Genomic DNA, 144179 nt, shown 5'->3' with positions numbered 1-144179 from the left:
GAAAACAAAGAGGAGGGTCTATCATTCTTCCTCCGTTGTGTCGGCAAGCTTGACGGAGCAGTACAGAATTCTCAGAATCCAGCCTAGGGCTTCTGAGTCGGAGGTCAAGAAAGCTTGCTTTGCAGGTTCGCCCTTCTTCATTGATTTTGAGAAGGTTCTTCGGAGACTTAATCGAAAGAGTTCTTGGGTTCCTGAGAAAGTTTTTTTTTTTTTTTTTTTTTTTTTTTTTTTTTTTTTTTTTTTTTTTTTTTTTCTGGGAAGTGATTTTGACGAAGAACTTGTTGCCGCGGTTATCGACACCGCCCTCAAATCCTATGTTCGTGAGGGCCAGCTCCCTGTTCTCAGATCAGATCTCAATAACTTCCTCCTGTACTCCGCCAATGCTAGCATAGATGCTTTGAGTCCCTAGGAAACGATTGGATCTCGCGGTGGAAGAAACTTCGTGCTATGCAAGAAGCCGCAAGCGCAGCCACAGCAGCCCCAACCCCAGTTGCAGACGACGAACAGAGACAAGCAATTGACCATGATAGCAAGAAAGGGGAGCGACAACTGGATGGCATGGCTTAACAAGTCCCTGAATCTGAAGATATCTTCTCATTGAATTGAACTGAACTCAATTGGCCAAATCAAATTTGACGTGTTTTAATCAGCTCGAACAAATCATGCTGATCGGTCACCATGACTGCCAACAACGACAGGAACAGTGAGAGCTCGAGTAAGTCTGTTGGACCCTTTGGCAGACGTGGCCGAGGTACGGCAAAGACAGGACCGGACTAAACGGGCTTAATGATAAGCAATGGCAGACTCTTGTAAGCATGCTTAATGCTTACAAAACCAAGACTAATGAAAAACTCTCTGGTAAGAATTACTCCACTGAATGGATTGTTGACTCCGAGGCGTCACATCACATGACAGGGAATTTGAATGTGCTCGTCGACACCTATGATGTCGCACCTTGTCCTATTAGCTTACTCAACAGTGCACACACCGAGGCCGTGAAAGAATGCACTGTTGAACTTGGAAATAATTTTATATTGCTGCACGTATTATATGTCACAAAACTCAATTGTAATTTATTGTCAGTAGGCCGGTTACTTCGTAACACATATTGTATTGTGACGTTTACTAATAAGTTGTGTGATACAGGACCGCATCTCGAGGGCTCTAATTGGTGCGGGTGAACAGCTTGATGGGGTCTATGTCTTCAAGGGTGTGGCGCCGGTTCGTGCTTACAAGACAGACGGAATTGGATTATGTGATTTGTGGCATCGGAGATTGGGACACGCTTCTTATCAAACAGTTAGTTTGCTTCTTTATATCAGTAATAGTAAAAACAAAACCTGTGATGTTTGTTTGAAGGCGAAGCAATGGGGTCTATGTCTTCAAGGGTGTGGCGCCGGTTCGTGCTTACAAGACAGACGGAATTGGATCATGTGATTTGTGGCATTGGAGATTGGGACACCCTTCTTATCAAACGGTTAGTTTGCTTCTTAATATTAGTAATAGTAAAAACAAAACCTGTGATGTTTGTTTGAAGACGAAGCAAAGTAGAGATGTTTTTATTCAAAGCGGCAATAAAGTGACTGATTGTTTTGCATTGATTCATTGTGACTTATGGGGTGCTTATAGAGTACCTGCATCTTGCGGTGCTGTATATTTTTTGACAATTGTTGATGATTATTCTCGAGCGGTTTGGATTTATTTGCTAGCTGAAAAAAGTGAAGTTGGTTGAACACTCAAAAATTTCTGTGCAATGATTGAACGACAATTTAATAAGAAGGTTAAGGTGGCGAGAAGTGATAATGTAACAGAGTTTAAATCCTTGAAATCATATTTTGACGAGCAAGGGATTTTATTTCAAACTTCCTGTGTTGGAACACCACAACAAAATGGTTGTGTGGAGAGAAAGCACCGTCATATTTTGAATGTGGCCAGAGCACTCATGTTTCAAGCACATCTTCCGATCAATTTCTAGGGTGAGTGTGTTTTGACCGCAGGGTACTTGATTAACCGAACACCTTCAACCCTTCTTGGTGGTAAAACACCTTACGAGATGCTATTTGGACAAAGTCCTTCTTATAAACATCTCAGAGTTTTTGGTTGTTTGTGTTTTTTGCATACTCGGGACCGTGACAAATTTGCCACTAGGAGTAGGAAATGTGTCTTTGTTGGGTACCCTTTTGGGAAAAAGGGATGGAAATTATATGATCTTGAGTCTGGTGATTACTTCGTCTCACGAGACGTGGTGTTTAGTGAGGCCGAGTTTCCCTTTGTCATTCTGGAACATCAACCCTCAATAACCAGTCCTCCTATAGCCAAAGAAAATGTTGGGTTGCCTTGGGCCACTCCTCCTGACATGGTATCTGAGTCACGTCATATAGAAGTCAGGGGGAGCAACATGATCAATGAAAAATGACATCAGAACACGGGTAATGATGAGGCAGGTCCTCTGGATGAGACAAGGAACCATACAGATTGCAGAAATAATGAAACTCCAGCTGCTCCTCAGCCCACCACGGAATTATTAGGCCGCGGACATTGAGAAAAGCGCCCCCCCCAACTATTTACAGGACTTTGTCACACACTCTGCTCATCGTTTAGACCCTTCCGCTATTTCTCCCACATCATCTCAGTCCCCAGGTACTCCTTATCCCATAACTCATTATGTGACGTATGATAATTTTTTTGTGAAACACAGACATTTCTTGGCAGTTGTTACTGCAGGCCGATAACCTACTCGTTTCTCTGAGGCAATGACTGATGCTCGGTAGCACGAGGCTATGCGCCAAGAGATACATGCTTTGGAAGACAATGGAACATGGACCTTGGAAGACCTCCCACCTGGAAAAAAGGCAATCGGGTGTAAATGGGTCTACAAAATCAAGTACAAATCTTATGGATCTATTGAAAGATTTAAAGCACGGTTGGTAGTCCTGGGCATTATTCAAGTTGAAGGTCTTGATTACAACAAGACCTTTGCCCCTGTGGCTAAAATGGTCACAGTTTGAACCCTCTTAGTAGTTGATGCGGCCCAACATTAGGAATTGCATCAGATGGATGTCCACAATGCTTTTCTGCACGGTGATCTCCATGAGGAGATCACTTTTTTTTGGGCAAATTTAAGCAGTTCATGAACCAGTGTTTTCACATGAAGGACTTGGGTGTTCTTAAATATTTTTTTGAGCATCGAAGTGACTCGCGGATCATCGGGGATATTTCTTTGCCAAAGAAAATATGCACTTGATATTATTACAGAAACTGGCTTATTGGGATCCAAACCTGCTCACTTTCCTATTACTCAAAATCATAAACTTGCCCTTGCTGACGGGACACTCTTGGATGACCCTGAACGATATCGACGTCTTGTGAGCCGTTTGATTTATTTAACCATTATACGACCGGAGTTCAGTTATTGCATCCATGTCCTGGCTTAATTTATGTAGTGTCCTCGTGTTGATCATTGGGATGCAGCATTACGTGTGGTTCGTTATCTGAAAGGACATCCTGGTCAAGGAATATTTTTGCATTCTGATAGTGATCTACAATTGTATGCCTATTGTGATTCCAACTGGGCAAGTTGTCCTCTAACTCGTCACTCTCTTACTGGGTATTTTGTCATGTTAGGACGCTCCCCCATCTCCTGGAAGACTAAGAAACAACATATTGTCTCTCGTTCCTCTACCGAGGTTGAATACCAATCAAGGGCTACTGCCAGTTGTGAGTTGAAATGGCTCAAGGTCTGCTGTCGTCTTTGGGTATATCTCATCCTCAACCTATACGCTTGTTTTGTGACAATCAAGCTACTCTACACATTGCTACAAACCCTGTCTTCCATGAGCGAATCAAACATATTGAAGTTGATTGTCATTTCATTTGCAATGAGCTCCAAGTCGGCACCATTGCACCTTTTTATGTACGTACTGGTAAACAAGTTGCCGACATCTTCACAAAAGCTTTTGGACAAAAACAGTTTCATTTTTTCCTTCCCAAGCTAGGCATTCGCAATCCTCATCCCAGATTTGTATATTCCCTATACAGGGTTAGGATTTAGAAGTTTTAGACCTTTTGTATTTCCTTTTGGATTAGGAGTTGGTTTTAGAATTTGTATATATATATCATAAGTTATCAATGGAAGGGGAGGATCTTGGGGCTTCTGAAATTTTTCAATGTTGTTATTAATTAACTCATTAGCAACATTTTATAGAAATTGAAAACTCTTTAACTAATTTCTATAAAATTGAGAATTATATTTAACAATGATCAAAAAGTATAAAATTTTAGTTATTCTTATTATTATAATTAATAATCAAATACAAATGGGGGAACAAAATATTATAATGTTAGAAAATGAAATTATTAATTAATTTATATTGAAAAATAAAAGATAAATTAGTGTAATTCTGTTAGTAAACTACCAAATAAAAAAATCCATTTAATAACAATTTTAAAAAATTCAATAAATCCCCATAGTTACACAAATGTAATAAAATTTTCAAAACTTTTCATAAAACTACATTTTCGTAAAATAACATTTTTGAAATTAAAGGATATAAAGTATTTAAAAGTTTATTTATAATGAATTAAATAATTATTGAAAATTATTAGAATATTTTGGAAATTTTAGGAAAATTTATTACATTTGATAGATTTTGGAAAATCATTGAAACATTATGTGATTTTCATTGCAATTTATTGAAAATCATTAAAGATAAATGACTATGGCAAATGGAAAGCTATAATTTGAACAAATAATTACACAAACTATTAAGATAAATTAGTATAATATTGGAAAAAAGAAATTATTGGTTAGATTATATTAGAAATTATAAAATAAATTAGTATAATTCTGTAAGTAAACCATTTAAAAAGAAAATACATTATTTAATAAAAATTTAAATAAATTAGAATAAATTTTTAAAATTACACAAGTACAATAAATTTTCCAAAATTTTCATAAAATAATATTTTTGAATATTAAAGACAATTTAGTGTACTTTTAGAAATTTACCATGTGGTTGATACTCAATATATCCTTTTGATCATTTTTATCATCAAATTAAATATTGGGTTGATGGGGACAATGTTTTCAAAACTGGATCAAACCATATGGTTAGACCAAAAAATTGGGAATCGTACACCGTTTCATTTCAAAACTGCTTTTTGTCCAAAAACCTTTTATTTGGTTAGCGAACCGCTGACCTGGCGATTGAGCCATCAACCTGGAGAACCGTTTTTGGCCTTTTTTGTTTTTCTAATTTTTTATTTTATTTTTTTATTAGAGCAAGTCATCTATTCGACCCCCAAAACGGTTCCCTATCCAGTCCAATTTTAAAACCCTTAGACGGGGAGTGGGTGCCTTGCCTCTTGAGCTAGGCTTGGTGTGCGACATGGCTTGGCCCAAGGCCTAACCCATGGACCAGCACCCATGGCATGGAGTGGGTTGTGTCAAACCGACCCCCCAAATTATCTTAGAGGAGGGAGGCATGAGCTAGGATGCCTCGTGGGCCAGCACAACACGACTCGCACTTTGTTCGGACCACATGCAAGTTGTGTCGTATCGACCCAGCACGACCCAATTTACACCTCTACTTGAATCCGCCCAATACTGGGGACAAGGCAGAAAAATTCAAGGATTCTCCATCCTTGATGAGGAGTGGGGTGCCTTACCCCTGAACTCGTCTGACATTGAGGAATGGTTATTCTGCCTTGAACCCACATGACACTGGGAACATGGCGGGTATGGGATGCCCTACCCTAAACCCACCCTGTTGTCATTCCTATATAATTGTTAATTGTTAGCGGAATTAATAAAAATATTAAATGAACATTAAATGAAAAATAAAATTATTAAATCTTTCAGATTTTTCTGTACATCACACGACTCCCTGCTAGTTTGAAATTAAAACTCATCGATTCAATAGCTTCAACAAAAACGATTCTTGTTAAGCTTGTATAGTTTATTCTATAAAACAAAACCAAGAAGAAATTTGACACAGATAGAGGTAGACCGAGCTATCCTTTTAGGTAAGGTAATGTTTAACATAGGATCCATCTCATATGTCAATATCCTATGTTAGTTTTTGGCTGGTCATTGTATCTCACTAGTTTTTATTTGTCATTTTAAATCTCTCTCTCTTTCATTCTCTCTCTAGGCCCCCTCAAGTCCCACACAACCCTTTTTCTTTAACATCAGGCCCCATCAAGTCCCACACGACCCCTTTCTTTCTCTCTTGACACATCAAGTCCGACACAACCTTTTCTTTCTCTCTTGACACCAGGCTCCATCACATTGTGTTCCACATACCTCTCTCTCTCTCTCTTCGTCCTTTATCTTTTTCTATCCCCACTCCATTTTGATCCATGTGTAATATAAATTAATTAACTGATCCAAGTAAACTTGATTAAATTAAATATGCTTTAACAAAGATAAAAAATAGAAAATAATGAAAAGGTATCAAAGTCAAGCTATTAGTAATATTATAAAGAATATTAAAAAATATTAAATTAATTTAAGTTCACTTTGATTAAATTAAAAATATTTTAACAAAGATAAAAATAGAAAAAATAAAAAAATCACATCTTCTATTGCTCACATTAAACAATAATAAAAATCATAAAAATATATTTTAAGGATGTTAGTACAACATTAAAAATACAAGAAATAATAAAAAAGTATAAGAACAAAATAATACAATTGTTAAATTAATAGAATCACATCTTCTTCTTTGCTGAAATGACTTGTATTGAAGATTTTTTTTTGGCTACGACTTGTGCTAAAGTTTTTTTTAACCACCACTTATGATAACGTTAAGTGAAATTAATTAATATAATTAACTTGCTGTAATTTAAGGTTTAAATTATATTGACATAAATGATGGAAGAGAAAACGACTTAAATCATAACACACTACACATCTACCGAAATCAGCGTAAAAAATAAAAAACAAATTCCATACATACAAATGAAATAAAAATGTAAAATATATGCACGAGTCGTTCCAATTGGGGTATACACACTTAATTTTAGGGAAGCAAACAGATTGGATCGGATTTGAATAAGAGTATATTCGAATCCGACATTGCTCATGCCGGATTTCATAGAGTTCGATCTGATTTCGAATCCTATCGGATCTTTGGATTTGATTTGATTTAACTTGTTTTCTTTAAAAATTAATAAATTATAATAAGAAAAAAAATATACCAATTTAAATAAAAAATACAAATATTTTTTAATTATTTTCGTCATATGTATATATATTTTTTTCTAAAAAAATAAATAATATAACAAATTTATAAAAATACAATATAAATAATATATTTATAAATAAATAAATAACATATATATATAATATATTTATATTTATAAATATATAAAAAAATATATTTAAACTTAAATGTTTAAATAAGCTTAAATGTTTATTTAAGGTAATAAACATTTGCACCCCTACTTAAGTTAATAAATTTAAATGTTTTAAGTTAAACAAAATATATGCACAAAAATTAAAGCAAAAAACCATTGGTCGATGAGTTTAATTGATGCACCTCACATGGTTAAAGACCCGTCGCCCAATGATTAAATTCGGGAGCCCAATGGTTAAAAGACATGTCTAAATTAAAGCAAAAAACCATTTGTTAATGAGATTAGTTGATGGGCTTTATTAAAAAAAAAAAAAACAGGTTAATGAGATTAGTTTATGGGCTTTTACACAAAAATTAAAGCAAAAAACCATTGATCGATGGGATTTTACACCTCACATCTTACATGGTTAAAGACCCATCGCCCAATGGTTAAAGTTGAGAGCCTAATGGTTAAAGACCTGTCTAAATTAAAGCAAAAAACCATTGGTTAATGGGTTTTTATATGGTTGTAGACCCATCGCCCAATAGTTAAAATCGGGAGCCTAATGGTTAAAGACCTATCGCCTCACACTTAAAGATATCAATATATAGAAAAGATTCCATTCTATTAGAAAAAAGATTCCATTTTCTAAACCACAGCAATCGGCCGTACAATCAGCTTCGGTCATCATTCATTTTGTTCTGTACAAGAATTAAATTATCGTTTTCACTATAATATTGGACAATTTGGATACGGATATGCATATCTATATGTTTTGAAAACATATTGATGAAGGAAGATTTGGCTCGACCCCCTAGCTGGGTGACACGTGGAAGAAAACGGAGTGACCTGGCAGGAACGCCAGCTCGGCACGGCGACATAGCACGACCATATCTCCAATAAGAGGCTCGAGCTCCCGAGTTCCCCAAGAAGAGGCCCGAGCTCCCGAGCTCCCCAAAAGGAACCCACACTTCTTGGGAGGTGAAACCCAAGCTCTCCCTAAGAATCCCAAGGTTAACAGAGAAGCCCGCGAGGGGCAAAACCCAAACTAGCCCACATCGGGTCAGTCCGGACCATATGTCGACACCTCGGGACAGTAGGACACTCCCATTCAAACTCAAGACATCACCTCGCGCACCACTCTGGCACCTCGGCTCCAGGTCGCGCAACTGTACCTGACAGGTCTGTACTCTGAGGCAACACGCCTGATTGGTCTAGATCTGATAGATGGCAATCACGCCGTAACGGCCACCTGCTACAACCATCTTAGTTGTGGCAGAGACGGCCCTGACAGAGAGGACAATGGCGGTTATGTCTGCCCCCCATAGAGGCGGTTATACCTGACTTGGTAGAAACTTGGGAGTGAGTGCACCAGGTGGTTATAAAATACCTTCTTCCCCCAGAGAAAGAGGTATGTGATATTTGTGCTTTCTGGTCTTGAAATCTCTTATTTTCCCTTGCCTTCTCAAGAGTATTAACTTGAGATTCGGAGTATTCCCACCGGGTTCCTCCCCGGAAATCTCCAACTTCTTCCTTGTTTCAGGCATCTTCAACTCCGTCAGAGGCAAGGTTACCGGCAGCTAAGACCGACCGGATTGTGCATCATCATTTGGCGCCGTCTGTGGGAAATACTTCAAAAAGCCTTCCCTAACCTTTAACTCTCTTCAAAAGAAAACTCAGCATTCATGGCTTCCTCCGACAGTTACAAACGTAACGCCGACCTGAACGCTGTAGGAGAACACCCTCAGGCCGCCATTGTATGCATCGAACAGTTCACTGTCCCCCTCTCGGCGGACGGAATCCCTAGCCTCAATGCGCCACGAACAGTGGTGCCTGTGAATGTTCCCCTTCCCCCCTCTATCGAGACAACCTTCGCCGAACCGACCGTTGTCCCTCTGGAGATCAGCCAAAATCAACTTGATGACTTGATGCAATGCATGCGGGCCATGCAAGCCCAAATGAAACAGTTTCAGCAACACCAACTCCATCAGCAGCAAGTACTACACCACATTTCTTAGTACCACTACCAACAGCAGTTCCCCCAACTGCCTCAGAACCAACCACAACTACCACCTCGACACTCTGCTGTCAAGAAGGTCAAGCCCTCTCCTCAGGGAGGGCGTCTTCACCGAGGGGAAGCTTCCCAACCTCAGAACCCCTCTAGAAGCCAGGCCTCATCCCCAAGTAGGAGGGAAAGACTAACTACCCCCGCTTCGCAGCTCGCCGACGGATCAGGAACCTCCCAACCAATCAAGTCGGCACCACCTCGGCACTCTAAGTTCGGGCTCCCACTCGCGGAGAACCAATTCGGCATCCTGGAAGTAGACTACCACCAGCAGTCCGGGCCCATTGAGCTCGGCAACACCAAAGCAAGAAGCGCCAATACCGGGCCTTCCAAGCAGCAACGGAGGCACCGGCGAAGTCGCCGAACTACCACCCACGTCCTACCCGACCTCCGAGGTAAAGAAGAAGCAAGCTCGGACGAGGTAAAAGTTGCCCCTATTCTTTCAGTCCCTTCTCCCTGTCATCAGAACTCATCGCTGTTCTCATGCCCAAAGATTTCAAACTCCCTCCGCTAGACAAGTATGATGGGTCCTTTGACCCCAGTGATCACGTTGATGCCTTCTAGTCCTAGATGCACTTGGCGAGGGCCAGCGAGTCCTGCATGTGTGTGGCCTTCACTACCACCTTCAGGGGAGTGGCCCGCACCTGGTACAGGAACCTGGCCCCCGGGTCGATAAGGAGCTGGACCCAGTTTGTGCAAGTCTTCACCGCGCACTTTATCACCAGCAAGCGGTGCCCCCAAACCGAGGAGAGCCTCCTCAGGATAGTCTAGAAGGAAGGAGAGTCCATCCGGGGCTATATCAAGCGGTTCAACAATGCGTGCTTACAGATACCGCGTCTAGACCTAGTAGTACAGCTCGTGACGGCCAAGAGGGTGTGACGCACAAGGAGATCAAATGGCACATGGTTGTCAACCAGCCCGCGACCATAGCTGAATTCCTCAAGCTCGCTGATAGATTCATAAGAACGGAGGAGAAGATCAACCAAAGGACTGAGGGCGGGTTTGAAAAAAGGAAGAGGGAAGGCGAACCCCCCAACCAAGATGACCGGAGGAAGAAAGACTCAGCTCAGGGGGCGAAGCCAAGTCAGCCGTTCCGAGCTCCCATGGCAGATCGGGCAGACTACACGCCCTTGAATGCAAAGCGGGCCGAGATCCTGATGACGATCAAAGACATCTCGTACGTGAAGTGGCCACCTCGTCTGAAGGGGAACCCGAATGAGAGGAATAAAAACTTGTATTGCAGTTTCCATAGAGACCACGATCATAGCACCGAACATTGTAAGAATCTCTACGACGAGATAGAGGAACTTATCCGTCGCGGGTACCTAAGAAATTTTGTACAGCATAATAATAATAATAATAATAATAATAATAATAATAATAATAATAATAATAATAATAATAATAATAATAATAATAATAATAATAATAATAATAATAATAATAATAATAATAATAATAATAATAATAATAATAATAATAATAATAATAATAATAATAATAATAATAATAATAATAATAATAATAATAATAATAATAATAATAATAATAATAATAATAATAATAATAATAATAATAATAAGATAGGTCAGCAGGGGGAGCATAGTAGAGATGCCCCCGAGTCCAGCAACCGGCCAACAGAACAGTCACAAAAGCAGCCCCTGGAGGAAATGCCAGTTCGGGGAACGATCCACGTGATCGTTGGAGGATCGATCGTAGCAGTATGTACCTTGACAGCAGCTCGGGCATCGACCCGTGAGGCCGCCAGAGAAGAACAAAATCCCCCAAAGCGACCGAGGACGGAAGACCCCCATATTCTTCACCGAGGATGATGCGCGCGGGGTTCACTACCCCCATGACGATGCACTTGTCATAAAGGTAAAGATCAATGACTTCGAAGTTTGGTGCGTACTCGTCAACTCCAGCAGTTCGGCAGACATCCTTTTTAAAGTGGCATTCGACAAACTCTAGTTCCGAGAGAGTAACTTGAAGCCCGCGAACACCCCGCTGGTCAGCTTCAGCGGAGAAGAGGTCAGACCCATGGGAAAGGTCACAGTACCTGTGGAAGTCGGCACGTGGCCTAGCACGGTAAGACTCATGCATGACTTCTTGGTGGTTGCGACCCCCTCCCCCTACAATGCCATAGTAGGTCGACCGATTACCCACGCTTTAAAGGTCGTGGTGTCCACTTACTATTTAGCTATGAAGTTCCCCACAGACTTTGGCATTGGGGTAGTGCGGGGCGACCAGCTCGAGTCCCGCAAGTGCTATGTCGCCGCCCTCAAGGGAAAGGCCAAGGTAACCAGCGACCTTGAGATGGAGCGACCGGTGGAACAGAACGAGGAGCGAGCTGCACCCACAGAGGAGACTGTCCCCATCCTTGTCTCGGCAGAGGACCCAGCCAGATCACTTCAGGTCGGTGCTTCCCTAAAAGAGCCCTTGTGATCCGAACTCGTATGCTTCTTACTCAAAAACTTAGAGGTTTTCGCTTGGTCCGCGGCAGAAATGCCCGGCATAAACCCTAACCTTATAACTCACAAGCTCAATACTGACCCTATAGTTAGGCCCATTAGACAGAAGAAACGCAACGTAGCCCCAGAACGCTGGAGGGCAGTCGAAGAGGAGGTCGAGAAGCTCCTCGCAACAGACTTCATTACCCGTGCTGGGTGGCCAACCCCGTTCTGGTAAAAAAGGCAAACGGCAAGTGGCTCTTGTGTGTCGACTACACCGACTTGAACTGAGCATGCCCGAAAGATTACTTTCGCCTCCCCAGGATCGACCGCCTAGTGGACGCGACCTCGGGACACGAGTTGCTAAGCTTCCTGGATGCCTACTCGGGCTACAACCAAATCAGGATGGACCCAGCCGATGAGGAAAAAACCGCCTTCATAACCGAGTTCGGCCTATAATGCTACAAGGTTATGCCCTTCGGACTAAAAAATACGGGGGCAACCTTTCAAAGGCTTGTGAATAAGCTGTTTCAACCCTTAATTGGCACAAATATAGAATGTTATGTAGACGACATGGTCGTCAAGACATAGTTTTTGCATGAATTAATACAAGATTTGCATTCTGTCTTTCAAGTCTTGCATCAATTTAGCATGAAACTAAACCCAAACAAGTGTGTCTTCGGTGTCACCTCGGGTAAGTTCCTAGGGTACATCGTCAACCGGCGCGGTGTTGAGGCCAACCCGGACAAAATAAAGGCCATCCTAGATATGAGACCACCCCAAAAAGTAAAAGAGGTTCAGAGGTTAAATGGCAGAATAGCCACTCTGAGTCGTTTCATGTCCAAATCGGCAGACCGCTGCCTGCCCTTCTTCAAGAAAATAAAAAGCAAAGGGTTCGAGTGGAATCCAGGATGCCAGCTCGTGTTTGACGAGCTCAAAAGATACCTCGCAAGTATCCCAGTTTTGACCCGGCCCAAAGAGGGCGATGTTTTAGAACCGTACCTCTCGGCAAGCGAGGAAGTAGATCGGGTCCAACGACCCATCTATTATGTTAGTAAAGTATTGTAGGGAGCAGAAATGAGATATCCAGAGATAGAAAAGCTAGCCTATGCGTTGGTCATTGCGGTCCGTAAACTTCATCCATACTTCCAAGCCCATACCATTATCGTTCTCACCGACAAACTCTTGAGTTAAGTATTGCTCAGGCCCGAGGTCTCTGGTCGATTGACGAAGTGGGCCATCGAACTTAGTGAGTACGACCTCCAGTACAAACCACGAACTGCTATTAAAGCCCAAGCCTTGGCGGATTTTGTTGCAGAATGCACATTCAGCTCCGAGGTCCTTAGCCCGGTCGAGCACGAGGCTCCCAGTTCAGGTGAGCTCGGTGCTCCCAGGCCGGTTAAGTCCGAGCACCGTGAGGTCAAACCTAGTTCGGTATCTCTCCTGGTTAGGCCAAGTGCAAACTGGGATGAAGAACCTTGGATCCTTCACGTAAATGGCTCCTCAAATCAGCACAGCAGCAGAGCCGGTGTAGTTCTCCGCGGCCCGAGTGGCACGAAACTGGAGTACGCACTACGCTTCGAATTCGCGGCATCCAACAATGAGGCGGAATACGAGGCATTGATAGCCGAGCTAGCCCTGGCACAAGAGGTAAAAGCGAAACACATAGTTATCCGTAGTGATTCCCAGCTTGTGGTCAACCAAGTTATCGGCGAATACGAAGCCTGCGAACCAACTATGATCGCTTACTTAGCAAAAGCAAAGGAGGCTCTGCTTAACTTCCAGTCACACTTCATCAGGCAAATCCCGAGGTCAGAGAACGCTGAGGCCGATTCCCTATCCCGGTTAGCTAGCACCTATGACAACACCATGAGAACTGTGTACATAGAGGACTTACCTCGGCTTAGCATTCTTGGGGGCGTAGAGGAGGTCGCTCCTGTCGCCCAAGCAGAGCTGAGCTGGATCGATCCACTCGCGAGCTTCCTGCTACATGGAACCCTCCCCACAGACTGCAATGCCGCCAGGAGGGTAGAGCGCCAAGCAGCCAAATACGTCATAATAGACGGACGGTTGTACCGAACATCCTACACGCTCCCCTACCTGCACTGCTTGCAGCCTCCCGAAGCCGAGCTTGTACTCCACGACATTCATGAAGGCCTGTGTGGCGGACACCTCGGGGGCAGGGCCCTCGCTCAAAAAGCACTACGGCAAGGGTACTATTGGCCAACAATGAAAGCAGACGCCGTTGAGCTAGTCATGAAATGTGATAAGTACCAGAAGCACGTCAATATTCACCACCAGCCCACCGCCGACCTTAAGTATCTCACCAGCCCATTGCCCTTTGCACAGTGGGGCATCGACCTACTCGGGCCATTCCCGCCAGCAACAGGTGGGAGGAAGTTCCTAGTAGTGGCGGTAGATTATTTCACAAAGTGGGTTGAAGCTGAAACACTCGTAACAATCACAGGTCGAAACATCTAGAACTTCTTCTGGAAGAACATAGTATGCCGCTCGGGCTACTTTGGATACTGATCTCCGACAATGGCAAGCAGTTCGAAGACATCAAATTCCAAGAGTGGTGCCAAGACATGGGGATCCGACAAAACTTCACGTCGGTCGCGCACCCACAAGCAAACGGTCAGGCAGAAGTCACGGACAGAGCTATTCTCCGCTGACTAAAGTTCTGGCTAGACCAAGCTAAAGGGTTATGGGCGGACGAGTTGCCCAGCGTTCTATGGGCATACCAAACCACAGAGAAAACCGCCACCAGAGAAACTCCCTTCAACCTCACCTATGGCACGAAGGCAGCCATCCCAGCCGAAATTGAAATCCCCTCACTTCGGTTGGAAGCATACAACGACAATACCAACAACGACGAGCTACGTACCAACCTCGACTTGCTCGATGAGGTGAGGGACCTTGCATACATCAGGACCGCAACGTACTAGCAAAGGGTAGCTCGGTATTACAACGCCAGAGTCAAGAAGCGGAACTTCCGCGTCGATGACCTGGTTCTCCGCAAGGTCATGGTACCTGACCCTGGTGTTGGCAAACTTGGGCCGAACTGGGAAGGGCTCTACCGAGTTAAGAGAGCACTCAGAGGAGCGTACGAGCTCGAGACCCTGAAGGGTAGGAAAATACCCCGAGCTTGGAACATCGTCAACCTAAGGCGATATTACCTATAAGCCACCGAATTGGGTGGACTGTGAGCCACTCCCAGAGCCTAAGGGCTAGAATGCCGAGATAACAAAGACCTCGACACCACAAGACCCAGTCGCCTCTCGGGCATGGGCAAAAACCTAGGAAAATATCCTAAGGGCTAAAGCGCCGAGCTGAGGATGACCTCGGGACCTCATCAACGTAAACTAAGTGTTAGTACCAAGAAAGCAGGCAGCACGGGTATGAAACCCGGGGTGTATAGCTCGCTCCAAGCCAGGCCTACTGAACTAATATTTCCTTTACCTAGGTGGAGAACAGATCGGGCATATATCCTTACTATGTTAACCCACCTCAAGGAATCCCCTCGTCCCAGGGACCTAATTCTATGCACCTCGGAAATATAGTCACTTCGGCAAAGGGAGAATAGTTGCACAACACTTAAATAGAAAAAGTACTTCATTACTAAATGTTTGCAGGCTCGATACATACCACTTCGGGCTCACAGGCCCGGTACACATCACTTCGGGACTACATCCCCCTTGCCCTCAGAAGGGACTTCGGCAACACTCGGGGGCTCAACCTCGTCGTCAGAGTCTAGATCTTCATCAGTCGCAGCAGCCATCTTCGGAGTAATACGCGAGGTGGTGATGGCATGAATGTCAAGTTTGGGGTAGGTGTGCCTTATCATCCACTGGCTCAGCTTGAAGCCCCTCCGGTATGAGTCCACCATCAGGTCGTCGAAGCGCTCCGACACTATGTAGTCGTTGACAGCCTTCACCTTGGTGTCCTCAAGGGCCTGGAAGAAGATCTCGGACTTCTCCTTGATGTCGGCCTTGAGGTATTCCACCTCGTGCTCCAATCCCCCTTTCGAGGTTGCGAGGTGTTTCACGACAAGCCTTAGGGTGTTGTTCTCCCTTCGAAGTCTCTCCAACTCACTCCTCTGAGCCGAAGTCTCGCCCTCAAGACGCTGGACCCGCTCACAAGCTGATCTCAAAGCCTCTTCGGCAGTTTGCACCCGCTCCCGAGCTGATTCCAAAACCTCTTCGGCAGTCTGTGCCCGCTTCAAGTTCCTCTCTGATTGGATAATTAGGGCATGGATGGAGGAGTTCGCCTGCCAAGCAAGGAGTCAATTCGGCAAGAAAGTAAAGAAGGAAAAAAGCACAAAGGGAAAACCGCATCAACTTACCACCATAACATGAGACGCAGCACGTGCACCAATGTGGCCTGGAGGAAGCTCGGACCATGCCGCGACCTCGCCTGGGTAAACGACCTTCTAACTCTTCCGAAGAGCACATCTCAGAGTCAGCACATTGCCTACTCCCTCCTGGCTCCCCGAGCTGGAAAACACTATCGGAGTTCGAGAAGCCTCTGCGGTTTCGGCTTCACGAGCCTCTACAACGCCGGGCTTCACTACCACTTCGAGGATAGGCCCCGCCACCTCAGGTTCCCTGGGAGAATCCAGGTTGATGACCGGAGGGTGGCCCGAGGAGACTCCTCGCGAGCACGCTTGGTGACCCGCTTCCTCCTCTTCATTCCATCAAGTAAGTTGGCACCGCGGGTCTTCTCTACCTCCATGATACCTGCGAAAAGAGCTCGGCATCAGTACAAAAAAAAAAAGAGGGGAAACTAAGTAAAGAAGCCTACCCGGACTCAGACAAGCCTGAATAAGCTTAGCTTCCGAGAGCTATTCTTCGCACTCGAGCCTGACCTGGGCCCAGGACTGAAAGGTCTCTGTCATGTCTTTATCTAACATGACGCTGGGATCAGAGACAGCCGCCCTCCATTGAGTAGGAAACGGCCACCCCGTAGCACATCGGACCACGAAGTAGTCCCGCTTCCACCCCGGGACCTTGTTTGGAAGTTTGTGAAGAAGTTTGAATCCCGGGCGAGGAGACAGGTAGTAAGCCCGCCTGTGCTCGGGAAGGAAGCTCGCTTGTTTTTTGAGCATGAGAAGAGCAGAAAAAATTTCTAAGTCCAAAGGAATAACATATTCGCAGTAGAGGGATATGGTCCCGACGACGTTGCGAATAGAGTTCGGGTGAAGCTGACCGACTGAGATGCCAAAGTGGTTCAAGACTTCAACGATTAGAGGGTGGAGAGGAAGGCGCAGCCCGACAATGAGTTGCTCTCGGAAGACCACGATTTCATCTGGACCGTGCTCCCAAGAGAAGTTGCCTGAAGGTAAGATATATGCATACTCCCCGGGCAGGTTGAACTGACGAACAAGGGACCGAAGTCTCTTAGACGTCATAGTGGAGGGTCCAAACGTGTTCGGCGTCCGAACCCGACGAGAAGTGGACTCTAGGCTACCCGGGGTGACCCGGGTTGAAAGCCCTACCTTGGGCTCATCCAGAAGGCTGTCAAAAGAGTCAGCCCGACTCGAGGTCTCCGCCTCGGGCCCCTCTAAGAGATTATCTAAGATACCCGAACTACTCGAACTAGACATCGCAAAAGCAAAGGAAAAGAAATTGAAAAGGCTAAGGGGACTCACCAAGGGAACGCTACCTAACTAGGGAAAGTGACACGAGCTCAAGGAACGATCGCTGAATATTGGCGAAGGAAAAGTGACCAGGGACCCCAATATTTATAGCCGCTGTACCCGTGCATCAACAGTCGAGATCAAAGTCATCCAACAGCTCTCAGGAAAACCGATTGCACGACCCCCAAGGTGAAATCAGTTTAGCGCGAAATTTTGACGTCCGATATCTGATAAATCGTTTGACATCCGCGCGTGAGTTGTACGCGACCCGGGCTGACTCTGGTCAAGCCGCGCTGACCCTAGTTGAGCCAAGAACGTAGGAGGGTCAGACCGGGAAATCTCCGAGTTGGACTAAGCACGCCACGGAGCGAATCCACCCGTCAGTTCGTGAGCTCCCCACGCCGGGTCAAGACCCCGGGCATGGGGAGTGGGGGCAATTGATGGAGGTAGATTCGGCCCGACCCCCTGGCTGTGCGACACGTGGAAGAAAACAGGGTGACCTGGCAGGAACGCCAGCTTGGCATGGCGACATAGCACGACCATATCTCCAATAAGAGGCCCGAGCTCTCGAGTTCCCTAAGAAGACGCCCAAGCTCCCGAGCTCCCTAAAAAGAACCCACACTTCCTGGGAGGTGAAACCCGAGCTCTCCCTAAGAATCCCGAGGTTAACAGAGAAGCCCGCGAAGGGCAAAACCCAGACTAGCCCACCTCGAGTCAGTCCGGACCATATGCCAGAACCTCGGGACAATAGGACACTCCCATTCAAACTCAAGACTTCACCTCATGCACCACTCCGGCACCTCGTCTCCAGGTCGCGCAACTATGAAACCGTACCTGACAGGTCCGTACTCTGAAGCAACACGCCTAACTCGTCTGGATCTGACAGATGGCAATCATGCCGTAACGGCCACCTGCTACCGCCATCTCAGTTGTAGCAGAGACGATCCTAATGAAAGAATGGTAGGATCCATCTGATGGACGCCATAAAGGTTGCGGAATGGGTGGGGCGAATTTCAAAAATTTCCTACCTTCTCCCAACTGGGAATCATATTCCCTGAATTTAGAATACAATATTCAAGGATCTACTTGAACCCTAATCAAACCAGATCTGTACCAAAAGATAAATGGGAGGATTATACCTGATCCGGAGAAGCAGTATCTCCCAAAGTTGGTGTTCACGCCCAAAGAATGCTCCAAGATCTGTCCCTGCTGAAGATGACACAGCTGTGGATGGAACAGAACCAGCAGGGTGCGTCCTACACACTGGATCCTTCACAAGAATCCCCTGGATGTACTAAACACTGAATTCTTTCAGTCTTTCTTGCAAGACTGATGTCAAGAACTGGTTTCTTGACTTTCTTTTCTGCAAAGATCAAATCTTGCAACAATGCAGATGGCGGCGGCAGGAGGAGATTTCCAGAAACGAAAAGGCTGAATTGTTTTCTTTTCTGGAGAGAATGAGATCTAATCTCAATTCGCAGGAACCTTTCTTGCTTACCAGAACCTCTTGGATCGAAATCTGATTTCCCTCTCTTTTGGTTCATTCGAAAATCTCCTCTCTTTTCTTCTTGATTAAGAAATCTCCTAATTAGGAGTTATCCCAATCCAAATCAGTATTTGGATAGGGGATAATCTTAATCCCTTTCCCAGATAGAGTTAGCTTACTCCTGATCTTATCAGGAGGTTACCAGATTCAAATCTGATTTGAATTTGGTCTCTAAGAGTGGATAAGGCTAAGAGCCCAATCCTTTTTGCTAACTTCAATCTCAAATTCGCCCCATTGATGGGTGATCATATCAGCCCACTTCGAAATGGGCTTTTGGCCTATTAAGTATTCAGTGTTTAATTAGTTTCCAATCTGCTGCCCAGTTGGGCTTCTTTGTATGGCGTGGGACCCAAGCATTGATCTACACACCAGCCACATGGGTTCGGCCCAGCCTTTAATACAAGGCCCAGCCAAATTCACTGAAAATCTCAATGAACCCCTTGAGTCCATCGTATGAACCCTATGGGCCCAACACTTACATTAAGTGGTCCCTGGGCCAAGCCATCTTATAAAAACCCAGGGACTGTGGGCAGGTGCAAGATTAGCCCATCAGGTATTATCCTAAATGGTCTTACACTTAACCTCTCAGCCCTTAATGATCAAGCACTGCCCGACAAGAGAGGACCTCTCCCTCGGCTGCAAGGAACAGTGCCGCACTCTCCTCTCACATGGATCCCGGGAATTAAAACCATTTGCAAACATTTTGAAACCGTACATATATATGTAAATATATTAATTTTGCAAAAACAAAATTCCAACGATTGAAATCAACTTCCGGCAGTTTGGTTTCCATCAGAGAGAGTGCATTCCCGATCATTACCCTTTGTCCGACAAAGTGGCTGATTCTGTCACTATGACCACCCACTCAGATGAATTCTCAAACTGCCCCAACATACCCAGGTTTTGATCCCCACTAAGGATCTCACTGATTGGCATATCAAAGGCAGGCTGATCCAGCACCTAGTGAAGTGTCATAATCGAGTCTAGGGGTCAGGTGTAACTTTCCAGTTTTGCCCATCTATCTCCAAGGTCCAGGGCAAGACTGGAAATCTGGTCTGGTTCAAGGATTCAAGTAATCCCATGCTGTATGTGCTTCGGGTCTTACCCTGATGGTTGAGACAGGCCATCCCAACACTTGGTGGCACACCAGTATCAGCCTTGGAAGGATAAATCTCCCCAGACTTATCCAACGGCTGTGAACATTTAAAACTAACATGAGTCTCTACAAATGTCCAGTTTTAGGGTTTTACACAGAATTAAACCAAACAACATGAATCAAACATGCACTTTATTTATTTCCACTAGATAACAAAAGTACATCAAAATGATTGAAGCTAAGGGCATACAAAACTGTCTAACACCTAACAGAGAGGACAATGGCGGTTATGTCTGCCCCCTACAGAGGCGGTTATACCTAACTTGGCAGAAACTTGTGAGTGAGTGCACCAGGTGGTTATAAAAGACCTTCTTCCCCCGGAGAAAGAGGTATGTGATATTTGTGCTTTATGGTCTTGAAATCTCTTATTTTCCCTTGCCTTCTCAAGAGTATTAACTTGAGCTTCGGAGTATTCCCACCGGGTTCCTCCCCGGAAATCTCCAACTTCTTCCTTGTTTCAGGCATCTTCAACTCCGTCAGAGGCAAGGTTACCGACAGCTAAGACCAACCGGATCGTGCATCATCACATATGAATAAAGACAAAATATATGAAAAACTTGAATACAATAGAAAAACATATATAAATTTCATAAATACACTAATAACACTAAATTTATAGTCAAACAGTGGCGGAGCCAGGGGGTGGCGGAGGGGAGCCATGGCCCCCCCTATGACTTCAAAATTCCTTTTAAATCTATTTAAGTTCCACTTGTATTTTAGCCCCTTTACTCATGTTTCCTATCTTTTGGCTCCCCTTATCCATGTTTTCTAGGTTTTGGCCCCCTCAATAAAAAATCCTAGCTCCGCCCCTAAATAATGTTTAAATATATAAGAAAGTGTACATAAAAATATATCATACAATGCATTAATTAAGGGTCCAATATTGACTTATTATATTTATCGTAATTATTAAATCAATTATTTTCTATTTTATTATTTTTACATTTTAACATTAACAAAAAAGTTAACCAAATATTAAATTCTCAAATATAAATTAAAGTATCATTTAATAATTTACAAAAATATATAATTTTAACTTAAAATATATAAAATTGGTCAAAATTTCTAAGATATATATCATATGCAAATTCATAATTTTTAATTATTGAAATTTTTTTAATTAAAAATAAAATTTTCATATAAATGTAGATTAATAGATTTGATAAATTCAATTTAATATTATATTTTTGAATATTTTGCAAACAAGTTTTTATTTTTTGTAAATAATAAATATGTTGTCATCTAATGTAAATCAAAATATTAATTAATAATTATAAAAATATATAAAATTTGTAAGATATATATCATGTGCACATTTATAAATTTTAAGTAGTAAGGTAATTATTCTACTATTAATATTTTATTTGTATAAATTTTTTGAGATTAAAATCATCTTTTGATAGAAATACTTTTTTTTTGTACTTTTAATGTAAGTATAGAATTAATATATTATTATTTATTTTAATTTTTAATTGGAATTATTAAACATAAATATTGATTATTTATTTGGATAGGCGTTACGCCCGGTGCATCCGATTAAAAAATCGTGCCTCACTCGAGACGCTCTGTTAAAACCGTATCAACGCCCAGTTAAAAGCATGCCTCAACAACTTGAGACCTGCGGTTAAAATCGTCTCTCAGCATCGGGTGCCAGTGCCCGGTTAAAAGCGTCGTGAGCAGCGATAAACGTTCGGTTAAAAGTGGCTGGCCCTCGCGCGCTCAGCAACGTTAAGCATACACTTGACCCACACGCTTCTCGTGTAGATATGCTTTTAGGATATATATATATGAAAAAAAATACAGATAAAAAGTAAGTCTTACAAATTTATTTGCATCAGTTATGTAAAATTTGAACTTAAGTGTACAAATGAAACAAAATTATAAATCTTGCATCAGATAAGAATGCAAATCATAGTAAACCATAAATAAATAGGAAAATGAACCAGCAGGTGCAAAACCTGTATCTAGTTCAGATTTGCAATGCAAACAAGCAGAACTTCTTAATTTAGTCCATGAGAGGAGGTGTTGCTGCAAAATCCTCCAACCCATTTTTGAAACATAAAATTGGTATTCCCAACAATCGCCCACTAAACAAAAACCTAGGCGATGTATTGTATTGGATCTAGATGTAGTACAAATTGAGTGATGGGTGGATGTGAATTAGAAAGAAAAGTATGGAAAACACCATTTAAGGCGATTGCTGGTTTTGGGGGGCATCTCTTCATTCACAAAAATCATAATCACAACAGTTGCCTTGGATTTTTGTGATCGTTTGAATCAATATGTTGACACAGGCACCTGAACTTATGCTTCTCAACTCAACACAGTGTTGAATAAATTACAAAACCAAAATCAATATTGTAAAATCGGTTTATACATACCACGTGAAAATGGGAGTTGAGAAGCATTTTGACACCTTATGATAGTCAAAATTGTGATTCCCATTATCCTATGTCGGAATCACCAAAATGAATAGAAAAAAGAAAAATGATAATAGTGGGATTTGAATTCCCATTTCTCCTGGAACAAACCAGTTAACATATCAACGAGATATTCCTCATTTGGCGAGAAATCAAATAAGGCTGTACGGTTTTTCCGTTCTTTTATTTCAAATCAAACACAACTTAAATTTTCATATTTTAACAAGGAATAAATACGGCATTAAACAGATCAAAACAGCAAAATATATAATCGACCTCATATAATTGAGATGAGACTTGGATGTTGATGATGATGACAGACAACGATTTCAATAGTTTGTCAGGCCTTATCAAAGTTAAAGTATAAGTCTCTTTCAGGACAATTGAGGCAAAATAAAAAAAGTGCTTTGGGAGGGTTTTCATTCAGTGGCTTCTGGTTTTCTAAGATAGGCATTACACACAAAAGCCCAAAAGTTATATTTGGTGAAAAACCTAAAACGTTTGAAGAAGCTGAAATTGAACTAATAAATTATAAATCAATAAAAATCTAATTCTTGATTGCAAGGCAGATGGTTCTCAAGTTGAAGAAATACATTTTTTTTTAATCTCCTTATACATAACATAAGCATTATTAAATAATAACTTTTAGTATTCATTAATCGTTATGTAACGATGACACTAAAAAAAGAGCTATCTTGACTCTTGAGTTGAAAAGTTGCTGGTATTAGTTCAATTCATTAGTTGGAACTTGGAAGGATGACCGAGGGTTAACTCGTTATTGGAGTAGAATCTTTAGGTGGGTCTGGCTCTGGGTGTGGAATGGTGTTGCAGGATTCCTCATTCCTCTGGAGCAGTCAGGATGGCTCGTCTGTCGAAGGTTTACTGCTTCTTTCTCGGTTCAGGTGACTGAAGCGTTCGCCTTGGTTGGGGTCGAGTTAGGTGCGAGTTTTGAAACTTGAAATGTCGCCTGAGATGGCAAGAGTTTTCAACCTTCTTAGACATGTTCAGGTCATAAAAGATTACAGCCATCCTACATTTGTCAAAGTCACCCCAAAATTGCCAAAGGACTCGTACGCAGTTGAATTGGTCTCATTTCACAAGGCGTCCCTCGATGTGGGACCGAACCTGCATATTGCTAAATTGGGATGTGCTCCACACAGAGCAAGCCTTACACCAAATTCGCACCACATGCAGCTGTGCATTGCAAACACCTTAGGCAGCGTTTGTTTGCAGTGTAAATACCTGACCAGATGAGTTTTACACTTCAGTCTAGTTTATCTAGTTTATGTAAAACTCCTTGCAAGTTGAGTTTTACATTGATAATCGAGGGAAATTTATCTCTCATAAAAACAATATAAACCTTTTACATTGATATCACTAGGTCAGGTATTTATAGATGAAGGTTTAAAATTTCACAATATATCGGCTGATCAAAATATATTCAATTATATAGTTTCAAAGTTTTCCATCCATATTGGACTCATATCAGACTATTTCGGGTATGCATCGGCTGATACAGTCCCGAAACAAGCCGATACTCATTATGTATCAGCCAACTTTAATTTCCTCTATTTTTTCAATTCAAATTTAAATTTAATTCTTCTCTCTCATTTATTTCAATTTTAATTAAACCTTTATGTTTGAAACGTCATTAAATGCTAATATTATTTAATTAAATGCTCATTTGAGTTACCTTTAATCAAAGCATTTAATACAACATTAAATGTTATTTAAATCAAATAACTAGTTATTTGCTTATGATAACAATTAATTAACCACCATGCCAAGTTGCCAAATTTAATTACTTATCATAACAATAACATTTTTTTTATACATAAAGTAATCTTTCTTGCTTTGGTGGATGTTTCCCAACAAATACTAAAATTTGATTGTAAAAATATTATAATAATAAGATTAGTATCGATTATATTTATTTATTAAAAAATAAGGTATATCTATATCTATATATATTAACTTATACATGATAAATATTATCTAAGTCTATATATATAATAAATACCAACTAATAAATGGCTTCTAAAATATATTAAAGAATAAATATTAATATATTATATACACATACATTTTAATTCTTCCATTATTTTTCAATGGTTCACGTGTATCTACATGGTGTAGCCGCTGGGCCTCACGTGTATCTTACCGTCTGGGCTCAGGGCTGTAATCTAGAAGAGTCAAGCTCAAGTATTTGGGCTAGCTTGAAATTCGACCAGAGCCAATTATAAATAAATTAATACTAACAATATTATAAATAAGAATATATTATAAGCCTCAATTATATATTAAAAATTATAAATAATTAATATCAAGAAATTAATATTTATTTATATTATAAATAAAAATATATTAAAATTAATATTTTATTATAAAATCGATTAAGCTCACAAGCCACTCAAACTAGGTATTGCAAAACTCAAACTCGATTCAACTAACTAATCACGTGTAATAGTAATACTTAAAAAACAAAATTAAATTTAGGCCAGTGGATCAGAAAGAACACGTTGACAAATACCTTGGAATCATGATTCACTAAGTCAGGGTTGAGGACCTTGAGGTTTTAAACTTTTAATACATTGAATTGAGCCAAGTAAACTCAACCCGGCCCAATCTGGACCGAGTTGGAATTAGCAGAATGCCTAGAAAGCAAGTTCTGAGCGCCTGTAAATTTTTACCATCTTTCTCTTTGTTCGAAACGGAAAACTGAGGATTAATGTCTACCCACTTACCCAGTAATACACCACACAAAAAATAACAATCTGCCAGTAACCAACTAATCAAACAGGTGAATAAATACATTATAGCCTATGATTACACATATGTATGGCCTGAGGCTATCTATTACTTGCGTACACATGTGTAACCACACAACTCGTTACCTCAGCAGCTATATGACTACATTATGTCAGAAACATCTTCCTCCGTAATGTGTGATACAGAGACACCTTCTGTAGGATGCTTATGGCTTCTATATACCTCAATCACACTTTTTTAATAATCTGAACCACATCCTCGTCATCAAGCTCATGCTCCTAGTAAGAGTATCAAACAAAAAATCCATTAGTAAAGGAAAATCCATGCACATAATGCAAGGAATAAAAAACAAAGAAACCTGAAATGTAGAATGTAAAATTCTATCAAAGATTATAGATAACCGACCTTGCCCACTCTCTGTGGCTTGTGCTTCACGCTTGACCCCCAAACCAATGCGCTGACCATTTTGATCACCACAAGTTAGCAAAGGGTAATTAAAAAATGACAAAAGCTAAAAAATATACTAAATACGGAAATAGGAAGAAGATATCTTTCCGACCAGTGTCGTCAATCATGAATGTGCACGAGATTGGAACCCACATTTCATGAATGTGCATGGTTGCAGAGGCTTTTGCTCGGGTAGGAGATACTGCAGTTTGGCGTCCAGTGTTCAGAAGGAATTTAACTGACTGGGAGGTTGAGCAGTGGATGGAATTGATGCTGCAGCTATCTGGTATAACTCCTGGCTCCACAGGCAGAGATAGGAGAATTTGAAAGTGGGATAAAGAAGGATTTTTCACAGTGAGATCCTTCTATAACAAACTCACGGAGGTGGAGGTAGTGGATTTCCCAGAAGCTGTTGTATGGAAATCCGCAGCCCCTCCAAAAGCTGCTTTTTTATTATGGGTGGCAATAGCGGAGGTTTTGGCCAGAAGAGGGATGAGTGTGTTGCCTAGCAAATACGTTATGTGTGGGGAAGCATCTGAGGACTTGGAACATTTACTAATCCATTGCAGAGTTGCTCGCCTCCTCCGGACAAAGTATTTGGGGCTGCTGAAGCTCAGCTTTGTTTCCCAGAAAATGTGCTAGCAGTACTTCAGAGTAGGCATCTGAGGGGCTCTCAAAAGAAGGCAAGGTAATTTGGAGAGCAGGTCCAGCTTTAGTGATCTGGACAATATGGACAGAAAGAAACAAAAGAATGTTTGAAATGTGTATGTTTCAGAGGGTAATTTATGTAAAGGTTTTTGGGGTAGGATGTATTCATGGGTAGAGCCTCATAATCTGTTCAGGAATAGACCTTATAGCTCCTTTTGTAATGCTGGAGCTCTTTTTGTATCTATGCATACTGATTGAGTAATCTTTTAGTTGATGTACAGCTTTTGATTAGGCACTGCACAGCTCCTTGTTGTGCAGATTTGGTTCATGCTTTTGTCTAATATATTACTTTACCTTTTTCTCAAAAAAAGGGATTGGAACCCACATTTCTAACCTCAGTTACCTGATTGGCTGATTCCCAATACCATAATTGGGTTCTCTGGTGATCCTACCTGATTTTGCATTAGTTTTTTTTTCTTTCTTTTTTTTTTTTTTTTTTTGGGGGGGGGGGGGTGGATGGAGGGAGGGAGTACTACACTCTTTCAACAAATAAATGAATAAATATAATATAACAAATCAGAAAAGGGATATATAGACAAACTGTAGATATGTTTCTAGAATTTCTTTGATGGGACCTATCAAATTTTGATTTTCATCTGCATGAGCACCACTTGTGCAGAGTAATTTCAAAAACAGCTTGTATTTCTTCATGGTTCTAATTCCACTTACAAAAAACATGAAACAATGGAAAGGCAAGAGAAGGAAATACTCACTACTTGAATTGTTTAAGCATGTCTTTGTGTATTCTGTTGCAGAAGTCCTCAACAGTCCTCCTCTTGGAGGACAGGATTACTGGGTCTTCATAGTCCGGATTCATACCCTTGGGCTTTGTGTATATGCGAGTTAAGTCTAGATACTCCCATATCTTCTCCAGAAGTCCATCAAGGTTCCATTCCAGGTGAGCACTACAACAACATCAAAAAGATGCATTAAGTAGAAAGGTTCATCATGCAGAAGTTGGACACACTGAAAAACCATAGTCAGCTAATCCTGTTTGGTTGGATAGCAAATGAAAAAGAAAAGGTAATTCTCAACAATAGAAAGTCAAATGTCAGACAGTAAAAATTTGGCGTCAGAATCTTCACTTCTAGAATGGTGTTGCCTACAAGTTTTTTTAATGGTGTAGCTAATGATTTTCAGACACCAAGAATCCTACAACCTCACTCCTTTTAGGTCATGCCATGAGAACACAGATTAATCATGGTAAAGTGGAGACAATATGTTTGAACCCATCTTTTTTTGATAAATAAATTGTTTGATTTGATCAAGGAAAAATACAGATACAAGCATCTCATGGAGAGGCATGAGCTGCATCCTCACCCAACAAAACATAAGACAAAATCAAACTACGAATGTGCCCCAAACAACTGTTCCCTAATTAACCCTTGCTTGGCTAGACAATCAGCTTAGGCTCAGTTTGGAAGGAGTACAAATACAAATATGTGAGTGCAAAACCTTATATTTTGTATGTATTTGCATGGTACATGTTTGCATTTGTACTCTTTAAACTGACCCTTACTGGTCTCCCCACCCATTGTATTCTTACAAACAAACTCCTTGCCAGCCACTTGAATTTTTTAACTTCAATTTAAAACCACCACACTATCAGACTCTAGGTTCTGTAGCCAACCCACTACCACCTTGGAGTCCCCTTCAATTAACAGCTGTTCCACACCTAGCTGAAACTGCAAACTGTATACCTTGAAGGGAAGCTAGTAATTCCGCTCTAGTAGAGCCCCCAACTCCTAGAGGACCCGAGTAAAAGAAAACCAAATTTTCTGTCTCATTCCTAAGATGTTTGAACCCATCTTATATGCCTTGTCATAAGAAAAATATTTGTTTCAAGCATCAAGGTACCCATATTAAGCATCCTGAATTTACTGTCTATACGTGGTTCATGGGGTAAATTTTCCAAATTTTCACTGGCAACAAGAATATAGTATTGCTGTTGTAACAGAACCAAAATTTTATTAAAAATGGGGAAAAAGAAAAGGCACTTCACATACATTTCTATTAACCAATATATATATATATATATATATTGATAATTTCTATTAACCAATATATTTGAACCAGTAATAATGCAGATTCTTAATTCTATGGAGTGTCAGCTGCTGATGGAGATGAAGGTTACACTTTTAGTGAACAAAGTTTATTAGGGCCTGAACTACTTTCAATCTCGTCCCAGACTTAAAAGGGGAAGGCTCCCAAGGAGTGGTTATTAGGGGAGGAGGACGAGAGAGGGTGAAGGGGATGGCCTGGAACCAGTTCTCATCTTTTTAGTGCTGGATGATGCATGACAGAAAGGAACTATCTTTCAAAGTTGCAGGTGATTTATTTGAGCTTCAAGCAAAAACCAAAGAGGTAAACAGAAAAGAAATTCAAATTCATCCCTTTACCCGTGATCTAAAACTGAAATATATCAGAACTTGCCCATTCAACTAGATTATGGAGCTATTAGAGAAAGCTTACTCAGTTCCCATCTGAAATGCCTGAGATGACATGCTTTATACAAGAACTGAATAAATGAAAACCAATTTAACTAATGAATCTGTGATAGATCATAGGATTTCCTATTCTAGAGTTAAGTCCTGTTAAGGTGACGAAAAGGCATGGTACCTAACAAGCTGATAAGCAGTCAGTCGGTATTTTCTTTCAAATTCATATGAGATCTTGATTGATTAGTGTTTTATGCAGTGATTTTAAAGGCACACCTAGGTGCACGGGTGGTGCACATTAGGATATGCACCTCGCCTAGGTCCCAAGCGCCTGGTGCGCCTGGTGCGCATGCCTTCTAAAAATTTGTGCATTTTTTCTGGTTTCTTTTCGTTTTTTTTTTTTTTTTTTTTGCTTAGCAGATGGGTCGTGGAATTCACCCCCCGGACACCCGACGAAGCCCCTCAAGGCAAATGACCCCATATTTGCTTGCTAATGTTGCTCATTCACTCATCCTAATAAAAGATATTTTTAAAAGTTATAAAATCTTTTTTTTCATAGGGATTAAGAATTTAAGACCCTAATATGGACTTGTTTTGGCTTGCCTCGAGGGGCTTGGTACAAAGGCGGCTAGAAGAATCAGGAATGCATAATGTTTAACATCACATTATCTATTTGAACTAATGCAATTGGGAAAAAAATAAAGAGATTAAGAATTTACCTGCTTGAATATGTTTTATATGTTATGCTTGATTTCATTTTTAAATTTTCATTTTAATTATGTTTTTACATGTTATGTTTATGTATTTTAATTTGAGATAACAAGTTTTTTAAAACATGTATTATAAAATTTAATTTTATATTTTTAATTAATAGTGCGTTTAATATTGTGCATTTTTTTGAATTTTTTTGCTTTTCTCATTTTCTGAATTTTTTAGCTTTTTATTTTGCATTTTTGCACCTTGCTTCAAAAAGGCGCATGCCTTGCCTTGTGCCTTGCACCTCGGGCAAACTCTGCTGCAACAGATACAGGAATAGTTAACTTTAAATGTTCAAAGTTAACCATTACTAAGCAAAAAAAAAAAAAACTCAAAAACTAACTACACCTTTTTGCATTGAACAACATTGTAAGATAGTTGACAAAGCTACAGATACAATTAGAGATTAAAATACCAAAGAGGTAATCAATTACATAATTACCTGATTGGACAGTAGTGAGGAAGTTTGTCCAGAATCTCCAGCTCTTCAAGTGTTATCTGGTCAATTTTGTTCACAACATAGATGCAGGGCATATATATTCTACTACCCTCAATAACATCTATGAGGTCATCAGCAGTTGCATCATACCTAAGAGTGATATCAGCATTGTGAATTCTGTATTCACCACATATTGCCTTCACCGTTTCAAGGTCTAAGTGTGTGTTTGCCACTGTTGATGTGAAATTAATCCCACCCTTATCTTTCTTCCTAAAGGTCAAATTAGGTGGCTCCTTATTTAACCTGTAAACAGGAAAATGAAAATGTTTGAAGAAGGGAAAACACAGAAATAATACTTAGCAATATACACAAATATCAGAGAAGTAGCACAACTGTAACCATACACAAGTCAACAACTAAGAAAGTAAAGTTACAGGGTAGAACTGGTCTAACAAAAATATCACCTAAGTAATTTGATCAAGTAAAACCAATACTTAATCAAGGAATAATCACCTGACAATGCTAAGGTTTAAGGAAAAGATTACATTTACCCTATATAGATATATAAAAGTCAATTTTAAATCAATAGAAATATATAGTAGAAGAAAGAGGATGGGTCATCTATTATCTGATCAAAATATCAAAAGCTTGGGAGTATTTGAGGTATAATGGAGCACAGAGGATTTGCTCACATTAGAGACAGGAATCATTTCTTGATCAAGACTGAACAGGTGAATTCCATGTCACACTTTGACCATGCTACACCCTTGACATGCATGTGTAACATATTGAACAATTGACAACATTACACTTCAAGGGCCATGCTACACCCTTGACATATATGTGGAGGCCAACAGTGATATGATCAAATAATAAAAGTAAAAAAAGAAGAAGATTCATTGATCTATTTAAATAATTTTCCCCTTCAAGGGCATAGCCCATATCCATGTAAGATACCTCAATTTTTAGTATACATTCGATGTCACACTTTGGCCATGCTACACCCTTGACATGTATGTGTAACATATTGAACAATTAACAACATTACACTTCCCAAGACATGAAAACAAATCCCTACAATCAGGGAATGACAATGATGTTTTAGCCAACGGACAGTTGCCATGGACCACATCTTTCTGGATGCCCAAGAAATTATATTAAATTTTTTTTATGAGTAATAGTGTAATTTTATTAATTAAGTAACTGATTTAGAGTTGTGACTTCATACAATATCCCACGGAGAGGCACAAGCTGCAGCCCCTCCTAGAAGCTTCAAGTAATCTAGGAATAAATTACAAAAATCACAGCTGAGCCCAAAAATGTTCTTCCCTATTTACCCCTTCCTTGGCTAACACATCAGCCAAAGCATTTACTGATCTCCCCACCCACTGTATAGAAACCAACATGTTCCTTGTCAACCAATTAAATTTCTTCATTACATTCTTGTAGCACCATATAGCATCCTCAGGGTTTTTCAACCAGCCCACCACCACCTTGGAGTCCCCTTCACTTATCAAATGCTCTACCCCCAACTAGTTTGCAAATTGCACCCCTTATACAGCAGCAGATAGCTCTGCCCTAATAGAGTCTCCGAATCCTAAAGGACCCGAGTAAAGCAAAACAATCTGCCCACTCTCATTCCTCAGAATACCCCCATTAATTATATTAAATTAATGCCCTGCAACATCAAAGGAGGAAAGGAACTATCCCAAAACACCTTAATCCTTTAAACAAATTGGCAACCTCCACTTGCATATTGTAGTTCCCAAATTGCAATTAAAGTGGGCAGGTGCCTCTTAGGTGATTTGGCCAGGCAAGGCAAGTCAACATCCAGGCAAATAATTAGGCCTCGTCTAGACAACAAAAATAATAAATAATAAATGTTTATATTCTACAATGTGTGCATACAATAATAAATTAGTATTTAACTACATGTTAGATGCAAAGAGGAATAAAGAGCCCTAATTAACACAAAACCACACTCATATACACTGAAAGTGGGTAATACATACTTGTATCAACATATAAAACAGTGCATAGTTACTTATTTGCTCCCCCTAAATTGTTTATATTGGTACCACCTGCCTAATTGATCATATAGGTGATACATAAGCCTCCCGATGCCTAGTCAGTTGCCTAGCCAAAAACCAGGCAACAATTCAACTACACTGTTTTACACTTTTTTTTTTATCAATAACACCAGCTTCATTAAATTAAGAGAAAAGAGAGAGTATGCATACAAGAGGAAGATATTAGCTCCCCAAATACAGAATACAAAGAGAATACAAAGAGAAAAAATTTAAAAACTAGCCCAAAATACAGGCTCCCTATTCACCCCTTGCTTGGCCAACCCATCCGCAAATGAGTCGGCACTCCTTTTCACCCAGTTGTATTGGATCTCAATGTCCCTACACATCCATAAGAACTGTTTCTTTTCAGTGTTAAAGTTCCACAAACCACTGCCCTCTTTCTTCAACCAGTTAACCACCACCTTCAAATCACCTTCCAGGATCAATCAGCTGACATTTAATTCCTTTGCTCTTCGAATTCCTTCAAGTGCTGCAAGGATCTCAGCCCTAAGAGAGTCACCTTCTCCAATAGGGCCAGAAAATAGAGCACTAACAACCCCTTTCTCATTCCTGAAAACTCCTCCAATCCCAAAGGGTCCTGGATTCCTTACACTGCTGCCATCAAAGTTCAACTTAATGAAACCCGAGGGGGAGGAGACCAAGAGGGACAAAGAGTCCTCTTGCATCTAGCAGTGGAAGCAATCTCTTTCCAGTTTCTTAGCAAGTCATCCACAGGAAAGTCTGAAAACAACTCCAAAGATTTCAGCCAGTGGGCAGCCCTTAAAAGGATTAGGTCTAACAGTTCTTCCAGGGTTCTTTCCTTGTCTAAAAAAATACGTGAATTTCTTTCTTCCCACAATGACCAGCACACTGCTGCCCTAACACTCCTCTACATAGTCTTCCCTCGCTTCTTAGGCCATCTGAAAAAAGGAGAGAACAACCTTTGGACACTCTTCGGAGGAAACCAAGAACATCCAAAGCGAGAGAAAACCCACTCCTAAATAGTTTTAGCAACCTTACAAGAGACCATGAGGTGGTAGTCGGATTCCCCATCAGCTTTACAAAGAGTACATCTATTAGGAAGTAGACAATAGTTGGGTCTTAATTCTTTCCAAGAAAATTTCCCAACAAAAAAAGCCAACCTGAGGAGGAATAGGCCTGCTCCAAATTTCTTTAGCCGGAAAGGACAACCCAACGGGGACAGGAGGCTGAGTTAAGGTTTCAAAAAACGAAGCACAAGAAAAAGTACCAGAGCTAGGAGTCCAAAATCTAGTGTCTTCCTTAGCAGGATTTAGGAAAACATTCTCAAGGGAGGCAAGCAAAGATACCAAGCTATCCAAGTCCGTATCTAATTGCCCTACACAGGCCTAGGTTCCACCCAAAGCCAAAAGTGGAGTCTGAAGGAACCAAGAAAGAAGAGATAGGTTCGTTTTTCAAATCCGATAGAGCATACAAGGAAGGAAATTGGTCCTTCAGAGGAGAATCCCCAACCCAAAGTTGTTCCCAGAATTTTATTCGGTTACTAGAGTTTAGACCATACCTTATCCAAGGGGAGAAGACAGAAAGCAGATTGTGAATGGATTTCCAAGGAGAAGCAGTTGTAGCCCTTGCCATGATTCCAAGATCCCAACCATTGTCTTCCATCCCATGTGTTAGAATGTTAGAGTGATGTTCAGCTGATAAGAGTTCTTATTAGCCCATACTTATGTTTAACTTATCTTGTAACTGGACCTGTATGAATGGGCCTAATCCTGTTTAATGATTTAAGTCATCTGAGTGTCCCATCACTAATCAGGGGCATCCCAGTAATTTCTTGTACTTTGTACTACATTCATATCACTAATAGCATGGTCGACTGACTAGTACAGTTCAACATTCACTGCATTTCAGAGTTTCTCTTCTCTCCTTTGCTACTTCGAGTACAGCTCCTAAGATTACATGGTATCAGAGCAAGTTCGAACCTAGGGTTTCATCAGGTGCACTCTCTTCTCTTGCTGTCTTTTCATCTTCTCTCTTCCTTTTCTGGGTTGCTACAGTAAAGACCTAGGGGTGTAAGAGAGTAAAGCAAGTTCGAACCTAGGGTTTCTCTTGGTTGTAGGACTCAAGGGAAGTAAGACCCAGAAGTAGATGTCCTACTAGGTTGTTTCCAGTAAGTAGTAGCTATTTGGCTACTAAGAGAGGTCTGTATAGGGCAGACCTAGTTGAGGACTGATTTCAGCAGTCCTAGCACTAGCTAAAAGGGGGGGAGCTTCCTCCACAGTTGCAGCTTCGGTGCTCCAGCAAGACTTGCGCAGAACAGTGGTAAAGACTTAGCCTCTTCTACAGTTGCAGCTTCAGTGCTCCAGCAAGACTCTTACAAAACAGTGGTAAATAGCCCTATTTTCAGGTCGGTTACCAGCCCTACTTTAGCCCTGCACAGCACAGTGGTAAAGACTTACACTGCACAGTTGCAGCCTCGAACTTTTACTTGCTATTGTACCCAAACTGGTTCAGTCCAAGTGAAGTTTATCTAGTGTGCTACCATCACTGTGAACACTGTGACCACTTCGGCCGGCCCTAAACAGAACCACCTACAGCACTGTGAACAACTCTAGGACTGAAGTCAGGATGTCCTCACTATCCGGTGAAGTTTCCTCTAGAGATAACAGACCTGTCGCAAGGTCCTCATACCTGGAAAACCCTAATCTGCACAGCTTACAGATTACAAGTGTGTTGCTGGATGAGTATAACTTCAGAGAGTGGTCTGTCTCAGCAAGGTTGTTCATACCTCTCGTGAACTCACAGGCTATTTGGATGGAGACAAGAAAGAACCAAAAATTGGCAGTCCTGAATACACCGTGTGGCGCAAGGAAAATGCCACAGTCATGTCTTGGTTGCTGGCCTCCATGTCTCATCGGGTGGCCAGAACCGTTCATCATTTCCCTACAGCCACTAAAATTTGGGAGAAAATATCCAAGACATACGGCCAAAAATAGAACAATGCTAGAATCTACAGGCTGAACCAAGATATTGCAGCCCTAAGGCAAAGAGACATGTCCGTGGCAACATACTTTGCAACACTGGAAGGCCTCTGGGAAGAGCTTGAACATCACTCTAACATTCTAAAACTCCCCCTCAAGCTAAGCATGGATATCAATCATGTTTAGCTTGCCAAGTAAGTCCCTGAACTTTGTTGTTGACAGCCCTTTAGTTAATACATCTGCAATCTGCATCTCTGATGGAGTATAAGGCACACAGAGTTCTCTTGAAATAATTCTCTCTCTGACAAAGTGTCGATCAATTTCAATATGTTTTGTCCTGTCATGCTGCAGGTATAGCCTCTGCATTTAGTGCAACTTCCACCTCTCTTGCCAAATCAGGTACAGCCTCTGCATTTAGTGCAACTAGTTCCATTAATTCTACCTCTTGGGTGATTGATTCCGGAGCCACTGACCATATGACACATATGTCCTCCTTATTCTCTTCGTATCATTTGTTGTCTAGCCAGGATAAGATGAGTGTAGCTGATGGGTCTCTCTCTACCATCTCTGGAAAGGGGGTGTTTGACCTAAGCAAGGATCTCTCTCTTAAATCAGTCCTACATGTTCCTAGTCTTACCTCAAATTTGTTGTCTGTTTCAAAGCTTACAAAAAATTTGAACTGCAGTATAACTTTTTTTCCTTCTCATTGTGTCTTCCAGGATGGATTGACAAGGAGAACAATTGGGAGTGGTCATGAGTATGGGGGCCTCTACTATTTTGATGCAGATATCAGCTCAGCCCTACAAGCTTCTGCTACTACTAGTCCGGAAAGTGTGGAGTCAATAGCTAGGTTGCACCTATGGCATGCTAGGCTAGGTCATTTGTCTTTTTCTTCTTTAGCAATGTTGTTTCCCTTATTATGTAAGGGCATTCCAAGTCAGAGTTTAATTTGTGATGTGTGTCAAATGTCAAAACAATGCAGATCAATGTATCCAATTTCTAGTAATGAAATTCAAGCCCCTTTTGATTTGGTTCATTCTGATGTTTGAGGTCCTTCACCCATTGTTTCCATTGATGGCTTCCGTTACTTTATCAATTTTATTGACCATTATTCTCAGTGCACTTGGATTTATCTGTTAAAAGGACGTGATGAAGTTCCACGGATAACTATGATGTTTTGCAAGATGGTTGAAACACAATTTGATAAGAAGATTAAGCAATTCCGTTCAGACAATGCAGCTGAATACTTTGAAAGATCCCTGAACTCATTCATGGAAGATGTAAGCATGTTACACCAATCATTGTGTGCTTACACCCCTCAACAAAATGGGGTTGCTGAGCGCAAGAACAGGCACCTATTGGAGACAGCTCGAGCTCTACTTTTCCAGCATAATGTGCCTAAGCAATATTGGTCTCAAGCTGTTCTCACTGCATCATACCTGATAAATCGAATGCCATCTAAGGTACTGGGTATGAAGACTCCTTTCTCTGTTTTGTGTCCCACTCTTCCAGAATTTCCTCATTCCCCACGGGTTTTTGGTTGTATATGCTTCGTACATGTGAAGGATCCAAAGAAAACCAAGTTGGATCCCAAGTCTACAAAGGGAATTTTTTTAGGGTACTCTCCTACGCAAAAGGGGTATAAGTGTTATGATCCTGTCTCCAAGAAAAAATGTCACCAGAGATATAGTCTTTTTTGAGTCTCAACCCTATTTCTAGTCTTCTCAGAATCCTCTTCAGGGGGAGACTAGTGGGTTGGAAGAGGATTCTCATTCTCCCTTCTTTTTTGTTCCCCTTTCATCACCTTCCACTACTCCTAGTTGTAACATTCCGGTTCAACCTTGTGAGACTCCCACTGTGCCAGTTACTTCTCCAAATTCAACTGATGCTTCTGAAGGTTCCAATAAACAAGAGAAAGAGATACTTACATACAGTAGAAGAAAGAAGGGCCCTCAACCTCATGATTGCAACCAGTTGAACTCAGATCAATCTGTCTCTGCAATCCAAGGTAATTCTGACTCACTCAATTCAGATTTGGATCTTCCTATTGCTCTCCGTAAGCCTATTCATTCTTGTACCACTCGGCATCCCATAGCTGATTATGTTTCTTATTCACACTTATCCCCTGCCTATCATTCCTTTGTGCCTGCTCTTTCCTCTGTATGTGTCCCTTCCAGGTACTCAGAGGCGGCATCTGATCCAAGGTGGAAAGAAGCCATGAATGAAGAGATGAAAGCCCTAATGAAAGCAAGAACGTGGGAATTGGTGGACCTGCCAGAGGGGAAAGGCACTGTTGGGTGCAAGTGGGTATTCACAGTAAAGCACAGGGAAGATGGGTCAATTGAGAGGTACAAGGCCAGACTTGTGGCAAAGGGATTTACACAAAAGGAAGGAATTGACTACAAGGAAACATTTGCCCCAGTAGCAAAGCTCAACACAATCAGGGTTCTACTGTCACTAGCAGCAAAATTCTCTTGGGAACTCCATCAGCTAGATGTGAAGAATGCCTTCCTAAATGGTGATCTTCATGAATAGGTATTCATGGAACCCCCACTTGGATATGATGTTGGAAAGAAGGTGTGTAAACTAAGGAAAGCATTATATGGTTTGAAGCAGTCTCCCCGGGCATGGTTTGAGAGACTTTGTATGGCCATGAAGAAAGTGGGGTACACTCAGAGCAGTGCAGATCATACATTGTTTACAAGGAGACAGAATGACAAACTTACAACACTCATTGTTTATGTGGATGATATGGTGATTACTGGAAATGATGTGAAAAAGATGAAGAGGCTGAAGGAGTTCTTAGCTTCAGAATTTGAGATCAAAGACCTAGGAAATCTGAGATATTTTCTTGGGATTGAAGTTGCTAGATCAAGAGAAGGAATCTACATATGTCAATGAAAATATGTGCTAGATCTCCTAGAGGAAACAGAAATGATGGGGTGCAGGCCAGTAGACACTCCAATAGAACCGAACCATGGATTACAAGAATCAATGGGTGAGGAATACTGTGATAAAGAAAGGTACCAAAAATTGGTAGGAAAATTGATATACTTATCCCTTACTCGGCCAGACATTGCTTATGCAGTGCATGTTGTCAGTCAATTCATGCACTCACCAAAGACCCCTCATATGAGAGCAGTGGAAAGAATTCTCAGATACTTGAAGACTTGCCCAGGGAAAGGAATTCTATTCAGGAAAAACAACAAACTTGAAATTGAAGCCTACACTGATGTTGATTGGGTTGGGTCCGTTGAAAACAGAAAATCAACCTCAGGTTACTGTACATTCTTGGGAGGAAACCTAGTCACATGGCGCAGTAAGAAGCAAAATGTTGTGGCTAGATCAAGTGCAGAAGCAGAATACCGAGCTATGGCACACGAAGTTGCTGAACTCTTATGGCTCAGAACTCTTCTTAATGAGCTTGGTATCAAAACTGAGGGTCCTCTCAGGCCGTATTGTGATAATAAAGCTGCTATCAACATTGCCAACAATCCCGTGCAGCATGACAGGACAAAACATATTGAAATTGATCGACACTTTGTCAGAGAGAGAACTATTTCAGGAGAACTCTGTGTGCCTTATACTCCATCAGAGATGCAGATTGTAGATGTATTAACTAAAGGGTTGTCAACAACAAAGTTCAGGGACTTACTTGGCAAGCTAAACATGATTGATATCCATGCTTAGCTTGAGGGGGAGTGTTAGAATGTTAGAGTGATGTTCGGCTGATAAGAGTTCTTATTAGCCCATACTTATGTTTAACTTATCTTGTAACTGGGCCTAATTCTGTTTAATGATTTAAGTCATCTGAGTGTCCCATCACTAATCAGGGGCATCCTAATAATTTCTTATACTTTGTACTACATTCATATATAAATAATAGCATGGTCGACTGACTAGTACAGTTCGACATTCACTGCATTTCAGAGTTTCTCTTCTCTCCTTTGGTACTTCGAGTACAGCTCCTAAGATTACACCATGTATGCTAGCCACAATCTCAGTCCACAATTTATCCTTTCCACTGAAAACCTCCAACCATTTCCCCAGCAAAGCCATATTCCTTTTCTTGAAGTTACCAATCCCAAGACCTCCTAGTTTTTTACACCTAGTAACCACCTCCCAACTCACCCTATGATCTCTCTTCTCCTCTCCAAGCTCCCACAAAATATTACGTATTATTAATTTTTCCAAAAGATTAGAAATCTTTGAGGGTATCTTAAATACTAACAAATAGTAGATAGATAGGTTAGCTAGGGTAGACCTAATAAGAGTGACTCTCCCACCTAGAGAAAGATAATTTCTCTTCCAAGCCGCCATCCTCTTCTCAAACCTCTCCACTACCGGATTCCAGAAGCTTACATTCTTAGGATTGTCTCCTAAAGGGAGGCCCAAGTATGTCAAGGGCCAGCCCGAGATTGCACATCCTAGCTCACCTGCATATTCCCTTAGGTCCCTTACATCCACATTCACTCCCACCACACAGCTCTTATCAAAGTTCACCTTGAGATTAGAAATTTGTTCAAAGAGATGTATTGCCAACTTTAGATTCTGGATCCAACTAAGGTTTCCTCCTACACAAAACAGAATTGTGTCATCTGCATGGATAATGTTATCTTTATCATATCACTTTAAGCCACCATAAAGTGACTGGCAAAGTTCAGTTTCAAGTCCAAATTGCAAAACTCATCCCTCACTCAAGCATTCTTTCTCCTGAACCCTCTTAAAATTTTGAATTATGCCTTCAAGATAGTGGGTTTTCCTATTGCATAGTTATTACCATGTGACTATGCCTAACTAACTTCTAGAGGGCTACTATCAACTTTTGAGTTGTTTTGCATTGCCTTCTCTATAAGAAAAGTTCTTTTTTTTTTGCACATCATTATGGTTACTGTTCAAAAAAATGTGTTAACAACTTCAACCCACACACCCAAGATATTTTAAGATAACCTATTTTAATTTATGTACCTGCAGCCAAGGAAGCAATCAATGAGGGGGATTTTTAAGACCACACAGAAATGAACCCATTTCATTTTGTTTCTGAAAGCACTTTGGATGGATCTATTATGGACTTTTATGCAAGTCTACAGAAACAAGGTTGAGATTCTATTATAGGCCCAAACCTCTTTTAAATAAAGATTATTTTAGGACTTAATTTTATCAGCAAATGAAAAACATTCTGTTAACATATAAAAATAAGATGTAAATATGATATGACAGTCCATTACTCGATGGTAAAAAAAATAAATAAATAAAGATTCTGGGATAAGCCCAATATGGGATCCCTTTCCGTACTGTACAGGGAAAAAATTCTCATATTACACAGAGATGCCCTAGTAAAGCTCACGGATCAAGAATCCTCTTGTATCCTTTCTAAAAACAAACAAAAAAAAATGCTAGTGGATTGGCAACTCTACAAGCCCAAAAAGGATAAAAGCAATCTCATGAAACCAGAGATCTCACATTCTGATGTGATTGAACTCCCAAGGCAAATCACTTTTATATTTTCAGTAAATTCCATTTTCAAATGTTTCCAAATGCCCCACTGAGTACTTTATCCATGGACCTATTTATATGCTATGTCATCACATTTAAAAATTTTAAGCATAAAAAAAAGAAAATCGAACAAGAGTATATGCAGGCAAACTATAGTTTCTTACACTACAGGTGCAATCTTCTCCACTGGACCTCAAATTGGGTATATTCATCAAATTGCAAGCATAACCATCAAATTTATTAGTAGGAAAAACTTTTAACTGTCATGAACTAATCTAGAAAAAAAAGGAAAGGAGGTGCAAGTAGATTTGAGAAAGCAGCCACACTTACACTCTAGAACTACACAACAACTAAATTAGAAAAGCAAACTCCCACAATGACCCATAGCAAAATGGGTAAGAGCGCTGATAACAACCAATATTACCTTATGCCAAATCCTTCAAGCTCTTTCTCTATCAGACGCTTGTGAGTTATTGGTTTTATTGCATCAAGAACAATTAGAATACAATTGCATGTCCTAGCAGTGCTGATAACCTGGATTACAATGTCATTACATGTCATGCAGAATAATCTAGAAAATCCATCACATGAATCAGAAACATCTCAGAATAAAAAAGTAACCATAAGTAATGTGCAATTTCTGACTAAAAAAAGTATCAGTAGCTTAAACATGCATAATGTCTTAAAATTAAAAGAAATATATGAAGTGCACAGTCCAATAAAAATGAATGTTTGATGGCATATCCAACTTCAAAGCAATCAACTAACAAAAAGAGGGTTACCATCCATGGTGCCTTCAAAGTGAATAGTACAAGTTATAAACAAAAATACAGTACATATTGGAGAATCAACAATTTGAACCACCAAAATAACCTTAAACTGCCTCCTTAATCCAATGAAATAATGATATAATTTCAGGGTATATTGTTCATGTTAGTAAGTCGTATCACTTTGGCCACCCAGCCTTGCTCTATGACTGAATTCAATTCTTTTTCTATCAATAATTTCAACTCTCTTTGGATTACCCTGATTTTAACCATCAATTAAGAAAACAAATCCCACTTGATGTTAACATTTAACAAGTGGAATTTATGCCTAGATTTCCTCCATTAGGATGGTGGCCAAGTCCCACACAATATTTCTGTTCCATTTTTTATAATCATTTTTATTACATTTGATCACATTGGTAGAGCCTCCTGTCACAGAGGAAAACCAATATTCACTAGCTATCCTAAATCCTGTGAGAAGAGCAAGAACTCAGCCTTTGGTCCTAGGTACCAATAAAAGGGAAAGAGAGAGTTGAAATTACTGAGAGTGTTCCCATCTGCATTGACCCACCAATGTCAGCTGGTCCTAGGTTATCAACATCAAACAGAAACATCAACCTCTAGAAAGGAAAGAGAGGGAGGGGGGAACACAGCCCCCTGCCTGGGATTATCAAGGATGAATTGGGGTACTTCAAGTTCAAGCAGATTCCATCCAAAATATAACTTTTATCATTGCACCTTAATCTGAGGGGCAATAACAGTTCCTGCTTTAGTAAAATAACCAAATTTCCATTATTACCATTCTTCAAGGCCTAAAGCTCAGCTTTCCTTTAGGCTTTGAACAGGTGATTGTGGAAAGAGATACCCAAGTTGTTATAGGATGAATGCTCTAAGCAGAAGATGGTCCTTAGACACTATCTGATTAGAGAAGATTGATCATTGCCATCCTCCTTGAACAGCTTGTTCAGGTGGATACCAAGATCATCAAACTCCTTGCTAATGACTGACTAGAGAAGGTACAGGAACAGGAATTGTGTTTTGAGAAGCTTTCAAGTCAGTATTAACATGTTTTTGGTTCCCCTACCTCATAACTGTAGGGGGTATACTTCCTTTTTTTTCTAAATGCAACATTTCTTATCTAAGTACACTGGAAAAGGAAAAAACTGGAACCTATTCTTCATCTTAAAATTTATATACCAAGTTTCTCTTCTATGGGCAAATATGTCCTAGAACCAGAGGGTTTGAACTGTGTCCAAAATTTTCACATAGAAATATAGTACCCACCCAAGTACTTGTTATAATGGCTTCTTTTCTTTTCTTTTTAAGATATTGATGCAATCTGGTGGCATTTTATAAATCTTCTTGATCAACATTGGGCCATCCCTGGTGCTAGCAATTAGGCTCAGTTAATCTTCCAAGGCTTAATGGAGAATAGGTTTGTAGAAGTTACAAGATGGAGGAAAGCAATGAAGATTGAAGCAAAAGACCTCATCCTTGAAGAGTTGAAAATCAGAGGCTTGCAGAGCTTGAAGATTAGGGAGGCAAAGAAAGCTACAATATTGTTGGAAGGTTTGGAAGTGATCGAATGGGTGAAGAAGTTTTCTTCAGAAGCAAGTTCTAGAGGTAAACAAGTGAGCTTTATGTAGTTCAACCAAGATGGAAGAAAAAGATATGAGCTGGAATGTAAAAAGAATGCAAAAGGACACTATATAACTCTGCAAGAATTCTTTGGAGGAAGAAAGAAGCAGTTAGTTTGCTTCCCAGAAGGTAGAAGGGGAATTGGATGGAAGGCTGTGGCAGAGGTACTGAGTGATTTTACTCAACAGCTGAAATCAGAACAAATAGAGGTGGTGGCAAAGGAAGAGAAAGTGGGTAAACAAAAGAGAGAAGAAGAATCTATTGGGAGGAAAAGGATGATTGTAGAAAAAGGAAAAAGAAATTGTAAACTGGTAGCAACAGCAGGAAAGGAGGACTGGGAGAAGAAATTTGTGGTGGAAACTTCAAGGCCACCAAAGGATTGGAGGGGTATTGCGCAGTCGATACTCAGAGAATTAAACCTGCCAAAACCGATGGTGATTACACCTTATGAATCTTGTAAAGCTCTGATAGATCTGGGTGAAGTTGAAGTAGAGATTTCAGCTTTAAATATTCAAAAAGAAGTTGGTGCTGCCACATTCTCGAAATGGTGTCCTCTCTCAAATACTAAAAGTTTTAAGATTGAGGACAATGTACTAGTCAGACTGCTTGGGTTACCTTTCAATCTCTGGAAGAAGGTATTACAGTCCATTGCCATAACCTGTGGTGCAAGACTAGATGGTGTCTTTGATCTGGATCTTCATTCAGTCGCATTGAAGCTAAGCGGAGTTAAACCCAGTGATATCCCAAGGAAGTTAGAGGTTGTTTTAGATGGTGTAGTATACCCTGTCTGGCTTGCTACCTCCATTGAAGCCCAGCTATGAAGGGAGGGACGAAGGGAGGAAGGTGAAGGGACAGAACAGGCCTGGTTACGTGGGTTGCAAGGCAGTACAGTAACTACAAAAGGGGCTAAGTCATCTGAGGAAATCAAGAAGAAAAAGGAAAAAGAGGAAAACATAAAGACTTGGGGAAAGTCAGCATGGCAGGGTGGGCAGAGGGATAGCAGATCCTATGTTCAGACTGTGACAGGAGGATTAAATGGAATCAGATATGAGACAGAAGTTCAAATTTCAAAAGAAACTGAACATAGGTCGGCAAGGGCTCAGGTTTCAAACCGGTCTTGTGAGCCGGTTTATTCTGGTCCAGTGAACCAAGACCAGTCGCATGAAATTTTAAGTAGACACGTGACTGGTAAAGAGATTGGGGGTTTGGGCCCTGGCCCATCTGAAAATAAAGGGCCTCTTCTTCTGACTGGGCCGTTTGTTTTTAAAACAGGTGGACCCAAGTTTTAAGAAGTCATGTGCCTCTTTAAGTGGGCACGTGACTGGTAAAGAGATTGGGGGTTTGGGCCCTGGCCCATCTGAAAATAAAGGGCCTCTTCTTCTGACTGGGCCGTTTGTTTTAAAACAGGTGGACCCAAGTTTTAAGAAGTCATGTGCCTCTTTAAGTGGGCACGTGACTGGTACAGAGGTTGGGGGTTTGGGCCCTGGCCCATCTGAAATTAAAGGGCCTCTTTGACTGGGCCGGTTGTTTTAAAACAGGTGGACCCAAGCTTTAAGAAGTCATGTGCCCCTTTAAGTGGGCACGTGGCTAAAGGAAAAGGGTTGATAATAGACAAAAAAGTTGGTCTATTATCGTCCCCATTGAGCAAGAAGCAGCCACCACTCGCAGGAAAGAAACCCAGCCACAGTGGAGCGGCAAATCAGAACTGGGCATGGGCCCCAAGCTCTAAGAAAACAGTCATCTCCCTAAAACGGCGCATCCTGAGGTTCAAGAAGCACCCGACGACAGTGGAGTCAGGGTGTTCTTTCATTCCAGAGACGGTAAATCAGGAAGTTACAGACCCTTTTGAAGATTGTGTGACAGAGGAAGAAAGCAGTTCAGGATCAGATTTGGAAGGTTCCTCAAGTATCGGAAGTGTGGAACTTAAAAAACCAAATCATTCGGTGCTGATGAGAGCTTACACACGGAGCTGTTATTTTTGGAAAATGATGGCTTTGAAATTACAGACTCAGCCCAGAAGAAGCATTCTCAACTACCCAAGGAAATGGAGTTTACCGCAGCTATTATAGAGGAGAGGCAGGGGATACCGGTTTCTAAATATGCTCCCAGTTCACTAGAGCAGTACGGCATCGATAGAGGACTAGAGGAACAGAACGCAACTCGGTCACCGATCACAGAGTCATCAATCAGGGGACAACACCTAAAGACAGATTCTGATGCAAGGACTAAAACAACCTATTCTGGAAGGATTAACCGTGACCTTACCCCATGTGTCGTCTCTCCGGAGTCATTGCCCCCTTCCCACAACCTTTCAGGTAATCTTGTCAATTCGTTTTTTTATACTGATGTGGGTTTTGTGCCGGGACCAGGTACCTATGCAGCTCAACTTGAAGCAGCAGCCATGGATGGAAAGTTTTTAAGTGGGGACAGGGGGGCAAAGAACAAGCGGAAGAGGTGAGGAAGAGGAAATCCCAGGAAGAGAAATTAGAGAAGATCTGGGATCAGATCTGTATGTATTTGGAGTACAAGAAAAAAGAGAAAGTGGTAGGAAAATACGAGGCTCAAGAAATTTTAGTAAAAACAAGGGTGCAAAAAAGTTGGGGATGAATCAATCTTGGGAAAGATGCAAAGGGAGGAATTAGAGAGGATTTGGGGACAGATTTGTGCTTTCCTTGAGGAGTATAGGCAAAAAGAGGAATGTTTGGAGGAAAATCAAGGAATTGCTGAAGGGCGAAACATAACAAAAGCAGTCTTAAGTAGATCTGGAACAATAAACAACTGAAGGAAGAAAAGATCAGAGGTGGAAAGGTTGATCTCAGATATAGAAGGAGATTTAGAATGGGGAAGAGGGGAGAGAAGGAAAGCCTCCAGTAGGGGCCTAACCTCAGAAGGGGAAGTCAATTCTCTTATTTCCATGAAAATCATCAGTTGGAATGTGAGGGGCCTGGGGAGTGCTAGGAAAAGAAGGCTAATTAAGGACCTCCTTAGAAGAGAAAGGCCGGACATAGTGATGTTACAAGAGACCAAATTAGCTGATATTGATAGAAGATGGGCAATAAGCATATGGAAATCTAGAGGAATAAGTTGGGTTTCAGCACTTTCTTGGGGGACTTCGGGAGGCATTGCCACTTTTTGAATAGAGGATACGGTGGAGGTTTTGGAGGAGCTAATAGGTAATTTTTCAGTGTTGTTAAAATTCAAGATGGTAGAGGATGGATTTACTTGGGCACTAACTAATGTGTATGGACCAAGCAACTATAGAGAAATGAATGATTTTTGGGAAGAACTTTATGTGATTCAAGGGATTTGGGATGGCCCGTGGTGCTTGCGGGGGGGGTACGAATGAATCAAATAACCCCTAACAGGTCATTACAACCAGCATACGGAGATTCAATGATTTCATTAATAATTGTGAGTTGAAAGAACTCCCATTGTTGCAAACCCTCTATACTTGGTCCAACTTTCAAGAGACACCAATCTACTCCAAGTTAGATAGGTTCCTTTTCAACGAAAGCTGGGAAAACAAGCAAGAGCTTGGAAGAGAAACTATATTTCCATAAGGGGTATAGTTACTTTGATTAAAGCAACTCTAGCCAATTTGCCTTTATACTTCCTGCCAATCTTTAGAATTCCTAAAAGGGAGGCAAAGAGGTTGGAAAAACTGATGAGGGACTTCTTATGGGAACCTGGGGAAGAGAAAAAAGATCACTTGATTAGGTAGGAGGTGGTGAGTAGAAGCAAAAATGAAGGAGGCCTAGGCTTAGGGAATGTGGTGAGTAAGAATGAAGCTCTTTTAGGTAAGTGGCTTCGGAGGTGGCCCTTAGAGAGGGAGAGGTTGTGGCATGAAGTAGTGAAGAGTATCCATGGCTGTTCTGAATCAGGTTGGGACGCAGAGGTATCCTGAAGGGCTTCTCTCACAACACCTTGGAAGGCTATTTATGGCATTCTCCCAAAGTTCTTCAGATTTGTAAGGTATGATGCTTGTTCTGGAAACTCCATTCTTTTTTGGGAAGATATTTGGGTGAGCACTAAACCCCTAAAAGACCGCTTTCCTTCTCTCTATTCCATCTCCCTCTTTAAAAAGAAACCAATTTCCCCTCCGGTTCGCCCTTTGGATTTAAACTGGAATTTTGGGTTTCGAAGAGGGTTAAGGGATGAAGAACTTCTTTGTGTTTTAGAGCTCTTGTTGCTTCTAGACTCAATGTGCCTGGACCCCCCTAACTTGGACAAAAGGGTTTGGTCTCTAATCTCGGTTGGCTCCTTCACTTGTGCTTCTTTCTTTTAAAGCCCTCTGCTCCAATCCCTCCTCTCAGGTGTTCCCTGTTAAAGAGGTCTAGTCAAGGCCAATTCCTCCTAAAATAGCAGTGTTCTGTTGGGTAGCCTACTTGGGTAAGATCAATACAGTGGAAAACTTGCAAAAGAAGAAACCTTATTGTGTTTGTCCCCAAATTAGTGCCTTCTTGTGTAAAGTGAAGGGTGAGGACTGTAACCATTTACTGATATCGTGCTCTTTTGCTGCCAATATTTGGAACTGGGTTGTTGCACTATTTGGGTGCAGGTGGAACTTGCCCTCCGAAGTAAAGCTGCTGTTCATTCTGGCTGCCTTTGGGAGATTGACAAAAAGAGGGAAGCTAATGTGGAAATGTATCAAAGCCGCTACCTTGTGCACTTTATGGGAAGAGAGAAATGCTAGAATATTTCAAGAAAAGGAAAGAAGTCTTCCTGAAATTAAGGAATGCATAATGACAAGGACAGTCTCGTGGCTAAAATCTTCACACTTGTTGGCAGATTACTCCTTTGATGACTTAAGGAGAAACTGGGCAGCAGTGGCTTCTCCAGTCTCCACAAAGAACAAATCACAAGCTGAATGGGAATCCCCACCGGATGGAGTGGTAAAACTGAATTTTGATGGTAGCTACCAAGGTAACCCAGGGCCATCTGGAATAGGAGGGATTCTGAGAGACAAAGATAGCAACATGTTGTCTTTATTTTCAGGACCAGTGGGTGTTGGTGATTCTGTAAGGGCAGAGATACTAGCAGCGGTACAAGGTATACAAATGGCCAGTCAACTTGGAGTGAATAATTTGATAGTAGAAGGGGATTCCAAGGTAGTAGTGGGCTGGTTGACAAGTCCAGAGACAGCTTGTTGGGGCTACAGGGATCTGTTAAAGGAAGTTAAATGGCTGACAAGGAATATGTCAGTCAGGTTTCAGTGGGTCAACAGATCAGCAAATGCAATGGCTGATTCTTTGGCCAAGCAAGGGGTGTCAAGGGGAGATCTGTTTTGGGCCACTTTGTAACTGTGTTTCAGGCTAGTGTTTGTTTAGTGTTTATGACTCAGTCCTAGGGGGAGGTAACACCTCGTGCCTCTTCCTAGGCTGAATGTACTACTATTTTTTGAATTAATAAAACTACACTCATTTATCAAAAAAATAAATAAAAGCTTAAATATTGTTAAAATTTAAAAAAAAAAAAATCATTTGTTTCTCATGTAGAAAACAACAAGGACAAGAAGAGTTGGACACAATAAAAATCTCAGGAACTATGTTGGAATGATAGCAAGATTTCCACAAATCCAGAATTTCAGCTTGTGTAAGTTTAGGTGAATAAATGCAAGACATGAAAGAAACAGCTAATTTTGACCAAATTACTTTTTGAATTTGGTATATTTGGCAAACAACAACATTTTCTGCTGATCTGCATTTCCAACACAATCCAAAAGAAAAGGAGAAGATGTGGACATGAAAGAAACAGCTAATTTTGATCAAATTACTTTTGAATTTGGTATATTTGGCAAATAACAACATTTTCTGCTGGTCTGCATTTCCAACACAATCCAAAAGAAAAGGAGAAGATGTGTTACCTGCCTCCCTCTACCTTTTCCATCCTTTGCACCTTCAATAATCCCAGGGAGATCCAGTAGCTGCCAATAAATGTGAAACAATAAAAATAAAGCTTACTCATCAAAAAGAAAAAAACAATAAAAATAAAGCTTGAAAGTTTCTATGCAATGACTGATCTATCATAATAAACTAATTTAGAGCCAGTGTTGCATGGACATGAACACAGGAACTGGAATCCAATGTGTGTGCAAGAATCTGATTTGGCAAGATGAGAAAACATGGACTTCTGGACACATCTATGGGAAAGTATATACTATTAAAATAGTTTTTTTATTTAACATTATATACCTGCAAAATAGGGTCTAAAATGTTATCTTCATTACCAAGTAACCTATGATACGAAAAGTGGCTTAAACCTGTACATTAGCTGTTCATTTGTCAAATAAGCTAGGAGATAGAGAGGTAATGTTAAGTAGAAATGTCCTCAAGAATCTGTGGAGTGCCAAACTCCAAGGCAATGTTAGTGAAAGGAAGCAACGGAGAAAAAGAGAAGGCACTCAATTGGATCTATTATCCATTATCCTTTACTTTATAACACACTATTAGTTGGCCATCAGGTAGAAAGGTGGTTGCTCTTATTGAACATATATCTTACAACACCTGCTATCTGAACTGATTCTCGGCTGACTTGCAGGGAGCCATAGTTTTCAAGGCGCCAAGGCGAGGCGAGGCGACTGGGGAGCGCCTTGTCGCCTAGTTGCCTAGGTGATGGATTTTTTTATGTTAAAAACATAGATCCTAGGGTAGTTCCCTAGGTACCATAACCATATTTCTTTAATAATTATTCATGATTTTCATAAGAAAAGTATAAATTTCATATTAAAGTGTAGAAAATCAACATATTCATGAAAAGAAAAGGAAGAAGGAAAATAAAATTCAAAAAATATAGGGGCTGAACCCTTATTTTTGTTATAAGAAAAGAAGAAAATAAAAAGTATTGGTAACAGTAGTAGTAGTAGTAGTAGTAGTAGTAGTAGTAGTAGTAGTAGTAATAGTAGTAGTAGTAGTAGTAGCAGAAGAAGAAGAAGAAGAAGTAGAGAATATATGGAAGAGGAAAATGTGCTGATTAGATAAAATTTTAAGTTCTTCCTTACTTATTGGTTCAGGTTTTTAAGTCTTTGAGGGTTCAATACAGCATTTAGAAATGTTTGTGTTGATTAAACCCTAATAAATAAGAAAATAATAAAAAGAAATTAGTATATAAACACACAAAATGATTATTTTAGTTTAATAATGTCTATTTTATAATTATAATCTCAAAAAAGAATGAATGAAAAAGTAATTTATAGTAGGAAGTAGAGAACTGCTTGGCGATTAGGCGAGGCGAGCCTCAAAGGACGCCTTGTTGTTGCCTAGGCGTCACCTTGACAACTATGCAGGGAGCTGAATCATCAAATATGCCAATAATGAAACTCTTGAAATTCTTATGATACTAAACAAAACATGAATCAAGCATATATTCTAACTCTAATGAATTCAGCGTGTCATTTTGCCAAATTTTTAACTCAAAAAGAAAATTGTAACCTTCCTACATGCTTACATGAAATTAAAGAAGAAATCACAGAAGGAAGAAAAACAAGATTAATAAGAAATACCTGAATTTTAGCTCCTCTGTACATAATCACACCCGGAATGCAAGTTAAAGTAGTAAATTCATAGGACGCAACCTGAAAACAATAAGATCTATTAAGAACCCCAGAAAAAATGGCAAAAATTTAGTTGTAGCTCTCACTCTGGAGAATATTAATATGAGAGATGGAACCATTTAAAATGGATTTGTATTCCAAATTTAGCCCAAGACTTTGTTAAAGAGGAAATCGACATATAATTATGTGCATGCATGTGCGTTTGTACTGTGTAGCACATGTTCCTAGTCAATTCATCCAGAGAGTAGATCTAACCCTTCCTGGAATCTTCAATATAGCACCATGATTAGGGTCCCAACCCTTCCTGAAATCTGCAATACGACACCATGGTTAGGGTCCCAAAATGGACCTACTGATTTTCCTTCCCAACCTTCATTGTTTTTTATAATAAATATGAACTCAACTTTCATTGTTGAGGCCAGTCTCAACCAAAAGCCCTTGCCATTTGTCCCAATTAAGCCTTTCATTTCTGCACATAAAATAATGAAACTTTGAACTATTACTTCGGGATGATCTAACGAATAGTGAGCCTATAAGGTTGAAATGAACTGAGGGAATGAAATATGGCCAATCCAGAAAGCCCCCTATCTGATGGATGGTTTAGATCAACCATATCATCTCTCCATATAGCAGAAACAAGGTAGCTTCTTTACAGAATAAGCCAAAGTAACACCATAGCTTCAGCACCATGTGGCGTATTGTAGCCCATTTGGCAGAGTATAACATTTTTTATCCTTAAGAAGAATAATATGAAGATCCTGCTCAATCTTTTTCATTTTTTTTTTTGTGGAAACACATAATGTTTAAAGGATCATGCAGACCTTTAAATTTCAGTAATCAAAGCAATAAGGATACAAGCAAAAGTTGCATACCTCTGAAAAAGTTCCAGTTAATTTATTCAGAAGGGTTGATTTTCCAACTGAAGGAAAACCAACTAGACCAACCCTTGCATCTCCACTCTTAGTAACATCAAAGCCTTCACCAGCACCAGCACCTCCTTTTGATGGAGGTGCAAGAAGCTCCCTTCTTAGCTTTGCAAGTTTAGCCTAGCACCATGACAAAAATAAATGCACATTATATTTAAGTGATTTAGTATTGTGCATTCACAAAAGATGCTAACAACAGAGGAGCATGTGACTCCTGTCCTGACATACAAGAGCTATGGTAAACATCCATAAAACAAAAGGGATGCTTGGTGGACTTAAGGGTCTTAGTTCCTGGTGTTGATTGAAGAAATGGTCCAGTAGAGCTGGAAAACAGCAACAGCTTCCTTGCAATGAGGAAGGACCACCTATACATGGTGGTGGAAGTTATAAGAAAAAGACATTTACAGGGAATTCCCTAAATACAAAGAAGCTACAGCTGTTCAGCTGAATAAATACATGTAAGCCTAACATGGGTACACCATCAAATTTGAAAGATACTACAGAAGAAAAGGATTTGTTATCATGAAAAAGTTTTGGCCTAAAAGACCTGTTCACCTGTTTAAGATGAATCATTTTTATAGAGAGCATCACTTACCTGATGGACAGCCTAGATTAACCACAGTTTTTCTTAGCATAGCAGAAATTATTGGGGCCACCTAGGAAGATTCCCAACTTGACCCAACTAGGAGAACTTTTTAATATATAGTGTAGAAAAAATAATTTATGAAAATCAAAAACACTATATAGCAATATAATTTTTAATAATTGTATTATAAATTTATAACATAGACAATGGCACAAATAAACATACTAGCTTTACTTTTGCAGCTAGAAACTTTCTTCATGCAAGGAAAGAAAATAAGGAAATTATATTGGTTGAAACAAAATCTAGTGAGTCATCAAACTAGACACATCCAATATCAGTACTTCATATTCCAGAGAGTTCCATACAACATAAATACAAGGATAGTTCGTTTGAAACTAATAGAAGAAACAAAATGGCACCATCATGTTGGATGCAAATAAGAGAAAGAAATTTTAGTAATGTTACTTTGGATTTGGGAAATGAAATCAAGAATCCTGCTCTGATTCCTTTATTGATGCTTACATTTTCCAAGACTGTAAAAGAGATATCTTTAGTTATAACTGTTAGGTGACTGATGAAGAACTATCTAAAATCACTATACTCATATCTAGGTAATAAGCACAATTCAATCTTCAGCGCTAAAGGCCAACAAAGTAAGGGATAATCAACAACCTAAATCTGAAATACAATGTAAATTCTCAGAAAATACGATCATAACATGGACTCATATATGGCCATAGTTTGCTAAAAAGTTGTCCAGATCAAAAGATGTTGGAAAGGTATACAATCCCATTAGCCTTCCATGAGTGTCAAAATCAAGGCATTCAGACACCTATAGTTGTAGAAAATGTCCACAACTGATAGTCCTCTGGTTGAACACTATTTTGTCCATAAAGGCCTACATGCATAAACTTGCTGTAATTCATTTCTAGTTTGAATAACTGCCACCTCACACCTTAATGCAAAAATATGTCCACTTTATGAGGATGCATTTTTCTGGACAATCTGTTTAACAAATAAGCCCATTGTTTCTTGCATGTAATAGATTCACAAATGATATATCCACCAAAATTGGAGCTTCTAAAATAGATATTAACTGATAGAAAAAGAATACCTTTAGCAAACCGAGATGATGTGCAGTTGCTTTGTTCTTTTGAGTCCTAGCCATCTGCAATAAACAAGAAGGCGAAGTCAACATTATAAATTGCGAAAGAAAAAACAACTATTACCAAATAAAGAACTTGATAAAAATTGAAAAAAGGAGAAGCTGTTATAAAATAATAGAAACATTTCTAAAAATGAAAAAAAAAGCATGAAGATGAATTTAACTCTATTGATATTTTTAGACCTCCATATTTGAATATGATAAGGTAAGATAATTCTTCAAAAAGGAAAAATATGCACACACTATGGTAGGTTTTTAAAATTAATCATGCAAATTCGTGCAAAAGAGATGAGTATGTTATTGTGAAACCTAGGACAAGAAATTCTTATGTTGTCACACAACTTGCTGTAAGAGAATCAGTTCACTGGAGGAAGCTGAGACTCTATTAGTATTTTTAGAGCTCCGTACTTGAATATGATAAGGTAAGGTAATTCTTCATAAAGGAAAAATATGTTTAAGGCTCTAATTGCAGGTATGATGCAGTCATATTCCTCTAAGAGTTTGCTTCTTTGTTTGGGAAGCACGTCTACAGAGAATAAACACATGTGATCTTCTTCAGAAGAAAAGCCTGGGAAGGTCTTATATTTCTCCTCATGCATGTGTGCTTTGCCTAAGAGAAGGGGAATCAGCAGATCATCTACTCGTTCATTGCAGTTTTTCTCAAAAGATTTGGTGGCATTTCTTAAACCTGACTGGTTATAGTTGGGTCTCTCCTAAGCACATTCAGGAGTTCCTCAACCAGTGGCATAGGTCAGGCTTGAGCAGCAGAGGCAAAGTGTATTGGCAAATTGTGGTTCATGCAGTTTTGTGGGGAATTTGGGAGGAAGGAAATAGGCGCATATTTGAAAACAAAACTAGATCTCTAGAAAAATGAATTTCAGATATCTTCTTCTGTTGTAATTCATGGGCTGCTAACACTGAGATGTATCAGGACCTCTCTCTTAATGATCTTAACAGAAACATCCAAACGATCTTACTTCTCCCAACTCACTCTCAACCAAACAAAAGACTTCAGATACCACATATTGAAGCAGGGATGATTCTAAACTTCGATGGAAGTGCTGCAGGCAATCCGGGCAAAATAGACCGTCAACAGAAAAGAATAACCTTCTTGAACAAAAATTGCTTCCACCATTTGACAACCCATATAAAATGTTAAGACCTTGCTAGACGCGCAAGATATTATAAACGCGTATTCATTTACAGGAGGAACCTAAGAAGTTAGTTCTCTCAATAACTTTCCACTAATGCGAGTTCAACCGTGCACAAAATAAAACTATTGTAATAACGAGCGCGTATAATCATCTACCGTTATTCATAGAAATGTAAAACCTTACAGAACAGAGAAAAATAATCCAATTGAAAATCATACTCAGTACGAAATGTTGGTTCTTGGTTTAGCAGATTCCAATCAATGCAAAGATAGGGTTTTTCGGAAGAGAAAAAACAGGATTTCTGAAACGGGAAGTGATACCTCATCCTCGATGTCTTTGATCTTCTGCATCACAGTCGCCATTGTCGAAGCACACAAGAGGGGAAGCCTTCGCTGATCAGTGAAAAATATACAGTAGGACTGTACGGTGTTTGTTGTCAGCTTCGATGGTTGTTTCTGCTCGATCCGGAAGGGAGAGAGAAGAGGGTGATACGTATAGCCGGTGAAAATCACAATAATGCCACAGGGGCAGACCTGGTGCCGTTTTAGAAAGCAAATAAGACGAAAATAGACCTTAGAAATAAATTAATGACCAAATCACCAAAACATTTAGGCCCGTTTGGTTTGGAAGAATATGGGTCTAGAATCGGAATCGGAATCGGAATGGGCTAATCCAATTCCCCAACTGTTAGCCTTCAAAAAAAATTCTCCAACTGTTTGGTTGACCGGAATCAGAATCCCATTCCTATTCTTATTCCTGTTGGAATGACATTCCCTCATTTGAGAGAATGGTCATTCCCTGCTCCTCCCTTAAGAATGAAATCTCATTCCTGCTATTCCAATTCCTAATCACATTCCTATTTAAACCAAACAGGTTAAGAATAGATCATTCCAATTCCGATTCTAATTTTGTTTGTGAACCAAATGGACCTTTAGGCTATGTTTGACTTGAAGAAAAAGGTAAAGAAAGGAAAGGAAAAACAAAAAACCCTATACAAAATTTGTAAAGATTTCCGTATTTTTTTATCATATCAAACACAGCCTAAAACAAACCCTCCTCAATTGTAGCCATTTAGGTTTGGCCTTCCACAATGACAAAATAAAATAAATGTCATCGTTATCAAACTTTTTCGTACAAAGAGTAGTGATCAAATGAAAATGATTTGACGCGATAACTCTACCATTGTGTAAATTGTAAAACCTTTGATATCTAACATGCATAACAAATGAATGATTGATATGTTATTCCTTTTATCCACTGGCCAATGAAATTGTTCCCATCAAAAACCATCACTCTCTATAAACATCTACTTCTTCTCAGAAACATTTTGTCCCAAACATGTATCTTTCTTCTCTACAATTAATTTTGAATTAAGAACAAAAATTCCAGACATCTAATGTCAATTGGATTGGAAAAACTGACAATATGCATTACATGGTGCAATTGCTTTTTGATTTAGAGTTCGAATTCAATATGTAGGTACATTTATTAATCGAGCCAAGTTCAAATCTAATGAAACTTGGCTGGTATATATTATGTGTATCTCTTTGTTTTTTGTCTTTTATGGTGGGTTTAAGTTGAATAAAGGTTTTTAAAACCGGACCGGATAGAGAATAATTTTGAAGTCCCGTTCCTGGGTCAAATGGTTCGAATAGACAGTTTGTTCTAACAAAAAAAAATTAAAAAAACTCAAGAAACGGCCAAAAACCATTTCCGGGTCAAACTGTTCAACCACCCAAGTCAGTAATTCACTGATCAAATCAATGATTTTTGGTCAAATAGCGGTTTTGGGGTAAAACTTTTTTCCTGTCCGACTATTGGGTCTGGTCCGGTTTTGAAAACATTGAATTGAATAGGCTTGGCTCACTGTCAAGCTAAAGCCCAAACTCAAGTCATATGAATTTTTGCTGAACTGAGATTGAATAGTCTTACATTCTCGGCTCGACTCAACTAGATACACCCCTACCCAAGGGATTGAATTTGCCAATTCATTTCTTGTGCATGCGGGGGGGGTTTGGATTTCGAAAGGGGTTGACCAAGAATCTCATGTTCTTTTTTCATATTTATGCGGGGACCAAATTTTCCTCCGTATCATTTACCTATCTCTTAGGTGGGTAAATAACTTTCACACCTAAGGAGAAGTTGCCAACACTTAAATGAGACAAAAATGTCCTTTTTAATAATGGATTTGTATGACTAAAATGGTCATTGCCTTATTTACATAAAAAATTAAAGAACATGAAAAAATACAGTTACCCAAATAAATATTTCCCAAGAAAAACTTATCGAGATAAGTACCTTACCGAAAAATGAACGAGGCCTCAAAATTTTCTACATTGGCGTGGGTTTGAACCTGAAAAGATAACTAAAATATCTCCAGCAGATCTTGATTAATTACCGGAAGAACCAATCCATCCATTTCCAAAAAATATTTTGATTAAGTTATTCAAAGTACATGTCTTAATTGCCGATCATCCAGTAAAATCCAAGCGAACCAAAAAGTTTGAAGTTTGAACCAATAAAAATACAAGGCTTAGAACATAGCAAGTGGTCCAGAAAAGTCCAAGCGACCCATGCATGAACCGAATTAAGTCTATACTTTGTTCCTTACTAGTCAGACACCTTCTATCCAGAGGAGACCCTTCTCTCATCTCACGTGTTCAAAGCATCTTTTATGTTTACACCAGTTGAATTTGTCCTTTTCTTTTCGCATGTTCACACCTGTTAAATTGAATTGCTTATTAATTTGTCTCTTGGTGATAATTAATATTGTCATCTAATAAATATTTAGTCTCAGTTTGCAATGAGTACAAGTATAAATATATACAGTATAGATACAAAATATTACAAAATACAAAGTTTATATATATATAATATTTTCTTATAATTTTTATCATGTTTTATGTTTTGAACGATAAATTTGATAGATAATAAATAATACAGTATTAGTTAAAAATGTTTAATTTCTTAACAACTAAATAATTTAGTATTTTTATCATTTTTATTAAGATTATATTATCAAAATTTAAATTATCATTTAAATAAACAAATATAGTTTTCAATATAATCGGGTGGATGTGATAGACTTGATTATTAGTTGGGATGATTTTGGGTCTATGATTTTGTCTCAATTAACAATTGGTTTGAGATTAGTTCTATCTAGACCCAGCCTGTTGAGAACCCTAATGGTTTTCAATTATGGATCAATTAATTGTCTTTTGACCAACCAAGTGGTGGCTCGATTGGCATGTAATTAGGTAAGCCCTAGACGAGATGCGGTTTCGAGCCCTGCTACTAGCGGCTCCAAATCCACATTTGAGAAGAGTATAATATTGCTAGATAAAATAGTGTGATCCTATGCCATGGAAATTGAATTACGGACCTAATCAATACCTAAAAAAATTAATCGTCTTTTGGTGTAAAAAATTCCCCAACCAATATGATTAAAATTTTTATATATAATATAATTATGTATGTAAATTAATAACTATATAAATTGAAAAAACTCAATACTTTATGTTTAAATAAATTTATTATATATAAGATAAAAACAATTAACTTTTCAAAACTTTTTTAAAATGTTTCAGATTTCGGATGTATGACTGGATCCGGAACTACAACCCTATCTTATCACATGTGTATTCTCATATCCATAGGTATTTACACGTGTAATCGATTGAATTGAAGGGAGTCAAAGATGGACTCAAGTCTCAACATTTTTTTTATTTTTTGTTTAAGTTAAAAGAAGGCAAATAGACCTGTTCATGGCCGGGTAGCCCGATGAGTTGGCCTAGCCTGACTCGTCCTAAATCGGGCTTGGACAAAATTTTAAGTCCATGGGCTTGGATTCCAAAAACCGGGCCCAATTATTTTTTGGGTTGGGCTCAAGCTTTCCCAAATAAGCCCAGCCCGATAGTATTAAACATATAACAGAAATATAATATATATGTTAATAATACATTATATATATTATATAATAATAAAATTAATAGCAAAAAAAAGTATTATATAATATATAATTAATATGTTATAAAATACCTCTCAACATCAAACTCCAGGCTTTATATAGGACTAGGCTCAGGCTCAAAATCTAGGCCCAATGGTCGGACTAGGCTCGGGCTTAAGCCTAATATTTTTCTATTTATAAAGAGGCAAAGCCCGACCAAGCCATAAACAGGTTTAAAGAACTTAACAGCCCGCCATAGCAACATGTCCTATGAAAGTTGCAAGTTGAGTTTCAAAGTCTATTGGGAAGCGCCAAAGTCCACCATAGAGTTGTGTGGTACTCCCCCCCGCTTTGCCTCTCTCTGTTCCTAGAGATTTTTTCTCTCTTGCTCTCTCAAAGTTTGTCTCTCTCTATTCGCAGAGAGGTTTTTCTCTATTCTGTGTTTTTCCCTTTTTTTGTGTTTTTCCCCCCTTTTCTCTCGAGTTCTCTGTTTTCTTCTCTCTCTCTCTGTTTTCTTTTATTTCTCTCTCTCTCTCTATCTTTATCTCTATTTCTCTTGAGATCTCTCTAGATCTCTCAAGATCACCCATTTTTTTCTTTGTTTCTCTCACCTTTCTATGCTTTTCATTGTTTGCTTTCTTTCTGTGGGCATTCTGACGTCCTAGTTGATTGAGATAATGCTAGATGGCCGAGATAGTGCTCCGACGATAGTTCTCTCTCTGTTTTTGTGTTTCTTTGGCGTCCTAGATGGCTGTGATAGTGCTCCGATGTCCTGGGTGATAGTTTCAGTTCTCCGGTTTTCCGGATGACAATTAAAGTTTTTGGCATTTTCCGGCGTTGTGAATGGACATTCCGCTCTCTGGCTTTCTTTAGAAGACAACTTGTAATTAGCAGTTCTTCGGTGTGCTGGATGGCAGTTACAGATAATGCGTCTTCTACAGTTTTTTGGCATGGTTGGAAGTTATTGTGGCTATGTAACATCCTCTATCAATTTTCGGTTTAGTTGGCAACTCCTCTTATCAGTTTGCTCGCCAGTTATAGTGATTCAAAGATGTTCTTATCTACTTCTGTTGTGATGTTAATTCACCTTGCTTTAGTTGCATAAGTTCTTCTGATTCTCCTAATTCTATATATTTGTTTTTTTTTTCTTCTTGAGAATGTATCTCTGTACTTTATTTGGCCTAATTGGCATCATTGTATACTAATCTCTTGAATGAATGAAAAATTTAAAAAAAAAAAGTTTAAAGGAAAAATTTATCCCTACAAAGAAAGGATCAATAAAGTGATTAGATGATCGTACCTAATAGCAAATTAAATTAGCACATGCATGGACTACTCGATTGCCCAAATAAACCAGTTACTAACTAACTATGGTTTATTAAAAAAAAAATACTGCATTATCAAGGTTCAAAATAACAATACGCCAAAGGGGGTTCAATGTTTGAGGACCAAAAGACTTGGCATCACTTTGTCAAAGACCAATTAAATTACATTTGTGAAAGAGGACAAAACAACATGAAGACTTTTATTTTTGTTCGGAAAAAGCAAAGTAGTATGAACTCGGATGTTTCCTGACTGATCGTCATTTTCATCCAAGTATTCGTCAAAGAACATGGATTGAACAGAATGTTTCCTGATTGGCCGTATTACGCCATCATCTCAAGACGTGGCAGCAACGATGTAAGATAAAAAAATGAATGGGAAAAATACTGAAGTGTTTAAAGCAACGATGCGGTATTACGCTATCACTGCAGTATTAAACTTTGAAAAAGTATGAAGCTCATCGCTGTCGTTAATCGAACGTTTATTATCCTCTCTGTTGGGGATGATGATCTAGCTTTCGGTCGGACGGTAAGGTAGGTGAATTTGTAAAACAAGATCAGAGAATTCGGGATGGCTAATCTGATGAGGTCACTCTGATACTTAAGTTAGTAATCTAATGCGAGTTGAATAGCTTTGAGAGCTTAGAAAACTAGAGAGCAGAAAAATCACGCGTACCTTGAGCCATTGGGGTTGGTGCCTTTATATACTGAAGTAGTCGTGGAGGGGATATCCGAGATGTGGAAATAGAGTTCGCTCCGCTTTCGAAGAAGCAATATACAGGTAAGGCTTATCTCGTTCCACTTCCGATTTTGGCGGAGTTAGGATAATTCCTCATCGTGATCCCGGAAAAGTTGGGATCTGTTAGTTCATCGTGATCTCGAGGGATTCAGGATCCATTGGAGAGACCTCTGGAGTTGGTTACGCGGGAGTCAATTACGTGGCGATTCGAGTTGTTGGTTCTGAACTGGTACTTTGGTCTTTTAGTTCCAAACTGGCTTGAATACCGAGGTGCCTCGATGCCAAGGTGGCCCTGCACCAAGGTGAGCCTTAAGCCGAGGCGGCCTTTGTTTCGAGGTGACTGAATACCCGAGCTCAATTGTTGCGAAATAAAATTGTCAGGCTGAGTTGTCATCTCTTGGTCAGGTCGTGTCCACGTGTTCCCTTTTTACTAGGTCGGGCCAAATCACCTTTCATCACTAATGTAGTTATTTCATTACTTTCTGTTATTATTTCCTTCTATCATATTTCATGTTTTTTCTTTCATTTTCTTTAAAGATAACTGGTTCAGTCTCAAAGTAGATGACAATAAACAGCCTCTTCTTTTGAAGGGTAGTTTTAACATTTTCAATAGATAACTAATGGTCAGTTAACAACAAGGACCAAATTGACACTTTTTGAAAGTTTAAGTATTGCAGTGACACATTTGAAAGTTCAAGTACTAAACACTACCCCCAAAATTCAAGGTACTAAAGTGGAATTTTCCCAAAAAAAAAATACTGAAGTGTTTGTCGTTTTCTTTATTGCTCGAACAAGTTTTCAATTTTGTGGTGTGTGGATCGATGGATGAATGGAGACAATAGTATTCCCAGCGGTTTGGATTTGGGGTTGGAGAATGGGAATCCACCACCAAACCAACTACATCGTAGATAGCTTAAGCCTTGAGGTTTCATGAATCTATATATATTAAAACAAGGAAGTCTAGAAATTTTATCTTTTTTTTTTATTTTTAATTTTTTTAATCCATGTCATTTGAAACTACCAATTAGAAACTCTACTTCCCCAAAAAATTTTCTTAAAATCTCTCTCTCTCTCTCTCTCTCCCCTACACGTTCTAATAACCTAACTAATCTAATATCCTAAAATTTCTCCTTAACAAACTCCCCCACTATCCCCAACTTTCTCCTAAGTTATCTTTAATTTAGTAGAGAATTTCTCTCTTAAATTATCTCTAATTGTTATTCATCTTCTCCTCCACTTTTGAATTAAAAATTTAAGAATTAAAAAGTTTGAATTAAAAATTTAAGAATTACTTAAATATTCTAACAAAATTATATAATAACTTCAAAATATTTATTACAAAGACAAAACATAATTATAATCACTTTAATAATATTCATATTATTAATAATTATATATTTTTACAAAATTCATCACAAAATTATGTATAAACAATATAAATTATGTTTTTATGGATTATTCAATCTAAATGTTATTCAAATAATAAAAATCTAACATTAAAAATGAAATATTATTTAAATATTTCAATAACTAAATATCTTAAATAACAAAATATTAAAATTAATAATATATTTTAAATAGCTATTGAATAAATTTCAATTATAATAAATAGATTAGGATTTTAAATATTTAGTTAAATAACTAAATATTTTAAATAAAAAATATTTAACATAACTAGATTTTAAATAGTTAAAATAACAAAATTATGTAAATAATGATATTATATCAACAAGTAATTATGTAAATATTTAACATAACTATAATTTTATGGGTTTTTAAATTCAACAAGTAATTAATATTTTAAATTTTAAATAATGATATTATTTCAATAAATAAATAATATTGTAAATAACTAATTTCATTTATACCAATTAATAATTCAAGAAAATAACTTTCAAAAAAATTATTGTTTATTAATAATAATTTTAAAAACTTAATATTTAATTATTATATATTTATCTATACTAAAATTAATGTTTATTGTATTTCAGTAATTATTTATTATTTTTTGTTATAAATATATTTTCAATAATTATGTATAAATCTATTTTTGTTTTTTATTTAATAGAAAATTTTCAATAATTATTGTAGTTTAAACTACTATTACTTAGCTTTTTAAATTTAATTTATTATGTATTTTTGCTATTAATTTTTAATAATTATTGGAGATTAAACAATTGTTCATAGGTTGGTTTGGTTCAGTTGTAGATTGTTTGGCCAATCAAATCGACCTGGTCATGTTGGGGGGTTGGTCACTCAGGTTATATCGGTTTGGGTCAAATTTTGATTTGGTTGGTCGGTTCAAAAGATTTAAGATTAAAAAATTAAAATTATGATATAAATTATTTTAGCTTATGAAATATTGGAATTTTTCCACTTTCTCGTATTAAAAGAATATATTTAAAATATAAAATATTAATCTATATTTATGGTTGGGTCATTCGATTTTAGTCAGTTTACAAATGGCCAAAACAAAACTGATCCAACCTAGTCGGGTTGGGAAATTGTTGAACCAATACTGACTGGAAATACTAGAAATCGGGTTGGTCAGTTTCATTAGTATGATTTGGAATGGCAACGAGGTGGGCCCATCCCCATCCCTGCAAAAAATCCCCATCCACGTCCACGTCCTCGTCCCCATCCCCACTAACGGGATAAAGTTATCCCTATCCCCACTCCCAGTGATTCTTTATAATGGCAATCGTTATGTTATTTTTTTTTATTTAAAAAATAAAAATAAAATAATTAAAATTTACAATTCTATTAGAAAAGATCAACATATTCAACCATATTTTTAAAAATATTAACACGGGAAAATCTATGATGCGTAAAAGATATGATATGGAAAGAGTTTTGACCAATTAAAACTTACCCATGAATTTTGATAAGTAACACTTGATTGGCTATTACGTTTATGATTCCAATTGACTGCCCAGAAGTTTTTCATATATCATATCTTTTCCATATCATAGTCGAACCCTATTAACATATAGACGTATGCGTACATATATACATATATAAACATATGCATGTATATACATATATTAGTAGAGATCCCATGGGGTGGAGGAGTGAGGTCCACAAAGGGCAGGGAGTGCTCTCCCCACCCCTGCACCGTCCCTGCTAATGGGGATGGAAATTCCCCCATCTTTGTCCCCACGAGGGGAAATCATCCAATATCCCCACCCCATTCAGAATAGATCCCCACGAGAATCGGAGAAATAGGAAAAATTATTATCCCTAAATTCGATAAATAAATCTATTTAAAATTAATTATTGTTATTTTTATATTATAAAAAAATATTAAAATAATATATAAAATATAAATAATTATTAATTATTATATAAAATAATTATATACTCTTAAATGTTTCTATTATTTATCTTTAATTTAACAAATTCCATACATTATATAGGTCCCCACGAGTTATTCTTATATTTTTCTATTTTGAAGGGATATCGATTGAGGACCGATTATCTTCATTCTTCCATACACCAATCCATTTATATACATCTTTATTCAATTAAACTTATATATACAAGTATTATATTTCAATGCTGCGATATCAACGGATTGATTTAAGCATGGATCCACTCCAACCCAAAACCTAATTAGGTTCAGATCAGAGCTAGTTTATCACTTAATTCAATCCATTGACATTCTTAAGATCATTTGAGAGAGGAATTTGGATTCCCTCTTCACAGAAGCCGTCCTCCAATCCTTGCAGCCAGTGCATTGAGAAAATTTCTCCATGAATAAAAGGACAGCCTGACGACGAAATCCAAATTACCCAAAGAGGGATTCAATTGGACACATCATTCATTTAACATTTAAATGTTAGGAGCTGGCCTTAGCGGCTAGGTTGAAAATTACATGGCAAATTATAAGCATGTAAAAATTATGTTAAAATAAACTGAAAATTATATATATTTAACAGTAAAAAAAAGAAAAATGTAAGCTGACTCATACATACTGGTTCAGCTGCCATTAGTTTTGAGAAGGTCCAACCGTGTTGAGATCTACGCAACAAAGATTGTTCGAATATCCTTCTAATATAGTCTGACACATGGTTTTTAAAATCCAACCAGACTGGACGGTCGGATCAGTTGATTCGGTACCATCCAGGTAATCAATTCCATTTCACCTTTGATTGGATCAAAAACCGTTAACTGGTGGTTTGATCCATCGACCCGTGACTTAGACTATAGTTTTAGCCGTTTTTTATTTTAATTATTTTTAATTTTTAAAATTTTAATTCAAAATAGGTCATTCATTCGAACCAAGTGGTTGGACCATTTATAAGAATACGGACCAATTGATTCCGTATCTGATCCGATTTTTAAAACATTCACTGACACCACACATCTCAGCACGAATCCGACACATCAGATGACAGAATACAGATGATGTTGGAACTTGGAACGTATTTTGTTTGCAGGAGATTCGGACTCGTCCGTGACAGGCCGGGTCAATTCATTTATCCAAATCGTAGAAGAAATAGAAGAAATGGGTGGGTCTTCCAGAGACGAACCTGCCTTACCCTTTATTTTCAGTTTTCCACAAAAAATCCATTTATTATTCTTTACTAAAAGAATAAAAAAAAAAAATCATCGCAGGAAGCTTCCTCCAACCAATACCTGCAGCCACCGCCAATCTTCATCATCTCTTACCTCCGAATAGTTTGACCAACCACTCTCTCTATCCCTCAAAGTCTTTGGGGCTGCGTTTATTTATGTCTCTCTATCACTTCCGTTGGATTCGATTAGGTTAGGCAACTAGAGTTTTTTCGCTGGAGAGTCTCGATTTTGATCGCAAAGAAGAGATCCTAAGACTCTTCAGGTTTTGATTTTGATCCTGGATAGGAGAGAAGTAGAACAGAAAGAGGGCTTTCTTACAGTTTTGACTTAATTTTTTTGGGGTTCTTTTCTGATTTTTTTGCTTCTTTTTCTGTTGATTCATTCTTTTATCGGCAACAGAGCAAAATATTCTTCTAAAAAACAATGAAGACTACACAGCTATCTTCTGATGACTTTGGAGATGCAAAGGCTTGGCCTCCTGGGTTCCGATTCCACCCCACCGATGAGGAACTGATCCTTTATTATCTAAAGAGGAAAATGTGCCGACGCCGAATCCAGCTCAATGTAATCGCAGAAATCGACGTCTACAAGTGGGATCCTCAAGAATTACCAGGTATCATTATATTCTCTCTCCCGTCAGTTTCTTATTTCTCTGTATTTTTTTTGTAAGCTCGATCGAGTTGAGACTGTTGACTTTGTCTGTACTGGGATTTAGTCAGATTGACCATAGGTTCCCCTTTCTTGTCGATCTATCCTTATTGTTACTATTTTAGTTTTGGCATCCAGGATCTTTAATTATCACTCTTACCATTAGAATATCTGGTTGGGAGAACTTGATCGATGGCTTTACCAGTCAAAATGTTTTCTTTTTTTGTTTAGTCATCCTGGTTTCAACTTGTTCAGATGTTGATTCGTTTTTCACCAAACGAATGCAGGGCAATCGTTGTTGAAGAATGGGGATAGGCAGTGGTTTTTCTTCAGTCCTAGGGACAGAAGGTACCCAAATGGAGGTAGATTGAATAGGGCTACCAGACTTGGCTACTGGAAGGCGACAGGGAAGGATCGCAATATTACTTGTAATTCTCGCACAGTCGGAGTGAAGAAAACTCTGGTTTTCTACAAGGGTCGCGCTCCCAGCGGTGAACGCACCGACTGGGTGATGCACGAGTATACCATGGACGAGGAGGAACTCAAGAGATGTTCTGTTGTGCAGGTATGCTTAAACAAACCTGTTTGAATTATCTTTTTTTTTTTTTTTTAAATTTTTCGAATAAGTCATTCTTCCCTTAGTCGTTTAGATAGCGTTTCCCTTTCTTAAGCTCCTCTTCTGTTTGTCTTTCTTCAGGATTGTTATGCACTGTATAAAGTTTACAAGAAGAGTGGACCAGGCCCGAAGAATGGCGAACAGTACGGGGCGCCTTTCAGAGAAGAGGAGTGGGCTGATGATGATAATCCTGCTGATACAACTACAGTACAGCAACCAAATGGGTTCTCTTCTGTTGAGAGCTTCACAGTTTACGATCAAGGCCCACCACCAAAAATTGATACGGAAGAGATTTGGGGGCGAATTGCAGATGAACCCCAAATTAATCAACCTCACATCGATGACTTTGCCGATCTACTACAACAGGTATGTGAAATCTCCACATGGTGGTCTATATAATTAATTGAATCTGTTGGTGTGGCAATCTTCTTACAGTAGCTCTTTTTCTTCTCTGGTTAGCTACAATAAGTTGATGGGAGCTTGTCAGCTTGACCATTAGAACCTGTTGATTTCATCTCTATATAAATGCCATTATCATAAAAACCAAGTGAACATTTGGAAGGCACGTTAAATAAAACCACTTCATTTTAGTTCTGCTTTGCATTTCTATATGTGGTTTCTCAACCAAGATGGATTAGTAGAAATGAATTGATTTCTTGATATCCTAAAATGATCATGATCTCGTTTTTTACTTTTATGGTTTAAAATTTTAAGGGAAAAGAGCAACTTTTCAAATGAATTGTCTTCGCTGCAAATGTATGTAACACCCCAATAATGACTATTTTTTGTTCTCAATTGATAATGTAATTACACTGAATTGTTGAATTTTGACATCAATAATTTGTGTAAATGTATTTCTGTAGGTTGATGGCGAGGAAGGAGCCCAAAGTACTATGATTCGGCCTTCATTTGGAGAAGCTACATCTGCAGAACCAAGTACAGTGGCACTCTCATGCGAGCAGCAATATAATGCACAGGCTAGCTTGAATGTCACTCAGTCAGCTACCTCCTATCTGTATTCCTCTGAGGCCCCTGAAGTTACATCTGCTCCCAATATTTCTGGGCAGTATCCTCTCGGATTTGCAGAGGAGGATTTCTTAGAAATTAATGATCTCATGGATCAGGAAGCTGCCTACCCAATTATGGGGAGTTCCACTTCCAGGGACAACTTGGGCTTTGAAGAAACAACTAGGTTGGATGGAATGGATGCTTTCTTTGATGCAGAATTGTTTTTTAATGATCTTGTACAGGAAACAGCATTGCACCCCAATCTTGATAATCTTGGGGATGGCATGGCAAACCAGTTAGATTACCAGTTATCATCCCATTTGGATGATGCACATCAAATTAGCAGTCAGCTGTGGACACATGACCAAAGGTCTAGTGTCTTTCAATCAACAGAATCCAACCAGGTTGTTGTGGCTCCATCCACCTCAGGTATTACATATCCCACACAGTTCTCAGTACTTTGTTAGCAGCAACAGGTGGTAAGCTTTAGCTAGTTCTGATCCAACCATCTTCTTTAGGTGTGATACATGCTGCTAATTCAGCAAATCCTAGTGAGACAAGACAGAATCAAGGCAGCAACGGGAGAGCTTCACCAGATTCTTGGTTTGCTTCTGCACTCTGGTCCTTTGTGGAATCAATTCCTACTAATCCTGCATCAGCCTCAGAGAGTGCTTTAATAAATCGGGCATTTGAGCGAATGTCGAGTTTCGGTAGAGTGCAAATAAGTGCCAGAAACGGCAATGTTGCAAGAGGTCGTGCTGCTCAGACTAGGGGTGGAAACAGGGGATTCCTCTTCCTTGCTTTTCTTGGAGTGCTATGTGCTGTGTTATGGGCGATGATGATAGGAACAACTTTTAAAGTTTTCAAGACTTTCTTGTGGAGATATATATCCTCGTAAATATGTAAAGGACAAAGTTTTTCTGGTTTGATTACCGGGAAAACCATTGTGGAGAACTGTTAGATATGAACATAAATAAAGCTCACTGGTGTTTTCTACAAAAATTAACAAACTATTAATCCTGCACTTATTATTTTTTTTTTCTACCAAAGACATTGCAGCCGCACATGTATTACATTTAATGTTATCATTCAATGTTATCATTCACGGGGAGATGTTTCCAAGGCTGCGAATCCGGTCAGTGTAACAGGTTATGTAGAGTGCTGGGGTCGGGGCCTCGGGGGTCACAAATCACAACATTTGATTTCAGGGCATAGGTACCCATTTATATGCCCAAATACAAATACCTCTAGATACTTAGTATTCAATCCATTGATTCAAGTCCTCTAACTAACTAAACTCAGGGGGATTGAATCGTCCACATATTCTCTTTCTCTCTCAACAAGATTGAATCAAGACGACATTCACATGGTAGTTAATTGATTACATACTTGCACCCAAAATTTATGGGTACAGTCTTTTGATTCTTGGACTCAAATCCTATCTGTCTCGGTGTCTCCTATTATTGTCTTCTGGACCCGGAAGCTATAATACAACCAGTCAGAAATTAAGATTAAAAATTTAAAATCCCTAGTAATTTTTAGAATACTAGCCATTTGGCCTGCATTGTAGTGGACCTACTGGTAATTTTTAGAATTAATATTGTCCATTCAAAGTTTTATTTATTTTTATTTTTTTTAATATGAAACCTTACCTATAAAAATGGGCTTAGTTTGCATTTGGCATTCTTTATTTTAAAGATTTATCTCCTTTTTATAATTAAAATGTTCTTATAAATAATGAGCTTTTAATAACAAAAGGGAGATAAGTCCTTAAAATAAGGAATGCCAAATACAGCCTTAGTTTGCACGGATGGCAAAGTGTTTTGGGTTCTCTTTTTTAAAAAATCAACAGAAGTTGGAGAGAGGAACTCGGACTTTCTGAGAATATGTCATCTCTAAGATTCGTTGTTATTTTAGGGAAGCTTAGTTTTCTTCTTTAGATTTTCCTAGATCTTTTTGTAATTTTCTTTTGTTTCTGGGGGACGTGCTACGCCCGGTCTTCTTTCACCATTCTATTCTATTATAAATGTCATATATATTGTTAAACTAATGAGTGATTAAATCATTTCATACTACTTTTATCCATATCTTTTTTTATAATTTCCCTGTCCTTTTTAGCCTCGCATAGCCTCATTTTATCTTATAAATGTTATAGTGGTCTTCTATATGCACATGATAAAATTATTTTAGTTTATATATTTTTTTTATTTTATCACATATTAGAGTTATTCCTAAATTTGCTTGAACCATTTCATTTTTGACCTTATCTTTTCTAATTTTTTATTTATACATCTTAGCATATGCATTTCTACCATATATTCATTTTTGGATATACTGTTTTTTAACTGCCCAACACTATGCTCTATATAGTATAATTGACCTTAGGGCCCTGACCTGACATTGCATTTACTGTGAACAGCTCTATCAATTTTTTGCCAGCCCACTGAAGAACATCTTACTGTTCTTAAGTGTGTCTTACACTATTTCAAGGGGACTTTAGATTTTCATGGTTTGGTGTTTCATAAGTCTACCTCCATGGAGTTGCATGCTTACTCGGATGCCGATTGGGCTGGTTGTTCTGATGATTAATGTTCTCACAATGGGTTTTGTATTTATCTTGAACCAAATTTTATCTTTTGGATATCCAAGAAGCAAGCCACCGTATCCAAGTCCAGCACGAAGTTTGAATATTGTAGTCTTGTCATTGCCACCTCTGAATTGATTTGGCTTCGCTCTCTCTTCACTAAGCTAAAATTCCCTGTCACCTTGTCCACCCACTCTATTGTGTGACATTCAATGACCAACCCTGAATTTCATACACGAATGAAGCATATCGAGATAGATTTTCACTTCATCCATGAACAATTTGCTCGCCATCAACTTCAGGTTTAGTACACTAGCACTGCTGATATCCTCACCTAGCCCCTTCCAGGACCACACTTTAGCATGCTATGAGACAAGTTGAATGTGAAATCTTCCCCTTAAATTTGGGGGGAGGGGGGGGGGGGGGATTTTGAGATGAACTCCAACACTATCTATTTGTTGTATTTTATTTCAATCTCTTTTCTGTTTATTGAATGTATATCTTTCTACTTTCCTTTCATTGTATAACTCTAACTGTATATATCTCACAATACATGACCAATGAAATATACAATTCAACCCAACTCTTTTAGGTAGCCAATATGTATGCTTTTGTTTTTCTAAAAATCAAGACAAAAACAATTGACCAATTAAAGGGGCATTGTACAATGTGAATTGTTTTTCTTGCTGTTAATTCTATAAATAAATCAAAACCATCTTCTTTGAAAACAGATTGTCTCTCAAAACAAAAACACAAGCAACATGTTCTTGGTTGTGTATGTAGTCCTTGTTTTCAAAATTGAAACAAAAAACATATTCTTGATTCTGGTTTCAAAAACATGTTTTCATCTAATTATTCAACATCTGTTCCATAAATAATATAATTTCTATACTAGAAAAGTTGTTTTTGTTTTAAAAATCAATATCAGGCATTCTCCAACATGAATGATTTTGTTTTCATTTGTTTTTGAAATCATCACATCAGCAAAAAAAAAAAAAAAACATGTACTTGAATTCTATTCTTGTTTTAAAAGGCAAAAAGAAAAGACACATTCACAATCAAGAACATGTTTGTTGTATTCTTGTTTTGAAAAACAATATATTTTCAAACGAGATGACTTTGATTTGTTTTTGGGATTGACAATAAGCAAAACAATTAACGTTGTAGAACATCCCAGAGCCTGTCTTATTTGAGCCCAAATCTACTATTCATTACGCTTAATGTAAAAGGCTACTTCATCTATCACAAGTATAGGCATAAAACGGGCCAGGCTGCCCATGGGCCGGCATTGCCTAGCATGACATGGACGATGTTTGAGGCCCATGGGTTGTACCGCCTTTGGCCCATATGGGTCTATGCCAGCATGGCCCACATGCTTGGCATGGCACAGCCCAGTCTATTTTCCACGGGCCTGGGCCCATGCTGGGCCCCTCCTTGATCTATCAGGCCTTGGAAGGCCAAGGCCCACAATACACCTATAATCACAAGTTAACATGCTAGTATTTTGTGTGGATTGTATGTATAAGGAATATTGGCATATTTACTCGTGATTGGTTACGTAGGTTTTTAAGCATAATGTGACGAGCAGGAGATTCCCATTGATCTTATTGGGAGTGAGTCACGATGCACTGAAAGAGGTAGATTTGATTTAAGACGGTTTTGGAAACCGGACCACATCTGACGGTTAGACTGGTTGACCCGGGAACTAATTATGGGTTCAAATCTGGTTTTAAACCCAAAAACCATTCGACCCAAGTTTGGATCAGACGTTGTAACCATTTGACCCGAGTATCGGTGACTAAAACAGTTCTATTTCTGATCCTATTTTCAAAACCATGACGTAAGAGAAAGAAGGTACAAAGAATGATCTAATCAAAATAATATAATATAATTTATTATCACTTGTAAGATTATAAACCTTAATCATCGTGATTGCATATATCTATCTTTCCATAATTTTTTTCTTTATAAACCATCCATCTATAATTATTTTAATATTTAAAAAGAAAAATAAAGTGGACTACTTAAAATTAACTTTGATCTTCTATTGGCTATTTGACACATGGTTTTCAAAATCGGACCGGATCAGATGGTTTTTAAAATCGGTTAGGTGATTGGTTTCGTTTCTTCAAAAACCGAATTTTCCCCCAAAACCGTTGATTTTAATCAATAAACCGTTGAATCGGGCAATTAACCATTCAAACCGTTTGAACAATTTTAATCATTTTTTATTTTTTTTATTTTTTTTATTCGAGCATTCGATTTGAACAATCAAACCGTTCGACCCGATAACTAGACCACTGACCGGTTCGGTTTAGTCTCCTCCAGATCGGTTTTAAAAACCATGATTTGACATGTAAAATGGACGAAAGCAAGCTCGAGATAAATTACCTAGTCTGTCTCTGTCGTATTTTTTTTTGTGATGGGACTACACAATAGGGAAGCTTATCTCCTATGCCCATAAAAAATGGAATCATTTTGATTTTGGAATTTGGATTTTGGATTTTGGAAGGAGCTTTCTTCTTTCCTTGTACTAGATCAATCAAGTGATAATGTTGAAGAATGGGTAAGAATTGAGAACGCTAAATGATGAGGGTGGATTTGGCTCTCCACTGTCATCATGACGCATGACATTTTAGAATAGCTAGATGACTAAAGGGATGAGAGATCCATCCCATGGACGCCTAAAGATTGCGGAATAAGGGGCGAATTTCAAAAATTTTTCTCTCCCTTCAACTGGGAATCATATTCCCTATTTAGAAAATCATATTTTCAAGGATCATTCTTGAACCTTAAACTGAACCAAATCTGAACCAAAAGGAGTAGGTGAGAATTATACCTGATACGGAGAAGTAGAATCTCCCAACGAAGGTGTTCACGCCCAAGGAAGGATCCAAAGACTGCTCCCACTGAAGATGGCGCAGTGCAAGTGGAGCTGAATCAGCAGTGTTCTTCTCCAAGAACTCTGTCATTCGCAAGAATCAGCAAGATGGTACGTGAGCACAGCTTCCTTTCAATCATTTCTCAAAGAACTGATGTCAAGATCCAATATTGACTTCTCCCACAATTGGAGATCGAACTGGCAAACAGGGCAGCAAGAACAGGGAGGCGGCAAGAGAGTATTCGCAGGGAGCAAAGTTCTCTCTTCTTGATTTCAGCACTAGAGAAAATCTGTTGTGTGTCTAAAAGCTGCCGCCCCCTTCTTCTTTTGTATTCTTAAAGGGATCAGCTCCTAATCAGATTAGGAGTTGCTAATCCAAATCATATTTGGGTTAGAAGTCCCTTTAAGTGATAAGGGATAATCCTTATCTTATCTGCAGATCAGATCAGCCATCTTCTAATCTGATTAGGAGGTTTCCAGATCTAAATCTCATTTAGATCTTGGACTCTCTAAGTGGATAGGGTCTAAGCCCAATCCTATTAGCTGATCCACTTCAGAATTCGCCTCTTTATTAACTAAATAAACAGCCTAGTTCGAAATGGGCTTTAGGCCCATTAAGCTTATGTGCTCACTTAACCTTCCTAACTGCTGCCCAGTTGGGCTTCCTTGTATGGCGTGAGACCCAAGCATTGATCTACACATCAGTCACATGGGTTCGGCCCAGCCTTTGTTACAAGGCCTGGCCGAATACACTGTTAAAGACAGTGCACCCCCTGAAACCCATCGAATGGGTTCTATGAGCCCAACACTTACCCTAAGTGGTCCCTGGGCCAAGTCACCTTGTAACACCCAGGGACTGTGGGCAGATGCAAGATTAGCCCATAAGGTATTATCCTCAATGGTCTTACACTTAACCTCTCAGCCCGTAATGATCATACACTGCCCGACAAGAGAGGACCTCTCCCTTGGCTGCAAGGAACAGTGTTGCACTCTCCACTTTTATGGATCCCGTGAATTAAAACCTTTTGCAAACATTTTAGAAACCATAATATATATACTTTTACATCTCATATAAAATATACTTTGCAAAACAAATCTCAACGGTTGAAATCGGCTGCCGGCAGTCTTGGTTTCCATCAGTGAGAGTGCATCCCCGATCATTACCTTTGTCCGACAAAGGGGCTGATCCTGTCACTATGATCACCCACTCAGATGAATTCTCGGACTGTCCTAACATACCCAGGTTTTGACCCCCGCTAAGAATCTCACTGATTGGTATATCAAAGACAACCCAATCCGACACCTAGTGCAGTATCATAATCGAGTCTAGGGGTCGGGTGTAACTTTCCAGTTTTGCCCATCAATCTCCAAGGTCCAGGGCAATACTGAAAATCTGGTCCAGTCCATAGATTCAATTAATCCTATACTGTATGTGCCTAGGGTCTCACCCTGGCAGCTGAGACAGGCCACCCCAACCGACTTGGTGGCACCACAGTGTCAGCCTTGTCAGGATAGGTCTCCCCAGACCGATCCACTGGCTGTGAACATTCTAAACTAACACGAGTCTCATTAAGTGTCCAGTTTAAGGGTATTACACAGAAACACACCAAGGGAACATGAATCAAATATGCACCTTTATTCATTTACAATAAACTCATAAAGTACATCATTCTGATTGAAGCTAAGGGCATACAAAACTGTCTAACAATGACATCCCAGCATCACCTAGGTGACGACTTGCCTTAGCCAAAACCATGAAGTCCCAATTGGTGACCTGCCTCCGCTACTGACCTGGCGACTTACCTTTGCCATCGACCTGACAACCTGCCTTCGCTGCCGAGTTGGTGGAAATTTAGCTGACGACCTCGTTCACAACTCATGGCAGCTAGCAACACCTCGCCTAGGGTTGACCTATGGTACCTCATTAGTACCGGCTGAAGTGACCTTGACGTGAGGAGCGACCTCCCTCGAAGGCTTGCCGACCTGATTGAGGTCCAGGTAGCAACCTGCAAGATGTGCTTGCTGACCTATATTGCACACATCCCATTACTCTTGGGTCTCTCAAAAGCCACCTCTCACATCGAATGTTCCAGAAGAAACCGAATACAATGCAAAGACTGGTTTACATGCACAACTACCTCCGAAGACTTCGGATCAGTTAGGCACATTTTCTGAAGATCTCTGACGTGGTGCATGATGCTCATGCCAAACAATGCCTATATAAAGGCCTTACTTCTAACCTGAGAAGGTAGATGCGCAATTTAGTTCTCGTAGCTCTCCAACTCTCCCACATTTAGCTATCTTAAAAATCTTTGATTCGTTGACTTAAGCATCGAAGTGTCCACCTCGGGTAAAGAAACCAGGGCACTCTGACACTGTTTCCTTGTAGGTCGCACCAGTAAACTATATAGCTTGTCACCATTCAGCTAGGCGTCAGAGCCACCTTCCAGGTAAGAACCATTCAGCTAGGCATCTGAGCCACCTCCCAGCTTGTTACCATTCAGCTAGACATCCGAGTCACCTGCCAATTGGGAACTACCAAAACATGCATCATTACTAAATAAGATAATTTTCACTGCTTAATTTGATAGGAAGATAGTGTGTAACATTCTGAATCGAGTGAATGAAAGAACTCCCACTAGATACCACAACACTATCGCTAGAGGTAGATCTGATGTTGCTTGTTTTTGGATTGGTCGCCATAGGGCTCTGATACCAAATTAGAATAACAAGAGAGAAAATATAAAACCATGATTGAATCTGAATTGAGTGGTTCAGTTGTGCAAGCCTACTGAACCGATATTGTGTTTGTCGAGTTTTATTGATATGGGATTCGATAGGTTACCAAAGGGAGATACAACTATGGAGAGGGATTGGGATGAAGAAGAAGTAGCTGATGAGGCCATAGGACTTTTGGCTCTGATATCAAGATAGAATTCAGATAATTACAAGAAGTAGCTGATGAGGCCATGTGTTTGTATATATATGTTGGTTACAAGAAATAATGATGTGATCTGATTACAAGAGATAATGATGAGATTCAGTGGGATAATACAATTACAAGAGATAATGGTTACAACCCAATGAGATAACGTGTTTATACTAACAGGTTAGACTTTCCTGGGTGCCTCCTATTTCAGCTGTGCGAACATAAACCACACTCCTCTCAGTCGCTCACCAAATTTGTTGTAAAAAAAATATAATGTACTTCTCTTGTTTTTTGGGGCTTTGGATGCTTTTAAGTTCGGGTGATTCTTCCAATCTAGTCTCGAAGGATTTGAAGGGGTTTGTTGATTCTCTCTTGGTCTTGTTCTGTCATTGTGGGCTTTGGTTATGGGTTGTATGGTTGTATTTTCTTCCTTTTCTCTGGCCGTGGGCCTCCTCTTGTAGGTCTGTGTATCTTCTGGTTTTCTTTTTTAATGAATTTTAATTTACTAGAAAAAAGTTGTTAAGAAACAACATTACAAACTTATATTTAAACATGCCAATTAAATAACAAAAAAGGGAAAGAAAGGAACAGGAAAATCCCAACATTTTATTTCATATTAAGAGGAAATACAATAAATTAAACATTGACTTTTCCTCCAAATCGACACTTGGCCAAGGAGAAATTGAAAAAAGGAAAAGAAACAAACAGTCACGAACACATGTTGGGAAAACACCTTTTACTCCACCAGCTCAAGGAAGGATAAACAAAATTTTAAGGGTTCACAACCGCACACTTCTTTCTAACCTGTCCAGAACTCCCAGTAAGAACTTCAATGGCGCCCATCTTCTTCATTGACTGGGCGAACTCCGTGAAGAAAGTGTTCTGGTTCAGCAGCTCCGTCACAATCTTGCTGGAGATCTTGTTGGTCAGGAGGGCAGCGTCAGATTGAAACAGGCCTTTGTGTTGCTTCACAACAGCATAGTAATGGCTATCAAACGAGACACCACTGTTGGGATCCATGAATACTTGAGTTGTGTTGTCTGAGAGGCTTCGACATTTGGTTCTCAGGAAAGCTGCATATTTTGGGTCTAGAGATGGATCTGCATCTCCCTTCCCACTGAAGTTGTACAGCCTCTTGCTGAAGGAGTTGCAGTGTGCTTGTCCGATTGTATGTGCGCCTACAACAATTTTTAACACAAATTGACCATGTGGATTAGGACGTGGCTGACCACCATTATCATTATGTTCTGGGTTAGGCCAAATTGGGTTTTCATTAGGAAATAAATACCAAATCCAAGCCCAGCCGGCCCAGTAATATTATGAAAGGCTGTGGATTTATGGGTCAGAACTTATTTATTTATTTTTTTTATAGATTTTGAGAGTGGAGAAAGTTAATCAATGGAGTTTTGATTCTTATTGATCAATATATTCGCATTCTTTTTTTTTTTTTTAAATTTATATGGAGTTATTTTCTCAAACGAGATTTTCTACTCACTACTCTATTCCCATCGTGAATTGCAGCCACACATTTCTATAATGAATTGATAGATTTGTGGCTGCAATTCATGGCGGGTAGAGTGTGGGTAGTAAAAGTGAGTAAGAAATCTAGATCCCAAAGGAGTTCAAATCTACCACCCACAAGACTGCGCCCCACAGATAGTATTAAAGAGTTCAAATCATTCCCCTCACAAGATTGCCCCTCACAACACAGCCCCGCCATATATTGGTAACATCTCCTGATGATGACATAGTCATTTCTGGGATTATGGGGCGCATTCTTGTTGAATTGCTCATATATTTTCAAAGCGAAAGCAACAATCCAACCATTGCGACAATTATATGAGCCAAAACCTTAATGTCAGACCAGCCTAAGCTGAAGCTGGATAAAGTCAGACGGGATCCAAAGGGGTTGGCACAACATGAACCCAAGTCTAAGTCTAGCAAGTTGCAGCCCTATAGAGAAATTATATATATATATATATATATACCAGGCCAGCGGCCCTTAATTACCTGATAATACCACAAGGTCATGAACAGTGAGTCCTTTCTTAGCAAAGTTTTGCTTCAGAGATGCAAAGTTGAAGGTGGGTGGAGGGATGTTGGAGACTGCCTCGGAGGCCCGGGACACCGTGCCGTCTCTTCTACCGGTAAGCACCTCCCACATTGGCTTCTTGAACTGCAATAAATGCAACATGTATGAGATCGAATACATGCAGCTCCATCTATCTCTTGCTTCTACTTCTGCAAAATTCTATTGCCTTAAATGGCAGATGTTGGGTCCCAGCTATCTTGGGTGGGTCTTATAGCAGGAGTTGACGGTGTTGATGATCATCCCGTCGGTCGAAAGAAGTGGTTCAGAAATTGTTGATTTATTAATTCTTTCTTTCTGTCTGGTGATTCAACTCCATTTGCCATTTGCCACTAAGATTTATATTAATGAATGCTACCTGATTTTAAACAAACTTGGAATTGAAGTATGGAATGAAACTTACTTGGAAGGCAACGGAGTCTCTAGCAGCCAGAGCAATGATATCAGAACAAGAAACAACTCCTGGGCAAGCTTTCTCGACTGCAGTCTTCACCTCGTCGATCACAGCGAAGCCATCCAAAGTTAAGTTGGGAGGCGCATCTTTCTCAGCTTTGTTGTTTTTGGTAGAGTTCAGTAACACCGAGGCATCACAACCCTGAAATACCGAATCATCAACCAAATTCATGACTTGGTAAGCATATATATATATATAGCAGACATGCTAGCTTGTTGCATATAAACTCATACGCAGATAGTAATTTTCATTACCCTAACAAAGCAATCGTGAAAATGCATCCTAACAAGAGCAGCAGGCAACCCAGAATCGCTGGCGACTCGTTTCCAGACAACATTCTTAACAATCTCCTCTGCATGAGGGCAGCTAGTCTTGTAGAAATTCTTTCTCAGGCCTCCTGCTTGACAAACCCCAACGACACACAACACTGCTAGACCAAACACTAATAACGGAAGATAAGTAGTCCTCATCTTCTAAGACTATTTACTAATTAGCCAAATCTCACTCCACTCTTTCGAGCAAGGGAGCAGTACTATTGTGATTGCTGGAAGCTCTTCACAAATGCGAGACGACCATTCAACACAGCCAGAGCTTCCTTATATAGGACTCAAATGGCATCTTCCACCGCCTAAACTCAACCAAAGTCAAAGATCCAGTTAAGCAAGACTTTGTTTCAGTACAATAATCTCTATGTACAGAGAGAAAGTGTCAAATTGCAGAGAAAGAGAGAGAAGAGAGAACGAAACGATATAATTAATGTATTAACTGTAGATTAGTTGATAGTTAGATAAGAACCCTTCTATTTTTTAATCTTTTTGAATAAACTATGCCTTCATTACGACTTTGTCAGTTTGTCTTTAGTGGGCTAGAGAATTAAACAAATAGCATAAACTATTCCTTCTGAAACAAATTCACGAAGAGTTAACTAAAAAACAAGACAACAATTAATTCGTCTTAAGTTACACTCTCTTCCTAGTTGATCCTACCTGCAGCAGGTTTTTCTTTCTCCACTTGGTAGAATAATGAATAGAAAAGAACAAGAAGAAAAAGAAACCTCACCACCATTGTATAGCGAGTATCGACAGTGAACAAGAACTGGTCTTCTATGGTTTCCACTTTCCATGACAAATAATTTGTGATTAGGTCATGAATGATGATGATCATCATTTTATTTTATTTTTGCATTCAAAAAAATTATTAGTTTTTTAAGTGTAAAGCGCGTGGTACACTCGAGGATGATGACTAGAGAGGAACCTTTCTTTTTCTTATTCATTTTCACTTAATAAGATCATGAACAAATAACTTGTATGCAATACAATTGAATGCCTTATAATATTTCTCGGTCTGTGTGAGTGTCTGTGAGTGATTTATTATTACTCTGTTCAAGTTATAACTGATGAGAAATCTTCCCATTGTAATAATCATAGGCCTCAAGTTGGAAATGTGTTATACAAAAAAAAACAGTTTGTTTGAAAGCCCTCGACTAGTAAAGAAATAGAAGGAAAGTGGAAATGGAAGGTTCTTGTATAAATTTCTCTCTTTCCGTATCTTTTACTTTCTTTCAAACCAAACACAGCCTTATAATGTTAATATTATATAGGCTTGGTACAATATTGGCTATTAGATGACAAGTGCATGCATAAAACATTTTAATTAGCATAAATACTAAGAATTAGGATTAGTTGAAGGCCATAGCTGTTCAGCAGGCTGTAGAACGGTAATGTCCCCGTCAGTGATAAAAGACATAAGATCCACAGTGAAAAATTAAAGGGTTGTACATGAATCCTACCTATTGTTTTATTGGGGTGAAGATTTTATCACTGGTTCCACAACCCATTAAAGCTATTATGCATCTTCTAATTCTTACTCAAATGACAAATGATAAATCTCTAATTACAATTGAGAGTCATGCAGTGTTTGGTTGTACTACCCATACATGATAGTACATGAGCTAATAGAGAGAGAGAGATATCCAATTGAAAATGTTCATAAGATGGGGCCTTTGGATAGCCTTTGTGTTGTCTTATCCATGGTCACAGCTAGCTGATGTTTACTCATTCAAAATTTTCCCACCAAATACATTTAAAGTCAAAACAGGAATACTTGAGCTAAGTTTTAAAATAATTTATTTAAGGAGGCAGGAAGTCTTAATATGCATGCGCCCCTGGATTAACTCAAGATGGCTATCTTAGATGCGATGTAACCAATAACACCCACATTAGTCATTCAGATCAATGTTTCAAAAATTAATCCAAAACAGGAATCGTTATAACCATCGGTTTTTGGGTCATTGACCAATTTAACAGTTTTTGGCTAAGGATTAAATTTGGAATAAATAAAACCAATTGTCTGAATGATTCCCAGGCTGAACGGTCCCAACTCTTATTATAATAGCGGTGAAACATTTACAGTTTATGACTGACGTGAGGCGTTATTATTGGTTACACAGCCCCTAACACGATTATTTGCAGAGACTTCAACGTACCCAATTCAACACAACAAGAAATCTACTATGACAAACACATCAACACACTTATTTTATAAATCCAATCTTCACTTTGTATATTATGATTATCGGCAGCGACAGGACATTCAAAGTATGAACCCTGATTAGGCATCTTCTAATCTTGCCAACCTTTTTTTTTTGTTAATAAAATCAATAAATGGATAACTGCTGTGATTTGGTTGGTAATATATCGGAGGTTTGTTGCAATTAAATAAAGGTCCCAACTCTTATTATAATATGTGTATCATGTGCATCCTCATATCTCTGTCTTTGCGTGGTTGAATTAATTCCGGCTTAAACTTAGGCAAGTGTGCTGGCTCTCATCATTCATTAATCTATATGTCATATAAATTAAACAACTATCATCGATCCTTTTAACTGCTACATACCTAATTGAGCTTAGTGCCAAACATTACTTGGATTAAGTCCTTCAATCACGTCTAAGATAATTATATTATATTAGGGAAGACCCATGTGAAGGGTTTTTACTTTATAATTTATTCATATTTCTTAATATTTAAATTGAAATCAAGACAATAAAGAAAAAAGTTACTTTTTTGAAGCCTTAAAACAAATTTCATTCACCAAAATAAATTACATCTCGTCCAATCAATGACCTAACAAAATCAGGCACCTTAGAGGCTTAGATTAGGTCATTGGATGATTTTGCCTAATAGCAAACTTGGCCAGTCCGTGGGCACCCTATTACAAGAATGAGATATATAATACAGCACACACCAAGAACGATAAGCTGATGTAACCCTCAATACGTATGTAGCTTTCAATTTATGTATAATCTTATGTATTAAACATAAGAAAAAGTGTATTGCAGCCCATTGCAAAATTCTGAACTTTACTGTAGATTTATAATAATTTAAAATGTCAAACATTCTCACACTAAATATCAATATTCGTCCATGTATTGGCATTAATTTCAAACTGACACCTACCCCAACTGTATGATGGGACTAAGAATTCTGATGGTGGATTGAACAATCATTTTCCCTTAAACATGCACTATTAGTATCCTTGTTAAAAGGGAGGAAATGAAGATTAGAACTAGCTATATTATTTTCAAATGATAATCAGGGGCAAAATTGAACCATGAAAGCTACGACCTTATAATTATATATCAATTTCTAGGTTTTTGTTTATATAAGGTAATTAGAATTGCACTTTTTGTTTTTTTGAACTGAATAAAATTAATTAATTAGCTAGTTTAATTGCAAATTAATGGGCATTCATCCATATATTCATTAAATATTTAATACATGCAAGAAAAATGAAAAAAGGAGAACCCTTGCATGTTTGACAAGCAAGAAATAAGCTGAAGCCAGACTTTTCTCAGCTGGAATGTAAAACACTAGTGTATTATATCATCTAATGGGAATTAAGCCTAATATATATCATAGACTAATTATATATGTAGCCCCTAATTGTATATTTTACACTACGTTAACAACGAAATATCAACTAACTCAAACTGAGAAATTAAGATTAAGCTAATTAAAGTTATGTTTGAATAAGTTTTGCGATTTGTGCTTTTGAAAAAACTTTGGAAGCCCCAAAGGATCCTGCTGTTCCATTGAACCTTATGGTATTTATATACATACGGTGGTGGAGTTCCTTGCTCCCCAAAACTTTCTAAAACGAAGTTCCTAATCCATAAAGGAAAGAGACTTCCTATATTAGTACAGGTACAGATTAGGATAAAGACTTTCAAGCCGGGACTCTCGTGAGTGGACTCTCGCGAGTCTTCTTATCTTCGTCCAATACTCCCCCTCAAGGTGGTGCATGAGGATTGCGAATGCCCAACTTGGGAAGGAAGGAATCAAACTGTTGTTGTCCGAGGGCCTTGGTGAAAATGTCGGCAAGTTGTTCACCGGTACAGATATAGGCAGGTGCAATAGTGCCGGCTTGGAGCTCATTGCGAATGAAATGACAACCAACTTCAATATGTTTGGTCCGCTCATGGAAAATAGGGTTCACGGCAATGTGCATAGTAGTCTGATTGTCACAAAATAGGCGTATAGGTTGAGGATGAGAGATACCCAAAGATGATAGCAAACCTTTTAGCCACTTCAACTCACAACTAGTAGTAGCCATTGACCTATTCAGCCTCAGCAGAGGACTGGGAGACAGTATGTTGTTTCTTGGTTTTCTAGGAGATGGGGGAATGTCTGAACATGATAAAATACCCAGTAAGAGAGCGACGAGTGAGAGAGCAACTCGCCCAGTTGGAATCATAGTAGGCATATAATTGCAGATCACTATCAGAGCGCAAAAATATTCCTTGACCAGGACGTCCTTTCAGATAACGAACCACACGTAAGGCCGCATCCCAATGATCAACTCGAGGACTCTACATAAATTGAGTTAGGACATGGACGCAATAACTGAGCTCCGATTGTGTAATGGTTAAATAAATCAAACGGCCCACAAGACGTCGATACCGTTCTGGGTCATCCAGGAGCTTGCCATTAGCAAGGGCAAGTTTATGATTCTGAGTAATAGGAAAGTAAGCAGGTTTGGACCCTAACAAGCTAGTTTTGGCAATAATGTCAAGGGCATACTTTCTTTGGCAAAGGAATATCCCCAATGATCCGCGAGTTACTTCGATGCCCAGAAAGTATTTAAGAGCACCCAAGTCCTTCATGTGAAAGCACCGATTCATATATTGCTTAAATTTGTGGATGAATGCTGGGTCATTCCCACCAACGATTAAGTCATCAACATAAACCAGCACGTGCAAGACAAGCCCCTCCTTGCAATAAGTAAATAAGGAATAATCGAAACAGCACTGATTAAACCCAAAGATTTTTAAGGCAGAACTTAATTTAGAAAACCAGTTCCGGGGGGCTTTTCGTAGACCATACAAAGACTTCTGGAGTTTGCATACCTTGCCTGTTCCGGAGGTCAAAAAGCCTAGAGGAGGTTTCATATAGACCTCCTCATAGAGATCACCGTGCAGGAAAGCATTGTGGACATCCATCTGATGCAATTCCCAATGTTAGGCCGCAACAGCTGCTAAGAAGGTTTGAATTATCACCATTTTAGCCACAGGGGCAAAGGTTTCATTGTAATCAAGACCTTCAACTTGAGTGTTGCCCAAGGCTACCAACCATGCTTTAAATCTTTCAATGGATCCATCAGAGTTGTACTTAATTTTGTAGACCCATTTACATCCGATTGCCTTTTTTTTAGGAGGAAGGTCTTCCAAGGTCCATGTCCCATTGTCTTTTAAAGCTTGTATTTCTTGGCACATAGATTCGTGCCATCGAGCATCAGTCATTGCCTCAGAGAAATGAGTAGGTTCTCGGCCTACAGTAACAACTGCCAAGAAATGCATGTGTTTCACAGAAAAATTATCATATGTCACATAATGAGTTATGGGATAAGGAGTACCTGAGGACTGAGATGATGCAGGACAAATAGTGGAGGGGTCTAAATATTGAGCAGAGTGTGTGACAAAGTCCTATAAATAGCTCGTTCGCTTTTCTCGATGTCCGCGCCCTAATAACTCCGTGGTGGGATGAGGAGCAGCTGGAGTTTCATTATTCCTGCAATCTGTATGGCTCCTTGTCTCATCAGGGGGGTCTGCCTCCTCTTCATTACCTGTGTTTTGATGTTCTTCTTCATTGATCGTGTCGCTCCCCTGACTTCTATATGAGGTGACTCAGATACCATGTCAGGAGGAGTAGTTGAAAAGTTTGGGTGTTGGACAACCCAAGACAACCCAACATTTTCTGTGGCTATGGGAGGACTGGGTTGATGTTTCGGAGTGGCAAAGGGAAATTTGGCCTCACTAAATACCACATCTCGTGAGACGAAGTAATCACCAGACTCAAGATCGTATAATTTCCACCCCTTTTTCCCAAAAGGGTACCCAACAAAGACACATTTCCTACTCCTAGTGGCAAATTTGTCACGGTCCCGAGTATGCGAAAAACACAAGCAACCAAAAACTCTGAGGTGTTTATAAGTAGGACTTTGTCCAAATAGCATCTCGTAAGGTGTTTTACCACCAAGAAGGGTCGAAGGTGTCCGGTTAATCAAGTACCCTACGGTCAAAACACACTCTCCCTAGAAGCTGATCGGAAGATGTGCTTGAAACCTTAGTGCTCTCGCCACATTCAAAATATGACGATGTTTTCTCTCTACACGACCATTTTGTTGTGGTGTTCCAACATAGGAAGTTTGAAACAAAATTCCCTGCTCATCAAAATATGATTTTAAGGATTTAAACTCTGTGCCATTATCACTCCTTACCACCTTAACTTTCTTATTAAATTGTTGTTCGACCATTGCACATAATTTTTTGAGTGTTCGACCAACTTCACTCTTTTCAGCCAGCAAATAAATCCAAACTGCTCGAGAATAATCGTCAACAATTGTCAAAAAATATGTAGCACCACAAGATGCATGTACTTTATAAGCACCCCATAGGTCACAATGAATTAATGCAAAACAATCAGTCACCTTATTGCTGCTTTGAATAGAAACATCTCTAGTTTGTTTTGCCTTCAAACAAACATCACAGGTTTTGTTCTTACTATTACTGAGATTAAGAAGTAAGCTAACCGTTTGATAAGAAAGGTGTCCCAATCTCCGATGCGACAAATCGCATGACCCAATTCCATCTGTCTTGTAAGCTTGAACCGGCGCCACACCCTTGAAGACATAGACCCCATCAAGCTGTTCACCCGCACCAATCAGAGTCCTTGAGATTCGGTCCTGTATCACACAACTTATTAGTAAACGTCACAATATAATCTGTGTCACAAAGTAACCGACCTACTGACAATAAATTACAATTGAGTTTTGGGACATATAATACGTGCAACAATTTAAAATTATTTCCAGTTCAATGGTGCATTCTTTCACGGCCTCGGTGTGCGCACCATTGGGTAACCTAACAGGACAAGGTGCAACATCATAGGTGTCAATGAGCACATTTAAATTCCCTGTCATGTGATGTGACGCCCCAGAGTCAACAATCCATTCAGTGGAGTAAGTCTTACCAGAGAGTTTTTCATTAATCCTGGTTTTGTAATCATCAAACATGCTTACAAGAGTCCACCATTGCTCGTCTTTAAGCCCGTTCAGTTTGGTCCTGTCTCTGTCAATTACAGCTACATTAGTAGCCACCTCATGCCCTACCGATGACTGAGCAGCATGAGTTTTTGCTGAATCTCGGTCACGTCCGCCAAAGGGTCCACCCCCTTTTCCTCAACCTGCTCCATGCCCAGTCGACGTACCGCGGGGTCTTTCTCCCCACCATTCAGACTTACTTGAGCTCTCATCATTCCTTTCGTTGTTGGCAGCCATGGTAACCGATCAACAAGACTTCTCAACAATAATATCGAGAAGAAACAGTAAGAAACACGACAGTCTTTGATTATCCTCTGAATCGTCGACTGACAGGAACGAACTTGGAGCTTCGGCTGCTGATGCTGTTGCGCACTGTTCCGATCCTTCAGAAAAGGAAAGAGAATAACTATTCAGTATCGCCGCTGTTGGAAGAAGAATGAAGAAGAAGAAGAACCAAGTGCAGAGTTCTTGCCTGAACTGCGACAGTCAGAAGTCAGATGGTGGTGAAGACTGAAGAAGAAGAAGAACCGAAGAACTCTGCGTCTCTGCCTGAATGCAGAGTGCCTGCCTGACTGCGACAGGGGTCTGCTCTTGGCTCTTGCTCTGGAGTCAACTGGAACAGATGATGAGGAAGACGAAGTGCCGAACTGGAAACTGGAGTGCAAAGTCTGGACTCTGCTAGCACCAAGCGAATGCGGTGTTGCTCTCAGCAACTTCGTTACCGCTACTGATCTCCAGATTATAGAACACAAACCTCTCGTTACCGTTACAACACTCCCTTTCTTTGGCAACGATATAAGCGGTCTCGAACAAACATGCCACAGCTCCAATCACACCACCCCCCCCGTCGCCGACGGCAACGAAGAAGACGAGCACAGTGAAGTGGACGTGGGGAAGCCGAAGCCGACGACGGCGACAAGAGCCAAGAAGGTCCACATCGCCGAAGCTCTACGCAGTAAGCCGAACCTGTTAGCAGCCTACCGACCGATGAAGCTGTTTTCTCACTTGTAGAGGCCTCAGATCTTAGCTCCGCTACTGGATCTTGAAGTCGAAGACGAGGTTGAGGAAGGTAAGTAGTCGAGAGAAACAAAGTTCGAGAAACGCGAGGAGCCGTTGATGAGAGGGAGAGATCTGAGGTTATGCAGTGGATCTGTGCACAGGAGGGCTACGACATGCCGGTGAGCTTCATCCTCTAGACCTGGGGGATTCTGAGAATAAATAGACTAAAACTCCATCGACGGGAACCACACCTTCCATTTTTGCTTCTTCGTCCAAGTCGTCCTCTTCCGGAAGGAACCCGAAGTAAAAGTGAAGGGAAAGGGAACATTAAAGAGAAGTTTTGGTCTTTGATTTCCTTCTCTTCTGGTAAAGAGAAGTCTTCTTCATCAACATCTCTCCCCTTCTCTTTGAGCTCTATTGGACGAAGAAAGTAGGCCAAGGTTTCTTTTCCAATCTCGTGTTTCCTCGTCTTCAACCTCTGCTCTGATACCATGAAAAAACTTTGGAAGCCCCAAAGGATTCTGCTATTCCATTGAACCTTATGGTATTTATATACATACGGCGGTGGAGTTCCTTGCTCCCCAAAACTTTCTAAAACGAAGTTCCTAATCCATAAAGGAAAGAGACTTCCTATATTAGTACAGGTACAGATTAGGATAAAGACTTTCAAGCCGGGACTCTCGCGAGTGGACTCTCGCGAGTCTTCTTATCTTCGTCCAATAGCTTTTGAAGCCCCAAATGTCCTTTTTTTTCATGGGGCTACTTAATGGGGAATAGTAGTGGCAGGAGAGTTTGATCCAAATTCTCCACTACAACCTGCCAGAAAATTCACCAAAATGAGCCTCCATCAGTTGATATATCTAAAAACACAAAGCCCTAGTTCTTGAAGGTGTTTTGGATTCAAAAAACAATGGTTTTAAAAGCAATACTCGCAAAATGCTCGAAGCACCTTGCTTCAATTTTGTTTTTCTCAGCCCAAAGCTAAAAATCCAAAACTTGTCCAAACAAGCCAAATAAAGAGATTTGTTATTCATACGACTTATTACAAGATGTAGATTGAACTTTGAAGACCTATGTGCTGATATTAATTTGTCAACGCAGCACAACCTTCCATTTAAATATGTTTAATGAACCACTTGGGATCTTATGTGGATTTTTAAATATAGATTTTTATCATCATCATCATCATCATCATCATCATCATTATTATTATTATTATTATTATTATTATTATTATTATTATTATTATTATATGCCTATAATCTTGAAAATAGCAACACTTCTAAGTTGAAATTTGTGTGTGGTGGTTTGGTCAAGAAATTGATTTCATTTCTTGGCTATCACGTTTTATTTAAGGATTTGGTGGAACCAAAACATTAAAACACCCTTATTTTATTAATAAAAATTAGTTAGATAATATTAATTTTTTTTGTCTTCTCATAAAATGTTCTAGCCATTATTAATGAGGTGTGCTTTGTTTGGGAGGAGTTCAGGTTTGCTGACCACATCCTGTGCACAAGACATTGGAGCCACACATTGGGACATCTTCCCATAAATTACAATATAAAGTACAAAGATGTTCCCAATGGGTGGCTGTAAGGTCTTGCGGGCAGATCTTGTGCAGAAGACATTGCAGCTGCACATCTGGACATCTTCCCATGAATATATATAATAGAAAAAGAGGAAAGAGGGAAGTGATGGTCCTCTCAACACAGAGATCATACATACCTCCTCCTCTCCTTTCTCACACATGTGTATATTTATTTTTATATTAAATCATTAAAAACCTCAGGGATCTCTATTGTCTCTCATAAAATCTATATTTATCATACTCTCTCTCTCAACTTAATAGTCAATGTTTGTAACATCTCCCCTTCCCATTAAATCTTTATTTTCCTCTTAAATATCTCTCAATCTCTTTTAAGTAGGGTGTAAATTAGATAGGTTGAGTTAGATTAAGGGTCAACCTAAATATGAACCTTAGCTTGGACCCAAATTAATGTCTAAAAACCCAAATTTGCCCACCAATACATGGGGTGAACCAATCTAAATAAATTATCGCTCCTTTCCTTAGGACTTGGGTTATTAGGTTTTTCCCTCTATTTTGCTTCTTTCTTTGGGTTGAGGTTTTTCTCTTTATTTTTTTTTTTAATTTAATGTAATTTTTTTAATGAATTGTTATCTTTAATAATAAAATGTAGTAAGAAAGAACTTAATGTGAGTTTTTGGTTATCTTCACTAGTTCAATTTTGAAATTGTGTTTTCTTTAATGTAACTTGGTTATTAATCTCATGTTAAGCACATTCTTTGGCTTTATAGGGCTACACAATGGGAAGTAGCCCATTGCTCCAACCCATGTGTCTCCTACAACTAACTAGATAAGGTATCAATTGAGCCACCATCAATTGGTTTGTGTTTCTCATAATATATAAGCTATATAAAAAGGAAAGTTTGAATCTCAATAACTAAAAAAGAAAAGATTTTTTTTCTACTATTCTACACATAAAAAAGTAGGAATACACCATCCCATGCATCACATGGGTCATTGCAAGTTAAAATATAATGTATAAAGTTGTTCCCGATGGGTAGCTGTAAGGTCTCATGGCCAGAATTTTATTGTTAGAACTTAACAAATCTGGACTTGTTTTGGAGGGCTTTCATGCAATGTTGACTTTTCTAGATGGGGTTCACCCAGAAATTAGCCTATAAAAGTGTTTGGTAATAATCTAGAGAGCCAAATTTGGTCATTGTATAGTCATTTACCGTATAGGCTTTTAACTTGTATTATATCACTAGTTGTGTGGGAGAGGGAGGAGATAGGAAAATGGATTGAAGTTTTGGAATGATTCGTTGTTTGGATTCTAAAAGTTAGGCTAAGGCAATTATCAACATTATATAATAAAGATTTGTATACTTTAAATGGAGCAGATGGTCCAACTAATGCACAATCTCACAATACTTTTATTGGAACTAGTAAGCATGCACGTGGCAATTCTAGTTGATGATAATGATGGTAATAATATATCCAAAATTTTCTATAAACTTTTAAGTATTATTTTTGTTTAATATTTTATATTATTAATCAGATATAGATTGCAAAATCCAAATCTGATTACATAAACACCTCATCCAAATATGTGATAATCGAATTGAGTTGTGAAGTTTCAGGTATCATTGACAAGCATACCTGCTTGGTAGGGATGCAAATGGATTGTATCAAATTCAAATCAGGGTATATCCGAATCCGATCCAATACTATTAACAATAGATTCGATAGCATCTCATAAACATGGATTTGAGTACAAATCCGATGAGGAAGTCAGGTATTTGGATCTGATCTGTTCCAATTTATTTTAAAAAATAATAAAATATTAAAAGAAAATTAAAAATATAGAAAAACAAAAAAATACAAGTATTCAATTAAAAAATGCAATATAAATAATATATTTATAAATAACACACATATCTAAATTTGATCCAATTTTTGATTGGATCCTATTATCCGACCCTATTCGATCCATTTGCACCCGTATTGCTTGGTTAGATTCTTCATTTTTTAATGTTTTATTTTTTGGTGTATCTTTTTTTGTTCATTTATCAAAAAAATGTAAGATTTAAATAAAGTGAATCAATGTGCTAAAAAGTAGTAGTTCAATTTACCATTTAAACCTCACAATTAAATAGGAACTAAATTCAAGTATTTTAGTCAAAAGAAAATTCTACAATCTTATTCATATTTTTAATAGTAGTGTAAATATAGAATTATTGGTGTGTTCATTTTTTCTATACTTTTTTGTATTTTTGTGTGTAAAACTAATTCTGATATTTTATACTTACTTTTTGTTTAATATGATAAATATATGATATTATACATATTGTAAGTACATGTTGTTCACCATGAATGCGATGGCAATGAAGGTACCAAACTAGAACCACAGAAACACCCACAGCGACATACAAGCCAACGAGGACTCGCGACGAGTTCATAACTCACCACGAACTTGCGATGAGTTCAAAGTCAATATGAACTTGTAATGAGCTCAAAGCCACCATGGACCAGCGATGAACGAAAATACCATCAACCAAAGTTGTTCGTAGGAAGACATCCAGTATGATTAAACAGGACACACCAAACTAGCCTTGATGCCACCCACGCCATGCCAATATAGGAGACCTGCGAAAGGAAGTAGCACACCTGTACTATGAGAATCCTTAGACGAATGAAAACTTCGTCCTAGAGAGATCTCATGAGACACATGGTGAACCCTTAGCAGTGTCCCTTTGACAACCGACACTGAATCAAAGATCCCCTTTTCAAATAAGAGTCAAATAATTTTTGGCTCCTTCCTTTCAACATCTTGGGATGTCCCTTTATAAAAGGGGGTGTGAATCACAACAAACACATGGCTCTGTCGATAGAAGTTTGTAGCCTACCCTTCCTCTTAGCTTTCCTTCATCCCCCAAGGGGATCACCACACTTAGCCTTATCACACTACTTACACATGTGTCTAAATGTTTTTTTTTGCAGAATGTATGTATTTTTTTTTATATTTTTATATTATATTAATTTTTACTATTTATTTATGACGTTAAAGTTTACCACATTTAACCCAAAAGTTGAACTATTTATTATTAATTTTTATATTTCATTCTGGCTAGTTCTAAATTATGTAATTCATTTTCATTATCAATAAAAATAAATTGATTACATAAATGTGTCTAATTTTTCTATATTTTTGTAATTTTCTATATTTATTTCTATTTTAAAAAATTTACTACCTAACTATAACTTCGTAGATTGATCAATTTGATTCGGATGGTTGAATTGCTTAACCACCACTTGGATAAAAAATGATTTTGTTTTTTAGTCAATTTTAAAATATATACTGTTTAAAATATTGAAATAGATTTTATTAGTAGCATTTATTAGTGAAAAATAACTTAAAAAATATATAATTTAATAAGAGAAAATGGGATTTAATACCGTAAGTATAAGACTTAATTAGAGGAGATTAAATAAGGTGGGAAGTAATAATTGAAGTTACATTTTGAATCCTCACAAATATGAACATTTTAGTAGCCACTAAAGTTGACATTAAAGATATAATAAAATGACTTTTATACCCTTTCTCAAACAAATAAATAAAGGGTAATTTTAATCCAAAAAAACTTTCACACTACATTCACACTTTTATATATAGCATAGATTTATTGCAAAGAGTCTCTTTGACAGAGTTAATTAGTTGCATTTATCAAGGGCTCTTTGATGTGGATTATGGATGAAAAGTGGTAATCTCATAATGCATCAATAGAAGTAGGTCCAATTCATATATTTTGGATTTCAGATCGGATTTGGTTTTGGAGTTTCAATAATCTGAATGGATTTGGATGTCACTAGATTCAATCTGAATCCAATCTGATTACAACTCTACCTTTTAAATTGACAAAAATTTCCACTAGTTATTTCAAGTGGGCTGCAAATTGGGTTGATTGATTTGAAGACTTTCAATACATTAGGCTAAGGTTAAGGTTTTGGGCCCTTTGAGAAGTTTCCAAACACAAGTGAGTCAAAGTGACCCAAGTTGCACCCTTAGTACCTGGATTAATGAAGTTTTTCATAGACTGCATTTATTGTGACAACACTGTTTTTTACTTGGTGATAATCATGCTCAATATGATAACTTAGGGGGCGTTCGATAATGTGAATGGTTTTATTTTCTAAAACAAAAATTACTACTACATCAACAAAAAATGTATTTTTTTTCTAGTGCCACAGTTGTTTTTATTTTAGAAAAATAAAACCATTCATATTGTCAAGCATCCCCTTAATTATCATGTTTCACATACATTCTAGTCCACATTCCACATGCATGTCAATCCAATCCAAATCAAAAGAGAATAATCCAATCCAATTTTCTGGACCATGGGATTTTTTTGAGAGAAATAGACCATTATTTGATGAATCCTATTTTTATTGAAACATAGTCTTTGGTAATTGGTAATACAACTCTTACTTGGGGCTTTGGATCTGCTACAAACAATAACACAATATTGTAATATAAGCTACATAAAATGTGGTAACATGTCACCTTATCTATACTATTATAAAAGGTATGAATGAGGGTGTGTAACTTTTCTTGACTAAAATGGCCATGGTGTATTTAGTCCATCTCTAATTATGAGGGTTGAAAATATAATTTCAACTATCGATTTTCAACTCATTTAATCCCCTCTCATTAAGTCTTATATTTAAGGTATTAACTCCCAATCTCTCTTATTAAATCTTATATTTAAGTTAATTTTTCACTAATAAATGCTACTAATTAGATCTATCCCTAATGATTTTAACAATATCAACCTATATATTTTAAAACTTACTAAAAAACAAAATTATTCTTTATCCAGGTAAGCAATTCAACCATTAGTATCACATTGGTCAAGCCATAAAATCATAGTCAAATAATAAAATTTTTAAATAGAATAAATATAGAAAATTATAAAAATGTATAAAAAATTAGAAATATTTATGATATTTTTATTAATCAAATTGAAAAAAGTGTAATAAAGAAGAATTGTTTTTAATGATGATTAAAATGAAACACATAATCTAAAACTACCAAAATGAAATTATTTTCTAGTTTAGCAGAGATCAATAGTTCAACTTATGTGTCAAATGTGTCAACCTTTAATGTCATAAATAAATAATAAAACTTAATAAAATATAAAAATATAAAATTGTAAAAAATACATAAATTTTACAAAACAACATTAGACACATGTATAATATCATATGTTTATTATATTAAACAAAAAATAAGTGTACATAACAAAATTATTTTTACACACATAGAAACAAAAAAATTGAACACATCTATACTTTTATATTTACACTACTATTAAATATACGAATAAAATTGTGAAACTTTCTTTTGATTAAAATGCCCATTTTTTTGAATTTAATCCCTATTTAGTTGTGAGGTTTAAAATGTAATTTGAACTATTACTTTTCATCTCATTGAATATACTCTCTTTAAATCTTATATTTTTTTTGATAAATGAACAACAAAAGATACACTAAGAAGATAAAATATTACAAAACGAAGAGTTCAATCAAACAGGTAGGCCTGTCAATGATACCTAAAACTTTGCAGCCTAATATGATGTATTTATGTGATTGGATTCAGTTAACGAACTGCTAATCAGGCATGTGCTTGCTTTGCACATGCTTATAAAAAACTATATGAATTTTATAGAAAAATTTAGATACATTATACTATCATTATCATCATGTAGAACTACCATGTGCAAAGCATGTGCATACTTACTAGTTATAAGAAATGTCTAAACTTGACAAAATGGAAGAACCACTCCATTAGTCTTTTTACTTGTCATTTCAAAAGAACAAAAATCAAGAAAAAGGAAAAAGCAATTTCTGTGAATGGAGCATCAAGTTGTGAAGAGAAAATATGTCTTTTGAGTTTAATTGCATGTAAACCCCAATGAAATGTGAATATGCCAATGTTTTAAACCAAATAATAGTTGATGCAATGCTCTGTTTTTTTATTTCATATACTGGTGTTTGCATTTAATTGAGGGGGCTCGGGATTGTCCTGCAAATGCCTTCAAACCTGAACAGGCACTTGAACCCCTTATTTCACTTTTATGTCCAATTTATTTTACCCTTTCATTCTCTCAAAGTTGTAAGTATAAAAAAAATCTCAAAAACCCTAATTCCTTCATACCTCTCTCTAGTTGAAAAAACCCAAATATGCATTTGAAACCCCTTGCTTTCCTTTTGCTTCCAATTGGTTTTTCCCTAATATCCTTAATTTGCCTACAGGTCTCTCTCTCTCTCTCTCACACACAATGACAAAAGAACAAGTAAAATATAATGAAATAGATAGAAGGAAGTAATTAGCAATCAAAAGCTGCCACCAAGTTAACTTCAATATTGGCTGGTGGAATGAAGAAGCCCCACAGATCCAGACCTATGACAATGACTATGAGGGAAATCAGGAAAGCTTCTACTCTAGAGAGACTTAGCTTGTGAGATTGCCCAAGACTTGAAGAATCAAGACCGATCTGAGGTTCTTAGAGCAGCAAAGTTGCTGCCTTGCAAGAGGATCGATGCTGAAGCTTATTATTGGGGTGTTCAAAGACAACGACCTTTGTGCTACTCACTCAAAGAGCGGAGGGGGCTTAATGTGTTCCTTGCAAGGTTTGCTCAAAATTATTACCCAAACAAAAAGACAGACAAGATGATCAAGAAAGCCCATATTTAGAGACTTTAAGGTTTGGGTGAAGGGATTAATGGAGTGTTTTATCCGTTTTGTCAAGTTCGGAACTTCGGACACTCCACATGATTTAGAGCCCATTTGTGGGTGGGGTCGTTCGTCCGAAGCTACGTGAGGTAGCTTTACCTTAAAGTGGATTTTTCTGGCTTTTTGGACTTTTAACAAATACAATTTCATGGCGTTGTGGGTTTCTCAACTCATAGAATGCCAAAAGCCATTGCGTAAAAGCCCTCTCAAACAGGCACTTATGTGATGTATTACAACGTCGTTGCTTATGGTGTACCATAGTATCATTTGGGTTTCCTAAGTGTTATGGACACACCAACTGGCAGCGCAGTCATGGGCAGCAGTACGCACAACAGGCCACACAGTAGTAGGCACCACCCGGCAGAGCCGCACAGCAGCACGCGCTGCCCGACAGCGCGCAGCACGCACCGCCTGGCAGAACGCAGCACGCACCACCCGGCAGCGTGCAACACGCACCGCACCGCACGACAGCGTGCAACACGCACCGCACCGCACGGCAGCAACACGCACCGCACGACAGCAGCACGCACCTCACGGTAGCAGAACTCACCACACGGCAGCAGCACGCACCGCACGACAGCAGCACCACGAGACGCATGCACCAGCCGGCAGCAACAGTAGGGCGGGGCCCACATGATAGCTCATCAGGGTGGGCCCACACTTATCTTACCACATCAGCTCTGCTCACCAACTTGCCGCCAGCTTCACCATTCCTTATCCCTTATCCCTTATCCCTTATCCTTATCTTATTTTATCTTCTTAAGTAAGAGTTGTGTTACCATTAGGAGTAGGTAATTAGGAGTTTTAGTTTGAGTTGGATTACCCAAGCCTAGCCGAATCCAACAAGGAATTTCCTTCTGTAATCTCCTATTTAAGGAGTCACGAATTGAAATAAACCATTCAATTTTCCAGTCAAGAGAAGAGTAAGGAGAGTTCGGGTGGTCTCTTGGACAAATCACCCATTAGGAGAGTTTGGGTGGTCTCTTGGACAAATCACCCATTCGGTTTCCCACAATAGGGTCTGCACGCAAGGGAAGGTGCAAGGGAAAGCAGGGCTTTCTCCTCGTGGACCGACCCGTGACGAGATCCTACACTCGGGCCCATAACATTTGGTATCAGAGCCAAACGTCACGGGCGATATGGAGCAACTATCATCCAAGGTCAACGAACTGGAACATAGGCTAGCAGAAACTAGCATGGAGGTTCGTGAAGTCAAGGAAGATGTCCGGGAGCTGCGACGCCGGCTGGAAGCATTCCTCTCCAACAAAGAAGGTAGTTATGAGGGAATCGCCAACACAAACAGTCACCGTCCGAACTGAGCAGAGGCATCCAGCGAACAGCAGATCGCTGCCCCTACAACTGTAGTTATTCCCAAGGATCAGTGCACGGAGGATGAAACTGTAAAGTCTCCTCCTTTGGCCGGGGACAATGTCACAACATTATATTGGTACCTGCAGAATGCACTCATTGGTCGAAGACAGGTGGGCTTGGCGATGTTGCTGGGGCTTTACCGAAGGCTTTGGCTCGACGTGGACATAGAGTTATGGTTGTGGCACCACGGTATGGTAACTGTGCGGAAGCCCAAGAAACAGGAGTGCGCAAGAGATATAAGGTGGATGGGCAGGATATGGAGGCCGCTCTTGAGGTTCTCTTCTGTAAGCATACCCGGAGCGTTCTCGTGGTCCACAACATAGCACACCAGGGTTGTGGTCTAGTACGCGATTTTTGTTATGTGGATCTTCAACAAAACTACTTCAAACTATATGACCCAGGAGGTGGGGAACACTTCAATGTCCTTGCAGCTGGCCTGCGAGCAGCAGATCGTGTAGTCACTGTAAGCCATGGTTACGCCTGGGAGCTGAAAACTAAAGGTGGCTGGGGTCTGCATCAAATAATAAATGAGTTTGATTGGAAGCTGAAGGGCATTGTGAATGGGATTGATGCAAACAAAGGGAGCCCACAGTTAGATGTTTACTTGACATCGGATGGCTACACCAATTACCCTGCGGAGACTCTTCAGACTGGCAAGCTTCAATGCAAAGCAGCTCTACAAAGGGAGCTTGGTCTTCCTCTTCGGGAGAATGTTCCTCTGATTGGGTTCATTGGCAGGCTTGACCATCAGAAAGGTGTTGATCTCGTTGCTGAGTCCATTCCTTGGATGGTGAACCAGGATGTGCAACTAGTCATGTTGGGCACTGGGAGACCTGACTAGGAACAACTTCTCAAACATCTTGAGAGTCAACACCATGACAGAATCAAGGGTTGGGTTGGTTCCTCTGTGCAAATGGCCCATCGAATAACTGCTGGTGTAGACATCCTACTCATGCCTTCACGATTTGAGCCATGTGGACTGAACCAGTTTTATGCATTGAGCTACGGGGCAGTCCCTATTGTTCATGCTGTTGGTGGACTGAGAGATAGTGTGCAGCCGTTTGATCCATTGGCAGAGTTTCAAGCCACATATCCGGAATTCGAGCTTGAGGACAAGCTCGTGGTCCAGGAGGGGTGTGATGTTATGGACACACCTACTGGCAGTGCACTGTGGCGCGGTCATGGGCAGCAACACGCACAGCAGGCACCACCCGGCAGAGCCGCATAGTAGCACACGCCGCCCGACAACGCGCAACACGCACCACCTGGCAGCACACAGCACACACTGCCTGGCAGCATGCAACATGCACCGCCCGACAACGTGCAGCATGCACCGCACGGCAGCAGCACCGCGAGACGCGCGCACCAGCCGGCAGCAGCACACATCGCACGGCAGCAGCACCGCGAGACGCACACACCAGCCGGCAGCAGCAGTAGGGCGGGGCCCACATGACAGCTCATCAAGGTGGGCCCACACTTATCTTACCACATTAGCTCTGCTCCCCAACTTGCCGCTAGCTTCACCATTCCTTATCCCTTATCCCTTATCCTTATCTTATTTTATCTTCTTAAGTAAGAGTTGTGTTACCATTAGGAGTAGGTAATTAGGGGTTTTAGTTTGAGTTGGATTACCCTAGCCTAACCGAATCCAACAAGGAATTTCCTTCTGTAATCTCCTATTTAAGGAGCCACGAATTGAAATAAAGCATTCAGTTTTCCAGTCAAGAGAAGAGTAAGGAGAGTTCGGGTGGTCTCTTGGACAAATCACCCATTCGGTTTCCCACAATAGGGTCTGCACGCAAGGGAAGGCGCAAGGGAAAGCAGGGCTTTCTCCCCGTGGACCGACCCGTGACGAGATCCTACGCTCGGGCCCATAACACTAAGGCTGTGTTTGGTTGCAATGCAAGTAAATTTGCACTGATGCAAAACTATAATAATATAAATGATTTGAGTGTAAGTTTCGATCTATTACTTTTGTTTAAAATTTCAGCTTATTTTGTTTGATTGCAATACAAATGAAGTAAATTAAGACATGAAACTGAACAATGTAAAACCCAAAACAAAATTACAAGAGAATTTGCATTCCCATGTATTTGTATTAGTACAAATAAAATTGCACTGCAACCAAACATAGCCTAAGGCTTAATTTGTAAAAAGTACAAAAGAAATATGTACAGTATAAATACATAAAAAATATAAGATTTTGCACTTTACATATTTGTATTGATACTCCTTCCAAATTGAGCCTAAGAAATTCCTACTTACATTCGGTTACTAGATAATACTTTTTGGTTCTAGAGAGTTACGAATATTGGGCTTTAATAGGCCCAACACCAATCTTGGGCTTAAGATAGTTGAGCCAAGGCTGAGATTACCTTTCAATATGAACTATTTAGGCTGTGTTTAGTTGCAGTAATCTTATTTGCACTAATACAAATGCATGGGAGTTCAAATGTAAAAAATACAAATTCTTGTTTAATTTTATTTTAGATTTTACTTTATTTAATTAATTCACTTGTACTGCAATCAAATAAAATAAGCTAAATTTTGAAACAAAAATAAGTCAGAATTTATACTCAAATCATTTGTATTACTATAATTTTGCATCAATACAAATTTATTTGTATTGCAACCAAACACAACATTAGTATTTACAAGTCACTTTCTGAAATAAGGTAGGACTACAAGCCCGACTTGAAGAACTTCCTGGCTATGTTAGGGTCCAGGCCCATTAAAAATGAAACAAACCCGACCCAAGTTTGCACTCATGTCCTAATGGGTCCACGATAACTCTTAACTATTTAAGGGATTGGAAGTTCAAATCCTTCCATCTCTTAATAAATCAGAATTGTACATAGTATATATCTATAACATAGCAACTTCTTGGATAGGACTACAAAACTATAAAACAGTACGAGATCAAATATAATTTTCTTTTGGCAAAATGCCCCCTATCTATGTATGTTTCTCTGAAAATGGGAAACATGGTGAGGGACCGAAAGTGGATTTATGCAATAATTTCTTAAATTATCTGAAGTACTTTTCATATACATTTATGATGTGACAATGCAGAACTTAACTTGCAATTGACCTGACAAAGGTCAATTTGACTTCAGTTGGTCAGTTTACATAAAAAACTCAGGTTGTTTTGAGATGATTTTGCCTTAAGCAGAAATTTGCCAGATTCCTCACCTATCTGCAAGTATAATTGATTTTTTTTTTTTTACTTGTGATTCATTTTGATTCCATTTTTTTTTCAAACAAAACAAATCACCCCACTAATCTCCTTCTTATAGCAAGGATACAATACTTATAATTACCATGAATTTGAACACAAACTGAACCAAACTATAAACCTGAAAATTATGTTCAGCTTCAGCATTTCATATGGATTAGGAACTTAGGCTCAGTTTGGAAGGAGTATAAATACAAATATATAAAGTGCAAAGTCTTACATTTTGTATCTATTTATATTGTATATATTTGTATTTATACTCTTTTCAAACTAAGCCTTAGGCTCAGTTTGAAAGGAGTACAAATACAAGGCTCAGTTTGGAAGGAGCACAAATACAAATGTATAGGGTGTAAAACCTTATATTTTGTATGTATTTATATTGTACATATTTGCATTTATATTCTTTCCAAATTGAACCTTAGGTTAAGTCTGAAAAGAATACAAATATACCATAAAAATATCTACAAAATAATGCAAAATATAAGATTTTGTACTCTACACATTTGCATTTGTACTCCTTCCAAAATGAGCCTTGGAAGGAATACAAATATAAACATGTACAGTACTCCTTCCAAACTAAGCCTTAGAAAGAATACAAATACAAATATTTGTAATACAAAATATGCGGTTTTACACTCTACACATTTATATTTGTACTCCTTCCAAATTAAGCCTTAGGATCAATTCCAGCCCAACCCAATTTGTAATTAACCAGTTGTAACTTGGACGCATCCCATGATTAATAATTCAACAATCCTCTTAATTAGGAAGCCTTGCAATGAGAGAGAGAGAGAAAGAGGGAGAGGGATGGAACTTGGAACCAGAACCGGGGACCATTCCCCTTTCCAATAATGTTATTACAACTTAGAAAAGAAGCAAATAAGGGACATTTTCCTCATTCTTCCTTGGCGAAATAAAGAATCACGCTTGTTCGGTTTGTCCTCTAGTCGAATTCCGCCAAAACCGGAGGCAATTTAGCGATGCTCTCGTGATCTTAAATAAATCCGCACAAGATGAATTTTCTATCATCATTCAAACGTTTTGCTTTCTAGCTACTATCATTCACGACCATTTGTCTCTAATATTCTGTCAATTGTAATTATTCTATGATCTATATATCGTTATGGGTAAAGGGAGAATTTGTTAGACAATTAGTAGTCTAGCAAAGAAAATAGTTCGGAAGCGTGTTTGTTACATCACTTTATTATAATTTTGAATTCTATGCTCAATAACAATATTTCTCCCCTAGCTCATTTCTCTACTAGCTAGGGAAAAAATCATCCTCTGTAGACAAAAGAGAGAATCCCTCTTTCTCCAAAACATGGTCCAGCATTAATTCATGGTACGTGCATGCCCATGGGCCATGGCCAATTCAGACGAAGCTGTCGCTTTGACATACAGTTTAGAATTGGCTACATGGATCATCTCTACTCATTCTCTCTCCACATGGCTAAGCCTAAGACAGAGAGGAGGATCAGGATCATATTTTGCAAAGAGATATGAATGAATGGACCCATGCACATAAAGACTTATCCAAACAGAATAAGAGAGCTTTAGCTTAATTTGCAGGTGCAGCTGGGCCCAGCCAGAAGGTAGGTACGTAGTAGTGGGAGAAGTGATGGCTTTTATACTTGCAGTTGCGGCAGTAGGCCGGAATAGACCAATGAGAGTGTGGAAATTGAGGGGGGGATTGGGGCCTAGCCTAAGTGCCTGACCCATCCATCACTGCTACTGCCTACTGCATGGTCCTGGATTTGGAGAGAGTACACTTGAAGATCGAAGTCTCATCAAACTCTCAATTTCAGACCAGATCAATGGTTCTTCAATTCGTTCTAGTTTTAGGCAACCAATCATGCATGAACCGCAATTAACCGCACACATCCACCGCGGTCCAAGCGACCAAGCCTCAGGCGCCAAACACTACGTACGTGCCCAACTCTTCGATCGCTTTCTCAGTGCTGTTTTCCACTTTCACCGTTCTAATTAATTAGTGCCCAGCTCCAGTTTGATCCCACTGCGGCACTCGGCTCGGCTCTTCTTTCTAACATGGCTTTGCTTACAAATGTGGATCTAGCTATCTTAGTGCTACAGGTCGAGGGCTGGAGTGGAATGACATAAAGGCATATTATATGCAGTGAGAGAACAGACTGACCGACCACCAGACTTAGCTTAATCCAAGCCAACCTTGGTCTGGTCCCAGGCAATCAAGCATATTAATTTCCTAATATTTTACTAGACAAAGGGCTCGTGGCTGACTCAGCTGTCAGCATACTTGGTCACGGGCTGGAGTAGGTCTACTACACTCATCACTCATCTTCTCTTTCTTCATGTCTATTTCCATTCATGCTTTCTGAAATTCGTAACAATTATAATAATATATGATCAACTACACCAGATGTGATAGCGTGGAATCCAGATTCTAGTGTTGAGACCTCTAATGTGGGAAGCTGACACCCCGACCCCAACTAGGCATTGGCATTTGGAAATAAGCTTTGTTTAATGTGACTCATCACATAAAAGAGAGAAGAATACAACAAACAATTAAACGAATCATGCCTAATATGCAGTAATGCTTCTGGTTAAATAGATGTTTTCATTCTCTGTCCTGTTTGTTTTTAATTAACCAGTATTTTAAAAACTGATCCGGAAATAGAATTACTTTTCATTTGGGTGGTGGGTCTGGGTCGTCAGCGATTCAACCGTATGTATGTCTGGATTAAATGGATCAACTTGTGATATTATAAATTAAACAATAAAAATGTATGTAAAAGAATGGACTCATGGGGGTGAGGCAAAGCAGGGTGCATATGAGGCACAGTGGCCACAGCACAGAGAGCCTGCAGTTCTACTGGTTTGATCCTGTAACTCCTACTTAAAGGATCGAAGTTAGGTCATGAAAAGTTTTGCTCTCTCTCTTAATTTTTACCATGAAAACTTCTCCTTCCTTGCAATTTGGGTCAAAATAAATTGAAGGATCGAAAATGAAACTTACGCAATGAAAAAGGGTGAAGAAAATATTAGCAAATTGTGGAACATCCTAGATAATAGGAACAGGGGAGAGCATGCAAAATATAAAATAATGATGCTTCCATGAAGTTGCTGCAATGGTGGATATTGCACAAAAGGCACAAATACTAGCAAAGGAGACAAGGTCGCGTCATACACAAGTAGAGTACCGCCCCACATCTCTCTCTCTCTTATTGGTTCCTCATTGGGTAAATGGGGAATTGGGGTGAGGCAAAACTGGAAAGCCAAAATGAATTGGAAATAATACATAATTCAATCAACTAGGATGAACCTTCCAATTAAAAAAAAAAACAATTTATTGCCATATATCAAGAAAATATTGATTGTTGTTAGTCGTTATTGCCACATAATTCTCTCTCTCTCTTTTTTTTTATTAAATAGAAATAAAATGAACAGTAAGTTAATCCTTGGATGCATGGACCATATTGTTTGGAAAAAAAACTTATCCATATTATCCCTGAACATGTCATAAGATGTGGTTATTTAGAGAAGAAGCCCAATTAATTCAATTAAACTTAATTTTTTCTCCTTTCATTCATACATCTCATTCACAATTCTGCCAATATGGAGTTATATATATGGATTTGACAAACCGATAATGAGATTAGTTGATGAGATGTAATCTTTGTTGGTGAATGGATATTTTCCTTAGGGCGTCAAGTAACCATTCAATTACTGCAAATTATTTGATAGACAACAGAAGTCATGCCCCAGCAAAGATCATGCAGGGTGGCTGCCAAAGTCACCTCAGCACTTAATGCCTATTAATGGGTTAATTTTTTCAATTAAGTTTTGAGTCTTTTATTTCAATAAATAAGCTAAGCCACTAGATTTGAAACTCTTTTTATGTCAGTCTAAATATCTTGTTAATATTTATAAATTCCAATCCAGTGGTTCAAACAACCATGACTTTCTACTTAGTGATAAGTTTTGGATACATCAGTTTGGAATGTAACTAAGGTTGTGTTTGGTTGTAGTGCAAACTTATTTGCACTAATACAAATGCATGGGAGTGCAAATGTAAAAAGTGCGAATTCTTGTTTAATTTTGTTTTGGATTTTACTTTATTCTGCTTCATGTCTTAATTTACTCCATTTATATTGCAATCAAACAAAATAAGCTAAAATTTGAAACAAAAATAGGTCAGAATTTACACTCAAATCATTTGCACTGCCATGGTTTTGCATCAGTGCAAATTTATTTGCATTGCAACCAAACACAGCCTAATGTATATGATCAATAGATGGCGTTGATTGATAGAATGAGGTCTATTCAACTCCAGCTAGATCTGCTTTACTTCCATTTTCAAGCAAGGGGACATTGATGATTCGGCTGGCCTATCTTAACTCAACCCAAAAACTGGTCCCAGCTCTCTAGTCCCAACAATCAGTCACTATATGAAAGCCTAGTGGGGTTACTGAGCCGTCTGACGTCCCTTCCAATGCTTCTGCTTTGTTCAACAAAACAAGTAACTAACAGATGGAGACATGATAACTAATTTTGAAAGCAACTCTCTTCAGCTAAAGAGCAGAAAAGCTTCCAATAATACAACATGAGCCTTCTATTCTAAGTTTCTAACATCTCCCTTGTAAAACTACCCTCTTAATTACACCTCCTATTTAGTTACATATGGAACAAGAGAAATACTGAAGTAGTTCAAAAGATGATGGATATGTTCTAAAGAATTGCATTTGCACAGCCCACTTCCAACAATTATGATAAAATGAATCACTTTCCAGATACAAAGTTTTGAATTTTTATCTAGACAGCTAGTCTGAAGCAATTTGATGCATACTTTGTCACTTAGTCCATCCTGTTACGCAGGAGGTCTTTTTCTTATATAGCAACCAGAACTACTGAACCCCTCCACTCTATTAGTTTTCTCTTCTAGGTTGGCATTCTTGAATCCATTAATTAATAATTGAGATGAGTTCAATTTGCCAATTTGTGGTGACTAGTGAGCAGCATCCACCCTCAAATAAACAAATATGTTGGAACCAGAATCTCCCAAAAAAAAGTTTAGAATGAAGAAATGAAGTTGGGCAATTTAGGGTTGAGCTTGAGCCTACCCCAACCAGACCCAATTCCCTCCAACCTAACACATGTTCCAAAAGAAAAAGAAGCACATTATAATAAAGAATCGGCACTAAATAACTAGTTAACTAAGACAAATTTCTGCATTGATTCATTCATTGGTTTCACTTGTTCTATAGTATGTATAGTCTTGAATAGAATCAACTATTATAGTCGCTATTTTACGGTTTTACCTATCCTAGATTAAGTTTAAATTTGCTCACATGAATCCATTTTGTACTTTTATCCAAAAAAATAAAGAACCCATTTGGACAAAGTGTACATGGACATCTTAGCAGGGCGCTATCTTAACTAAAAAACAAAAAGAATAAAAAATGGCTATTTGCTAGCTAGTTCCACTCCTCCCTTGGATTGCTTGTAAATTTTAGTGGTAATAAACCTGTAAACTAATGCACCTATAAAAAATTAGCACCTACAGCTTATGAACCAGAGAACAGATTTGATCAATGGATATAGGACCCACCACCACATCAACATCAGATAAGCGTCAACAAGTAATTGATCTCCCTCTAGTTATCATATCAAATCACTGATACCCATAATGCAGATCCATTAGTGTTAATGGGCATATCTGCCTGTTATTAGGTGGACTCCATAATTTTGTTGGAAATGATAAGATTTAAAAAGGGAACTTGTGCATGATGGAATCAACCATTCCATCTTTCATGTGAAAGTGAAAAACAGTAGAAAGCACGAATAAATCCAATATCTCCAGTCCCGAGAAAACCGACCTCCTCTCTCTCTGAGTAGAGTCTCTCCAAATACTCGTAATGAAGGAAATAGAAAGAACAAAGAAACAAAAATATATCTTCAGTTCTCTACGGACTCAAAAGCCAATGAATTTCTGAAAGCTAGATTTTCTCGCCCTATCTGTCTTTTTCCTTACTCTTTTCTGTAATAACCATTAAATGGAGTTTCAGAGTCAGCTTCACCTCTTTGCTCACGGGCTGAAAACAAACAATTTGCCTTACATTGATATAAATATATTTGCTCTATATATTGAAAACGAAACCATACCCATATAATCTCCTCCTCCTCCTCCTCCATTGGAGCCTTGCAACACAAAAGAGCCATGGCTTCTGGAGGAAACAGAGCTAAAACTTCTGCTTTCTTAGTGTTCCTTCTTCAGCTTCTTTTTCTCCTGGGCTCCAAAGGGGCCTCAGGCCAATCTCCAGTTTTCGCCTGTGATGTTGGCAAGAATCCCGGCTTGGCTGCCTTTGGGTTCTGTAATACTTCATTGGACATTGCTGCAAGGGTAAATGATCTAGTGGAGAGGCTTACATTGCAGGAAAAGATTACTTTCTTGGTGAGTAAAGCAGGGGCAGTGAATAGGCTGGGAATTCCGAGCTATGAGTGGTGGTCTGAAGCTTTACATGGAGTATCTTACGTGGGTCCCGGCACCCATTTCTCAAGTGCAGTCCCTGGTGCTACAAGCTTTCCTCAGGTCATTCTAACTGCAGCTTCGTTTAACACGTCTCTGTTTGAGGACATTGGAAAGGTAAGTCTCATCCTACTCTTCATTTCTGATCTTGATTCTTGATCGTTTGGGTGAAAATGGACCCTGGGTTTGATTCAAATGTGGGTTGGAGATGTTTTTTTCTATTAGTTTACCGAGTAATTCTGTTTGGTATGGAGAAGATAGGCTCCTATTTTAGTTTTTGCTCTTTTCATTTTTCTTTTCAAAATGTTTTCCCTTCTGTTCTCAGAATTTTGAATGCCAGACATGGGTTTATAAGTAACTAAGCTAATTCAGACTTTAGTTTAAAATTTCTGCAATGTTGAGAAGAATGTACTTGCTTCTGAAGTAGTACTTCAAGGGAATATGTTTTAGATTTGAATTCAAACATGGGATTGGATTTACACTATAACTGGTAAATCCCAGAATCAGTATTTGAGTGGAGTTGATACTGAATCTTTCATTCATTGTCATGATCTTCATTTGTTAGTCTGAACCGTGTTCTGTTTTTCCAACTGAACTTGATCTGATTATTACTAGTTTGCATGTGGAGGGCCACATAGTCTTGAATTTATATCTTCAAAAGTTTATATATTTTTTTCCTAAACTAAATTTATGAGAAGAATCTCAGCCAATTACTATTTACTAAACTAATAAAGGTGGTAGTTAATGTACTGTTTTCCTAAAAGGGGGAAAAATTACCGAGGAGAATAAAATAATTCCACTACCAAGTTGATGGAAAAAAATACCCTTGAGAAATCAGGAAGCAACTAGTTGCTTTTTACTGCTTTTTTATAAGGCAGGTGAAAAGGATGTGTTACAACTGTTCATATACAGGGTGGACAGAAAAAAGAGGGGATGTTATATATATATCAACAGGGCCTAGCTGTTCAGCCTAATCTTCTAATTGCATTGCACACTTCATATATTTAGCTTAATTTTGTTGTAATTGTGAATTTAGGCTGTGTTTGGTTTGAAGAAAAAAGTACGGAAAAAGGTAAAGAAACCTTTATAGAACTTGTATAAGTTTTCCTACTTTTCTCTTCCCTTTCCTACATTTTCTTTCAAACCAAACATAACCTAATAATGAAGGAGGCCAAGTGACCGGTCACCAATCAGATCCTCAAACCCAACAACATAAATGATGGAATGAAAAAAGGAAAATATGAGCATGATTTGCAGGTCAAATTTTGTGGAGTGATTTTTCTTTTTCTTTTTTTTTTTAAATCCCCAAATTTTACTCGAGGCAGAGGGATGGCCACCTTAAAATTTTATTAATAATATCAATATAAATGAAATAATACAGGGGACGACATAACCCACCTAATCCGAGTACATCAATCTCTCGAAACAAACTCTCAACCCTATAATTACAAAAACATAAGTATTAACCAACTCAAGTCTGGGAAGAAAAAGAAAGTAGGTTGTTTCTATTGTTTTCTTCTCTTTTCCTTACCCAATGAGAACTCTGGCAAGAGACAATGGATTCGGACAAATCATTTATAATATAAGTAGGTGAGATTATAAAAGCTAGGTTAGAAAGATCTCAACTTCTTCACAAGTGGTGTAGATTGATCCGAGGCTAAATTTACAGTTCAATCACGAAAAAACCTTGGACCCAGAATCATACTAATTAATAATTGGGATAATTAGTTTTTTTTGGGATTCGGTGCGTGTTATGCACCACTAAACCTCCCCTTGACCCCTTTTCTTCCCACAGTGGTGGTTGTAGGATTTGATTCTGCGTCAGTGCTGGAACAAACCAATTAATACATGAACGAGCCACCTCTTGATTGGTTGGGATAATCAGGTTAGACCCAATTATATTGACAAATATAATTATTTAAAAAATTACAACTTAGTTTTTTTATAATATAATCTTAATAAAAATGTCAGTAAAATAATAAATTATTTATATATTAATAAATCAAGTATTTTTAATCAAAATTAGCTTATATATTATCTATCAAATTTACACGTTTATACATAAAATATAATAAAAATTACAAAAGAATTAGAATTATATTATATTTACAAAATAACCAGTTCAGGTTTGAATCCGTTTGGAAAAAGAAAGAACCAGAATCCACCCAATTATTAATTGAGCATCACAAAACTGACCTGTCGCCAGCCCTATTAATAACAACTTAGAAATTCATTTTTTCTACTATAATTTTAATAAAAATGACAGTAAAATAATAAATTGTGTATGTAATGATAAACAAGTGTTTTAACAAAAGTTATATTATATGCTCTCTATGAAATGTATCCTTTTAAACAAAATATAACAAAGATTATAAAAAAAAAACAAGAAACCAATACATTATAAACTATATAATTGGTTCGGAACAGCAAAAACTGGTTCCGACCCAATTGTTAATCGGGGCACATACACAACACCCGAACTTATATAATTGGTTCAGTCGGTTTGATTCTATCAATAGATCCGACCCATTAACAATTGTAAATGCTAAAATGTACCGTGTCTAATTAGTCACTTTTGATTAATCTTTGGAATTAGTTCTTTCTCTAGTCACTGATATCATTTATTACTTCTGTAGTCTACAGAGCATCCCAATCAACTAGAAGGTGAAAATCAAAGTATTAATTGCATACCTAACATCCAATCTCAAATTTTGAAAATAGATGGCATAAATACAGAATTGATAAGAAATTAATGTTCTCATGTATAATGTTTGTTAAGTAGGATACAAATCTATTAATTTCTCTTGTCCATGCATCTCTTGATTGTGTGTGTGTGAGTCTTTTGCAGTACCCTAGGCCCCTCAAGCATTTGATGAGTATCTGAATGGTAGGTGGGAGCAGTTTAAGGGCACCGGGTCTGGGAAAACCCGATCCAACATCCGGTCCAACTAAAATATTTATATAGATTTAGTAATTAACATTTTCAACTTCTTTAGTTTTTCTTTATTTTAAACTAAAGACAATCAAGTGGGCTTGGATTAAATTCAAATCCAACCCGAGATCCCTACTACAGGCTACAGCCCTATGGGTAGGGGTAAGCTTCAAAAGCAAATATTGAGCTATTCCTTTTGGTAGATCTTGTTGTCCACCCAACAAAAAGACCCAATTTATTTGAACCTTTCTTTCTCTTCATGCATGGATTCTCTGTAGTTGGCTGATTTATATCATTCTATGTCAAAGTAGTTTTCAAGCCAAATCAACTTTGAGACATACATCTGCAGGTGGTGTCTACGGAAGCTAGAGCCATGTACAATGTGGGCCTAGCTGGGCTAACTTACTGGAGCCCAAACGTCAACATATTCCGAGACCCCAGATGGGGAAGAGGCCAAGAGACTCCAGGTGAAGATCCTCTGCTCTCCAGCAAATATGCAGCAGGTTATGTTCAAGGTTTGCAGCAAACCGATGATGGAGACCCCAGTCGGCTTAAAGTTGCTGCTTGCTGCAAGCATTACACAGCATATGATGTGGATGCATGGAAGGGTGTCGATCGCTATCACTTCAATGCTCAGGTAGTAATCAAACTGTGGTTTTAGTCGTACTAGTTTTCTTTTGGTTGTCTTCATTTCATTGCTATACAAAGAAAGAGATAGATAGTAAACAGTTCACTCTTTTTGTCTATGAATTTGCTTGTAGGTTACTAAACAAGACCTGGATGATACATTTCAACCCCCCTTCAAGAGCTGTGTCATTGATGGGAATGTTGCTAGTGTCATGTGCTCTTATAACCAAGTAAATGGGATACCGACCTGCGCAGACCCGGATCTTCTCGCCGGTGTCGTTAGAGGAGAATGGAAATTAAATGGGTCTCTTCTCTTTTCCTTGATCCTCCTGAATGTGTTTAGCATTTTGGCTATCTTAAATTCTTAATCCCATTGTTTAGAATCCTGTACCTTGGCAAGATGATTTAGATCCATAATTCTATATATGATATAGGAAAGCAGTGGGTCTTCTTGCCCATGTGGGTCTTCAACTGTTAGGGAACAAAACAAATACATGACCACATGCTCTACTGTACTGGTCATCACTCACCCATGTAACAAAAATGTCTACTGGGCCTCCATTGGATCAATGTCTAAAGTGCTACATTGTTGCTCATATTAAGTAGCCCAGAACAATTAATCTTGCTGCTCGAAAGGATTATTTGATTAATCATCAATGATCATACAATGTGATTTTTACTGAGGAACCCGGTTTAAGAATAAACTGCAGCTTCACATGCATCACCATCTGTAGTTTCAAATTTGAAAAGTAAAAAAAAAAAAAAAAAAAAAAAAGATGTTTTAATACTCCCTTGCTATTGCTTTCCTGACATTGTGATTTTGTTGGGCTGCTTCTGTTCTGCCTCTCCTGCTGCTGCAGATACATCGTTTCAGATTGTGATTCAGTGGACGTACTTTACAACAATCAGCACTACACCAAGACCCCAGAGGAAGCCGCTGCTAAGACTATATTGGCAGGTAATTGCATTTCCCTTCTTAGACTAATAATGGTCGACGATGATCAATCATGTCGGATCATCTGATCAGTTTGATCTCTAAGAGGGGCCCAACCAAGATCAGATCAATCTAATTAATGGTCGTCGTGCCCAGTTGTTAAGAGATAGGTGAAGCCACACCATCCACCTTTTCATTCTTCATACAGGGACTTCTTCTGAGCTATTGTTTCTGTTCATGACTCAAAAGTGTGCATTAATTTGCTGGTCTCAACAGGGTTGGATCTCAACTGTGGATCTTTCCTGGGGCAACATACCGAGGCTGCAGTGAAAGCTGGGCTGCTTGATGAGTCTGCCGTCAACAAGGCAATCAGCAACAACTTTGGCACTCTCTTGCGACTGGGCTTCTTTGATGGTGACCCAAGTAAGCAACTCTATGGGAAACTCGGCCCCAAGGATGTCTGCACCCCAAAGAACCAGGAGCTGGCCCGTGAAGCTGCGAGGCAAGGGATTGTCTTGCTCAAGAACAGTGCGGGTTCATTGCCATTGTCACCCACAGCCATCAAATCCTTGGCAGTGATCGGACCCAATGCCAATGTGACAAAAACCATGATCGGGAACTATGAAGGTAACTGAATTATGTTATATAATTCTTAAGCGCTAGACCTTCTAAAGCATCCATTGACGCTATAGTTTGTTTTGCCAGGCACTCCATGCAAATATACTACTCCTCTGCAAGGCCTCACAGCCTCAGTTCCGACTCTCTATCAGCTGGGCTGTCCCAATGTGGCATGCGGCAGTGTACAACTAGATGATGCCAAGAAAATAGCCGCCCAAGCAGATGCCACAGTTTTAGTAATGGGCGCTGATCAATCCATCGAGGCAGAGAGTCGTGACAGAGTCGACCTTCATCTCCCTGGCCAGCAGGCACTTCTGGTAACAGAAGTTGCAAATGTATCCAAGGGACCCGTAATTCTTGTTATCATGTCTGGGGGAGGCATGGATATCTCATTTGCCAAAGGCAATGACAAAATCACGAGCATTCTTTGGGTTGGTTACCCCGGTGAAGCTGGAGGAGCCGCATTATCAGATGTGATCTTTGGATATTATAATCCTAGTAAGCGAGCTCTGATTTGTCGACTTTGGTATTGATTACTAGTTTGCTAGACAAGACCCAGACCAGAATTCTATTCCAGAATCCATTACAACTCTGTTTATCAGAATTGTGTAATTTCAGAACTAATTTGCCTTTTTTTCTTGTTCATCAGGTGGAAGATTACCCATGACATGGTACCCACAAGAGTTTGCAGACAAGGTCCCCATGACAAACATGAACATGAGATCAGATCTGGCCACTGGGTACCCTGGCAGAACCTATCGGTTTTACACAGGTGAAACTATATACTCATTTGGTGATGGCCTGAGCTACTCTCAATTCAACCATCACATTGTCCGGGCACCTAAACTGGTATCAGTTCCCTTGGAGGAAGGTCACATTTGTCACTCCCAGAGATGCAAATCTATTGATCTCTTTGAAGGGAGTTGTCAAAACCTAGCTTTTAAGATTCATTTAAGAGTTAGGAACATGGGAAGGAGGAGTGGAAGCCATACAGTTCTCCTGTTCAACACTCCTCCATCAGTACACAATGCCCCTAAAAAGCATTTGCTCGGATTTAAGAAGGTTTTCCTGACAGCTCAGAGTGAAGAATTGGTCAAGTTCAACGTGGATGTTTGCAAGGATTTGAGTGTTGTAGATGAGCTTGGGAGCCGAAAAGTGGCCCTGGGTTCACATGTCCTTCAAGTAGGGAGCTTGAAACATTCTTTGAATATCAAAATTTAAATTTGATCCCTTTGGAAAAGAAGCAAGAAGCAAGAGCATGATTTCTCTCCAAGTTTTCTTTGGAGATTGGTAATAAGAACCTCCAAGGAAGTAGGTTCAACAAGCATGTATGCTGAGAGAGTGGTAAAGCTTTTCTCAAATGCTTCTATGGCCAATATGATCATAATGAAAGTCTCGAAATCCAAAAATATCTACTTCATCTTATTTGATTCTCCTTACTTTTTTGACAGTAGACCAGGCTAGATTTGTACCATGTGCATTTCATCTTTCCACTTGGACAATTGAAGAATATGATTAGCAAGAAAATCGCCTATCACATGTTCATGAAGAAAGAATATTGATAGAGAGAGGGGGGGGGAGAGAGAGAGAGAGAGAGAGAGATTATAAAGTAGTTTGCAGAACTAAGAAGTGAAAGGACTAGGTTAAATAATGAGAAATGATTTAAGGGTCCCCATAATTTAACAATGGATATGCCATTGAACAGAATGGAATGGCAGAACAAGATACATCATACATGTAACCAACCCCATATGGTTGGGACAAGGTTTAGATGATGATGATAAGTAAATATAAAATATTTTATGATCTCTTCTTCCTCTCCTCCAATGGCAGACCAACTCTTCGAAGGGAAATATTCGGTGATGTTTTTACTTTGTTCTGTGACTGGCAATTGTTTTCTAGTTGTTGCAGATATGGATGACCATAAATTTTCTATATTTTGCATTATTTATGAGAGACTGTTCAATCCCAAGGCTCTTGTACATCAACCACCACAGGCAAGAATTAAGCTGTACCCTTGTCTTCATTCAGATAAGAGTCATAAGACTGTCACAATTGCACCTGGTTAGGCTGTCAGGACATAAATCCCACAAATGTTCACTTGAATCAACTGAGATGGTTTCATCTTAATTACCAATCAAAATCAGTTGAGGTTTCTTTTGGAGAGGCCGTGCAGCAAAGTCAATCCAACCAACTTGATATTCTTGTATTTGTCTTGAATAACAATCAAATCAAAATTTTCAGATTTTTTGTTGGACCATGGAAATCACTTTCCTTAATCATCCATCAAAATTGTAGAGGTATCAGGAATATAGCCAACCCCTTTGATCTGTTTGGTCAACCTGTCCAGTATTGAATAAATCAAACCAGCTTGGCTATGAGCTTTATCTCTTGCAATGAACACATGAACCTTACTATGTATTTCGATCCAATTATGGGCTGGTTCCTTCACCAACCCTTTGCAGTCCATCCTCTTCCTTCACATCATCCCATATTCCTATAGATGCAAAAATATTTAAAAGTAGAACATAAAATCCGCTTTCATTTGGATCACTTGAGATTGCTATTTCTGCAGCATATTTCGCCATTTCAACATTGCAAGTTATTTTCTACTGGTTTAATTGGCATCTGATCAATGAACCCCTTGGCCTCAAACATTTTTCCTGCTTTGCCCAAGAAAGAAACCACACATACATAGTGCTCTATCCCAGGTTTTTGATGTGGACGCGTATTGGGAGCGGCAGCAGCAATGATCCGGTGTTCTCATCCTATCCAATTCGGCATCCATTCAGAAGATTAGATTAGACTATCTTGTTATTCTTATCTTATTAAGTTAGTAGATTATCTTATCTTATCTTATTAGATTAAGATTAAGAGAGACTTATCTTATCTTATCAGTCTTATCTTATCAAGATAGAGTTGAAGGTCTCCCTATTCAGCAAGGAGTCTCCCTAAGAGCAGGACTCTTGTAATCTCCTATTTAAGGAGCCACTATTATTGAATAAAGGCATCCAAAAATTTCAGTCAAAGAGAAGAGTAAAGGAGAATTAGGTTATGTTTGATTTGAAGGAAAAGATAGGGAAATGAAGGAAAATGTATAGGAAATCTTTACAAATTTTATATAGGTTTCCTTGCCTTTTCCTTCATTTCTCTACTTTTTCCTTCAAACCAAACATAGCCTTAAGGTGATCTCTTGGACAAATCACCCCTTAGGTCGCCATGATAGGGTCTGCACGCAAAGGGAGGGGCAAGGGGAAACTAGAGGTTCTCTCCGTGGACCGACCCGTGACAAGATCCTACGCCCGGGCCCATAACAGTTTTATTCTGGACTTTGATGTCATCGAGTCAAAGTGAAGGAGCCTTGTTTCAAGAAGCCTTATATGACTACAGGTTGAGAACACAACAACAAACGTGACATAGTTGGGTTCTATTCCTTCATCTTCCATATGCTCAAACATCTGAAGAGATTCTTCAGCATGCCCATGCTCTACATATCTTGAGATTATAGAATTCCAACATGCAACATCTTTTTGATATGAACCATCAAATGTTTTACGAGCCTCTTCAATGCTTCCACACTTTGCATACATACCAACAAGGGCATTGCAGACATATTGATCCATGTCTAGACCAGTCTTTATAAGGTGGTTATGGAACTATTGGCCATGTATTAAACTTTCCAAGTCACTAGCAGCTGTAACAAGGCCAACAAAGGTACATTCATCAGGTTTTATTCTTGAAAACTGCATTTCTAAGAAAAGTTTGAGGGCTTCCTCTCCTTGCCCATTCTGAGTATACCCAAAAACCATGGCATTCCATACTACAGTATCTCTTTCATTCATCTCCTCAAACACAAGTCTTGCATCCTTAATACACAGGCACTTTGAATAAACATCCACAAGAGCACTAACATCATAAAGGTCCAAGGTAACTCCAACTTTTACTATGAGACCATGGATTTGTTTGCTCAAGTCAATGATGGATAATGAGGCTGACAACCCAAGAAGACCAATAAAGGTCAAGAGGCTGGGGCTCACTGATCTAATTCTCATCCCCTGAAAAAGAACTAACTTGGGCTTAAAATAAACATATAAAAGAATTAGTTCGAACAATTTTTATAAAATCAAATTTAAAATGATGGAAAATCTATGCTACATCTGCTGCACAGTGCAGCAAAAGACATGATTAGTTGAATGTAATGGTAAGTATATTTTAACTTTGTGGAACATGAAGCAATAAGATGTAAGCAGACTTTGACGTTCTTGGTTGAGTTTGGATTTAATGTGTAAGCCAGTATTAGTGAAGGCACCTTAGTTGAACTCTAGAATTAATTCTTTGAAAACATGCCAAACATAGCCTTAAATGTGCAGCATTTCCTAACCAGATCTTCCATAAACCTGCAAAATTGTTAAACTAACACATTGGCATGATAACATTACAAGTATTCCATGAGAAACACAGGTTTCAGACTGGGAGTTGTTTTGTAATATGCTAATATTGAAGGGATGAGAGATCCATCATATGGATGGCCAAACCCTGTAGGAAGGTTGGGTGAAATTTCAAAAATTTCTCTCTCCCATCTGGGAATCACATTCCCTATTTTAGAAAACTGCATTTTCAATGATCGTTCTTGAATCCAAAACCGGACCAGATCTGAAACCAAAAGGGAGGAGAGGGATATACCTGATACGAAGTAGAAGTAATTCCTAATAAAAGTGTTCACGCCCAAGGAGAATACCAAAATTTGCTTCCACTGAAGATGACACAGTGTGTGATGAAGCAGGATGACTCTTCACCAAGAACCAGGATCCTTCAGCAAGAATCGAACAGGGGCTGGTGAGCACGACTTCGGATTGTTTCTTCAGCCAAGAAACAATATCAAGAACCTTTCTTGATCAATTCCTCAAGAGGAGATCGAACTGGGTATGGATGACAAGAATAAGAGAGAATTCTACAGGTTGTTGTGTTATGTAACTGAGGAACTCGCCCCCTTATTTATAGCCTTCTCAAGATCAGCCTCCTAATCTAATTAGGAGAGAGTTCCTTAATCCAAATATGATATTTGGATCTGGATTCTTGAATGGATAAGACTTATCTTATCCTTCAGGTAATCCTAATCAGATTATAAATCCTATCTTGCCTCATTTTAATTAACTAGTTTAAGCCTAGTTCAAATTGGACTTTAGGCCCATTAAGCTTATGTGCTCACTTACCCCTTAATTTGCTACTCAGTTGGCTCTCTTTGTAAGGCGTGGGACCCAAACATTGATCTACACATCAACCACATGGGTTCAGCCCAGCCTTTGTTACAGGGCCTGGCCGAATTCCCTATAAGAGGCAGTGAACCCCTGAGTCCATCACCATGGGCTCTTAATGGGCCCAACATTTACACTAAATGATCATTGGGTCCAGCTACCTTATGAAAACCCAAGGACTATGGGCAGATGCAAGATTAGCCCATTAGGTATTACCCTCAATGGTCTTACACTTAACCTCTCAGCCCATAATGATCAAACACTGCCCGACAAGAGAGGACCTCTCCCTCGATTGCAAGGAACAGTGCTGCAATCTCTACTCACATGGATCCCAGGAATTAAAACCTTTTGCAAACATTTTGAAACCATAATATATATATGTATATGTCTATATAATATATTTTGTGAAAACAAATCTCAACGTTTAAAATTAACTGCCGGCAGTTTAAGTTTCCATCAGAGAGAGTGCATCCCCGATCATTCACTTTATCCGACAAAGGGACTGATCCTGTCACTATAATCACCCACTCAGATGAATTCTTGGACTGTCCCAACATACCCAGGTTTTGACCCCCTCTAAGGATCTCACTGATTGGCATATCAAAGACAGCCCAATCCGACACGTAGTGCAATATCATAATTGAGTCTAGGGGTCAGGTGTAACATTCCAGTTTTGCCCATCTGTCTCCAAGGTCCAGGGCAATACTGGAATTTGGTCCGGTTTAGGGTTTCAAGAAAACCCACACTGCATGTACCTCAGATCTCACCCTGGTAGCTATGACAAACCACCCCAACCAACTTGGCGGCACATCAGTGTCAACCTTACTAGGATAAATCTCCCCAGATCTATCCAACGGCTGTGAACATTCTAAACTAACACAAGTCTCATAAGTATCTAGTTTAAGGGTATTACATAGAAACACACCACAATGACATGAATCAATTATATACTTTATTCATTTACAATAAATGTCAAAACATACATCAATCTGATTGGAGCTAAGGGCATATCTGTCTAACAAATATATCATCATCCCAGCCTTGTCCAAATTCCCAACCATATGGGCTTGGCTATATGAATCTGGTTTCGCCATTTGGTTCAATTTAAAGCCACATACAGTCAGTTCAGAACGAGTGAACGACCAAAACAAATACCAATCCGATTATAATCCGGGAATTGTATCAAAACCCAAAACTAATAGTGTCTTCAGCAAGATCCCAAGTTCTAGTTACTACTCTATTTCCTAGTTCCTACTACATAAAGAGCACTTCTATGAAAGAGGATAAGTTTACAAATGGAGATGGTGACTTTCATTTTAAAAAAAGGGAAAAGGCTATGAATATGCCTTGTAAAAGTGCAACGCAGATAAGGGCATATTACAAAATAAATTAACAATATAGGTCTTATTAAACTTCATCTCATGTATGGAAATGATAGGGGTTGTTCAAAAATGGCAAAATTGCAGCTAAGTCAATCTGTAGGCCCAGAAATTTGAGCCTTCCCTCAGAACAGAATCTAGAACTTCTATAGTTTCTTTTCAATTCTCTACCGCAGCTGCTATTAACAATCTCATTATTGTTACATAACCACTGATGACTAGCCAAGGCCCAAAAGGAAAGGGAGGATCACTGATCATAACTATTTCATTTGAGGCCAACTGATAAGACATTCCAGAAAGAGCATCTTGGTAAACTGATGACTAGCCAAGGCCCAAAAGGAAAGGGAGGATCACTGATCATAATTATTTCATTTGAGGCCAACTGATAAGAAATTCCAGAAAGAGCATCTTCGTGAACTCAATGGAGCATTTGTTGGAGCTGAATCACTTGTTGCCGCTGCTCTGGAGTTTCTCTGCTGTCAGACTCATGACTTGCTCCAGCAAAGCAGATCCCACTTCAGGTGGAAGCTGCAACTGCAAACGGGAAAGAGAAAACATCATATCAACATAAAGAAATCACATGCCCATTAATTTGCTCCAAGTATTAAAATCAAATTGTTTTGAATAATTAGATTGTGGCATCATTAACAACCTGTGCTGTTTGGTGGGTGGCACAAGAAAATTTATTCCTATTCACTAAAATTGTTTGCACTGGTTTATTTGTTTTTGTTCAATAATTACCATTTTTTTGCAACAGGTAATGTGAAATATTCATGAGACAAAAAAAAAACATGTACAACAAGGAGCTGTACACAGGGATTTACAAAAAACTGCAATCAGCAGAACTATACCCCCAAATCCTGATTTACAAAAAGATTCCCAACAGCAAGAAAGGAACTAAAATTTCTTTCCTAAAATACATTGTTTACTGCTAACCAAGAAAACATTTTTCCCATAACTTTCTGTCAGAAGAGCTGTGTTGGTTCTTGAAGATCCTTGCATTCCTCTCCTGCCAGATGCACCAGAAAACTGCAGCTGGAGTCAGGTTCCAAGCCAACTTTCCCTCTTTAGTGAAGCCTTTGACTTTCCAACTCTTCACAAACTCTGCGACTGGTTCAGGGGAACAACTTGTTCACCTCAAACAAGTTCCTGACCTTATTCCAAACCTCACAGGAGAAACCACAGTGAAGTAGAAGATGGTTGACTGACTCGGTATGACTCTGACAAAGCACACAAACAGTTGTGTCCAGCAGCATACCCTTCTTTTCCAGATTATCCCTAGTTAAAATCCTGTTCAAGTAGGCTGTCCAGACAAAAAATGCCACCTTTGTGGGCACACCCTTACACCACACAGTATTAACTGGGATTATTAAGAAAATTTTACAATTTTAAAAATTAAATATTACCCACCAAGCTTCTGAAACCTTTTTTTGCGGTTCACAGGTCTGAGACCTCTTCAATGTCCATTTAAAATAGTATGTTTACTAGGCTTTGGCTTTATTTCTCAGTTGTATCAATAGAAACTTAAGTTTTATGATAACTACAAAAACAGAAATAATAAATAATGTATTCACTTTTCTTAGATCCCTCAAATACATCATAGAAGCCAGATCCCACAGATCCATAATGAAGTGTCAAGATCTGCCAATTTTATAACTGATTGCTGAGAATTATTTAACTGTTACATTTTAAGGGTGAAATTGCAGTTCTGCCAATTTGTTCTGAAAGTTAGCAATTTAGTTCTGTTAATTGTCCAAACAAATGTACATCTCAAAGTAATTTTTTTTCATTCACTTACTTCTTCACGGTATGAAGTTGGTTGAATATAAGAATTGTCATCTGTTTTTTTTTTTTTTTTTCTTTTTTTGATAGGTAACTGAAAAAATCATTAAAATTTGAAACAAATTACAAGAGTACAATAAAGAAACAAAAGCAGAGAGAGATTTACACTTCGACTTAGATTTACACTTCGACTCCTCCAAGATTTACCAATTGGACTAACCAACACCTCCAAGGGTAATAGACCTGAAGGCCCTGTAACATCTCTTACATCTTTAATCATCTTTGTTTCCTATGCCTGTTTGTGTCTTTGGATGTGTTGGCTCCAACGTTTTCGAACTGCCGTTGACCTGGATGGTCGGACCGTTTGCCCGGGACCATCCAGGAAACCGGGTCTGTTGTACCCCAAACCTGGAATCTGGTAAAAAACGTTGAAAAAGTCAACAAACCGTTGACCCGGGCGGTCGAACCGTTGACCCGTTCAATGGGCCATCCATTCGAACTGGATGGTCAGACCGTTGACCCGGAAACTGGTGGCCAGAATGGTTCTGTTTCCGGGTCGTTTTTCAAAACGTTGGTTGGCTCTGTCTATTCTTTGTGTTCAGACCATACAAACTAGATTACCCAAATGCTTTCCAGTGGACACTTTACTCAAAGATGGTTTGAACCTCTTGATTCCCCCTTATTCCTTGAATATTCCTTATAGGCCTTCTATATCTCTCATTATGGATTGAAGATGCCATTTTTATGCACCTTCCTCTTAATTTGACCTAAACAGGAAATGAGGTGAATGCATTTAAGCTTAAGAACAATTTAGTGGCCAAAGGAATTACTTCACACTTGGTTTGAGAGGTTTAGCAAAGTCATTAAAAACATAGGATTTACTTGCAAAATATTTTGCCAATGCAATAGGCATTGTCATCACTGAAAATAATCAAAAGGAGATTCAAAAGCTAAAGTATTTCCTTGCAAAAGATTTTGAGATAAGGATCTCAGACCACTTGGGTACTACCTCAAAGTGTCCAAGAAGAGGATATTTGTTTCTCAACTAAAATGTGGTGCAAGAAGTTGGGTGCTAAGTATGCTGATATTCGTATAGATCCAAATTACAAACTTAATAAGATAGGAGAATTGAGGATTGAAGAAAAGAAAAACATAAAGAATAGTAACCTATTCAGATGGTCAATAGAGAAAATAATGCATGAGGAACTTGACTTTCAGAATGTTGCGCCCCTTCACTAGCAACATGGTTTGCAGATTGTTGTGAGGATTATTTAATTATTATTTTACAGTTGTTGTTAGTGTGCTGTCAGCCTAAGATGCTGTTAGCCAGTTAGTTTCTTTCTTTTTTATTAGATTGTTACTAGGGAGTGCCACCAGGGGCATACTTGTAATCTCCCATTCCTTTATATTAAGTTAATATAAATAACTAAACTAGCAGCAACTAGAATAGTTTTTTGTTCGTGTCTCTCAATCATATCTTCCTCTTCTCTTCTCTTTCACTCTCTCATCTCTCTCTCTCCATGAATGATTACATGGTATCAGAGCAAAGAGCAAGGTTCTGGGCTATAAAAAACCTGTTTCTCCCATCTGAACATGTTTTGTCCTCTTTCTTCTTTGATTTCTTGGATGTGGAAGACAGAGAAACCCTAGCAGGCCACTTGCGGCTCTTCCTTTGGGTTCTTCCTTGGTCGTAACATCAAGGAGACCCTAGCAGAAGAAGGGCGATGCAGTAAAGACTCCCTTCCTTATCTGTTCGATGCTGTGAGGTTAATTTCTGGGTTGGCACCTTCGTACAGGTGCTGGACAGGGTATGTGTTCTTGTGTTTTTCTATGACCAATGGTGTGAAGGCCTTACTTTTTTGGTTTTATACCTTCGTTTAGGTGTTGGACTGTTAGATTGCATGTGCTGTAGTCGAACTGCTAGTATACTATTCTAATGGCTGGTGCTGGACTGATTACTGGGCTGTTTTAATGGCTGAACCATCACTGAGTTGATTTCAGCAATTCTTTGTTTTTCTACATTCCAGAAGTAAATTTCTTGGGGGTTGGTATTCTGATTGTGGCTGTTGTGTAGTTGTGTGGGATTTGGTCTAATTCAGCAGTACTCTATGGCAAACTATGGTTCAACTTCATCGGGGGTTACACCAACCCACAACACAGCTGGTATGGGAAGTGAAAACATGATGTTTCCCATGCCCATTACCCCTCTAAATGGTATAAACTACCTGGAGTGGGCTAAAAGTGTAAAACTTTATGTAACAGCAAGGGGAAAAGCTGGTTACATGAATAGAAGGGTGAAATAACCCAAGAGTGAGACATCTGAACATGATAGGTGGAACCAAGAAAACAGTATGGTGATGTCTTGGCTCCTTGCAGCCATGAAACTTGATGTGAAGAAGAACTTTATGTGGGCAGACACCGTTAATGAGATTTGGAAACATGCTAAAACCACCTATTCTGAGCAAAGGCATTATGCCAAGGTTTACTAGTTGCAAGCTGAATCCTCAACCTGTAAACAAGGAAATCGTAGTTTGTCTACCTATTATTCAGCCCTTACTTCCGTATGGAAAGAATTGGATCATTATCAGGCTATAGAGTGAAAACATGATGATGATGCTAAGGCCTATAGGAAGCTGGTTTCTCAGCAGCGTGTGTTTGTGTTCTTGTTGGAATTGAACCCTGTCTATGAACCCTTGAGAGTTCAGATCTTAGGAAGTAAAGAGTTGCCGTCGGTTCATGAGGTATATTCCCTTGTTCAATCTGAAGAAAGTAGGCAGAGTGTGATGGTTACAACCGAGGGGGAGCAACAAGTTGCATTGGCTGCAATGAGTAATAACAACATGGAGAAGAAAAGTGACACCAAGAAGGCTGATGATAAAGACAAGTTGTTTTGTACCCACTGTTGGCGCTCATGACATACACGTGACACATGTTGGGATATTCACGGGAAACCCAAGTGGGCAGTGAAGAACCAAGAACAGGGTAAAGGGCAAGGTCAGAAGAAGATGAACACAACACATAATGCAGCACAAGTGGCAACCCAAGATACTCAGGTTGCTGGTACTACTCGGAACTACCAAACTAATTCTGACCCCAAGGAAGATATCATGAATTCCTTCAGAGACCACTTGGAGTCATATGGTAGGGCTTTGCAACAGATGGATAGTTCTGTCACTGGTACTCCTTCTACTTCATTTGCATCTACATCAGGTAATGCGGCTTCTACATTCCATGTCATTACTACCACTGGTTCCCCTTGGATCATTGACTCAGGGGCCTCTAACCACATGACCGGTAAGCCGAACTTGTTTCAGATTTATAGCCTTTTGTCAGGAAGGGATAAAGTGAGGCTTGCAGATGGATCATTCTCCTCCATTGCAGGCCAAGGATCAATATCTCTCCCCATGGCCTTAACCTGAATTGTGTATTGCATGTCCCTCAACTTCCTATAAATTTGCTTTCAATCAGTAGTATCACAAACTCTTTAAACTGTAGTGTAACCTTTTTTCTTGGTTCATGTGTTTTTCAGGATCTAACTTCTGGGAGGACGATTGGTAGAGGGAGCCTAGTGGATGGTCTCTACATTCTCGACAACAAAGCTGGTCTCTCGGTGTCATCCTCAGATTCATATAGTCAATCAAATAAGAGTCAAATTTTTGTGGCATAGTTGGTTAGGTCATGTTTCTTTTGAAATAGTAAAGTCTTTGTTTCTGGTTTTATTTAAGTCATGCTCAGTGTCAAAGTTCCAATGTCAAACGTGTCAGTTGAGCAAACAATGTAGAACAACTTTTCACTCAAATAATAAAAGATCAAGTGTTCCTTTTCATGTAGTGTATTCTGATGTATGGGGGCCTACTACTATAATCTTTGAGGGCAGATATAAGTACTTTATCACATTGATCGATGACTTCTCTCGCTGTACATGGGTATTCCCTATGCATAGTAGAGACGAAGTTCCAAAGATTGTGAAAGATTTCCAGAGGATGGTATTTACGCAATTCCATGTTGAAATACAGATCTTCCAATCAGACAATGCAAAATAATATTTTCATGGTGAGCTCAATGAGTTCTTTACCTTTTGGGCAACCTCTTTGTAGGTTACCCAAAAGGCTTTGTAGGTTTTATGATTCAAAAGAGCAAAAGGTGTTTTGCAGTATAAATGCCTACTTCCTAGAGGAAGATTACATCCTTGATAATCTTCATCAAGAAGATGTTCTTGATGAGGAGAGCCCAGGGGTAGTGGGAGATGTCCCACAAGCTCCAGAAAATAACCAACCTAGAAGGTCTACCTAGGTATCCAGGCCTCCAGTTTTTTACGGATATGATCAAGAAAGTTACTTTGTGGAAGCCATGACCAGTGAGGAGGATCCCATGACTTATACGAAAGCTATGTTGGACATAGATTCCTTGAAGTGGGTAGATGTCATGAGAGCTGAGATAGACTCAATGAAGATCAATGGAGTATGGACTCTAGTAGATCCGCCCCCTGGGGTAAAAGCAATTGGTTGCAAATGGATCTATAAGAGGAAGAAGGGCCCTGATGGTAAGGTTGAGACCTACAAGGCTCGTCTTGTGGCGAAAGGGTATACTCAGAAAGAGGGAATCAATTATGAGGAAACCTTTTCGCCCATGGCCATGCTTAAATCCATTAGGATCCTGCTAGCTGTAGCAGCATACCATGACTATGAGATTTGACAAATGGATGTCAAAACTGCATTCCTGAATGGAAATCTTACTGAAGATATCTACATGCAGCAACCGCAAGGATTCATTGCTACAGGTCAAGAACACATGGTATGTTAACTTAATCGATCCATATATGGACTTAAGTAAGCTTCTAGGAGCTGGAACATCCGGTATGACTCTACTGTCAAATAGTTTGACTTTGAGCAAAATCCGAATGAGCCCTGTGTTTACAGGAAGACAATGGGAGATAAGGTTACATTCCTGGTTTTGTATGTAGATGACATCCTACTCATTAGGAATGATGTAGGGATGTTAACTACGGTGAAAGTGTGGCTTTCACAACAATTATCCATGAATAATCTTGGAGAAGCCTCCTACATCTTGGGTCTTTGACTCTATAAAGATAGATCGAAGAGGATAATAGGATTATCCCAGTCTACTTACATTGACAAGATTGTCAAAAGATACAGTATGAAGAATTCTAAGAAAGGAAATGTTTCTTTTAGGCACGGAGTCACTCTCTCCAAAGGTGCGTCTCCCAAGACTCCTGAGGAGATTGAGGGCATGAGAGAGGTTCCTTATGCCTCAGCCATAGGGAGCATCATGTATGCCATGCTATGCACTCAGCCTAGCATTGCTCAGGCAGTGAGTGTGGTAAGTAGGTTTCAATCTAACCCAGGTCAAGAGCATTGGACAGTTGTGAAAAACATACTCAAGTACCTTCGAAAGGCAAAAGAGTTTTATCTAGTATTCGATGGTAGTTCACTACAAATCCAGGGGTATACTGATGTCGATTTCCAGTTAGACCCAGATGATAGAAAGTCTACATCTGGTTACATCTTTATGATGGGGTTCTGTGTAGTTAGATGGAAGAGCAACAAATAGGGGTCCATTGTAGATTCCACAACTGAGGCCAAATACATTGCTCTAAGTGAAGCTGCCAAGGAATCCATTTGGATGAAGAAGTTCATTCAAGAATTAGAAGTAGTTCCATCTAGCACATCACCCATTCCACTATTGTATGACAACACTGGAGCCATTGCTCAGGCTAAGGAGCCATGAGCCCACTCGAAGTCAAAGCACATTAAGAGGAAGTACCATGTACTATGGGAGATTGTTGGTAGAAGGGACGTCTAGATTCATCAGGTAGCGTTAGCGGAGAATGTAGCAAACCCATTAACTAAGCCACTGACATAGAAAGTGTTTGAGAAACACGTGGAAAGTAAGAGACTCTGGCTTGTACCCAATTAGACCTAAGTGCAAGTGGGAGCTGTTAGACAGTGTATGCCCTTAGCTCCAACTAGATTGATGTATTTATTGTAAATGAATAAAGTGCATAATTGATTCATGTTATTATGGTGCATTTCTGTGTAATACCCTTAAACTGGACACTTATGAGACTCGTGTTAGTTTAGAATCTTCACGGCCGTTGGATAGATCTGGGGAGATTTATCTTGCCAAGGATGACACTAATGTACCGCCAAGTTGGATGGGCTGGCTTGTCTCAGCTACCAAGGTGAGACCTGAGGTACATGTAGTGTGGGTTTTCTTGAAACCCTGAATCGGACCAAATTCCAGTATTGCCCTGGACCTTGGAGATAGATGGGCAAAACTGAAATGTTACACTTGACCCCTAGACTCGATTATAGTACTGCACTAAGTGTTGGATTGGGTTGTCTTTGATATGCCAATCAATGAGATCCTTAGAGGGGGTCAAAACCTGGGTATGTTGGAACATTTTGAGAATTCACCTGAGTGGGTGATCATAGTGAGAAGATCAGCCCCTTTGTCAGACAAAGTGAATGGTCGGAGAATGCACTCTCTCTGATGGAAACCTAAACTGCCAGCAGTTGATTTCAAACTTGTTGAAATTTGTTTTGCAAAATATATTTATATAGAGATATACTTATATATTATGGTTTCACAAATTGTTTGCAAAAGGTTTTAATTCTCGGGATCCATGTGAGCAGAGAGTGCAACACTGTATCTTGTACCCAAGGGAGAGGTCCGCTCTTGTTGGGCAGTGTTTGATCATTTTGGGCTGAGAGGTTAAGTGTAAGACCATTGAGGGTAATACCTGATAGGCTAATATTGCATCTGCCCATAGTCCTTGGGCCTTCATAAGGTGGCTAGACCCAATGACCATTTAGTGTAAATGTTGGTCCCATTAATAGCCCATAGTTATGGACTCAAGGGTTCACTATGTTCAGTAGTGAATTCGGCCAGGCCTAGTAACAAAGGCTAGGCTGAACCCATGTGACTGATGTGTAGATCAATGGTTGGGTCAAACGCCATACAAAGAGAGCCAAGTTAACCAGCATTTAAAGGGAAAAGTGAGCTATGTGATTAAATGGGTCTAAAGCCCATTTCGAACTGGGCTTAAGTAAGTTAATTAAAAAGGGACGAATTCTTGTTTATAATCTGATTAGGATTAGCTGAAGAATAAGATAAGTCCACATCCAAATATCAGATTTGAATCAAGAAACTCTCTCCTAATTGGATTAGGAGGCTGATCCAAAGAAGACCATAAATATGGGGCGAATTCACCAGTTTATGCATTCAACATTCCGCAGTTTTCTCCATCAGCTCTTGCCGGCCCTACCCAATTCGATCTCCATTCTTGGATCTGATCAATAATAGTTCTTGATATTGTTTCTTGCTGGAAGAAACAATTTGAAGTTGTTCTCACCAGCCCCTTGCCTGATTCTTGTTGAAGAACAATCCTGTTGATCCTGCCTCACCATAAGCTGTGTCATCTTTAGTGGAGGCATGTTTTGGTCAAATCTTTGGGCGTGAACACCTACATTGGGAGTTACTATATTTTCGTATTAGGTATTTCCCTACTTGTTAATTTGGTTTCAGATTTAGTCCGATTTATTTCAAAAACGAACCTTGAAAAATTCAATTTTTCTAAATCAGGGAATAGGATTCCCGAAAGGGAGAAAGAAAATTTTTTGAAATTTCGCCCAACCTCCCTGCAAGGTTTGGCCATCCAAATGATGGATCTCCCTTCCCTTCAGGTTCCACATGAGAAACTAGTATGAGTATAACCTACATGTCCAATCGAAATATGAGCTAGAGATCTTTTGACTTTCATTTGCGCCATGGTGGCCAATGCTCCTAAGCTCATAGAAGCAATGCTACTGAAGGGATGAGAGATCCATCATATGGATGACCGAACCCTGCAGGTAGGTTGGGTGAAATTTCGAAAATTTCTCTCTCTCCCATGTGGGAATCACATTCCCTATTTTAGAAAACTGCATTTTCAAGGATCAATCTTGAACCCAAACCAAACCAGATCTGAAACAAAAAGGTAGGAGAGGGATATACCTGATACGAAGTAGTAGTAACCCCCAACGAAGGTGTTCACGCCCAAGGAAAGATCCAAAGACTGCTCCCACTGAAGATGACACATCGTAGGGTGGAGTAGAATCAACAGGATGGTTCTTCATCAAGAATCTGAATGAGGGCAGGTGAGCATGACTTCAGATCACCTTTTCTGCCAAAAGATGATATCAAGAACCTTTCTTGATCACTCCTACAGGTGGAGATCGAACTGGTAATTGCGGCAATAGCAGGAGAAGGCAAGAACAGAAGATGGCGTCAGTCCAACTGTATGTTGTCTTCTCTCTTGACTCAGTAAACTGAAGGATGAACTGAAGGTTCGCCCAACTCCTCTATTTATAGCCTTAAAAAGAGGTTCTCCTAATCCCATTAGGAGTTTCATAATCCAAATATTGTATTTGGATCTGGACTCTCTTTAAGAGATAAGGATAATCCCTTATCTTATCTACAGATAAAGATCAACCCTCCTAATCTAATTAGGAGTTTCCTTATCCAAATCTTTATTTGGATCTGGACTCTCTGAGTGGATAGGGACAATTCCTTATCCTATCTTCTGATCTAAATCCTAGAACCACCCCTCTTTAATTATTCTAATTAATCCAGTTCGAATTGGGCTTTAGGCCCATTAAGTCCATGTTCTCACTTATCTTTCAAACTGCTGCCCAGTTGAATATCCTTGTATGGCGTGGGACCCAAACATTGATCTACACATCAGCCACATGGTTTCAGCCCAGCCTCTGTTACAAGGCCTGGCCGAATTCACTGTAGAAGACAGCGAACCCCTGAGTCCATCACCATGGGCTCTTAATGGGCCCAACATTTACACTAAATGGTCATTGGGTCAAGCCACCTTATAAAAACCCAAGGACTGTGGGCAGATGCAAGATTAGCCCATTAGGTATTACCCTCAATGGTCTTACACTTAACCTCTCAGCGCATAATGATCAAACACTGCTCGACAAGAGAGGACCTCTCCCTCGGCTACAAGGTACAATGCTGCACTCTCTACTCACATGGATCCTGGGAATTAAAACCTTTTGCAAACATTTTGAAACCATAATATATATCTTTAAATAAATATATTTTGCAAAAACAAATTTTAACGATTGAAATTGACTGACAACAGTTTTGGTTTCCATCAGAGAGAGTGCACCCCCGATCATTCACTTTGTCTGACAAAGGGGCTGATCCTGTCACTATGATCACCCACTCAGACGAATTCTCAGACTGTCCCAACATACCCAGGTTTTGACCCCTCTACGGATCTTACTGATTGGCACATCAAAGACAGCCCAATCCGACACCTAGTGTAGTATCATAATTGAGTATAGGGGTCAGGTGTAACATTCCAGTTTTGCCCATCTATCTCCAAGGTCCAGGGCAATACTGGAATTTTGGTTCGGTTCAGGGTTTCAAGAAAACCCACACTGCATGTACCTCAGGTCTCACCCTGACGGCTGAGACAAGCCACCCCAACCAACTTGGCAACACATCAGTGTCAGCCTTGGCAGGATAAATCTCCCCAGATCTATCCAACGACTGTGAAGATTCTAAACTAACACGAGTCTCATAGGTGTCCAGTTTAAGAGTATTACACAGAAACACACCATAATAACATGAATCAAATATGTATATTATTCATTTACATTAAATGTCATAATGTACATCATTCTGATTGGAGCTAAGGGCATACACTGTCTAACAACTCCCACTTGCACTTAGGTCCAATCGGGTATAAGTCGGAGTCCCATGCTTTCCTCATGTTTCTCAAACACTTTCTCTGTCAGTGGCTTAGTCAATGGGTCTGCTACATTTTGCACTGATGCTACTTTCTGAATTTGGATGTCCCCTCTTCCAACTATCTCCCGCAGTACGTGGTACTTCCTCTCGATGTGCTTCGACTTCGAGTGGGCTCGTGGCTCCTTAGCCTGAGCAATGACTCCAGTGTTGTCACACAACAATGGAATGGGTGATGTGCTAGATGGAACTACTCCCAATTCATGAATGAACTTCTTTATCCAAACGACTTCTTTGGTAGTTTCACTTGCGGCAATGTATTCGACTTCGGTTGTGGAATCCGTCGTGGACCCCTGTTTGCTACTTTTCCAGCAAACAGCACACGATCCTATCGTGAAAACGTATCCAGATGTAGAGTTTCTATCATCTGGATCTGATTGGAAATCGGCATCAGTATACCCCTGGATCTGTAGTGAACTATCATCGAATACCAGATAAAACTCTTTTGTCCTTTGAAGGTATTTTAGTATGTTTTTCACAACAATCCAATGCTCCTGGCATGGGTTTGCCTGGAATTGGCTTACCAAACTCACTGCCTAAGTGATGTCAGGACGAGTGCATAGCATGGCATACATGATGCTCGCTACGGCTGAGGCATAGGGAACATCCTTCATGCCCTCAATCTCTTCGGGAGTCTTGGGAGACATTCCCTTAGAGAGAGTGACTCCATGCCTGAAAAGAACATTTTCTTTCTTGGAGTTCTCCATGCTGTATCTCTTGACTATTTTGTCAATGTAAGCAGATTGTGATAATCCTATTATCCTCTTCGATCTATCTCTATAGAGCCGAAGACCCAGTATGTAGGAGGCTTCTCCAAGATCTTTCATGGAGAATTACTGTGAGAGCCATACTTTCACCGTAGTCAACATTCTTACATCATTCCCAATGAATAGAATGCCGTCTACATACAGAACCAGGAACGTAACCTTATCCTCTCTGGATTTCCTGTAAACACAGAGCTCATCTGGATTTTGCTCAAAGTCAAACCTTTTGATGGTAGAGTCAAATGAATGTTCCAACTCCTAGAAGCTTGCTTAAGTCCATATATGGATCGATTTAATTTACATACCATGTATTCCTGATCCACAGCTATGAAAGGTTAAGTGTAAAACCATTGATGGTAATACCTGATGGGCTAATGTTGCATTTGCCTATAGTCCTTGGGTTTTTATAAGGTGGCTTGACCCAAGGACCATTTAGTGTAAATGTTGGGCCTATTAAGAGCCCATGGTGATGGACTCAGGGGTTCACTGTCTCCTACAGTGAATTTAGCTAGGCCTTGTAACAGAGGTTGGGCTGAACCCATGTGGCTGATGTGTAGATCAATGTTTGGGTCCCACGCCATACAAGGATATCCAACTAGGTAGCAGTTTGGAGGATAAGTGAGCACATGGACTTAATGGGCCTAAGCCCAATTCGAACTGACTTAATTAGATTAATTAAAGAGGGGTTGTTATAGGATTTAGATCAGCAGATAGGATAAGGGATTGTCCCTATCCACTCAGAGAGTCCAGATCCAAATAAAGATTTGGATAAGGAAACTCCTAATTAGATTAGGAGGGTTGATCTTTATCTGCAGATAAGATAAGGGATTATCCTTGTCTCTTAAAGAGAGTCCAAATCAAAATACAAGATTTGGATTAGGAAACTCCTAATGGGATTAGGAGAACCTCTCTCTTTAAGGCTATAAATAGAGGAGCTGGGCGAACCTCTAGTTCATCCTTCAGTTTACTGATTCAAGACAGAACAATTGGACTTATGCCATCTTCTGCTCTTGCCTTCTCCTGCTATTGCCGCCATTACCAGTTCGATCTCCACCTTTAGGAGCGATCAATAAAGGTTATTGATATCATCTTTTGGCAGAAAAGGTGATCTGAAGTCATGCTCACCTGCCCTCCATCAGATTCTTGTTGAAGAATCAGGTACTTGCTGAAGAACCATCCTATTGATTCTGCTCCACCCTATGCTATGTCATCTTTAGTGGGAGTAGTCTTTGGATCTTTCCTTGGGCGTGAACACCTTCGTTGGGAGTTACTACTACTTCGTATCAGGTATATCCCTCTCCTACCTTTTGGTTTCAGATCTGGTTTGGTTTGGGTTCAAGATTGATCCTTGAAAATGTAGTTTTCTAAAATAGGGAATGTGATTCCCAAATGGGAGAGAGAGAAATATTTGAAATTTCGCCCAACCTACTTGTAGGGTTCGGCCATCCATATGATGGATCTCTCATCCCTTCAGTGGTATAAGAGACAGGTTCAAATCTTGAACCGAAGTTGGTCAGATCTGAAACTACGCAAATGGGTAGAAGGCGTTTTACCCGATTTGCACAGATTATTGATTTTCTAGGAAATCAGTTCCCAGATTAAGGGAAATTGATCTAAAATTAATTTTTTTTAACTGATATATATTTAGAATTGTTCTTTATATTTATCTTGATTTATGGGTTGTTCGTACGGTGGAGATCGAAGTCTTGATTGGCGCAAGAAAATTGCGCACCTGCTGTTCTATTCATTCTTGTTTGTAATTAATTGTTTTTTTAATTTTTATACAGAATGTATAGGAATTCTTTTTTATGTAATATTAATAAAAAAATTGGGTTTTCTATTTTATTTCATTCAATTCGAAGTAGATCGCGCAGAAGGAAGGAGTTTCGCAAATTAGGGTTCGGCTATCTGCGATTTGCAGTTTAAGAAACTGCGAACTAACCTCTTTTTTGCAGGGTAGCAGATCTACGAACAACCCTTCTACTGATTCTTGAATGTCTTTTATCAGTAATTTAATTTCAGATCAAAATCTTGAATTAAATCTTGAATTAAAAATCAAACCCTAGACCCATTCGAACCAGATTGGACCAAACTGGTTGGACCAAATTTGTGGTTCGATGGGGGCTGTTCTCATCCCTAATTTTTCATTCTTGGGTCCAGGAGTTGATGGTTAATTGCAAGATGTAATTCGATCCACACCTGTGAAACCCAGTTTTAATGTGTTAAAACTGCTTTACCCCATTAACTACATAAAAGCTATATGGGCCAAACTGCTCTTTGCAATTCAGCCCATATACCTAGATAATATTAATCAGTAATATTATGGATAATTATGGGCTTTAATAATGGGTTTTACAGATATTAATTGATTAGATCAATTTTGTTCCTGCATGTGATGTATGGATGTGTGATGTGCAACGTTCATGAGCCATAAGTACTTGGCCCATGATGATACGATAGTGGCTCTTGCGCACACATGGCTGAATGCACTTCATCGTCATGGTGTCCTTAAGATCATTGGATGATCTCCCTTCATGGTGGGCCCCACACCTTCCCAAGAGGAACCGTGCGGAACCCTAGCCGTTTAGGGCCCACCCAAATCTGGCTTTATGAAAGTCAGTGGGAGCCACTCTGGTTTGACCTAAATTAAACCAGGGCGTAATATTTCGTTCCCTCTACTGAAATATAAGTGCATGTGATAGGGAGATTCATATGATGAACTCTCTAAAGGCCTTCCATCATTAGCATGAAGATGGGTCCTTCAGTAATGAGGAAACGCACCATAAAATTGGGCTATCTATTTGCTGCTGGATCTATTGGAATGTTTCATAAGATGATAGGGGCATCGTAGACCGATGTGGGAGGGGTCTATCTTAAAATGGAAGACTCTCTCACGGTACCTTGACGTTCACAAATATGATGGGTGAGCACTCACTGGACAGAAAGGTTTAACCTAAAATGGCAATGAACCTTGTCTGATAGAGGCCAAAGGGAAAGCTCATAAGATGAGTGGATATGATCCTTCATAGAAAGGTGGTGGGGTTATGCAGCTGAAATAGTTGGCTTCATGCACCCTATGTGATTTCCCGCATTTCTAGAGACATAATTCGCAATCTCTGTTATTGAGATAGGAGGGAAATCTCAGAGATGAACAAATGGGAATGGAACATAGATTAAAAGTCATATCTGTGGAAATAACATGAATCAAATAAGGTTGTAGACTAATATTTGTTTTTTATCAGAAATGGCAAACGGACAATTCGCAAAGTTGTTAGATGACAACAAACTCAAAGGACCAAACTATGCTGACTGGTACCGAAACCTTATGCTGGTCTTGACATTTGAAAAGTTGGATAAAGTAGCTAAAAACCCTACCCCAAAACGTCCGGGAGATAGAGCTTCTGAGGCCCGTAGGAGGGACTACCAGGAATGGGAAGATAAAAATTCCCTTGCCCGCTGCTACATCATAGCATCCTTAGACAATCCGATACAACGACAGTTCGATCAGATCGAACTATCCAAGGATATCTTGGACAGTCTGAGGATGATGTACGAAGAGCAGAATCGTTCTACTCGACAGAAGGTCTTGAAACAGTTCATGACTACGCAGATGTCCAAGAACCAACAGGTTCATGGCCATTGTCTTAAGATGATGGGATATATCAATGAACTTGATGCTCTTGGATCCGGGCTTGACCATGTCACTAAGGTGGACGCCATCCTAAATTCTTTGCCTCCTTCCTTCAATCAGTTCATTATGAACTACAACATTAATAAGCTAAATGTTAGCATTCAGGAACTCAACAATATGTTGCAGAGGGCCAAGGAACTGATTAAGAAGGATGAGCCCATTGCCATGCTTGTTGAAGCTGGTAAATCAGGCAAGAAGAAGAGGAAGGCAAAGAAAAAGCCTCAGAAGAAAGCTACTAAGTCCAAAAGGCAAAGGAAAGACAGAGCATTAGATGCTTGTCACTTCTACAAGCAGGCCGGCCACATGAAGAGGAACTGTCCTCAGTACCTGGAATCCAAGGAACAAGGTAACTTCAAGTCCTTTGTCATAGAAACCAATTTGTTGGTAACTTCTGCTTCCTGGTGTATTGACTCTGGGGCTTCGACTCATGCGTGTAACTCACTGTAGGGGTTCAGAACAAGCAGAAGACTGAGTGACGGAGAGGTGACTCTTTACTTGGGGACTTCTACAAGTGTTGCAGCTACAACTATAGGAACTGTAGAGTTAATTTTTAGAGAAGGAATTATTGTACTGAAAGATTGTCTTTATGTACAGAATTTGAGAAGAAATTTGATTTCTATTTCGAAACTATGTGCGGATGGATATTCTGTTCTCTTTAATATACGATTACTATAAAAAGAAATAACAAATTCCTCGCATACGGAGAACTTGAGAATGGTCTCTATGTTCTCCATCCTTCTCTGGAAACTAACATAACTGAAACTACGTCGGATGATATCCCCAAGAATAGAACCCGTGATATAGTTAATCCCACGTGTCTATGGCATTACCGACTTGGCCATATTAACATAAATCGTATCACAAGGTTGGTAAAGGATGGTCTTTTGGATTTTCTAACTGTAGAAGATCTTCCAACCCGTGAACCTTGCCTTCACGGTAAGATGACGAAACGGCCATTTAACGGTAAACCTGAAAAATGTACAAGCACGCTTGACCTTATACATACCGATGTATGTGGTCCTTTGAGTGTTAAGAGACGTAACCAGCACATTTATTTTATAACATTTATCGATGATTACTCACGGTTTGGTTACGTGTACCTAATGAGACATAAGTCTGAATCCTTTGAAAAGTTCAGAGAATTCAGACAAGAGGTCGAGAAGCAGTTAGGGAGAGAAATTAAGACCTTTCAATTGGATCGAGGTGGCGAGTATCTCTCTGATGAATTCAAAGACTACTTTAAGGTCAATGGGATAGTATCATAGCTAGCTCATTCTTCTACACCACAGCTAAGCGGTGTGTCAAAGAGGAGGAGCCAGACTTTATTGGATATGGTCCGATCACTTCTCGTACACTCAGAGTTACCCACATCCTTTTGGGGTTACACATCTGAGACTACAATATACGTGCTGAATCGGGTTCCAACCAAATCAGTTCCGAAGATTCCGTATGAGCTTTGGACCGGTAAGAAACCAAGTGTAAGACACTTGAAGAACGAGTGCGGACAAATTGAAATCCAAGACCAGTCGTTGCCTATTTATAGGCTACCCCAAAGGCTCTGTGGGTTACTTATTCTATGACCCAGGAGAACAGAAGGTGTTCTATAGCCGAAATGCCCATTTCTTGGAAGATGATTACATTCTGAACAATCATCGTCAAGAAGTTGTTCTTGATGAAGAGAGCTCAGGGGTAGTGGGAGATGTCCCACAAGCTCCAGGTAATGACCAACCTAGAAGATCTACCCGGGTTTCTAGGCCTCCAATTCGTTTCGACTATGACTAGGATAGTTACTTGGTGAAAGCCACGACAAGTGAGGAGGATCCCATGACTTATACGAAAGCTATGTTGGACATAGATTCCTTGAAGTGGGTAAATGCCATGAGAGCTGAGATGCTCAATGGAGACCAATGGAGTTTGGACTCTAATAGATCCACCCCCTGGGGTAAAAGCAATTGGTTGCAAATGGATCTATAAGAGGAAAAGGGCTCCAATGGTAAGGTTGAGACCTACAAGGTTCGTCTTGTGGCAAAAGAGTACACTTAGAAAGAAGGAATCGATTATGAAGAAACCTTTTTGCTGGTGGCCATGCTTAAATCCATTAGGATCCTGCTAGCTGTGGTAGCGTACCATGATTATGAGATTTGGCAAATGGATCCCAAAAATGCGTTCCTGAATAGAGATCTTATTGAAAATATCTATATGCAGCAACCGCAAGGTTTCACTGCCCGACAAGAGAGGACCTCTCCCTCGGTTGCAAGGTACAGTGCTGCACTCTCTACTCACATGGATCCTGGGAATTAAAACCTTTTGCAAACATTTTGAAACCATAATATATATAAGTATATCTCTATATAAATATATTTTGCAAAAATAAATTTCAACAATTGAAATTGACTGCCAACAGTTTTGGTTTCCATAAAAAAGAGTGCATCCTCGATCATTCACTTTGTTCGACAAAGGGGCTGATCCTATCACTATGATCACCCACTCAGATGAATTCTCAAACTATCCCAACATACCCAGGTTTTGACCCCTCTAAGGATCTCACTGATTGGCATATCAAAGACAGCCCAATCCGACACCTAGTGTAGTATCATAATCGAGTCTAGGGGCCAGGTGTAACATTCCAGTTTTGCCCATCTATCTCCAAGGTCCAGGGCAATACTAGAATTCTGGTCCGGTTCAGGGTTTCAAGATAACCCACACTGCATGTACCTCAGGTATCACGCTGACGGCTGAGACAAACCACCCCAACCAACTTGACGGCACATCAGTGTCAGCCTTGGCAGGATAAATCTCCCCAGATCTATCCAACGGTTGTGAAGATTCTAAACTAACACAAGTCTCATATGTGTCCAGTTTAAGGGTATTACACAAAAACATACCATAATAGCATGAATCAAATATGTACATTATTCATTTACATTAAATGTCATAATGTACATCATTCTGATTGGAGCTAAGAGCATACACTGTCTAACAACTACAGAAAAAGAAGATTTGTTGCAATGTAGCTCCATACCTAGACAAACAATCAGGGGTATCCTGTGTTAGAGAATTTGGACAGATTCATAATTACCACTAACTAGGAGGATAGCTTCCCTAATCTGTCCTAAGAAGCATTGCCCCATCCTTTCTCAGATCACTCACCAATCCTTTTGGATTGTAAAGGTTTAGTCACCATTAGAAATCCACTTTTTCAGGTTTGAACACTTGTGGTTGGAAGAGGAAGGCTTCATGGATTAGATTAGAAGGTGGTGGGAGGAATACTCGGTAACTGGAACAGCAAGTCATGTTTTCTATAAGAAACTCTCCTATGTAAAGGCTGAATTGAAACGATGGAAGAGGCAAGTCTTTAAGGGGGTAGAAAGGAGAAAACAGGATTTCCTAAAGGAAATATTGGAGGTGGATAGGGCGGAGGAAGAGAGGAGTGTCTCCGTGGTGAGATAGAAGAGGGAAAGGGCAAAACTTGACTATGACAAATTATGTTTCCAAGAAGAAATTAAGTGGAGACAACACTCCAGATGTACGTGGTTAAAATAGGGGGATAAAAACACAACTTTCTTCCACAAAATGGCAAATGGCAGAAGAGAACTAATACTATTAAGAGTCTAAAGGAAGGGGGGAGGTGATTGAAGGGGAAGAAAGGATCAGACAAACAACAACTAATTATTTCAAAATTCTCTATAAAGAAGGGTGGAGAAGAAGACCGAAGCTGGATGGGCTAGCTTTCAAGAGTCTTTCTCAACTTAAGGCCAGCCAACTGGAAGCAGTGTTCTTAGAAGAGGAAGTGAGAGCCACAATTGTGGAAATGGATGGTGACACAACACTAGGTCTAGATGGATTCACAATGGAATTTTTTAAAAGAAGTTGGAGTTTCATAAAAGAGGACCTAATGAAAGTTTTCTAGGATTTTCATCAGAATGGGGCATTCGAAAGAAGTCTAAACTCTACTTTTTTGGCTTTAATTCCTAAGAAGAAAGGGGTGATGGGCTTAAAAGATTTCAGACCAATAAGCCTTGTTAGCAACGTCTATAAAGTGGTGGCAAAGGTGTTAGCTAAAAGAATGAGAGGGGTGATGGGAAAACTAATATCAGAATCTCAGGGAACGCTTATAGATGGGAGGCAAATTATCGATGGCATTCTAGTGGCAAATGAACTCATTGACTCCAAAAGAAGAAGTGGGGAGGAGGGGGTATTGCTCAAAGTGGACATGGAAAAGGCGTACGACCATGTAAATTGGGAGTTTTTGGATTACATGCTTAAAAGGTTCAACTTTGGGAGGAGGTGGAGGAATTGGATAAAGGTGTGTGTAACAACAACCAGCTTCTCTATCTTGGCAAACGGTGTTTCAGTAGGCAGATTTCAAAGCTCGAGGGGTCTAAGGGAAAAGACCCCCTCTCTCCCTTACTATTTATTTATGTATCAAAAGCCCTAAGTATGATGGTGAATAAAACAGTGGAAGGAGGATTACTTGAAGGCTACAAGGTGGGTCAAGAAGTGGAGGTAGCACTGCTATAGTATGCTGATGATACTCTCTTCTTTGTCAATGCGGCAGAAAGTCAGGAGGACAAAATCAGAATGATTTTGATTTGGTTTGAAGTGGTCTTTGGCCTGAAAGTCAATATGCATAAAAGTGAGTTAATGGCAGTGGGGAATGGTCAATGAAGGGATGAGAGATTCATCATATGGATGGCTGAACCCTACAGGAAGGTTGGGCAAAATTTCAAAAATCTCTCTCCCATCTGGGAATCGCATTCCCTATTTTAGAAAACTGCATTTTCAAGGATCAATCTTGAACCCAAAATCGGACCAAATCTGAAACCAAAAGGAAAGAGAGGAATATACCTGATACAAAGTAGTAGTAACTCCTAATGGAGGTGTTCACGCCCAAGGAGAAGACGAAAACCCGCTTCCATTGAAGATGACATAGTGTGTGAAGAAGCAGAATCAGTAGGATGACTCTTCAGCAAGAACTAAGATTCTTCAACCAGAATTGAACAGGGGCTGGTGAGCACGACTTCAGATTGTTTCTTCAACCAAGAAACAATATCAAGAACCTTTCTTGATCTATTTCACAAGAGGAGATCGAACTGGGTAGGGATGGCAAGAATAGGAGAGAATTTTGCATGTTGTTGTGTGTTAAAATTGAGGAATTCGCCCCTATTTATAGTATTCTTTGATCAACTTCCTAATCTAATTAGGAGAGAGCTTCTTTATCCAAATCTGATATTTGGATCTGGACTCTTAAACAGATAAGACCTATCTTATCCTTTTAGCTAATCCTAATCAGATTATAAATCAGATCGTCTCCTTTTAATTAACTAATTTAAGCCCAGTTCGAATTGGGCTTTAGGCCCATTAAGCTTATGTGCTCACTTACCCCATAACCTGGTGCCTAGTTGGCTCTCTTTGCATGGCATGGGACTCAAACATTGATCTACACATTAGCCACATGGGTTCAGCCTAGCCTTTGTTACAAGGCCTGGCCGAATTCACTGTAGGAGACAGTAAACCCTTGAGTCCATCACCATGGGCTCTTAATGGGCCCAACATTTACACTAAATGGTCCTTGGGTCCAGCCACCTTTTGAAAACCCAAGGACTGTGGGCAGATGTAAGATTAGCCCATCAGGTATTACCCTCAATGGTCTTACACTTAACCTCTCAGCCCATAATGTTCAAACACTGCCCGACAAGAGATGACCTCTCCCTCGGCTGCAAGGAACAGTGTTGCACTCTCTACTCTCATGGATCCCGGGAATTAAAACCTTTTGCAAACATTTTGAAACCATAATATATATATATATATGTATGTATATGTATATATATATATGTATGTATGTATATCTCTATATAAATATATTTTGCAAAACAAATCTTAACGTTTGAAATCAACTACCAACAGTTTAGGTTTCCATCAGAGAGAGTGCATTCCCAGATCATTCACTTTGTCCGACAAAGGGGTTGATCTTGTCACTATGATCATCCACTCGGGTGAATTCTCGGACTGTCCAACATACCTAGTTTTTGACCCTTCTAAGGATCTAACTAATTGGTATATCAAAGACAGCCCAATCTGACACCTAGTGCAATACCATAATCGAGTGTGGGGGTCAGGTGTAACATTCCAGTTTTGCCCCTCTATCTCCAAGGTCCAGGTCAATACTAGAATTTGGTCCGGTTCAGGGTTTCAAGAAAACCCACACTGCATGTACCTCAGGTCTCATCCTAGTAGCTGAGACAAGCCACCCCAACCAACTTGGCGGCACATCAGTGTTAGCCTTGACATGATAAATCTCCCCAAGTCTATCCAACAGCTATGAAGATTCTAAACTAACACGAGTCTCATAAGTGTCCAGTTTAAGGGTATTATATAGAAACACACCACAATGACATGAATCAATTATGTACTTTATTCATTTACAATAAATGTCAAATGATACATCAATCTGATTAGAGCTAAGGGCATAACTGTCTAACACCAAACTTGGAAGTAATGGCAAATATTATAGTATGCAAGGTTAGAAAATTGATAATAAAGTACTTGAGGATGCCGCTTGGGGAAAAGTGTACTTCTAAGAACATTTGGGACCCGGTGATGGAAAGAAAGCAAAGGAAACATGCCTCTTGGAAATCATGGTATCTTTCAAAGGAGGGAAACGTATGATATTAAAAAGTGTTTTGTCTTCTCTTCCTACCTACTTTTTGTCTCTCTTCTTTATTCCAGTTAGTGCTGCTAAGAAGATGGAGAAGACAATGAGAAATTTTTTTGGCAGTGACGAAATAATGAGCTTAAATTCCATTTAGTCAGTTGGAAAAAAGCTTGTAAATCTAGAAAGGCGAGAGGCTTGGGTTTAGGGAATGTGAGAAAATTTAATTTGGCTTGTCTTGGGAAATGGTATTGGAGGTGGAATGAGCAGACCCGAAATCAATGGAGAAAAGTAATAGAGGTTAAGTATGGCTCAAGGAACTCAAATTGGGACCCAGGGGAATCAAATTTATCTTATAGATGTGCGGTCTAGAAGGGTATTCTAAAGTTAGAGAAGGATTTCAAACAAGGTTTAAGAGTGGAAGTAGGAGATGATTCTAGAGTCAAATTCTGGAAGGAGGTCTGGTGCGGGGATCACCCTCTTTGATATTGCCATCAACAAGGAGTGTTTGGTGTCAGAGGTGTTTTCTCTGGTTGGAGGGGCAGGTGTGTGGTGTCCTTGTTTTAGAAGGAACCTGAATGATTGGGAAGTGGAGCAATGGGAGGAGTTAATGAAGATCTTGAGCGCGATAAGGGTGGATAGAACATGGGGGGACAAGAGGATTCGAGCAAAGGAGAAATCAGGTAATTTCTCAATAAAATCTTTTTGTAGCAGCCTATGCAGGGAGGATGAAGATAATTTTCCCGAAGACATCATTTGGAGGATGGTGGCTCCTATAAAAGTCTCCTTTTGTCTATGATTGACAGCCTTAGGAAAGTGCTTAACAATTGACAATCTGACAAAGAGAGGTTGGGTAATTTGGATAGTTCGATCTAGTTGGGTAATTTGGAGCATCGTTTCCTACACTATAGATTTAGTTGGGTAATTTGGATGAAAATGTTAGAGGTTTTTGGAGTTCAGTCGTGCCTCTCAAGGAATGTATTGGATCTGTTACGGGGTTAAGGTCTAAGGGGTCTGCCGAGAAGAGGTAAGATTGTATGGAAGGTGCTGCCAGTAGTGGTGGTGTGGTCAATCTAGTTGGAAAGAAACAAGAGACTCTTTGAAAATCAGTTGAGATCAGAGGAGGAAGTCTTAAGAAGCATTTGGGAAAGGTTACACTCTTGGGTGGCAACACACAAATTGTTCAAGAATTGTCCTTACAATTCTTTTTTGGAGTATAGAAATCTTTTTTGTATGATGTTCTCTTTTGGTTTTTCTAATTTGTACAAAGCTTTGCCTTGCTCAGTTCCTCAATGGGTAAGGCTGAATCTTTTTTCAGTCTTCTGTTAATGAAATACTTCACCTTTTATCTCAAAAAAAAAAAAAAAAAGAAGCAAAGAACTCATTGAGCTCACCATGGAAATATTCCTTTGCATTATCAAAGATCTGGATTTCAACATGAAACTGTGTAAACACCATCCTCTAGAAGCCTTTCACAATCTTTGGAACTTCATCTCTGCTATGCATGGGAAATACCCATGTATAGCGGGAGAAATCATCAATCAATGTGATAAAGTACTTATACCCGCCCTTAGAAGTTATAGTAGTAGGCCCCTATACATCAGAATACACAATATGGAAAGAAAAACTTGATATTTTATTACTTGAGTGAAAACTTGTTCTACATAGATTGCTCAACTAACATGTTTGACACTGAAAATTTGACATTGAAGTACTAAACATAAATAAAAAAGGAAACAATGGCTTCACTATTTCAAAGGAAACATAACCTAACAAACTATGCCACAAAAAAATTTGACTCTTATTTGACTGACTATATGACTCTAAAGATGACACCGAGAGACTAGCCTTATTGTTAAGAGTGTAGAGGCCATCCACTAAGCTTCCTCTACCAATCGCCTGAAGGGATGAGAGATTCATCATATGGACACCCAAATCTTATGGAATAAGGTGGGCAAATTTCAAAAAAATTTCTCTCCCTTCAACTGGGAATCACATTCCCTATTTAGAAAATCATATTTTCAAGGATCAATCTTGAACCATAAACTGAACCAAATCTTAACAAAAGCAGTAGGAGAGGATTATACTTGATACGGAGAAATAATATCTCCCAACGAAGGTGTTCATGCCCAAGGAAGGATCCAAAGACTGCTTCCACTGAAGATGGCGCAATGTAGGATGGAGCAGAATCAATAGTGTTCTCTCCAAGAACTTAATCATTCGCAAGAAATAGCAGGATGGCACGTGAGCACAGCTTCCTATCAGTCCCTTCACAAGGAACTGATATCAAGATCGAATCTTGATTTCTCCCACTGAAAAGGAGATCGAACTAGCAAGTGAGGCGGCAACAGGAAGGAGGCACCAATAAAGAATTTCACTAGGTTGCTTAATTCTTCCTTCTGTGATTTCAGCTCTGAAGAGGATGTGAATATGTCTTCTAAAGGCTGCCGCCCCTTCCTTCTTTTGTAACCTTAAAGGATCAACTCCTAATCCCATTAGGAGTTGCTGATCCAAATCATATTTGGATCAGACATCGCTTTAGGTGATAAGGATAAACCCTTATCTTATCTGCAGATTAGATCAGCCTTCTCCTAATCTCATTAGGAGGTTTCCAAATTTGAATCACATTCAGATCTGGACTCTTTGAGCGGATAGGGTTAAGACCCTATCCTATCTGCTAATCCATTCCCAGAATTTGCCCCTTATTTAACTACTTAAATTAGCCCAGTCAAAATGGGTATTAGGCCCATTAAGGTTATGTGCTCACTTGGCCTTCCTAACTGCTGCCCAGTTGGGCTTCCTTGTATGGCGTGGGACCCAAACATTGATCTACACATCAGCCACATGGGTTCGGCCTAGCCTTTGTTACAAGGCCTAGCCGAATACACTATTATGGACAGTGCACCCCCCGAAACCCAATACATGGGCTCTGTGAGCCCGACACTTACCCTAAGTGGTCCTTGGGCCAAGCCACCTTGTAACACCCAGGGACTGTGGGTAGATGCAAGATTAGCCCATCAGGTATTATCCTCAATGGTCTTACACTTAACCTCTCAGCCCATAATGATGAAACACTGCCCGACAAGAGAGGACCTCTCCCTCGGCTGCAAGGAACAGTGTTGCACTCTCTGCTTATATGGATCCCGGGAATTAAAACCTTTTGCAAACATTTTTGGAAACCGTAATATATATATACTTTTATATCTCATATAAAATATATTTCGCAATACAAATCTCAATGATTGAAATCGGCTGCCAGCAGTCTTGGTTTCCATCAGTAAGAGTGCATCCCCGATCATTACCTTTGTCCGACAAAGGGGTTGATACTATCACTATGATCACCCACTCAGATGAATTCTCAAACTGCTCCAACACACCCTGGTTTTGACCCCCGCTAAGGATCTCACTAATTGGTACA

At 39.1% G+C, this 144179-nt stretch overlaps 4 protein-coding genes and 1 pseudogene across 6 annotated transcripts; 3 read left to right on the top strand and 2 right to left on the bottom strand.

Moving 5' to 3' along the window:
* Positions 1-25136: 25136 nt before the first annotated feature.
* LOC104587421 (developmentally-regulated G protein 3) lies at positions 25137-55004 on the bottom strand. Its single transcript, XM_010245033.3, has 10 exons — positions 54801-55004; positions 53276-53329; positions 51522-51695; positions 50599-50670; positions 48964-49023; positions 41120-41229; positions 30174-30473; positions 27251-27442; positions 25788-25839; positions 25137-25660 (listed from the first exon to the last, which is right to left on the bottom strand). Exons 1-10 carry the CDS (start codon positions 54840-54842, stop codon positions 25610-25612), a joined length of 1107 nt encoding a protein of 368 aa, XP_010243335.1. The 5' UTR covers positions 54843-55004; the 3' UTR covers positions 25137-25609.
* Positions 55005-64859: 9855 nt separating this feature from the next.
* Positions 64860-68339, top strand: LOC104587422 (NAC domain-containing protein 17-like). 3 transcript variants are annotated; one of them, XM_088892470.1, is made up of 6 exons: positions 65079-65678; positions 66001-66278; positions 66411-66695; positions 67193-67680; positions 67714-67766; positions 67856-68339. In XM_088892470.1, the coding sequence occupies exons 1-6, from the start codon at positions 65489-65491 to the stop codon at positions 68233-68235; spliced, it is 1674 nt and encodes a 557-aa protein (XP_088748596.1). In that variant the 5' UTR covers positions 65079-65488; the 3' UTR covers positions 68236-68339. The 3 variants fall into 3 exon arrangements, with proteins under 3 accessions (XP_010243336.1, XP_088748596.1, XP_010243338.1); XM_010245036.3 differs by having other exon boundaries at positions 65103-65327; positions 65465-65678; positions 67193-67766; XM_010245034.3 differs by having other exon boundaries at positions 64860-65678; positions 67193-67766.
* A 7970-nt stretch (positions 68340-76309) lies between these two features.
* On the bottom strand, positions 76310-78854 carry LOC104587423 (peroxidase 3-like). The gene is made up of 4 exons (XM_010245037.3): positions 78529-78854; positions 78224-78415; positions 77742-77907; positions 76310-76909 (listed from the first exon to the last, which is right to left on the bottom strand). Exons 1-4 carry the CDS (start codon positions 78742-78744, stop codon positions 76503-76505), a joined length of 981 nt encoding a protein of 326 aa, XP_010243339.1. The 5' UTR covers positions 78745-78854; the 3' UTR covers positions 76310-76502.
* Positions 78855-86307: 7453 nt separating this feature from the next.
* On the top strand, positions 86308-97790 carry LOC104587438 (granule-bound starch synthase 2, chloroplastic/amyloplastic pseudogene; annotated as a pseudogene).
* A 7819-nt stretch (positions 97791-105609) lies between these two features.
* LOC104587424 (beta-xylosidase/alpha-L-arabinofuranosidase 2-like) lies at positions 105610-112835 on the top strand. Its single transcript, XM_010245038.3, has 7 exons — positions 105610-106416; positions 109581-109868; positions 109993-110162; positions 110719-110816; positions 111069-111419; positions 111498-111908; positions 112060-112835. The coding sequence occupies exons 1-7, from the start codon at positions 105991-105993 to the stop codon at positions 112629-112631; spliced, it is 2316 nt and encodes a 771-aa protein (XP_010243340.1). The 5' UTR covers positions 105610-105990; the 3' UTR covers positions 112632-112835.
* The last annotated feature ends 31344 nt before the right edge of the window (positions 112836-144179 follow it).

The sequence above is a fragment of the Nelumbo nucifera genome, chromosome 1, assembly GCF_055504915.1.
Source record: "Nelumbo nucifera cultivar China Antique chromosome 1, China Antique-T2T, whole genome shotgun sequence".
In the NCBI taxonomy this organism is placed as follows: domain Eukaryota; kingdom Viridiplantae; phylum Streptophyta; class Magnoliopsida; order Proteales; family Nelumbonaceae; genus Nelumbo; species Nelumbo nucifera.
This window is presented reverse-complemented; position numbering and strand designations above follow the sequence as displayed.

Coding starts and splice junctions, on each gene's coding strand:
- LOC104587421 (XM_010245033.3), bottom strand. CDS start 54,842: ATGGCGACTGTGATGCAGAAGATCAAAGACATCGAGGATGAG. Junction 30,474..41,119: donor CTTGAAGGATTTGGCATAAG/GTAATATTGGTT, acceptor TCCTGTTTACAG/GTTAAATAAGGAGCCACCTA. Junction 25,840..27,250: donor ATGCTTAAACAATTCAAGTA/GTGAGTATTTCC, acceptor CAAAATGGTCAG/CGCATTGGTTTGGGGGTCAA.
- LOC104587422 (XM_010245034.3), top strand. CDS start 65,489: ATGAAGACTACACAGCTATCTTCTGATGACTTTGGAGATGCAAAGGCT. Junction 66,279..66,410: donor AGAGATGTTCTGTTGTGCAG/GTATGCTTAAAC, acceptor GTCTTTCTTCAG/GATTGTTATGCACTGTATAA. Junction 66,696..67,192: donor TTGCCGATCTACTACAACAG/GTATGTGAAATC, acceptor GTATTTCTGTAG/GTTGATGGCGAGGAAGGAGC.
- LOC104587423 (XM_010245037.3), bottom strand. CDS start 78,744: ATGAGGACTACTTATCTTCCGTTATTAGTGTTTGGTCTAGCAGTGTTG. Junction 77,908..78,223: donor GAGACTCCGTTGCCTTCCAA/GTAAGTTTCATT, acceptor CATTTATTGCAG/TTCAAGAAGCCAATGTGGGA. Junction 76,910..77,741: donor TGACCTTGTGGTATTATCAG/GTAATTAAGGGC, acceptor AAATTGTTGTAG/GCGCACATACAATCGGACAA.
- LOC104587424 (XM_010245038.3), top strand. CDS start 105,991: ATGGCTTCTGGAGGAAACAGAGCTAAAACTTCTGCTTTCTTAGTGTTC. Junction 106,417..109,580: donor TGTTTGAGGACATTGGAAAG/GTAAGTCTCATC, acceptor ATACATCTGCAG/GTGGTGTCTACGGAAGCTAG. Junction 111,420..111,497: donor CATGATCGGGAACTATGAAG/GTAACTGAATTA, acceptor TTGTTTTGCCAG/GCACTCCATGCAAATATACT.